Source organism: Chelonia mydas, chromosome 10 (genome assembly GCF_015237465.2).
Source record: "Chelonia mydas isolate rCheMyd1 chromosome 10, rCheMyd1.pri.v2, whole genome shotgun sequence".
Lineage (NCBI taxonomy): Eukaryota > Metazoa > Chordata > Testudines > Cheloniidae > Chelonia > Chelonia mydas.
Window position 1 is genome coordinate 44,954,916 of NC_051250.2, and position 121,896 is coordinate 45,076,811.

General features: G+C 51.6%; 2 protein-coding genes across 6 annotated transcripts; one reads left to right on the forward strand and one right to left on the reverse strand.

Annotated features, from left to right (window-relative positions):
- Nucleotides 1–35,734: 35,734 nt before the first annotated feature.
- Nucleotides 35,735–116,076, reverse strand: LOC102933380 (dual oxidase 2). 5 transcript variants are annotated; one of them, XM_037910881.2, is made up of 38 exons: nt 116,000–116,076; nt 111,309–111,481; nt 109,370–109,427; nt 107,310–107,444; nt 106,884–107,097; nt 103,388–103,602; nt 74,691–74,801; nt 73,884–73,967; nt 72,167–72,331; nt 69,484–69,671; nt 66,212–66,413; nt 63,095–63,261; nt 62,904–62,964; nt 62,113–62,209; nt 61,516–61,606; nt 58,868–58,970; nt 58,286–58,446; nt 56,324–56,499; nt 55,681–55,799; nt 54,287–54,424; nt 53,201–53,314; nt 52,190–52,392; nt 51,112–51,297; nt 50,412–50,637; nt 48,586–48,679; nt 48,084–48,259; nt 47,670–47,739; nt 45,055–45,233; nt 44,128–44,358; nt 43,732–43,831; nt 43,381–43,430; nt 43,114–43,241; nt 42,153–42,306; nt 41,269–41,501; nt 40,642–40,800; nt 39,943–40,098; nt 39,345–39,473; nt 35,735–37,834 (listed from the first exon to the last, which is right to left on the reverse strand). In XM_037910881.2, the coding sequence occupies exons 2-38, from the start codon at nt 111,453–111,455 to the stop codon at nt 37,712–37,714; spliced, it is 5,343 nt and encodes a 1,780-aa protein (XP_037766809.1). In that variant the 5' UTR covers nt 111,456–111,481; nt 116,000–116,076; the 3' UTR covers nt 35,735–37,711. The 5 variants fall into 5 exon arrangements, with proteins under 5 accessions (XP_037766809.1, XP_037766808.2, XP_043379987.1 ...); XM_037910880.2 differs by lacking the exon at nt 111,309–111,481 and having other exon boundaries at nt 116,000–116,069; XM_043524052.1 differs by lacking the exons at nt 103,388–103,602; nt 106,884–107,097; nt 107,310–107,444; ... (1 more) ...; nt 111,309–111,481; nt 116,000–116,076 and adding an exon at nt 80,915–81,036.
- Nucleotides 81,155–93,385, forward strand: DUOXA2 (dual oxidase maturation factor 2). Its single transcript, XM_037910884.2, has 7 exons — nt 81,155–81,227; nt 84,248–84,422; nt 85,463–85,520; nt 87,468–87,602; nt 88,190–88,403; nt 89,385–89,599; nt 90,749–93,385. Exons 2-7 carry the CDS (start codon nt 84,276–84,278, stop codon nt 90,946–90,948), a joined length of 969 nt encoding a protein of 322 aa, XP_037766812.1. The 5' UTR covers nt 81,155–81,227; nt 84,248–84,275; the 3' UTR covers nt 90,949–93,385.
- Nucleotides 116,077–121,896: the final 5,820 nt, after the last annotated feature.

Below are 121,896 nucleotides of genomic sequence, written 5' to 3' on the forward strand. Positions count from 1 at the left end.
ACAGCCCCATCCCCTACATCACTTCCAGAGGGACCAAGCATAGGTCCACAATCCAATGAGGAACTGATGTCTCCAGCATCAAGGGAACAGTTCCAGACCGAACAGGAAGCAGATGAAAGCCTCCAGAGAGCTTGGACGGTGGCACGGAGCAACCCACCGCCTCTCAGCTCTTCTAATCTATCCAGGTTTGTTGTAGAAAGAAGACTTTTATACAAGGAAACTCTTTCTGGTGGACACCAGGAAGTCTGGCATCCTCAGAGACAGTTGGTAGTTCCAACTAAATACCGGGCCAAGCTCTTGAGCTTAGCCCACGATCACCCTAGTGGCCATGCTGGGACCAAAGACCATTGCGGGGGGGTCATTCCACTGGGAGGGAATGGGCAAGGATGTTTCTACCTATGTCCGGTCTTGTGAGGTATGCCAAAAAGTGGGAAAACCCCAAGACCAGGTCAAAGCCCCTCTCCAACTACTCTCCATCATTGAAGTTCCATTTCAGCGAGTAGCTGTGGATATTCTGGGTCCTTTTCCGAAAAAGACACCCAGAGGAAAGCAGTACATACTGACTTTCATGGATTTTGCCACCCGATGGCCGGAAGCAGTAGCTCTAAGCAACACAAGGGCTAAAAGTGTGTGCCAGGCACTATCAGACATTTTTGCCAGGGTAAGTTGGCCCTCTGACATCCTCACAGATGCAGGGACTAATTTCCTGGCAGGAACTACGGAAAACCTTTGGGAAACTCATGGGATAAATCACTTGGTTGCCACTCCTTACCACCATCAAACAAATGGCATGGTGGAGAAGTTTAATGGAACTATGGGGGCCATTATACGTAAATTCATAAATGAGCACTCCAATGATTGGGACCTAGTGTTGCAGCAGTTGCTCTTTGCCCACAGAGCTGTACCACATCCCAGTTTAGGGTTTTCCAATTTGAACTTGTATATGGCCGTGACGTTAAGGGGCCATTATAGTTGGTGAAGCAGCAATGGGAGGGATTTACACCTTCGCCAGGAACTAACATTCTGGACTTTGTAACCAACCTACAAAACACCCTCTGAACCTCTTTAGCCCTTGCTAAAGAAAACTTACAGGATGCTCAAAAAGAGCAAAAGGCCTGGTATGATAAACATGACAGAGAGCGTTCCTTCAAAGTAGGGGACCAGGTCATGGTCTTAAAGGCGCTCCAGGCCTATAAAATGGAAGCATCGTGGGAAGGGCCATTCATGGTCCAGGAGCACCTGGGAGCTGTTAATTATCTCATAGCATTCCCCACCTCCAACCGAAAGCCTAAGGTGTACCATATTAATTCTCTAAAGCCCTTTTATTCCAGAGAATTAAAGGTTTGTCAGTTTACAGCCCAGGGAGGAGACGACGCTGAGTGGCCTGAAGGTATCTACTACGAAGGGAAAAGTGCTGGTGGCATGGAAGAGGTGAACTTCTCCATGACCCTTGGGCGTATGCAGCAACAGCAGATCAAGGAGCTGTGCACTAGCTACACGCCCACGTTCTCAGCCACCCCAGGACTGACTGAACGGGCATCCATTGACACAGGTAATGCTCGCCCAATTAAAGTCCAACCTTACCGGTTGTCTCCTCAAGCTAAAACTGCTATAGAACGGGAGATCCAGGATATGTTACAGATGGGTGTAATCCGCCCCTCTGGAAGTGCATGGGCATCTCCAGTGGTTCTAGTTCCCAAACCAGATGGGGAGATACGTTCTTGCGTGGACTACCGTAAGCTAAATGCTGTAACTCGCACAGACAACTATCCAATGCCATGCACAGATGAACTATTAGAGAAACTGGGACAGGCCCAGTTCATCTCTACCTTGGACTTAACCAAGGGGTACTGGCAGGTACCGCTAGATGAATCCACCAAGGAAAGGTCAGTCTTCACCACACATGTCGGGCTGTATGAATTTAGTGAACTCCCTTTCGGGCTGCGAAATGCACCCGCCACCCTCCAAAGACTTGTAGATGGTCTCCTAGTGGGATTAGGAGAATATGCAGTCGCCTACCTTGACGATGTGGCCATATTTTTGGATTCCTGGGCAGAACACCTGGAACATCTACAAAAAGTTCTTGAGTGCATAAGGGAGACACGACTAACTGTTAAGGCTAAGAAGTGTCAAATAGGCCTAAACAGAGTGAATTACCTTGGACACCAGGTGGGTCAAGGAACTATCAGCCCCCTACAGGCCAAAGTGGATGCTATCCAAAAGTGTCCCAAAGTCAAAGAAACAGGTTCAATCCTTCTTAGGGTTGGCCGGTTATTACAGACGATTTGTACCGCAATACAGTCAAATCGCCGCCCCACTGACAGACCTATCCAAAAAGAAACAGCCAAATGCCGTTCCGTGGACCGAAGAGTGTCATAAGGCCTTTAACCAGCTTAGAGCGACACTCATGTCTGACCCTGTACTAAGGGCCCCAGACTTTGACAAACCATTCCTAGTAACCACAGATGCGTCCGAGCGTGGCATGGGAGCAGTTTTAATGCAGAAAGGACCGGATCAAGAATTCCACCCTGTAGTGTTCTCAGCAGAAAACTGTCTGAGAGGGAAAGCAACTGGTCAGTCAGTGAAAAAGAATGTTACGCCATTGTCTACGCTCTGGAAAAGCTACGCCCATATGTTTGGGGACGGCGTTTCCACCTGCAAACCGACCATGCTGCGCTGCAGTGGCTTCATACCGCCATGGGAAATAACAAAAAACTTATTCGGTGGAGTTTAGCTCTCCAAGATTTTGATTTCGACATCCAACACACCTCAGGAGCTTCTAACAAAGTGGTTGATGCACTCTCCCGTGAAAGTTTCCCAGAATCAACTGGTTAAAATCGTCCTTGAGATGTGGAAAATATTGTTACTCTTTATGTACTTGGTAGTATATTTAGAGGTGCATGTGTCTTATTAACTCTGTTTTTCCTAGCGCTCCAGGAAGAAATCCCAGCCAGCGTTTCACCCTAGCTGAGATTAGGGGGGCGTGTCATAAATATAAAGGGAAGGGTAAACCCCTTTAAAATCCCTCCTGGCCAGAGGAAAAATCCTCTCACCTGTAAAGGGTTACGAAACTAAAGGTAACCTCGCTGGCACCTGACCAAAATGACCAATGAGGAGACAAGATACTTTCAAAAGCTGGGAGGAGGGAGAAAAACAAAGGGTCTGTGTCTGTCTGTGTGATGCTTTTGCCAGAGACAGAACAGGAATGGAGTCTTAGAGCTTAGTAAGTAATCTAGCTAGGTATGTGTTAGATTATGATTTCTTTAAATGGCTGAGAAAATAGCTATGCTGAATAGAATGAATATTCCTGTCTGTGTGTCTTTTTTGTAACTTAAGGTTTTGCCTAGAGGGATTCTCTATGTTTTGAATCTAATTACCCTGTAAGGTATTCACCATCCTGATTTTACAGAGGTGATTCTTTTCTTTTTACTTCTATTAAAAGTCTTCTTGTAAGGAAACTGAATGCTTTTTCATTGTTCTAAGATCCAAGGGTTTGGGTCTGTGGTCACCTATGCAAATTGGTGAGGATTTTTACCAAACCTTCCCCAGGAAGGGGGGTGCAAGGGTTGGGAGGATTTTGGGGGGAAAGACGTGTCCAAACTCCGTTTTTTCAGGAACCCAGCTAAAGTTTGGTGGTGGCAGTGGAAATCCAAGGGCAAAGGGTAAAATTAATTTGTACCTTGGGGAAGTTTTAACTTAAGCTGGTAAAAGTAAGCTTAGGAGGTTTTCATGCAGGTCCCCACATCTGTACCCTAGAGTTCAGAGTGGGGAAGGAACCTTGACAGGGGCCCAAAAATATGTTTGGCGCTGGGCACACAAAAGGTTAATCTGGCCCTGGACAAGACCTGCTGCAAGGACCCGTGGTGTTAGGCAGGAATATTGCCTATCTAAGGACATTCCATCTTGGTGTCTACCACAATGGGCAGTGCAGAGATCCAACTACTCATCTTGGCCATGTTGGGCCCTCTGGGCTGGTTCTAGAGGCACTAGATCTCCATCAGCTTCTCACTCAAGGAACAAATCTCCATCGCCTATCACTGCCCCATCAGGTAAGAGCCATTCCATCTGCCTCAAGATCCATTGCCACTTCTAGAGATCACTGAATGACAGGATAGAAGGAAGGACGTCATGGATCAACCTCCTTGTATAGCCCCATCTTCCCCAGATGAAGCTATTACCTTAAGTCCTCCTCACCTATTTGAGAGTTTGAAGGTTTTCCAAGACTTAATGCACAGAGTGGATATATCTTTAGGTATCCAGGTAGAAGTAATTCCACACAATCTGCATAAACGTTTGGATATTTTGCAGTCTCCATCTCCAGGAAAAGTCATCCTTCCAATTAATGAACCCCTTCTTGACCTCTTCTTGAACACTCTGGTAGACCCCAGCATCCATACCTTGTATATCTAAGCATGCTGAGAGGTGCTATCAAGTGCTTCAGCAGGAATGCAGGGTTTTGTTTTTGTTTTACTCATCCTGCTTCATAACGTTACAGCAGCTAAAAGGCAGTCAAGACAATCTCAGTGCAAGTCTACCCTAAAAGACAAGGCCCATAAGAGCCTTGACCTATAGGGCAGGAAGGCTTACACTATTGGGAGCCTACAAATAAGGGTCACAGATTATCAATATTAATATATTTATTAATGGGATATGCATTTCTGTTGGCAGATAAGCAGCCAGAGGAGTACAAAGATCAGTGTACAGCTATAGTGGCTGAGGGTCATCTTTCTACAAGAACAACTCTTCAAGCAGCCATAGACTTCTCAGACACTGCTTCATGTTAAACAGCCAGAGTAATATCTATGAGTTCCTCCTCATGGCATCAGGCCTCAGGGATCCAAAAAAAGCTGCAAAGCATGACTGAGAACTTTCCTTCTGAAGGATCAAAATTGTTGTCTGAAAAGACCCACAATGCTATGCACACATCGAAAGACTCCTGGGGGGTTTATACTCCCACATCAAAGAGAAAGCAGCTCAAACTTTAGTCACAGTTCAGATCTTCATACTATCAGCTTGGACTCCAAGACACTTGTAAACATAGGTGTAAACCCCTGAGACACTGATCTTCAACTTCATTGGCTGTGGAATCCTCTCACCAAACATCTACATCAACAAAGCAATCATGCTGAGGTTTTCATTGAGGACAGCATACCAGCCATGACAATTCTTCAAGACACAATACCTTCTTTTGGGAACGATCTGTCCCTTTTTTGCAGTGCTTGGGCCAATATAACATCAGACAAATGGTTTCTCTATGGAAGGTGGCTATATCATCCAGTTCAATTCCCTTCCTTCCTCCCACCACCTTCGTTGTCCCTATCCAGGGACCTAACTCACAAGGCTACCTCTTCAGGAGGTGCTATCTCTTCCAGACTTGGGAGCTACAGAGGAAGTTCTTAACAAAGAGGAAGATGATCTTATTTTTGTTAGTTCCTAATTCTCCAAAAAGAGGTGGGTTCTGTACTTGAGGAACTTGAACAAGTTCCTCAAGAAACTGAAATTCAGGATTGTTCCCTTTCTTCAGTTTTCCTTTCCTGGAACTTGGAGACGTGTGTGGCCCTTGATTTGTAGAATGCTTATTTTCACACAGCTGGACCTCCAGGCTAGAGGAAATATCTAAGGTTTGTGATCAGAAGAGCGCACGGCCAGTGCACAGTTAATACTGTTTGGCCTTGTTCAGCTCCAAGACTTCACCTCAGGGGTTTTCAGGCCTGGCTTCACTCTATTTACCATCTGGGAGAGGTATGGAGAACAGATACACTTTGAATGATTAATAACTATTCATTCCTCCTGGCCCTCAAAAATCAGAAAAGCTGATGCCTCTGATTCAAAATAGGATCCACCTAGAAAGTAAAGACAAGAAGAAAATGGTTTATATCATATGAGACAGATCCACTGCAGTCAAGAATTCCACCCCCAAGAATAGAAACTAAAATGGCTAGATGTGAGTATTGTTAATCATCTAAGCAAGAATCTCATATCTGCGTATGGATAAAATGTCTTTCTCCTTCCCAATCTAGCCAAAAAGCAGTCCAAAAAATTACCAAGCCGGGTAACGCCCTGTTTGTTTTCCTATGCAAAGCAGAGCATTACACATTGTGTGTAGACCAAGTGATGGGTAGGGAAGCTGTGAGTAAAAGCAACAAGATATAACTTGTGAGATTGAAGGTCAAATGAGGTAAACTGCCTATTGTCCCAAGAAATCCAAACCACGTGTTTGCACTCCAGAATATAAACTATACATTTATTTGCCTTGTGAGGTCTGATCTACAGCTCTCTATATATGGAGAGCGTCCCTTGTTCTGTTGCCAGGCCTAAATAATGTGAAATGCTTATGTACAAGCAAAGAATGTATGAAGTACGGCCATTAGATTTAGAACATTATAAGGGATTTGTTGGTCTTCACTGGGAATACTTACTGCACTTTAGAAGTAATAGGAATTGTCTGGCACAAGGAAGAAGGAAAGTTGCAAAATATAACCAAGGGCATAATTATGCATTATTAAAAGAAATTGCTTTAAAAGCGGGAAATTCCAATTACTGGGTTAATAGTGAAATACAGTCCTTGAAATGAACCAAATATAAAAACCCTCCAATATGAAAAGGAGTGAAAATATTTGTTCTACACCAACATCATCTCCTGGAAAGTGACAGAAGCAGCAGAGAAACAGAGCTGAAATCTGAGCGCTCAGCTGGCAAATAGCCAATAGAAATCAGATCTTGCCTCTTCCTCCCTCCCACCTACACCCCTCCCCCCCGCTCCAAGCTCTGAAATCAGGGCATATAAAACAGAAGTCACCATATGGGACCCCAGAGCTTACTGAACCCCTGCATGGGAAAGACTTCCCCTCATACAGGGTCACAAGACCAAGAGCTGACCAAGAAAAAGGTGCAGAATCCCCAGTGTGACAGATGCCCACACCAGCCATGTGGAAAGGGCTCTTCCCCCATTGCATGGTGTCATAAATATAAAGGGAAGCGTAAACACCTTTAAATCCCTCCTGGCCAGAGGAAAAACCCTTTCACCTGTAAAGGGTTAAGAAGCTAAGACAACCTCGCTGGCACCTGACCAAAATGACCAATGTGGAGACAAGATACTTTCAAAGCTGGAGGGGGGGAGAAACAAAGTTTGTCTCTGTCTGTGTGTTGCCTTTTCCGGGACCAGAGCAGGAATGCAGGTCAGAACTCCTGTAAAGGGCTAATAAGTAACCTAGCTAGATATGCGTTAGATTCTGTTTTGTTTAAATGGCTGATAAACTAAGTTGTGCTGAATGGGATGTATATTCCTGTTTTTGTGTCTTTTTGTAACTTAAGGTTTTGCCTAGAGGGATTCTCTATGTTTTTAATCTGATTACCCTGTAAGGTATTTACCATCCTGATTTTACAGAGGTGATTCTTTTACTTTTTCTTCAATTAAAATTGTTCTTTTAAGAACCTGATTGCTTTTTCATTGTTCTTAAGATCCAAGGGTTTGGGTCTGTGTTCACCTGTGCAAATTGGTGAGGATTTTTATCAAGCCTTCCCCAGGAAAGGGGGTGTAGGGTTTGGGAGGATCTGGGGGGGGAAGACGTTTCCAAGCGGGCTCTTTCCCTGTTATATATTTGTTAGATGCTTGGTGGTGGCAGCAAAAAAGTACGGGGGCAAAAGGTAAAATAGTTTGTACCTTGGGGAAGTTTTAACCTAAGCTGGTAAAAATAAGCGTAGGGGGTTTTTCATGCAGGTCCCCACATCTGTACCCTAGAGTTCAGAGTGGGGAAGGAACCTTGACACATGGTTAACAGGATAAGTAGTGGTGAGATTCCATTTCAAAGCTTGTATTTCCCCTTGTGTTCTTCAACACAATAACTGGCAGTTATCTTCCTGTGTCTACACTCTCTGGTGAGCCATCAAGTCACCATATTTTAGGTTTTAACTAATGCTATATGTGTGCTCTCCTTTATAAGCCCAAGCAAATTGGCCTTGGCCCATGTCTACATTAGGAGTTGGATGTGTGAATCCCAGCTTGAGCAGGCATTCTTGCGCTAGCTCTCATTGAGCAAGCATGCTTAAAAATAGTAGTGGAGCCATGGTGAGCAGCAGCACAAGGTGGTCACACTGAGTGCGTAGCCAGGGGGTCCAGGCAGGTTTGTACTAAGGTTATGGCTACACTAGAGAGCTTACAGCGGTGCAGCTGCTCTCCCGTCACTGTAATTAATCCACCCGCAACAAGCACCAGTAGCTATGGTGGCGGAAGAAACTCTCCCGCTGACATAGTGCTGTCCACACTGGCACTTAGCTTTGTGTAATTTATTTACATCCCTGAGTGACATAAGTGATACCAACAAAAGTGGTAGTGTAGACATAGCTTCAGGACATCTAGCCCATGCTGTTAGCTCACCACTTCCTGTGTTACAGCAGCTATACAATAGGCACCAACTCCGTGAGTGCTCCAGGGCTGGAGCACCCCCAGGAAAAACAAATAGTGAGTGCTCAGCACCCACCAGCCACAGCTGATCGGGGGCAGCTCGGTCAATCAGCTGATCGGGGGCGGGATGGAGGCAGGAAGAGGCGAGGCAAGGGTGGAGTCTCAGGGGAGGGGATGGAGTGAGGGTGGGGCATGAAGAGGTGGAGTGAAGGCGGGGCTTTGGGGGAAGGGGCAGAGCAGGGGCGGGGCCTCGGGGTGGAATGGTGGTGGAGCACCCCCGGGGAAAAGTAAAAGTCAATGCCTGTGAGCTACACTACTAGTTTTAGCATGCTCGCTTACTGTGAACTAGTGCAAGTATGTCCATGAGCTGGGAATGACAGCCCCAGCTGCAAGGGTAGATGTAGCCTAAGAGGTTTGAACCATAACTTTAAGCACCTGCTTTTGATATTCTAAACTTGTCTCTTTTGGATCAATCCATTCAAATAGCAGGGAGTCAGGACTAGGCTCTTAAACGTGCCTTAAAGACAAGTGTATCCGGACTCCTTGGAGAAACACTCAAAGTGTGATAAACATGTGGGGACTAAATAATTTGGTGACCGATAAACATAAGTAAATGTGATTTGCATTTTTCCTTGGTGTAACTGCTGAGTCTCAACACTCCTGTATGACACAGGCCGTTGCATTTCCCTGAAAAGAGAAACAAGAGTTTCCCATGAAAGACAATTTTAACATGCTTGATCTTTTACATAATACTTCTTGAAATTTGACAAATGAAACTTTAAATAAATGTGACGATTAGATTGAACGACTGTTTGCTAAGAGATCATCTCTCTGTTGGCCTTGTTTTCCCAGGGTGGCAATAGGGCGCTAAGTCTTCTGTGAACAGTGATATTTACAGTATCACTTGGCCACCATTACTTCTGTGCTGCTGGTGGTGTGGTGCTGCCTTCAGAGCTGGGTGCTTGGCCAGCAGCTGCTGCTCTCCACTCTGCCTTCACAGCTAGGTGGCGATATATATACTTGTGGGGTGGGTGGCATAAGAGACTACAGACACAAAGAAGGGTTTTGGTGATTAAATAAGTTTGAGGACTACTGGCATAGCTTATTCCACTAACTTGTACATTGCAGCCAACTTTTTATTATGAAAAGTGAAGAAAGCAGCTAGGAGAGAGGCTGGTCAAGATTTGATTCTGACAAACAGGGAGGAACTGATTGAGAACTTGAAGGGGAAGGCAGCTGGAGCGAAAGTGATCCTGAGGTGATAGAGTTTATGATTCTATAGAATGGCAGGAGAGAAAACAGTAGAATAAAGACATTGGACTTCAAGAAGGCAGGCGTTAGCAAACTCAGAGAATTGGGAGGTAAGGTCCTGGGGGAAGCAAATCTGGGGGGGAAAAAGTTCAGGAGAGGTGGCAGTTTTTTAAAGAGGTATTACTAAGGGCACAAGAGCACATTAACCCAATGCATAGGAAAGGTAGGGAGTATAGTAAGAGATCACCCTGGCTTCACCAGGAGATCTACAACAATCTGAAACTCAGAGACGAGTCATACAAAAAGTGGAAACGAGGTGAAATTACAAAAGATGAATCCATAAAAAAAAACAGCACAAGCATGTAGGGAGAATTAGAAAGGCCAGACCAAAAACTGAAATTAAACTAGCTAGGACCATAGAGGGTAACAAGAAAACATTTTACAAATACATGAGAAGCAAGAGGAAGACCAAAGACAGGAGAGAGCCATTGCTCAATGAGGCGGGGAAAGACAATAACAGAAAACACAGCAAGGCCAAAGTATTAAATGTAAGTGTAAGATTGTCATGGAATCTGTGATTTCCGTTTCAGCCCCGGGGCTGGAGCTCCTGGGCAGCACCCTCACCTCCTGGGGGTCCCACCGCAGCTTCTGGCCACCGTGGGCAGCAGGGGGACCCCAGAGCTCCCAGCCACAGGTCCCCAAGTTCCCAGCTGCCACAGAGGGCAGGGGCCCCCACAGCTCCGAGCTGCTGTGGGTAGCTCGGGGACCCCACAGCTCCCAGCCACTGTGGGCACCAGGAGGACCCTGGAGCTGTCAGCCACAGTGGCAGCAGGTGCTGGACACCCCTCCCTCCCCTCTTGCAGCCGGTCTTGGGCTCGGGCTCAATCCCATTTCATCATACTTATTTTTAGTAAAAGTCACTAACAGGCCATTGACAGGCTTGCGTGAATTTTTGTTCATTGGCCATGACTAAGGCTAAGATTTAATCATGGGCATGTTTAGTAAAAGTCATGGACAGATCACTAGCAATAAACAAAACCTCACGGCCCTGTGACCTTTCCATGACTTGTACTATTATAACCCTGATTAAATCTTTAGTTTTCTGGGGGTACCTGCTGGTGCTGAGGGTGGGGGCCTCCGGGGCGCCTGCTGGTGCTTGGGGAAGGGGGGCGGCATGGGACTGCTGCTGCTGGCAGGGGGAAGCCCAGGACTGCCACTGTTGGGGGGGGGCAGCAGTGCAACTGGCCCAGGGCCGCTCGGGTGGCCCTGTGGTCAATCGCTCCTGCCAGCTGCAGAAATCGCAGTGGTCCCGGAAAGTCACAGAATCCGTGTCCTCTATGACAGACTCACAGTCTTACCCATGACCTGTCCATGACTTTTATTAAAAATAACCATGATAAACTCTTAGCCGTTATTAAACGCCTTTTTTGTTTCAGTCTTCACCAAAAAAGTTAGGGTGATAGCCAGACATCTACCATATGAACATCAGTGTAAGTGGGGTAAGACCTAAGGCTCAAACAGGAAATAAACAAGTTAAGAACTACATAGAAAAGCTAGATCTCTTCAAGTAGGCAGGGCTGATGAAATTCATCCTGGAATACTTAAGGAACTGGCCAAAGAGATCTCTGAGCCATTAGTGGTTCTCTTTGGGAACTCTTGGAGCATGGGAGAGATCCCAGAGGACTGGGAAAAGGTGCTATATTTGCCCATCTGTAGGAAGGGAGGCAAGGAACACCCAGGGAATTATAGACCAATCAGCTTAACTTTGGTATTCAGACAGATAAGAGAGCAGATAATGAAACAATCATTTCCTTCTCTGTGCTTACAGACTGAGATGATAAATAACAGTCAACATGGATTTGTCAAGAACAAATCATGTCATCCCAACCTAATATCTGTCTTTCACAGGCTAACAAGCCTTGCTGATGGGGGGAAGCAATAGATGTGATATATCTCGACTTTAGTAAGGCTTTTGATATTGTTTCACATGAACTTGTGACGGGTTGGATCACAGAAACCCCCTTGGAGCTGCCAACTCATGTGCCAAGATTACTTCTGCCCCTGCTTTTCCTGCCAGCTTGGGACTCCAGCACCCTGTCTCGCTGAGCCAGACTCGCCAGTCTGCTACAACACAGACCCAGTGCCCCAAAGCTGCGGACTAACTGAAAGCAACTTAAGAAGTGTTCCTGTCCTTGACACTCAGATGCCCAACTCCCAATGGGGTCCAAACCCCAAATAAATCCGTTTTACCCTGTATAAAACTTATACAGGCTAAGCTCATAAATTGTTCGCCCTCTATAACACTGATAGAGAGCTATGCAGAGCTGTTTGCCCCCCCCCTCCAGGTATTAATACATACTCTGGGTTAATTAATAAGTAAAAAGTGATTTTATTAAATACAGAGCGTAGGATTGAAGTGGTTCCAAGTAGTGACAGACAGAACAAAGTGAATTACCAAGGAAAATAAAATGGAACACGCAAGTCTATGTCTAAGAAAACTGAATACAGATAAAAACCTCACTCTTAGAGGAATTCCAGTAAGCTTCCTTTTATAGACTAGTCTCCTTCTAGTTTGGGTCCAGCAATCACTCACAAATCACTCACAATCACTCACAAATACAAAATGGGAAATGACTGCCTAGGAGGGAGTATTACAGAAAAGGATCTGGGGGTTATAGTGAATCACAAACTAAATGAATGAAGTAATGTAATATCACCACAAAAAAAGTGAATATATTCTGGGCTGTATTAGCAGGAGTATTGTAAGCAAGACACAAGAAGTAATTCTTCCACTCTACTCTGCACTGATAAGGCTTCAGCTGGAGTATTGTGCCCAGTTCTGGGAAAGATGTGGACAAATTGGAGAAACTCCAGAGGATAGCAACAAAAATGATTAGAAGTCTAGAAAACATGACCTCTGAGGAAAGATTGAAAAAATTGGGTTTGTTTAGTCTGAACAAGAGAAGACTGAGGAGGGACATGATACCAATCTTCAAGTGTGTATAAGGTAGTTATAAAGAGGAGCGTGATAAATTGTTCTCCTTAACCACTGAGGACAGGACAAGAAATAATGGGTTTAAATTACAGCAAGGGAGATTTAGGTTAAACATGAGGAAAAACTTCTGAACTGTAAGGGTAATTAAGCACCGGAACAAATTACCTAGGGAGGTTGTGGAATCTGTCTAACCTGTTCTTAAAAATCTCCAGTCACGAACACCTGTCAGGGATGGTCTAGATAAGACCAAGAAAAAAGTTTTAGCTATTCTCATGAAAGAAAATGTTTACTCTGTATGTTATCTACCTGGCAAGTGTGCATGCGTTTCTTGTGCTATGACTTCTCAAAGTGATGGAAGAGTCCTAAATTACTTAGTTTTATAAATCACAACAATATTTAACAATTCTACCCCAAGTCTCAAAGCACTCAGCCAGCATTCATTATCCCTACCTCACAGGGATGCCAATTCATTTTTGAGTTGGGGAAACTGAGGCCAGGAGGTGCAATGATTTGCTATTTGTCACGAAACAAGTCACTTGCAGAGCCAGAAATACAATCTAAATAACCAAAGGGCTTGTCTTTGTTAGTGAGTTGACATGAAGTATAGCTTGTGTGTTCCCATTCCACTTTGTTATGCAGAAATTAGCTTTTGGGAAAGCACAAATCATGGATCCCTAGAACACAATATGGTGAAAGCCTGGAGTGACTGGAATGAAAGTCTCTATGACAGTAACATAATACTAGGAACAGATACCTGCCTGCTTCCATATTTTAAAAGGTTCTGCAAAAAGCAGATATCCTAAATTCTGAATCTTCAAACGTAATCAGAACTATTCAGTGTTTCTGTAACTATTTATCTAAGGCGTACTACATACCACTGATCAGCTCGCATACATTACAAAATGCATTCTAGCCTTTCAAAGAGTAATCAGAAAGAAGCAGTTACCTATGTTGTAAATTCAGATGGCAGAGCGCTTTCCTGCTACACTGTTTAGAAAAAGGTACAGATTGTTTTTTCAGTTAAAGTCATTACTTTAATGCTTGACTGTTTGGCCATCGCTTAACTCTATGTATAAACAAGCATGCGTGCAAACTGTCAGAATTCCCATTTATTTAATACACTCCAGCCTTCAGGGAATAAGATCTGGACAGTAGCATGATTTTTTCTTGTAACAGAAATCAGCATAATCCAAAAAGGGAGTTGAAATTTGGGGGTAAAATAGACTCCAATTCACCTCTGATTTAATGTGTGGGGGAACCTCAGAATTCTAAACGGAATCATGTTCGCCAAACCAGTCTATTTTTGGTGAGAACTAAAGACCTGCCCCAGGTTAAAAAGTGATTAAGAGGTACACAAGGCCACTAATAAGTGTCCTCTTAGAAAGATAGAGAAGAGATTGGCAGGGATGCCAAGGTTAGAAGTGGTTTTTTTTAAGTTACTCAACCTGAACGGCTGTCAACAAGAGGCTTGCAAAACTGGAATGGAACTAAGTGCCCTGGGTCAAGTGATTAACAGAGGCCAGACTGAGCTTAATGGGACTGAATGTCTACAATAGAGTTGAGAACTATACCTGCCTGGGCCAGCAGGGGCGATGTTGAACATTAAAACTGTCTCCCCTGAGCTTGTCAGGTCCCGACTGGTGGAAAAGCAATATAGAAGTCCCTTGGCAATGCAAACGTTTCTTGTTGCCATGTGCTGAAGAATGATAAGCTTTTTGTCCAGATGATCAAGAGAAGATCAGCTTCTAGTCCATCAGTCCCTGCACAAAAACTGCTCATAAGGCTCCATTGTTAATTGACTTTGGTGTCCGCAGCCGTGCTCTCATCCTGCCAGCTATGTACAGTTATGTATCAGTTCCTTGCTTATTTATGCAGCCTTGTCCGTTTCATTAGGACGGCCCACCTGCCCAAACACCTGCCACACACCAAGAAACCTAACACGAACAAATCAAACAACAAGCAAAGCAAAACCCCATTCCTGAAGCAGAGATTTTACTCTGAAAAGAGAGAGGAACCAGGGACCCCATGAAGTCCACGAAGAACTTTGCTTTTGATTTTACATGGAAGGCACTGATACCACGGTAACTAGCAGCAGTATAAAACTGTCAGGTATCATGTCTCTCAAAATGGTTACTTGCATATTTACATGCAACTGTTCTTGAGCATCTGTTTCACATGGGCATTATTAGCCTTCTCCTTTTAAATCCACACTCAACACACGCTCAACACTAACAAATTAGAGTATGAGTTGGGGACATCACTTTCATTCCATAAGAAAATTCGCAACTCCCTATTGCTCTGTTTACACTCTGGCCTTTCCTCAGATATCCAGCTAATTCTGATCTCACTTGGATGCATTATGTGTCCTGATTATCGGTACGCTAACCTTATGATTTGTTTTGTAATTTTTTTCTGTGGGAAACTAAGAAGTTGCCTCATTCAACAGCAACTTCTATGCTAAATGCATTGATTAATCAGCCTTTGCAAAAGTTGCAAACATCCTCATGACAAACTATTCAAAAATCTCTGCAATTGGGAAACTGAGGTTGGCCAGTGGTTCTCCTCTGAGTGCAAGCATTTAGAACAATAAATATAGCTTAGTATTTGGAATCATTGCATAGAATACGGATACATAATTAAACAATCAGTTTGTAAGAACCTAGAAGATAATGGGATTATAAGGAACAGCCAGCATGGATTTCAAGAAGAAATCATGCCAAGCGAACCCACTTTACTTCTTTGACAGGGTTACTGACCTAGTGGCTATGGGGTAAGCAGTAGACCTGAGATATCTTGATTTTTAGTAAGGGTATGGCTACACTTGCAGATCTAGAGCGCTTTGAGTTAAACCAGCCTTCGTAGAGCACAGTAGGGAAAGCGCTGCAGTCTGTCCTCACTGACAGCTTCAAGTGCACTTGCATGGCCATATTTGCGGGACTTGTAGCAGCATTGGGAGCGGTGCATTATGGGGGGGGGGGGGGGTGGAGTGTGACAGGGAGTGTGTGGTGTGCATGTGGGGGGAGGGAGAGTGGATTTTTGGGGGGGCGCTGAGAGAATGTCAGCATGCTGTCTTGTAAGTTCAGACAGCAGCAGACGTCCCCTCCCGCCTCGCCTGTCTCTCTCACACACAGCATTCCACAGTAACGACTTACTTTGTCTCTGAGCCAGCTGTCAGAAACGGAGCTTTCAAAGGGCATATCCGCATTCCTAGGCAAGTTCAAAACAATGAGAAGAGTGGCCATTTGACTTAAGGGGATAAGGGGACATTTCCAGAGTCTGATCAGAGTGCAGTTATGCAGCACCTCGTTCACACTGACCCCCGGGCGTTTCAGCCACTATGCAACAAGCATTAATCTTCTTGCGGAGGTGGAGTACCAGGAGCGCTCTAGCTGTGGAGTCAGAGCGCTCTACTTGCCTTGCCAGTTTGGACGGGGAGTGAGCTAGGGCGCCCGGGGCTGCTTTAATGTGCTCTAACTCGCAAATGTAGCCAAGCCCTAAGGCTTTTGACGTAGTCCCATATAACATTCTCATAAGAAAACTAGGGAAATGGTGTAGATAAATTACTACAAGGTGGGTGGACAACTGGTTGAAGGATCATACTCAAAGAGTAGTATTCAATCGTTCACTGTCAAACGGGGCGGGGGGAGGGGGAGCTAGTGAGGTGCTGTGTGGATCAGTCCTTGATCTGATACTAGTCAATATTTTCATTAATGACTTGGATAATGGAGTGGAGAGTATGCTTATAAAATTTGCAGATGACACCAAGCTGGGAGGGGTTGCAAATACTTTGGAAGACAGGATCAGAATTCAAAACAGCCTTGACTTATTGGAGAATTGGTCTGAAATCAACAAGATGAAATTCAATAGCAGCAAGTGCAGAGTACTTCACTTAGGAAGGAAAAATCAAACACACAATTACAAAATCGGAAATAACCAGCTAGGCGGCAGTACTGCTGAAAAGGAACTGGGGATTATAGTGGATCACAAACTGAATATGAGTCAACAATGAGATCAGCTTTAAAAAAGGCTAATGTCATTCTGGGGTGGAGTGTTGTATGTAAGACATGGGAGGGATTTGTCCTACTCTACTCAGCACTGGTGAGGCCTCAGCTAGAGTCCTGTGTCCAGTCCTGGCAAAAGATGTGGACAAACTGGAGAAAGTCCAGAGGAGAGCAACAAAAATGGCAAAAGGTTTAGAAAACCTGGCCTGTGCAGAAAGGTTAAAAAAAAATTGACATAGAATCATAGGACTGGAAGAGACCTTGAGAGGTCATCTAGTCAGGTCTCCTGCACTCATGGCAGGACTAACTATTATCTAGACCATTCCTGACAGGTATTTCTCTAACCTGCTCTTAAAAATTTCCAATGATGGAGATTCCACAACTTCCCTAGGCAATTTATTCCAGTGCTTAACCACCCTGGCAGTTAGGAAGTTTTTTTTCTAATGTCCAACATAAACCTCCGTTGCTGCAATTTAAGCCCATTGCTTCTTTTCCTATCCTCAGAGGTTAGGAAGAACAATTCTTCTCCTTCCTTCTTTTATGTACTTGAAAACTGTCCCCTCTCAGTTTTCTCTTTTCCAGACTAAACAAACCCAGTTTTTTCAATCTTCCCTCATAGGTCATGTTTTCTAGACCTTTAGTGATTTTTGTTGCTCTTCTCTGGACTTTCTCCAATTTGTCCACATCTTTCCTGAAATGTGGTGCCCAGAACTGGACACAATACTCCAGTTGAGGCCTAATCACCACAGAGTAGAGCAGAAGAATTAGTTCTCATGTCTTGCTTACAACACTCCTGCTTATACATCCCAAAATGGTGTTTGCTTTTTTTACAACAATGTTACATTTTTGACTCATATTTAGCTTGTGGTCCATGATGACCCCCAGATCCATTTCCGCAGTATTACTTCCTAGGCAGTCATTTCCCATTTTGTATGTATAAAACTGATTGTTCCTTCCTAAGTGGAGTACTTTGCATTTGCCCTTACTGAATTTCATCCTATTTACTTCAGACCATTTCTCCAGTTTGTTCAAATAATTTTGAATTTTAATCCTATCTTCCAAAGCATTTGCAACCCCTCCCAGCTTGGTGTTGTCCGCAAACTTTATAAGTGTACTCTCTATGCCATTATCTAAAGCACTGATGAAGATATTGAACAGAACTGGACCCAGAACTGATCCCTTTGGGACCCCACTCGTTATGCCCCTCCAGCATGACTTTGAACCACTGATAACTACTTTCTGGGAATGGTTTTCCAATCAGTTTTGCACCCACCTTATAGTAGGTCCATCTAGGTTGCATTTCCCTAGTTTGTCCATGAGAAGATGGTGTGAGACAGTATCAAAAGATTTACTAAAGTCAAGATATGCCATGTCTATCGCTTCCCCCCATCCACAAGGCTTTTACCCTGTCAAAGAAAGCTATCGGGTTGGTTTGACATGATTTGTTCTTGAAAAATCCATGCTGTCTGTTACTTGTCACTCTGTTATCTTCTAGATGTTTGCAAATTGATTGCTTAATTATTTGCTCTATTATCTTTCCGGATACAAAAGTTAAGCTGACTTGTCTGTAATTTCCCGGGTTGTCCTTATTTCCCTTTGTATAGATGGGCACCATATTTGCCCTTTTCCAGTCTTCTGGAATCTCTCCTGTCTTCTGTGACTTTTCAGAGATAATCACTAATGGCTCAGATATCTCCTCAGTCAGCTCCTTGAGTATTCTCAGATGCATTTCATCAGGCCCTGGTGACTTGAAGACATCTAACTTGTCTAAGTAATTGATAACATGTTCTTTTCCTTTTTAGCCTCTGATCCTACCTCATTTTCACAGGCATTCACTATGCTAGACGTCCAATCACCACCACCGTACTTGGTGAAAACTGAAACAAATAAGTCATTAAGCACCTCTGCCATTTCCACATTTTCTGTTGCTATTATCTCCCTTCAATGAGTACCTGTTCTACCCTGTCCTTGGTCTGCGTCTTGCTTCTAATGTATTTGTAGAATGTTTTCTTGTTACCCCTGTCTCAAGTCATGTTTAGTCTTGAGGAATAAAAACTGAGGGGGAACTGATAACAGTCATCAAATATGTGAAGGGCTGTTATAAAGGGGCAGGGATCAATTGTTCTTCATGTCCACTCAAGGTAGGGCAAGAAGCAATGGGTTTAATCTGTAGCAAGGGAGATTTAGGTTAGATATTAGGAAAACTTTCTAACTCCAAGGGTAGTTAAGCTCTGGAACAGGCTTCCAAGGGAGGTTGTGGAATTCTTGTCAATGGAGGTTTTTAAGAACAGGTTGGATAAACACCTGTCAGGGATGGTCTTGGTTTATTTGGTCCTGCCTCAGTGCACGGGGCTGGATGTGATCACTTCTCAAGGTTCCTTCGGCCCTACATTTCCCTGTGTTAAATAAAAGGCTGGAATAGTCAAAAATGTTTAGCTTCTATTTTACACTGCCTCTGTTTTTAACAGAACAGAAGTATAGGGCAGTTCCAACTAAATTGATACCATTACCTGAGGGTGCAGCTGCCTGCCAGGAATCTGGTTTTCAAGATGACGGTGATTTTTATATACATCAGATGTAACCAGCATTTTAAGATCACACAATTTTACTCGGCATAGGAAATTTGGAAACATCAATTGGGATAGTAAAAACTTCAAAATTCAAATGTTAACAGGATTGAAAGTGTAATTTTTTAAACTCTTACTGATGTGGCTACTTAGATCAGTCATGGCTAAAGCCTTCATTTAAAAACCAAATGGCATTTTCTCCTGCTCAGCAATTGCTTTTATACTGAACTCAAATTAATCCAGTGGCATTCCAGATAAAGGGGTTCTCTTTGGTTCCCCAAAAGCATGGAGGAAAAATATGACTAGGCTAGTTGTTAACAGTGTTAGTTTTAAAAATACGGGAGTATTTATGAACATTTTTAGTGTACTCAACAGCTGTATAGTATATTATCAGTTTTGCTATTTTAGTCTTTGAAGTTTTTTAATTTAGCCTATTCTCTTCATTTTCAGTGTATACACCGATTCCATGAAAATGAACCCATCTCTTTTGATTTAGGCACTGACACTTTAACAATATGATTATATGAACAGACTATTCCAGGAACCCGCTTTGACCAACTAACATAAATCGTAGCCTAGCAACTGAAAAGATATTTCCAATCTCTCTCACTAGTTCACCTGGGGCAAAACTCACAAGGAGCATAATTAGGAAGTTTAGCCAATGAGAGAGAGTTGGCAGTTGCACCTCTCTACATCCTTGTCACCCAGCTTAAAGATAGCAGGTACACAAGCTCCACTCACTGGTACTGCTGTCAGAAGGCTCTGACTCAAGCACATCAGGTGCATGCACACATACTGTGGACAATATATCTCAGAAAACAACAGTGACTGGGAAGGTCAGTAACCCCAGTGCAGATATGTTCCCCCTCCATCAAGCCAACACATTGGGTTTGTCCTTGTATAGCTGCTAAGAAATCGGATTCTGCCATCTTCCAACAGAGGACCCCAAAACATTCTTCTAGGGCATTCCCTTTCCCCAAGGGTGAATTCTGGAGCAGTGATGGGTGAGTTATCTAACCTGCTGGCATGGGGTCAGGATGGGGTGTCCTGGCCTCAGAGGTGAGTAGAATTCTCTCACTCTATGCCCATAACTTACTTTGCTACATTGAATATGAATTAAACAGCCCCTGGGAAAATTGGCCAGGAGTCTGAGCAGCCAGTGTTAGGGCATGCTGGGAGAAGGAAGGGAGTGTTGGGTTGGGAGGGGCAGTGGCCCAGGGTTATGCTGGGCAGTGAAGCCGCCCATTGGTAGCTCTGGGGACACTACCCTTCCTTGGAGAAAACAGCACACGAGAGGGCAAAGGGCAGGCGATTGTGTAAGAAGGAAATGCTTGTGCTTAAGTATCAAGCTCTGCTGAGTTGCTATAGAACTGTCTGTGCATCGTAATCCACAACAGCTGGAGCGCGACTCCACCTAAGTGATGAGTGAAAAAGAGGGAGAGCCGCTGCCAGTCCAGCCGAGAACAGAAAAAGGGGGAAATTCCCCATCCACAAATGCAAGGAAACACCAACATATCTGTCATAAATATAAAGGGAAGGGTAAACACCTTTAAAATCCCTCCTGGCCAGAGGAAAAACCCTTTCACCTGTAAAGGGTTCAGAAGCTAGGATAAGCTTGCTGGCACCTGACCAAAATGACCAATGAGGAGACAAGATACTTCCAAAAGCTAGGGGGAGGGAAAAACAAAGCCTCTCTCTCTGTCTGTGTGATGCTTTTGCCGGGGACAGAACAGGAATGGAGTCTTAGAACTTAGTAAGTAATCTAGCTAGATATGCGTTAGATTCTGATTTCTTTAAATGGCTGAGAAAATAAGCTGTGCTGAATGGAATGGATATTCCTGTTTTTGTGTCTTTTTGTAACTTAAGGTTTTGCCTAGAGGGATTCTCTATGTTTTGAATCTATTTACCCTGTAAGGTATTTACCATCCCGATTTTACAGAGCTGATTCTTTTTACTTTTTCTTCTATTAAAATTCTTCTTTTAAGAACCTGATTGCTTTTTCATTGTTCTTAAGATCCAAGGGTTTGGGTCTGTGGTCACCTATGCAAATTGGTGAGGATTTTTATCAAACCTTCCCCAGGAAAGGGGGTGTAAGATTTGGGAGGATTTTGGGGGGAAAGACGTTTCCAAACAGACTCATTCCCAGTAACCGGTGTTAGACGTTTGGTGGTGGCAGTGAAAGTCCAAGGGCAAAAGGTAAAATAGTTTGTACCTTGGGGAAGTTTTAACCTAAGCTGCTAAAAGTAAGCTTAGGAGGTTTTCATGCAGGTCCCCACATCTGTACCCTAGAGTTCAGAGTGGGGAAGGAACCTTGACAACATTAAAACAAGGAGCAGGTGTGCCTCACCAAGGGTGGGCGACCGTAGGCCAGAAAGAGAAGCTGCAGCTGAGCCCCACCAAGGGGCAGGGAGGCAGAGACTCGGCATCAGGAAGATCTGTAAGTGAACTGGGAGCCAGGAGCAGAACTTGCAGCCTTTGCAGGTTTCCGTCCTGATGCTGCTGCCTTGGCAGAGCTGATCCTGTGGAAAAAACCCAAGGCAAAAACCCTTGATACCCTTCCCTGTGTTAAGGAAAAGTTAGTATACGTGACTCCATTTTTGGTTTGGGGCCCACCATTGTCTAAAAGCAAGCACATCATGCACCAGGAGGAGTGTTCCTTAGATACTGCTTTCCTAGTGAAAACCCTCCACCTTGATTCCAGCCTGTTTCGACTCCTGGTTTCTGTTCTTTGTCTGTTCCTAAGTCCCTGCCTCCTGGTCTTGTGATGTGGGCCTCCCATCCTGATAAGAAAATTTACTGATGCATTGCTTTAGGACCATGTTATGTAGCTGAAGTAATGGTTTAGCACGGGGAATGTACCTAGCAGGGATAGGCGGTAGATAAGGGAAGGGTTTGTCTATTGGCTAAGGTTTCCGATGCACGAGGGCAACATGCTTTGCTAAAAGGTATATAATCTTTGTATAACCTGCATGCAGGGTCCCCTCCTGACTAGCAGGGGGGGACCACGCTCGAGCGTAATAAACTTAGTACCTTTGGGAACTCTGCAGTTATGGACTTGGTTCATGTGCCTCAGCCTAGACTCGAACTGCACGTGGCCTATCAGGTATAATTCGCAACGCCTGCTAGCACTGAAATAAACCAACAAGAACCTGCCCCCTTCCAGCTTCCTTCAGGGCTGCCCCAGCTCCTCTCTCCTCACCATTATAATGTAATCATGGGGACCACGCAGGGCTGGAGCCCACCACACCCCTATGGGGCCAGGAGCGTGCCTGGTGTACCCCGCAGGCGCTCAGCAGCTAGGCCTTGTAGGCACTAGCTCTGGTGGGTCGCAGTAGCCACTCAGGCGCATGGCTAAAGTGAAGGCGTATTTTACTCAGGCTGGCAAGAAAGGAGGTTGTAAATACCCTAGTACTGTGGCTTAAACAGTAAAGAGACAGCACAGCAGTTCGTAGCTGGGCCCCTGGTCGGGTGGGCAGGCCAATCGAGAGCCAATTAGACCTAGTGTCTGGGTTGCTCTTTCCAGCCCAGTGTCTCTTCTAGCAAATAGGTGTTTGCAGTTTCCAGGCTGGGATCAGTCAGTGGGGCCGCTCTGCACTGGTTCCTTGCCGCTTCCCCTCTAGTCACGCACAGACCCGCACCGAGCTGTAACGTCCGGCAGGCACAGCCAGAGCCAGCTTTGTACTGGGGATTTCTCCCTGCAGCCACCTGCCAAGCTGTTTTTCCAAGAGCCAGGTCACTTCCTGGGCCAGGGAGAAATCCTGGCTGGGGAAGGGGAGCAGTGATGGGGAGGGGTTGCTGGCAAGGTAGTTTCTTGCTACCAGAATCATCACAGTAATTAGGGGCCAAGAGTCCTTTGTAGTTGGGAGACTATTGTTCTCCAAGATGTGGGTGAGGGAGGGGGAATTGCTGAGCAGGCCTTAACCATCAAGAGCCCTTTATTCACTGGGAGTTGATGGGCCTTTATTCGCTGGGCCCTTCTCCATGGGGCAGTCTGTATCCAGCAGAGTAGGGAAAAGGCGGGGGGGGGGCGGGGGGGAGGGGATGAGGGCAGTCGTCTGGACTAGATGACCTCTCAAGGTCCCTTCCAGTCCTATGATTCTATGATCTTGGCTCTCCCCTGTGACTTCCCCTTTTTCTCGTCCCCTGGTGGCTGCTGCTTTCTCTTTCACCTGCTGCTTTCTCGAAAGCTTGTCTCTTGCCAACAGAAGTTGGTCCAGTAAAAGATACTGCCTTACCCACCTTGTCTCGCTTTCTCTTGCAGGCTGCTACCTCTTTCCCCTCTCCCCTGGGATGGCCTGCACCTTCCCTTCCTACTTCTTTTCCTGTGGTCTCTGCTGTCTCCTTCCCCCCTCAGCCAGCAGCGGATGCAAAGCTTTGGGCTCTAATTAGAATTGCCCAGGAAGCAAAGTGGGGACTGAGCTCACAAAGACTGAGTGCAAACTAGTGCAGCACATTCCCAGTCGTGACTACCCCTGAATGTGCTGCTGTGCTGGGTCTGATGGTGCCTTCCTCATATTGAATTTGGGGATTAAACCTTTGTGGGTTGCCGTGTTGTGCAGGCCGTGTACTGGCTCTGAGTATGGGTGTGAATGTCACCAGGCAGTAAACAAGTACAGACCACAGACTGGGGGGGGGGGGGGGGGAGGGGGGTTGCCATGAGCGTTTACACAAGGTTTAATTGCTCCCCTCCGAAACTGATCCAGGAGCCTCTCTGGCTGTGCTGGGATGGATGATGTAGCTGGGAAAGGTTTCCACATAGACCTGATGTGCTTCCCACTAACCTGTGGACTCTGGGAACTTCCTCAAAGTTGTACGTGAGCAAAAACTCCCGGACCATCCGCCTTGCTCAGTGACTTCTCAAGAAAACCAGGCTAGTGAGTCATGTGTAATCATTGATCATGAGCAGCCACAGGTGTGCTTGTACCAGGAAGATACCAGAACACCAGCCAGACACCCATATCATCGTGGCTTGGGGAAAGGCTGATGGTGCTGTTCTGAGATAAGAGCCAATTAAGAGCTGAATCAGTGTTCCTGGAGAATGACTGCATTGTGGACCCTTGTACCAACACCACCCTGCCCAAACAATGAACGACACTTGATACTCCACAGTCTGGGCTTCAAAACAACCCCCCAGCCTCTCCAAGCAGATCATCAGAAGCAAGTGTTGCGGACAACTTCCTGGTACAAGTGCTGGAGCAACCGACTAGGGGCCGTGCTCCTCTTGATCTGTTACTTACAAACAGGGAAGAATTGGTAGGGGATGTAGAAGTGGGTGGCAACCTAGGCAGCAGTGACCATGAGATGGTTGCGTTTGGGATCCTCACAAAAGAAAGAAAGAAGAGTAGCAAAGTATGGACCCTGGACTTCAGAAAAGCAGACTTAGACTCCCTTAGGGAACTGATGGGCAGGATCCCTTGGGAGGATAATATGAGGGGGCAAGGAGTCCAGGAGAACTGGCTGTATTTTAAAGAAGCCTTATTGAGGGCGCAGGAAGAAACCATCCTGAAGTGCAGAAAGAATAGCAAATATGGCAGGCGACCAGATTGGCTTAACAGTGAAATCTTTGGTGAGCTTAAACTCAAAAAGGAAGCTACAAGAAGTGGAAATTTGGACAGATGACCAGGGAGGGGTATAAAAAAATAGAGCATACAGGGGTGTAATCAGGAAGGCCAAGGCACAATTGGAGTTGCAGCTAGCAAGGGATGTGAAGGGTAACAAGAAGGGTTTCTACAAGTATGTTAGTAAGAAGAAGAAGGTCAGGGAAAGTGTGGGCCCCTTACTGAATGGGGAAAGCAACCTAGTGCCAGAGGATGTGGAAAAAGCTAATGTACTCAGTGCTTTTTTTGCCTCTGTCTTCACAAACAAGGTCAGCTCCCAAACTACTGCACTGGGCAGCACAGCATGGGGAGGAGGCAAAGCTTTAGCAAAACTTTAGCAAAGCTTTTGATACAGTCTTCCACAGTATTCTTGCCAGCAAGTTAAAGAAGTATGGGCTGGATGAATGGACTATAAGGTGGATAGAAAGCTGGCTAGATCATCGGGCTCAAAGGGTAGCGACCAATGGCTCAATGTCTAGTTGGCAGCCGGTATCAAGCGGAGTGCCCCAGGGGTTGGTCCTGGGGCCGGTTTTGTTCAACATCTTTATCAATGATCTGGATGATGGGATTAATTGCACCTTCAGCAAGTTCGCAGATGACACTAAGCTGGGGGGAGAGGTAGATAAACTGGAGGGTAGGGATAGGATACAGAGGGCCCTAGACAAATTAGAGGATTGGGCCAAAGGAAATCTGATGAGGTTCAACAAGGACAAGCGCAGAGTCCTGCGCTTAGGACAGAAGAATCCCATGCACTGCTACAGACTAGGGACCAAGTGGCTAGGCAGCAGTTCTGCAGGAAAGGACCTAGGGGTTACAGTGGACAAGAAGCTGGATATGAGTCAACAGTGTGCCCTTGTTGCCAAGAAGGCCAATGGCATTTTGGGGTGTATAAGTAGGGGCATTGCCAGCAGATCGAGGGATGTGATCGTTTCCCTCTATTTGGCATTGGCGAGGCCTCATCTGGAGTACTGTGTCCAGTTTTGGGTCCCACACTACAAGAAGGATGTGGAAAAATTGGAAAGCGTCCAGTGGAGGGCAACAAAAATGATTAGGGGATTATTCAGACCCCTGAGCTACTTATTTATACCTAAGTAATTTGTAGTGTAGACACAGCCAGAGACAGTTTAAATACATAAAGCTAGAACAGCCAGAATCAGTGAGCCATGGAAAAGTAAATATTCTGCACTGCAATTGTTGTACGATGTATGATGATTAGAGCTCGGCAAATAACCCACGACAAATAAGTTATTCAATTAATTGCCCCATTATTTTTGCCTAGGATTTGTTTTACAATAAGATCCCAATTTTCTTAAATTCATTAATTATTTTTAAAATGGTCACCAAATAATTAGAGCCAGCTGGAAAACAAGAATTCTGCTTTGTGAAAAATTCTGAGGTTCTGACATTTTGTTCAGCTCTTCATCAGATGAAAAAACGAGACCTTCTGAAATTGTTATCAGCAGTTGTAGAAAGTATTTGACGTTCAAAGTATGAACTGTTTTGATTGAGTGCTTAGGTGATGTGATAAGTTTCTACTTCCTGACTGATTATGGGAAACTCTCAAACTTAGTTGGGCTTAGAGGCAGCGCTGTATTTGAAATAGGCTTTCTGCTCTGTTTATACGATGCGTAATGTTGATAAACGTTCCTCCAGAGTTGACTCATTTGCTAGAATGGGTGTGGACTGTGGAAAGTGAAGGCAAATGTGACTGACTTCCCTAGAAGTAGAGGAGGAGTACTTAGTGTTTCTGCTGTATTTGCCCAGCCTCCATTAGAATTTATGTCTTATTACTTTGACGCATTCCTGTTGCTTATGCAGTTATTGAACAAATAGTTCTGGAGGTAAACAAATGTGCTGCTGTCTTAGCCCTGGTCTACCCTACAGAGTTAGGTCAACGCACGGCAGATTACATCCATCTACCGCTGTCAGTGTCTACATTAAAATGCAGCTCCCACAGATTTAACTCCCCCACTACACCAATGTAATAACTCCACCTCCGCAAGAGGCATAGCGTTTAGGTCGATGTCGTTAGGTCGACACAGTGTCAGTGTAGCCACTGCATTCCTTACCTCACCTGTTGCTGCCTTTCAGAGGCTGTCCCACAATGCCCCACACTGACAGTTCAATCAGTGCTGGCCCTCCTGGGGAGGACGCGCACCGCCGACACAAGGAGCATAGGGTAGACAAGCAAAATCAGTTTAATTACTGCAGTGGCTGCATGTTGAGGTAACTTAGGTTGACTTAATTTTGCAGTGTAGCCTTGCCCATATAATCTAGCATTTGATTTGTATATTGCAGCTACTGCCTATTAACCTGTTCATGACAGGTAATTTTAGAATTACAAAAATCCACATTTTAGTTTGTAAATCTATAAAATGAGCAGAGATTAACTGAATCAAAAGCAAGTGCTGACTTCATGTGACCAGCAAAACACAGAATGCTAACTATCTCCCTCCGGTATACACATACATACAGACCTGAAACAGTTCCCTACAAGTCCCCATTCTCTATTACCTGGAGAACAATGAGGTACTTACATGCTGCAGGCTATGCACTGACATACAAGGGTAAAATGCATGTATGTACACACATAATAGCTACCCACACAGTGCTGCAGTGTAATAGCTTGCTAACCCAAGTAACACTTGGGCAGTTCTTTAGTGATCCCAGACAGCACAGCCCAAATCCCAGCCCTAAGCCTGGACTGTAAGTCAAAGTAAAGGCATTTCCCCATGACCCACTGACTCGCATTCTTCACATTTGAAATGGCAGCCTCATCAGGGTAAAGCAGCATGACCCGCAGCCAGCAGAAAGAAGGGGAACTTTTGCCCATCTTGAGATGAGTCCTCTTTAGCTGGGTTAAAGAGCCTGCCATGGCTTTGGGCTGGGCAGGTCAGGATATGGCTGGGCTTTGGGCGGCTGAGTCTCCAGCTTAGTGCTGGCGGAGTATAATGAGGCCCAGCACATCACTAGTCCATGGAGCGGGGAGGGTGGGCATGTTTAACTGGTTTGAAAAATCATTTCACAAATAGGTCCTAGAATGGGATTTAACTCTAGCGCTGGTGGAACTCCCGGCATCTACTGCCACACACATCAGTTTCAGCACTGCCCCATAGACCCAGTGAACTGGCTTCACACCTGCCCCACTCCTTGCGTTGCCATTTACCCCTGGCAAAGGGGCTGTCTGCAGGACCATGTGCACACTTATAAATGTGCAGCACAGTGGAAAAGCAGGCCATCAATCCAAGTCTTGACCAGCTTCTCTGCTCCAGCCTCTTGCCTTCTCAGGACCGCCCCCTCGAACCGTGGGGAGCCAGTGCAGGCTGGGGTGTGCTGCGTTACTAGGACCTCATGCGTCTCGCAGGCGAGCTTCTGTGTTATCCCCATTGGGTCATTGCAGGATGGGCAGCCTCACGCCTAGATCCACTGAGTTGCAGTGATCAGCCTGGAATGCACAAATGCTGTGGCTTGGGCTGAATTTGCTGGGAGGTTGTGAACAACCCTGATCTGATGGCATGGTGACTTTGGGGTGGACAACACTGTGGGGTGTCTGGAACAAACATGGGTGGCCTTCAGGGCAGGTTTGAATACATTTGCCCTGACATGTGTTTTCTCCTAGCCCACTCCAAAGGCCTATTCCAGCCGGGCAATGGAATAATCTTGAATGTGGTTCTCACTGCTTCAAAGCTAGCCAGCGGACAGGCACACGCCGATTTGCTCCTGCTTTGGAAGGGCAGCAGTGTGAGCTCCTGGGCTATGTTGCAGAGGGTGAAGCCTCTGCATCGTCTCCCAACGATCAGCTCCTCAGTATTTCCAGGGGCCACCTGGCATGAGTGCTGCAACTGACACGTCCCGCTGTGACAGGTGCTTCCTTATTTACATTTCTCCCCAGTTTCACCAGCAAAAACCAGTTACGAAAGGGGAAGGGGCTTTAAGAAGGAAGAGAGGGGAGTTCACGTCTTGAAGGATTGTGTAAGTTGGGGCAAAATCTCAGCCCTTTTTTCTTTTTTCCAGTTGAGATTGTCCCCAGGCAGCGATAACTTCCTCTTCAGGTCTGTAAGTTAATACCAAGTTATGACTTGATCTTTGTCTCCTGAGTCAGTGCTGTGGCAAAGAGCCAGCTGTCAAGGTGGCTAGTGATTAAATGGATCGTTGCCTTTTTCAGGTAAAAGTGGAACAATGTAAAAAGTACGTGCTCACGTGCACGTGTGTTCACATGGGTCAGGCGTCAGCTCCACGGGCCCGTCACTCCAGCAGAGAAGCAGGCAGACAGTTGTCAAAAATGGGCTGGTCTCGCTTTCTGTCGGGCCTGGAAGGAGGGCGGGAGGTTATCAAACTAGATGTCACCCAATAGTTCCTGTGCAAGGCAATTTGGGGGGACCAGTCAAAGAACCAAGTGCTGCAAGGCCTGGACCATGGAATTTGTAATAAAATGTCTCCAGATTTAGCCCTTTCCCCTTAGAAAGGCATATCCTAGCTACCGCCCTGCTGGTCCATCTCGCTGCTCTTGCAGACCCAGCATGAGGCAAGCCTGAGCTGCTCAATTCAGCCAGGTAATGGCTTGCCCAGGTCAGGAATAGCTTGAGCCCAGGTACAGATCTGTGGCCATTTGGGCACCTTAGAGGGGTCACGATGCTGTGGGCCATGGCTAGTGATAACAGCACAGTACCGACAGGGCTAGCAGGCAGGTCCTTCTTCCCCAAGGCCAGAGGCACCCACCACTTGAGGCACAGGAGAATCTCTTGCACCTCTAGCAGTAGAGGGCCTATGAGACACAGTTGAAAAGAGGGTAGGGTCTGATTAGACGCTAGCTGGTGCAGTACAGTGCACCTCCTTGGCACCCTATATTTATATACATTTAGGCTGAGATTTGTCAAAGCTGCCTAATGGATTTGGAGCCCCAAGTCCCATTACATTTCCAGGGGTGCAGGCACCCAGTTCCCTCATGGGCAGCTTCTCTGCCCCCTCAGGGACAGCTTCTCTGCCCCAGGCCCAGGGTCCCGCCCACTCACCCGGAGAGGAACACAGATGAGGTTAGACAAGTACCGGAGGGGCCCCTGCCTGCTTCCCTGGCTAAGAGAAGCCTTGGTGCTACAGGACAGGATGGGCCACCCCCCCTTGTAATGTCTGCGGCCTTTTTCTGCAGCCATATTAGGAGAGCAGAAGCCATGAGCCAAGAAGCAGAAAGACACATCCTCACTTTCCTTCTAAATTACATCAAAACAATGTAATATCGGGCTGGTCAGAAGTCCCCACTCCAATAGTACACACCATCACCAGAGAAAGAAACAGATCTTAAGACTTTTTAGAGAAAACTTTGAGGGCATTCTGCCTGGCAAGGAACCACTCCTCAACAGTTGTGGGTGTGAAATCGCTACTTCTTTATTGTTTTGCCTTTGTGGTCCCCACTTCACTATTGTTTATCTGTAGGGTCTCTCTCTGGTTCTTCAATTGTTTGTTTGTTACATAACTAACTTTGCAAGGTGTCAGTCGACTAAGGTGGTGGGGGATGATTGGTTAAAGAATTGTTTCCTAATGGGCTAGGATGGGTACAGCTAAGCAGGACTCAGGTTTCACTATATAAACTGGGGTGCAAAGGGAAGTGCTTTGGCAGCAACTCCAGGACACAGCCAGACCTCACACTCTGCTGCTAACAATATCGTGCAAAAGCTGGAGTCCCCGGATGATGTGATCCTGACTGGCCACCAGGAAAAGTTCGTCTGCCTTATTGGCAGTGGTGAACATTGTATGCTTGGTGTGTGCATTCTGTTTTGGTGATGATTAATAAATAGAGGTTAAGGCTATTACTGTGTCAGGCGGGGTTTGCAAACTGGGGGTCGGAACCCCTCAGGGGGTCGTGAGGTAATTACATGGGGTGTCACGAGCTGTCAGCCTCCACCCCAAACCCTGCTTTGCTTCCAGCATTTATAATGGTGTTAAATATATTTTTTAAGTGTTTTTCATTTATAAGGGGGGTCGCACTCAGAGGCTTGCTATGTGAAAGAGGTCACCAGTACAAAAGTTTAAGAACCACTGGTGCAAGGCTCTTTCGCTGGTAAAAAGCCCCGAGTGTAGGGTTATGCCCTGAGCCCATGGAAGGGTAAGAGTGGGTGCCTGAATTAACAGGGTTACGCCTTGAGCCCTAGGAACAGGGTAAAGGTGGGTGCCTAGAGTGTGAGGTTATGCCCTGCATAGGTGCTGACTCTGTGGGTGCACCAATGCTCAGCACCCACCGGTGGACCCACCGATCAGCTCTCCCCCCGCCCCGCCAGCACCTCCCGCCCGCCGATGGGCCCTGCAAATCTGCTCTTCCCCCCGCCCCGCCAGCGCCTCCTGCTGGCCAAGGATCAGCTGCTCAGTGGCAGGCAGGAGGTGCTGTGTGTTGGGGGGAGAGGAGCGGGGACAGGAAGAGGTGGAGTGAGGGTGGGGCGTGCTCGGGGGGAGGGCGCGGAATGGGTGGGAAGAGGTGGGGTGAGGCTTTGGGGGAAGGGGTGCGGGAGAGGCCTGGGGCAGAGCTGGGGGTCAAGCAGCCCCGGGAAATCAGAAAGTTGGTGCCTCTGGCGCCCTGAGCCCTAGGAGTGGGGTAAGGGTGGGTGGTGCGGGTAACACCCTTACCTCCTTGTCCACCCACTTGGGCTGAGGGGAGGCAGCTGAGGTCCTGGCTTGGGTGACGGTTTCTTACCCATCCCTACGGTGTCTGAGCCCCTTCTACAGCACCCAGTGCCTTGTGTTCCAGGTCACGGTGCAGTGTGGACCCGCTGAGGCTTTGCTTCAGAGCAGGGAGGGCAGCGCACCCGCAGCCTCTCCCCATGGCTTGTGCTCTGGAGCGCGGCCTCAGGGGGGCCCTGGGCTATCAGGCATGTCTGCTGGCTCCTGCACGCTGCAGCTTGCGCGGCTTTGCTGACATGGATGACTGCTCTTAAGGGCCACACAATGGGGCGCTGCCCTGTGGCGAGAGGGCGCCTGTGTCTCTCACTCTCGCCCCGTCACAGACTGGGCCTCGCGCAGGGCTCAATGGTTTATGACTCGCCAGGTTCCCGTTACTACTGTGACTCGTCAGCACCAGCGCTGATGTTAGCACCAGCAGGGCACTGCAAAGGGGCACGTACCCTGCTCAGCGGCCTCCAGCACTCCCTGCTCCTGAGCGTGACGGGCTCAGCATCTTAGGCAGCCCGTTGAGGAGATCTAAGAAGCCATGTCCCCTGCATTCAGGCAGCTGTTTGGGCAACCCACCACCTCCCAAGACACCCCGCTCCGTGACGCTGGGCCTTCGGGGTGACAAGGCTGGTTCCCCAAAGTGCCTTGTGTCCTTCGGACCTGCGTGAGCAAATTAGTCACTGAACCCTGTGGCTGCCGGGGGGCCGGGGGGGGCATGCAGGCTGCCAACAAGCCCAGCTGTGCTGCGCCTCAACAATAGCCACAGGCCGGTTACACAGCAAACATGCCCCGGACTGTGTCATGCGCCCACTCTGGAGGAACAGCAGCAAGCGTGGGGCTAACGGCCTACATGAGGCTCAGCCAAGACCTGTGCCAGGGGCTGGGAGAGGCTGCAGCAGACAAGGGCATAGAGTCAGTGCTAAGGGGGCTGCAGGGAGTTTCCTTTTTGTAGCCTTTGTTTTTATTTAACGTTAATTGTAGAGCTGTGATATTACACCATTGAGGGTTCGGCTCTGGCAGCTCCAGCCTCATGTTCCACCACGTTCGTTCGGCCTGGTTTAGAGCTAGAGCTCATGGGAACACATGAAACCACAGGTGAGTAACACAGGCAATCACAAGAACAAGGGCCACTCTCTTTTATTAAACTTACCAACAACGTTATGAAAGTCACAGCATAGACAACCCCTAGATCTAGCCATGCACCAGTTACAACTACAGCTAGCCTTACAGCCTCCTAGACAGCGTTAGGGGCTGATGGATCTCTTATGGATTGATCATCAGGGAAGGGCTGAGCCCTGCTGGCGTTCTCCGACAGCAAGTGCCATTTTCCTGCTCTGGGCACCCCCTTTTTATAATGTGATTCTGCCTATACTGATGTTCTGGGCATGTCCATGAATGTATCACCCCCCCTCTTTTCCTTATTGGGCTGATGTTGTCCTAGAAACTTAAGGCATCCTGGCTTCTGTAGGCTGTGTAGGTTCTCTTTTTCCTCACTAGCATTGCAGCACCACCTGTATCCTGTGGTTAAGACACATGTTGGAGCCGGATATGCCTCTACAGCATTTCTGTGATTTAAAATGAATCTTCCAGCTGATTTTTCACATATTACCATGCGGTATCTCTTGCCCCATCATTTTAGGGCATTGGTTAGTCTTCACTCATTTACTTATGTCAGCATTTCTTATCTCCAAGGCCTAAAATAGCTAAGCTAAAATCTTACAGGCGTCAGCCTCTGGGGCTTGCGGTTCAGCCTTTCTTACTTACATGATTCCCTCTAAAATACCGATCAATCTTATGTGTCTATAATCCTACAGCTTAATGCTAACTTACAATGATTATACATCACAGGACAAGTGTGTATCAGGAGTGTTGTAAGCACAACACGAGAAGTAATTCTTCCGCTCTACTCCGCGCTGATACGGCCTCCGCTGGAGTGTCGTGTCCGGTTCTGGGCGCCACATTTCAGGAAAGATGGGGACAAATTGGAGAAAGTCCAGAGAAGAGCAACAAAAATGATTAAACGTCTAAAAGACATGATCTATGAGGGAAGACTGAAAAAATATGTTTAGTCTGGAAAAGAGAAGTCTGAGAGGGGACATAACAGTTTTCAAGTACGTAAAAGGTTGTTACAGGGAGGAGAGAGAAAAATTGTTCTCTTTAACCTCTGAGGATAGGACAAGAAGCAATGGGCTTAAATTGCAGCAAGGGAGGTTTAGGTTGGACATGAGGAAAAACTTCTTAACTGCCAGGGTGGTTAAGCACTAGAATAAATTGCCATCATTGGAGATTTTGAAGAGCAAGTTAGATAAACACCTCTCAGGGATGGTCTCAATAATACTTAGTCCTGCCATGAGTGCTGGGGACTGGACTAGACGACCAGTCCTATGATCAGATGATTCTATGTTAATCGTAAACGAATAATAAACTAAAACCACTGACTACATTTTGTTAGTCCCTGGCCTGCCAGGGCCAGGCTCATTTCAGTTTGAGTTGTTGGAGCCTTGTGACAGGTGCTAATATACACTGGCCCCTGGGACATGTGCCCCCGTCACAGCCCCAGTCAAGCCCACTTCTTGGCTACTCACCAAACTCTGGGGCCTGGGTGTTTTAAGCCTGAGTCCCAAGCTTAGGGCCTCTGATCCCACTCTTGGGGTGCAGCTCTTCTATCACCCTCTCCTGAAAGTTGCAACCCCATGGCCAAGTCCCTGCTGGCACCAGCACTCAGCTTCCCTCCCTGATAGTTCGAACACCCCCACTCCCAGCGCTCCACCTGACAGCCTGGGCCAGCTGGGCTATTGCTTCGAGGAGCAGGTACAAACACTTCAAACACACACACTGACTTTGCACAAGAGTCTGACTCACCATTGCTCTGTCTTTAATCGCACAAGGCTCCCGGAGTGACACAGTGTGAATAAACCCTACATCCATGATCCTGCTTCTGGTTCCGCCCCCCCACTCCAGAACATTCTTTGGGGGTTGTCTGGGGCCAGCCAGGGTCCTCCTGCTGCAGTGCATGGCTATGATTCTGAACCATGGAGCCTCCCCCCACCCCAATTCACCCCCTCTGATCTTGGTGGTCCGTCCCCCTTCCCTTCAACTGCCACAACTCCTGTGCATCTCACTGAATCGTCCCCTGTAAGTCCTTTTATAGCCTTTCAGAACCTGGTGGCTCCCAGGGCAGCCTCTGAGAATGATCCTAGACCTTAACCAGGTAACTTCATTGCCAGGCAGCCATTCCTCAACACACCCAAGGTCCTGCTTGGAGGCCAATTGTCTGGGACATTTGTATTTGAATAGAGGACCAGCCCGATTTAATGCCCCCTCTATTGTAAACCCTGCATCACTGCCCCTTGGAATTTAAGTCCGGCCTGGCAGCACCAGGACAACAGAGGGGAAGACCCCATCCCATCCAAAGTGACGTCTGCAGTCCGACACACATACATACAGAGGCCCCCCCCCCCGCCCCCCAGGCCAATGCCTTCGTACATTGTACAGATTCCCGCATTATCCTAACCCCTCTGCCGCCCCCCACAGAGGAGCCGAGTCTGCTACGGCCCTGCCCACAGACCTTGGCTCCTTAGCTCACATCGTAGAAACTTGGGCTTTTAGCTCTGAAGGTTCCCTGGCTACATCCCTGCTGTCAGCCGAGAGGTGGCCATTACAACACCCTCCTGCAGATACCACCCGTGCTCATTACAGAACATGATCTTCACTCATTCTTGCTAGCTTCACGTCGTCGAGTTCAGTGCTGTCACGCTGGAGCTGTGCCATTGGCTGCTTCCTGTGCATTGACCAAGCCGGAGGGAACAAACGCAGCTTCTTGATAAGCACATAAGAACGGCCATACTGGGTCAGACCAAAGGTCCATCTAGCCCAGTATCCTGTCTACCGACAGTGGCCAATGCCAGGTGCCCCAGAGGGAATGAACAGAACAGGTAATCATCAAGTGATCCATCCTCTGTCGCTCATTCCCAGCTTCTGGCAAACAGAGGCTAGGGACACCATCCCTGCCCATCTTGGCTAATAGCCATTGATGGACCTATCCTCCATGAACTTATCTAGATCTTTTTTGAACCCTGTTATAGTCTTGGCCTTCACAACATCCTCTGGCAAAGAGTTCCACAGGTTGACTGTGCGTTGTGTGAAGACATGCTTCCTTTTGTTTTAAACCTGCTACCTATTAATTTCATTGGGTGACCCCGATAAGAAGAGATTGCTACATATCAAATAACAAACCCCAATAATTACCAAAGACAAGAGAATGATTCCGCAGTTAACCAGTTTTATTTTGGAAGTGCCTTAAAATCAGTCATTTGAATTTACACATTCACAGCTCATCGAGATTAATGATTTCACTTCCCAGCTTTGGTTCTGAGGCATGGAGCGTAACATTCACAATTCACGAAAAGGGTATTTTAATGCTTGGACAGTTTGCAGTAATCGTTATTGTCATGCTTTCAAAGGCATGAATAGTCAGCTAGCAAATTATGCTGGGCTGTTGGGTGGTATGCCAACAAAAATAAGAGCTACGGGCTTAGCCATTAAATACAGAAAGGGAACAGACAAAACGAGTCAGACTTTCAGAGCAGCAGCAGCAAATGCAATGAATTAATAGTTTCTTTCGGAAGCAGCCAGCAAGCCCTGGTTTAATGCATGCACTTACTCCAATACAATTCACGCCAAACGAGGGAGCCACACTTCTCTGTGTCCTAGCGGGAGCAGGCGAGAGCTGGGCAAATGGTGGAAATGTGTTTGAATGGGAAAGCAAATGGCGATTCATCCCTCGTAGGAGCAGGAAACAGGCTGCCTTGTGGGGATGGTTACGGTCATTAGCAGAGGGGGGAACGTTCCCCCCCTGTAGGGGTGCAGCACATGCTCTAGGCACCACTTACGTCCCACGCCAGCCCAGTGGAATGAACCCCTTTTCACTCTATTCCAATGGCTCAGGCCCACCCAGAAGCCCTTTCAGGGGGGCCCAGCAACCAGCTCCGTCCTGGATTTACTTGCAAGCATCCCTGTGCTCTTTGTACTGGTGTTTGCCAGGCTGAAAAGCCTCCCAAGGCCCTTAGCTGAGGATTCCCTTCAGCTGGAGTTGTGCAGACACCCTCCCTGCCCAAAGCACCCTGGTGTGGCTCTGCTGGTTTCCCCAAGGTGATCCTCTTTCCATCCTCCCTAGCACAGCACACTGCTGCAGGCCACCGTCCTTGGACATGGACATGCTGGTTGCTGAGTTCCTCTGAGAGCTGGGCTGGGGCAGGCAAGGGCCACATGACACCCCCAAAAAGGGGGGTCCAGGGCCCCAAGTGAACAAACTGCCCCAGGTCCTCCCAGGGGTTCTGCTTCCTCCCCCTCTGGCTCCCCCGCCCGGCCCGCATCGCTGCTTGGAGTCACAGAGATGCAATTTCTCCGTGTTAGATTGTTGTTTGAGTGCAGGCTAGAACTCTGGCCCTAGTGAAGTTAATGGCAGCTTTGCCATTAAAATCAGTGGGGCAGGATTGCGCCTCAGGGCTCTTTTATCTGAAGACTTTAAGTTCCATAAGATTTGCAATTCGGTCGCTTAATGTCAGTGTCTCGCTGTGAGATTCCCGCCACTGCTCTGGAGCACAGCGGAGTGGCGGAGGTGTGTGTCTCTCTCTCACTCACTCACATACACCCCCCTGCTCTGGGGAGCTGGCCATAGGGAAGTAGGGCAGAGATCCAGGAGGACTGCATTCCAGTGATGCTACCCTGGAACAGAAGCCCCTTGTTTCAGGGCCTCTGTGACACAGCACGAAGCTGCCGGATGCCAGTACAGAGACTGACGCAGTCCCAATCAATCAGTTAATCGGTTCCTAAGGTCAGACACACACAAAAGACATGCGTGACAGGACCTGGTGGGTCCCAAAGGCATGGGACAGCAGTGCTGCCTGGCTGGCTACGCTGCCATTGGGGTTTCCATAAATCACAGGCAAAGCCGCTCCCCGCTGGGCAGTGATCTCCAGGAACCTGCTGCCAGTGCCATGCAGATCCCCAGCATCCTTGCGATTCGCTCCTGGGACAGCGCGGCTCCAGGAGGGCATCTCCGTGAGGCTGTGCGGGGGACGTGCCATGGACACCCAGCAGCTCCCGTCTGAAAAGCGGCAGGGAACTTTTCCCAGGACTCTGGAAGCACTGAGTTCACATAGCAGCTGGCCCCATGGTAGCCCAGGGAACCGCACTCAAGCTTGGGCAGGGCTGTGTTTCCATGGGTGGGGAACGGGTTAGAAGTTCTCATAGTGATGCACAAAGTAGGTCTGGTCCAGTTTGTTGATCTGCTGACAAGCTTGCTCCACGTTCTTGGTCATCCCTGGGGGGCCGCAGCTGAACACGCCAATCTTCCACACCTGGGGAAGCAGGGGCATCAAGTAACAAGAGTCTCTGAGAGCAAGGGGCTCCCACAGTCAGCCCTCTGCACTGGCCTGGCTCGTCACACCAGCAGTCTCCATTCTGCCAGAGGCTCAGAGCAGTTCACCCTGCTGCCCTCACGTGCCAGCTCTGGTTTCCTCCCACCAGCAGGAGGGGTGGGTGGCTCTGCCCCCACTGTGCACGGGATGCTGGGGCCATGTATCTCACACCTCCTCTTCTCTCGGCAGCACCCTCCCTGGTTTGTTGCTCTAGCCCCCGGGAGAGTCCAGGAACTGAACCCGTGTGCACACATGCTAAGGGAAGACTCTGCCCTCAGGCTACACCACCGTCAGCCCAATGCACTTGTACCAGTTTGGCCTGCACCTTGCATGAACGCCCCCCAAAGACACCTCCCTTTAGGAACAGCCTTGACCTTTCTGGCGGGATGGGGGAAACAAAAGCCGCATTTGTTTCTCTGTTCACAACAAGCCTCTTTCCCGGAGCGTCTCAAACACCCCAGCTGGAGTTTCAGCCGCTGGCAGTGCCAAGAGCTCGCTGCAGCCATGGCCTCTCCCATCAGCAGTGCACTGGGCAGTACCAGGTCCCATCCCCCTCACAGCAGGACTGTCCCCATTTTTGCTACTGTTTTTGTCTAGTTTTCACAATCCCCAAGCAATGGGGCTCCCCCAGCCTGGCACATCCCTCTGCCTTGCCCGCCGGTCAGCCACAAGACATGTCAGTTAATTTCATCCCACTGCTTCTAGTCAGGCCTCTGACATCCCGCCCCACGTTCGCAGGCTGTGGCTTGTCTCCCTTTGCAGAGCACGGCAGAGCTGGCTCTTCTCAGCCTCCCTCACCCATCAATCCCTCCCCGGTCATTTTCGTGGCTCTGCTCTGAGTGTGGCTGAGTTTGTCGGTACGTTCCCAGTGATGGGGTGTGCACGGTCTCCGGGGGCATCTGGGGCTCTCTGCCCCAGGGCAAGAGGACATTGCGCGTACAGCCCTCCACCGTGTTGGTCTTTCACTGCCATGGCACGGTGCAAACTCACGTCCCCCCAGAAGCCCCAGACGCTTTGGGGATTACGGGTGTGACTCGCTGGCAGGGTGCCAGGCTGTGACGCCCCTGTTCCAAAGGCTTTTGGCTCTTGCTTTGCAGGGGCAGGGCTAAGAGATTTTTGTAACCCTTTGGTGCCCGGACTGGGGTCTGCCTGACAGGACATGGTCAGGAGGGAACATGAGCCAGTGGCAGGATCAGCCCGGGCCAGCTGGCATGAGGCTGTCATTTTCCCTGTCGGTGGGTCTGGCAGACGCCTCTCCCCTCCCTTGGCAAGGCTTCAGGATAATCTGCGGCCCAGCCCCACCCTTTGACTATTTGGGAACGTTTCCTCCAGGCCCTTGGGAGCTCCCAATGCTGCACAGAGGGCTCCCCCCGGCACATTGCTCAGCTGCCAGCTCCTATACCCCTTGCTTGGCAGAGACCGGTGGGGGCGAGGGCCGGCTGGCACTGACCTGGGGATGAACCTCCTGCAGGGACTTGAAGAAGGGCACGAAGGGGGGCCGCCCGAAGTGCGTGATGGAGCGCAGCCCCGTGAACAGGCTCCGGTTCAGCACCTTCTGGAAGTGTCGCTCACAGATGTACTGAAAGGAGAAAGGCGCCATGGGTCAGGGAGGGGAGGTGGGAAAGGGCAGGGCCTCTCTGCTCTAACATGGCCCAGGGGGGCCAAACCAGCACGCAGCAGCACTGGGACCAGGGACACGGCACAGGGGACGGGTCCAGCACAAAGCGGCACTGGGACCAGGGACGCGGCACTGGGACCGGGGACGCGGCATGGGGGGCGAGCCAGTACAGACTGGCACTGGGACCAGGGACATGGCACGTGGGGCTGCCCCACCACAGAGAGGGACTGGGGTCAGGGACACAGCACGGGGTAGGGGAAGGGGGCAGCCCAGAGCAGCACTGGGGCAATGGCTAATCACCTTATGCCCTCTCTCAGTTGGGTCCTGTCCCCCTAGCCCAGCCTTGGCGGAGGTGAAATTGGCCCTGCCCTCTCCCGTATTCGGACCTCCCACTTGGCACAGAGCGGCAGCCCTGGCGCAGGGCACTCACCAGCATGGTGGTGCGCAGGTCGAACTTCTCAGCCAGCTGGGTGATGTAGATGTGCACAGACACCAGGTCGTGCCGGTCGTTCTCCTCCACCTCGCGGATGATGTCAGCCAGCCACTCGAACTGCCGCTGAGTCCGCGTCACCCAGATGAAATAGATCTGAGAGCACAAGAGAGCGGGTCACTGGCAGGGCCCTAGCAACCCCAAGCCAGCCCCCGCTCCGGGGGATCCCCTGCAGCCAGCCCCCACTCCCCACGTCCCCTCAGCTGTCCCCATCCTGGGGACCCTCCACCGCCAGCCCCACCAGGATCAGCCATGAAAAGTAAAATCTCTGTGCTAAGGGAGGCGATAGGTGGCAGCCCAGAGGGGGCGCACTGAGAGTGCTGGGCAAAACTCATGGTGCTGCGTCAGTGAGCATTTCAGAGCCTCTGAGGGAATGGGTTGGGTCCCAGAAACGTGCGCAGGGCCAGGGGACAGGCTCTGACAACAGCATCGCGCTGCAGCTATCTGAGACGGAGAGCAAGGGGAGGACAGTGCTGAGACCTCAGAGTGACCTGGAGCAGACAGGCTAAGCCCTACCGCTTGGCCTCGCTGCCCGCTCTCTCCTGAGTGCTGCGGGACTGTTGTCAGACGTTCCTCCCACGTCACCAGGGCAGCGAGAGGAGGGGCCCAGGGAGTCCCTCGCACTCTGTGGGCTCTCACCTTCTTGCACGGCATCTTGGAGCTGACCGAGGACTTGAAGACCAGGTCTTTGAGAATGGAGGCGAAGGGAGTTACCCCGATGCCTCCTCCCACCAGCACAGAGACTTCAAACTTGTTCCACTCCTGGTGGCCCTCGCCGAACGGCCCGTCCAGATAGAGCTGGGAAGGAGCCGGTAGTGAGCAACGCTGTGCTGCCCGCGCTGCTGTCTCAGGGAGCAGACCCCAGCTAGCACAGCGCAGAGCGCCCCAGGATGGGGGCAGAGGACATTTTACAAGCAGTGCCCAGAGATCTCTGACACCCGCTTGGGGCAGACAGGAGCCAGGACAGCTACATTTCCTTGGACCATCCCACATGCAGCCAGTGGCAATAGGAACCAATGCACCAGCCGGGGTAGGATGAAGGACTGAGTCAGCCCATCCAGGAGTGGGACTGGTGGCTCCAAAGAATCTAGCTGCGCTAAGCCAGAAGCTTAGATCTCAGAGCCTGAGCTCCCTCCCTGCCACACACAGCTCACTCTGCTGATGCCCGGGTGCTGGCACTCTGTCATGCTCGGAGGACCCACTCTCCAGAGATGTGGCTTTTTCGCCCATCCCCAGACTCACAGGGGAGGAAACGCCCGGCTGTACCTTGGGATATCTGCCGATTTCAGCCACAATCTCCGGGGAGTACAGCTCCCGCAACCGGGTGGTCCAGGGCCCTGCGGCTCGGATATGCAGGCTCAGCGCGTCCTCGTGGGGTGCAGAGGTCAGGGTGAAGGGGTGGTATTCATTTGTCCCTAGGGACAGGCAGGCAATTCGCACCCACTGCCCGGACTTATAGTCAAAATCCTGCGGCCGCTGGAACTTGAGATAAGTAACGCCTAAGAGAAGGGCAAAGGTTTCCTTAGCATCTTTCTTAAGATAACAGCTCCTGCTCTGTAAAATCAGTTTCCCCCTTATCTGAGCCATGCCAGGCGTGCTGCACATGGCTCCTTCCTGGGTGGGAGCTGCACATGCACAGAACAGAGGCTCCAACACTCACCATGCTGACAGGCCCCGAGTGGGAGCAGGAAGGTAGGGGAGGGCTGAGATTGGGTGCAGGGAGAGTCCGGCTGGGTGGTGGTGAAAAGTGGTGTGGTGCTCCCAGCAGAGAAGAGCTTAGCCCTCAGGGGCAGAGCAGCTGAGCAGGCTGCCTGGAGGGTGATGCCAGAGGAAGGCTCCTGGCAGCCTTGTGAGCCTGTGTCAGCCCCTGTTGCTGGGCATGGTTTGGTCTCCAACAGCAGCAGCGTGGGGACGTACATTCCAGCGCCACTGCCATGGCCGACGGCCATCAACAGACTTCAGCAGGGATGTACCCATGTGCCTGCTGGGTCAAGGCAGCACAGGCCTGCCCCTGCCAGCCGGAGATGGCTAACCAGGGACACTGAGAGCTCCAGATCTCTGCGAAAGATGGATATACCCCGCAGGCCAGCGGGGGGTCATGCAGACTGCCTGACACGCTAACACCCCCCGGGGAGCCGCCCCCACTGTACCTGAAGGGAGGAGCTCAGCTTTCAGCACACTCATCTCCACCTTCTTCCTGCTCAGGCTGATCAACTTATCTGCCCCATAGATGAGAGCTGGGATGATGAAATAGATGTGGAAGCGGGGCTGCTGGACCAGGCCGTAGCTGCCATGGACAACGACCTGGGAACACAGCGCCAAACACACCCATGATTGCAGTGCAGGAAACCGCTCAGGTGTTAACGTGCCCCAAATGGAGGAGTGCAATGGCAGAGCTACCCAGTGGGCAGTAAGGCTAGGTCAGGCAGGCTAGGTCAGAGCAGCCCTGAGCAGCTGTTAGCTATGACAATAATAATCCCTACTTCTTTGCATCCCCATTCTACAGATGGGGAAACTGAGGAACTGAGCAGGGAGGTGACTTGCCAAAGCTCACCCAGCAGGCCAGTGATTGAGTGCAGACTAGAACCCAGGTCTCCTAAGCCCCAGGCCCATGCTCTACCCACTAGGACCCACAGCCTGCCACATGTGCACTCTCTCTGTTAGCAAGGTTCCAGCACCTGCACGTGCTTTCTAACCAGGGCAGCTTGGTGGCTCACGGTGCCATGCTTCAATCTCTGGGTGCTGAGTGGATTTGCACCCGTCTCTTCTGTACTGACGCATATTCTGTATGCTACCAATAACATTCATTCTTCCAAGTCTGCAAAACATTCACCTCCCCTCTGCTTAGCAGCCCCTTCCACCGCCCAGCTCTGGACCTGTGTGAGTGGAGGACAAATAGGAACTCCCACATATCGAGTCTAGGTTTGCATACTGTGCTCACCCCCATGGGAGGTGAAAGACTGGTTGGGAAGCCCATCCACTCCCTGTAAATCCCTCCAGCTCCTTGCTAACAGCTGTGATGAATACTCTGCACTAGGTACAAAACAGACCTCGTGCCCAATAGCCAGAGCGCAAGAGCGAAGCTGGGCCGCAGGACTCCAATCCACGTACCATGATGTAGAGCAGCACGTAGAGGTGGTGCGTGATCCAGAACCCCCGGAAGCTGATGCGCCGAAAGTGATGGGAGGCGAACACGTACATCACCGCCAGAATCACCAGCAGCAGCACCCCGGTCATGCCTGCCAGAAAGAGGGTTGAAGAATGAGGGGCAAGGGGTCATCAGAATAGCCTGTGCCAAGCTTGGAACCGCCGGGGCGGGGGAGCTATGCAGACCCCCCCCTCACAGAACGCCTGGCATGCACGGATGGTCACCCTTACCTGGGACGGTCTCGAAGAACCACCAGTAGTACTTCTGGGGCATCTGTGACCTAGAGAGGAAAGAGATGACCTAACCCTCTGACATCAGATCACAGACTTCTCTACAGAACAAACCAAATGCCCACTGGCTTTCCACTCCACAAATGGCCTCTGACGTTGCCCTTTGGGGATGGTGGCCATCCACAGACTGCAGTTTCCCCAAGGAGATCACTTCCCAGGCAGGTTGGATGAGATCTCTCAAGCCATCTAGCCCAGCCCTCTGCATTGCACTGTCCTCCATCTGTGGTCTTACCTAGCTGCTCCTCAAACAGTTGTGCTTTGCCCAGGGCAGGGCCTCCAAAACACACTCACCCATCATCCATGAAGACGTTGGAGAAGAGGCAGGACAGGATGCTGAGTGGGCTGACCGAGAAGATATAGACATTCACTACATGGCCCCCAGTGTGGAGAACTGCAGGACACAGAGACAGAGCAAACACATGGTCAAGCACCATCATATAGCTGTGCTCGAGAGACCCAAACACACGGGTGGAGCTAGGCAACCAATGAGTGCTTTGCAATACAGAGGGGACCCCAATTTTTGCCCGGGTATCTCTGTCTGTGTCTAGGGGGGCAGGTCAGTCCTGAACGGGATGGCTCACGTCTGACTTTGGCTGTGCAGGATGTAGAGCAGCTGGCTTTGGGGGATGCCCCATTCTCTGTCAGTATCAGGGCCAGGGGGATCCCCCCACCATGTAGCCAACTCACTTGAAAAGATCAGGGCCGCCATAGCAAGCCAGCGATGGAAGTCCACGGCGGCGTCGAAGGGGATGTAGCGGTTGAGGAAGGTTTCGCGCAGGAAGGTGATGAGGTTGCGGCACATTGTGAGCAGGATGTAGGAGTACATGAAGGAGATGCTGGCTGCCGCCCCCCGGGAGATGACAATGCCCACGAAGGTGGTGTCGGCAATTCCTGTTGATGGTGATGCAAATGCATAGTCTGCGGACAAAGCGGGGCAGGAGGGTTACACACAGGGCGAGCACAAGAGAGTGCTGGGGAGGAGCTCGCTCCCTTTCTGTGTCTCCTTAATAGAGGGGCAACAAACCAGCTCATTTCTCCAAAGGTAAATGCAGCAGGACATGGTGGAATGCAGGGGTGGGCTAGCGGGAGACTGGTTATGGCTCTCTGATTCCGAGGGCCAGTCTGTGCCAGCTCCATCCTCAGCCCTCCCATGATGTAGAGCAGCCTAGGGGCCTGTCTGAACTTACACCCCTGCTGTATGGGATACCAGTGGAACGTCATGCCAGGGGGGACTGGCATAGTGGAGGAGGGCTCTGCCATGCACAGGTACAGGAACTAGCCTTGCTAGCTTTATGCCAGGGGAAAGAATGCCATGCTGGCCGCTTATGGCCAGAGGCGCACCCCTTTGCACTGCGGGCAACAGGGACAAGTCTCATTAGAGTCTGGCTGGGGACCTCCATTCTTCTTATCGTTCTGATGTCAGTGTGTGTAACTGATTCATGGACTCCCCTCACTGTCCCAGCCGTCACCCCCACATCAGGCTGGCCTAGCACACAGGGCCCTGCTCCCGGCGCACCCCCCAGAAGCGCACATTCCTGCTTCTCTCCTCCCTGGATGGTGGCGCTCTGAGCTGCCCCGTCAGCAGGGGACGCTCTATGCTAGCTGGCCACTCACAATATGCTCTCTCCGCAAACACGCCGGCAGTGATGGCGGAGAACAGAACCACGCAGGCAATGTGGCGCCGGTAATTCTCAATGAAACGTTTGAACTGCTGGATCTTCTGGTGAACTTTGCTCCGCTGGTATTTTGTCCTTTGGGCCTCGGTGTATAAATGTGGCTGGGGAGGTGTTGCCCTAAAAAGAATAGTCGTCAGCTCACGGTTAAACAAACACAGCACTCTTCCCACCAGAGTGGAGGGCAAAACTCCAGTGGACTGCGAGCGAGCGGGGGTTAGATCAGTCCCATAACCACCGGGACCATGCAGTTCCTTAATGCCACTGAGTGCGCAGGCTCCCTGGGGCAAAGATTCTTTCACTACGTGTCTGAGCAGCAGCCAGCACGTTGGCTGGGCTGGCGTTTCTGCTCACTACTGTGATACAGCCAATGAATGAGAGTAGTAAAATGGTGCAAATGTGTGTCAGGTGATGCCATCCGGCAGAGTTATATGGGGATTCATAACAACTAATAATCAGATAAGCGTAACAACTTAATAAAGGCAGATAAGATACGCTTTAAAGGACAGCCATAAAAGTACATTAATTACAGTAATGGGAAACCTCACTCAGGGCAGGGCAGAAGGCTGGGAACTCCAACGGTAGATCACTAAATTCATAGGAGTTCCAATGTTGCTCCAGGGCATGTTCCTTCCCTGGGTGACGTTTGGTGTCACTACAGCCGTGGGTCTGGGCCTCGCCCCTCTCCCGCTCGTTGGGAGAGAGCTCGGGTGAACAAGCAGAGGGAGACCATACGTCCCGTTTTGATTTGAACAGTCCCTTTTTTAAGCTCTGTCTCAGCCGTCCAGACTTCTTTGGCAAGAGTGGGCATTTGTCCAGTTTGCTCTTGGCAGCCCCACGCAGGGGGAGAGACAGTGATTGGGTGAGAGGCAGGCAGGCTCGAGCAAGCAGCGACACCAGCCCCAGCCTCACGAGGGGCGGGGAAGGCAGGCAGGCAGAGCTTGGGCAAGCAGCGACACCAGCCCCAGTGTCGCGAGGGGCGGGGAAGGCAGGCAGGCAGAGCTTGGGCAAGCAGCGACACCAGCCCCAGCCTCACGAGGGGTGGGGAAGGCAGGCAGGCAGAGCCTGGGCAAGCAGTGACACCAGCCCCGCAGGGGAAGGAGGGACAGGACTTGGGCAAGTGGCTTGGGCCAGCCCCACGCGCTGTCCCGTTTTCCCTTTGGGAAATATGGTTACCCTAAGCAGAGGCCCCTGAGAGCAGGGAGATGATGTGCAGGGGAGTCCCCTACCCAGGGGAGCTCGGGACTGACCTAGCTCAGAACTGCCCCCAACCCAGGCCCAACTTCGACTGGACCCGCTCAGCCAAAGAGACACGTTCCTCACAAACTGGCTCCTTTCCTGACCGACCTGACTGGAGTTGGACACACTGCGACTACTCAATGGGCCGGATTCTGACACCCTTACACCCACAGCGCAGCCACTGGCTCCTCGTGCAGGTCCACTGAAATTAGTGAGGCTACCCCAGGTGTTAGGCACTACTCAGTCTGGGGAAGGGCATCAGAAAACGGTGCTTAGTAACTGCGTGTGGCATGCAGGGAAGGGCAGGGGTGCTCATGCCATGCTGCCATCCTACCCGAACGCCAAAACTGATACTTGCTTTCTTCCTCCCTAGAGGGCCCCTGAAGTTTCAACTGGATCCAGATTCCTTCTTCACTTCCTGCCCTAATTGGTGTTTTATTTTATAATCCAAGCCAATCTGATACAAAGTCGCACAGTCATAATACACATAACGCTCCGGGGCCCTTTTTACAGTCACCGTCCATAGAGAACAGCTGCATTAGAAAGGTATCAAACAGGAAACACCTGAGCCAAAGCCTGACCCCTCAGGCAGCCGGCTCAGAGGCTCAGGCTAGCGCCCAAGGATTGAGGGGGGGCATACGCATTTCTTGCCCATCCTCTTCCCCAGCTCTGGCCTCTCGCACTCCACAAGCTGTGCCGTGGTTTCGAGCTGGGGCTTTTTCCCTGGTTGGGATTATGCTGCCAAAGGAACTATTTATAAACCAGAGATGCCTCTGTGGATAATCTGCGTAGCACGGCTCAGAGCCAGATGTGAGGGAATGAGGCTTTGGAAAGCAGCCGGGCACACTGGGCTCTTGTGCCGGGAGGCCAGAGCATGCCAGGTTCTCCTGCAGCGGGACCCTGGCAGGCTGGGTTATTGCATGCTTATACTGCAGCGTCAGGAGCCAGACCCGCCAGGCCAGGGGGGCCAGAGGGCTCGCGAGAGCAGAAGGCTGCACGTTCCCATGATGCACTGTAAGCCTGGGGGTTCTGTACCAGAAATCTCATGTGAAATCCGGCTCTTGACGAGCTACCATGTGAACTCAGCAGCCAGCCAAGGCTGGAGTCATGGGGAGAGACAGGAGGAGCCGTGTTCTCCCTTACTGGGCTTGCAGCTGGTCTGCTCCCAGACACACGCTGGAGCTTCAGAAGCAGCCACTTGCCTTCCCTCTCTCCCCTCATCCTGCTGGGGCAGCGGCTGAGTCCGAGCGTGCTGGTAGGGAGGAGAGGGGTTGGGAAGACAGAAAGGCAGACCCCAGGCCAGTGGGCACAGCTTACCCGTTGGTATTGGGCCGGTTTATGAAGGAGACACGGTTGCTCATGTTTTGCCTGAACACGTCGGGAACTCCTGTGGGGAGGAGAAAGGACAAAGGTGTGACACGGAGACTACGCGTCCAGGAACGCCCCAATCACGCCCCTGGGCGCTCTGCTCGGGGGGGGGGGGAGGGGCTCTGCTGGGATGGGCAGCCTGCTCTGCTTGAGAGAAGGGCCAGCTTGTTGAGTCTCCGCAGCAGAAGGCAACTTCCCCACCTTGTAGTGAATGGAGCCTCTGTGGGTTGCGGCTGGAAAAGAGACGCTGGAGGAAAGACAGGGCTTCGCTCTGCCCTCCAGTGCCAGCCACCCCCAGCCCAGCTGAGCGCAGCAGAAAGGTCACCTGGACTTTCCTTCCTCTTTGTGCCCCACCACGCTGACCTTTGATGCAGAGCTGGGTGAAGCGCAGCTCGCTGTCATGGTCCCGCAGCATGTAGTGAAAATCCTCCCACGTCAGCTCCTCCTTATCCTGAAAGCCTGATGCCTGGAACATGGACTCAATCACCTGCTCCATCTGATCACCTGAGAGGCAGTTGTTGGCGATCTCGATGAAGGACCTAGAGCAAAGGGACAAGACTGGGAGCTGCAGAGCAATCAGCTGACTCTCAGAGGGCAAGAACACAGGCCTGACTGGGGGGTTATAGAGACCCCTGCAGGGGATGTGGCGGCATCATTACTGGAGACACTTCAGATGAGACTGAGCATCAGAATACATCCAGGGGTTCTCAGAGCATCATGATACATCCAGGGGTTCTCAGCTCCACGTACTGGACCCAAGGGGTTTCACACCTGACCCTCAGCAGTTGAAACACCTCAGATGAGCAGCCACTTTTGAGAAGGCGTATGCCAACTACCTATCCTGCAGCACAGACAGGAGGAATACCTCAGCATCCTGATGAGCTCTTCCTTGGAGAGGAAGCCATTCCCGTCAACGTCATACATGGTGAACATCAGCTTTGACTTCTCCTCTGGGGACCCTGTTAGGAAAGAAGATGGATGGAATAAGAATTACTTCTTATTTTTGTAGTTCCTTGCAAATTAGGGTCTCAAGGCACTTTACAAGGACTGAGGTGGGGCTTATGGGACCTGCAGTAACACAGTCATCATTCCATCAGAGAAATTCCTGCAAAAAAGCACACTGCTAATGTTACTTTGAATTTGTAAGCAAGTTTGTTTCAACTGCATTTGCTGCTCCTCTGTGTTTGATTTCTCTAAATGCTGTCACGCAAGCTTTACCAGCATGAATAGACATGAAGAAAAAAATCTTACAGCTTGAATAACTAAACGTTCGTCAAATGCAAATTCTTTAAGGAATATTTGAGTGTGAAAGTCACAATACACGCTTGTGTTAGTTAAGGACATCACTCATCATGTCAGGGAGCAGAAACAATCCCCTGTGTTTATTTAAGTAATCAACAGGGCACAAATTTTGAATATTTCCAACAAACTCCTTCTTAGTGAACTCCCAACTAAGGATGAGTCGCTGTGGAAATCTGCAGTGATTCTGAATAATGAATAAGTCTGAGACCATCACTACCTGTCTGCAGACAGTTTGCAAAGAGAAAAAGAGGCACAATTTGTCAAACAAATTATTTGTTGTAAATTATTCTCCTAATCAGTGCAAGGCAAAGATTTTCTGGCAATCACCATATCTAGTCTGTCAGTTATCATATCCCACCTCCTTATTCCCTCCCAGTGTCTCAATTAAAGTATTAAGGTTGCGTGTTTCTCTCCAGCCTGGGGGTAAACTGGGGCAGAGTCTGGTACCCTGGCCAGGAATAAAATCACATTTACTTTGGAACCGAGTGTCCACAGAGGCAGTTATTCCAGAATAGCTGCCTTTTCTGCAATAGCTATTCTGGTCAATTTCCCCATGTAGACAAGCTCTTAATAAAGCCTCCAAATGCACCCAGTAAAATGCAACACCACCCAACTTCCCCCAAGGAAGCTACCCCCCAAAACTGCCTGACAGTATAAAAAATGATAGTATGAAGTGATCATGGGATACCCCCTTACCACTGCCTGTTGAAAAGGCAGCTGCAGAGTTTGCTGTAGCTTTCCCTGTCTGCTAGTGCATCAGAAAAAAGGAGATTTTAAGAGTCACATCACTGGCCTCCCGACAGGTGGAGTGCGGGATACCCATTCAGAGACTAACTAGCCAAACTTTGCCCACCAGCATTGACAAAGAGAAGAGATCGCCTTCTCTGCTTTAACAGCTGAAGGAGAAACGCTGTTCTGGTTATTCGTGTTAATTCACAGGTGGAGGTCACTCTCTGCGTGAGTGAAACTGGGGTAGAAACTTGAACCCCAATTTAGGAAAGCAGTTATCCTGTGCCTGAACCCATTCCTATTCAGGACAACACTTGAGCACACATTTAAATTGAAACACATGCTTACGTGCTGTCCTGAATCAGGACCTCAGTTAGCTACTTCTTACACGCATCATATTGAGAAGGATTTGGTCACACTTGTGTTCTGAGCTTGAAGGAATTTGGCTGAGGCACCAGTGGACTTCAGTGACTACACAGGGACAGGACCTTCGCTTTATGTTTCATTTGATAGATGGACCATGCCAAGGTTCAGCTGAGTTGTGATGGCTGGTGAGCAGAGTGTGGACAAAGAAGGAAGCTGTTTAGCTGGGGCTGTGACTGCAGCAAGATGCTTAACGTGAGTCAGTGACTCTCTCCCAGTCCTCCAGCGAAGTCTCACCTTTCATGAAGACCACCAAGATGTCCAGGAACTCTCGGAAGGAGAGATATCCATTGCCATCTTTGTCAGCAAGAGAGAACATGGACTCCACAAACATGGACTGGGGTTTGAGCCCCAGCGACTCTGCAAACTCAGCCCGGCTCAGCTCACACTTGAGAGATTCTTTTGCTGTCAAGGACGTTTCAAAGTTGAGGTCTCCGGCATCTGACTTGTCAATGTCCAGCACCTGCGATGAGAGAGGCAGGCTGAGGGCTAGTCCCATACTCAGCACTCACAGAACAGAACCATGCTAACCCACACCCCTTCCATTCCATACAAACACTGGTGGTCTCTCCCCAACTCTTAGCCAAGGTTTAATAGCAGATGCTGTGGCAAAGTCTCCTATGACTCCCATCTGATGGTCATTATTATTACTATACACACTGGAGGGCATTTACTGGTACAGTGTACTCATGATGCTGTCATGCAACAGCCTCTTCCAGGTATTAAATGGTAATATCCCAGCACTGCCATTTCCTCAGTCCTCTGTAAATAACAGGGATTCTTTAATGTCAAACAGATTGGCAGCTTGTTCCTTGTGAGTGGTTTGCCTATTATGGTGTGCAATAGTAGCAGTAGTGCCTAATGCTTAATCAATATAAATAGCTGGCCTCCATTTACCGGAATGCTCACCACACCCATGTGCTGGCTTGGTACATACCTGGGCAAATAAATGTCTGAAGAAAGTCTCCAGGATCTGCTTCCTTTGCTCTTTGGTCACAGCCCTCTTCAGCAGGCTGCGTTCCGTCATGTCAGACACGTTGAGAGACAGTCCGTTTGTCTCCAAGTAGTTGGTCAGCTTCCGGACAAAGTCACTTCGCTCTGCCTCGCCATTAAAAAGCAACACCTGGAGGAGCCCCCAAAGAATGAGTGAGCTGGAGCCATTCTCAGCTGGGCTGGGAGTGGCACTCCACTATCGTGTTAAAACCAGGCTAAAATGCCAAGACCCCAATAGCAGCCCCAATACCACTCACAGCTAATCAGGCTCTTGCTTGAAGATCTCATTTTTCTTCCCTCTCATGTTCTCTCTGTGCTTAGGCACATGAGCCCTGCTTCCAACCAGCAAGTCCCACTCAACGAGTGACACTTCTATTTCCAGGGGGATGATGTAGATTCATTGTCTGAGAGAAGGCTACAGCTTCTTGTAACTAAAGATCAGAACCTACGGGGCCCACCTGAAGCATTCTCTGTGTAGGCCAGACCATCAGACACCCCTGGGCCATTCCTATGGAGCTCTGGTTGTTATTTAGATAGGCAGGCATAGCCACCATTAATATGTTTCATGCTGCACGAACCAAAGAGTGGAAATATAGGATCCAAAATACCACATGAGATAAAAATGCCTCCTATGGACTCTGGAGTTTCCACCTGTTTGATTGGTTTACCAGCACTAAGTAGAATCCTGACATTTATTTCATGCATACGTAGGGCATGCATGCTTTGGAGCATCATGTTTACTAGAAATCCAGAGTTATTAAACCTCACAGATCTGGGCAAAAGGCTTTTTCAGAATCAGTACAAAGCATTGGTGTTATTATCCACTGGCCTAGAACCTCCAGTGTAAGGCTATCCCAGCAATAAACCCAGCCACCCCTGCCAAAACATTTAGTTTGGGCTCCCAGGAACACGTCATCAAGGGAGGTGGAGGGTAGGGAATTTATTCCTTATGACTGGCACAGCCAGGCAGAGAGAGGGCTCAGAGGCAACACCAAGCACATGTAATGTGTCCCATCACATACCAGGTCATACTCTTTGGGAATCTTCAGGAGCAAAGCTTTGTTCCCTTTGTTGATGGAGAGGACCATGTCCACCTGCTGTTGGTTTTTCAGACTGATGCTGCGGAGCACGCCTCGCCGGCTGTCCAGCACTTTGATAATCTTGTCTGGATGAAGCTGAAGGTAGATGAGATTGCTGTCTGTCTTGGGACCTTGCCACTCCAAGGCTGGCGGAAGAGAATGCAGGAAGTTGGGTCAGACTGGTTGTATGTGAGTATTAACAAACATCTTTCTTCGCTGGGAGAGTGGCCTACAAATATATCTACTCCTGTTTGGGGTGGGTAACAGAAGCCCTTTATTCCTCTGCTGATCAAGCGGTCTATCCAAATTGCAGGGCGAACTGTACTAAAATGAGCTCAATTCTGGTATCACATGGACTGGTTCTGTCTGGTATAATTCCATTGTCTTCAATACAGTTACTCCTGATTTACACCAGTGTACGGGAGATCAGGGTCAGGTCACCAGCCTCCATTTTTAAGGACATTATAGAACTGGAGGTCTCCATTTCATAGAGGATACATATTATTCAGTAACCCCAGATATCCTACTGAATCACAAGGCAACACTGAGGGAAAAATTCCTTTATCCTATCCACATGGCTCTCGGAACGTCAGAGCTGAGATCACTCATGCAGACGGGAGAGGGGGATTTTACTCTAACTGGGCAATGCCAGAGGGAAGCTCCACAGTTTCCAGATCAGATGCTGGTAGCCTGCTCTAGGGCCAGCCCCAGAAGCTGCCACCTGCCCTCACATGAGTGCCCTGTACCAGAGTTTCCCTCCCAGCTTCCACCTGAAGGTGAGCTGCATGAAGAAGGGTGTCAGCTCCATGCCAGCGCTGTCCTAGACAGTAACCCACGCTGACAGCAAAGGGGGTTTGGTGGATGCATGACTTGGACTACGGAGGAACCACCCAACTCCAGCGAGCTGGGGGTTCCACCATGCCCCCCCGAGCCAGCCAAAGGTCCCCGCCTTACCCTGCACTCCCTCGCCCGACACCTCTCTCCTCACACTGGGGTTCGCTTTTCTCTGCAGCTTCTTGAAATCGCGCTTGCGGAAAGTAGCGACGATCCAGGCAACGAATAAACTCACTGAGGGAGCAAATGAGCAGGAAAGGGAAAAATGAGGTAACAGAACAACACAGGACTACCCACCTTCTGGCAATTCAGCCCTAATGGTCACCCACGAGGGCTTACAATGATTCCCATCTACCACTGGGGCCTGGAGGGAATGTGGGATTGTTCCCCTCCCCCACTATGGCACGTTTCAACCGCAAATGGCTTTATTTAATCAAGGGTTCCAGTCACAGTTGAGCCTCTGCCTCCATCTCTGGCATCGCTAATGTCCCACTGAAGGTTCCTGCTGCTGCTGGGACCAGAGAGTCACACAACCATAGATGTGTTGGGCTGGAAAGGACCTTGAGAGGTCATTTGGTCCAGCCCCCTGCAGGACCAAGTAAACCTAGACTAGCCCTGACAGCTGTGTGTCCAACCTGTTCTTTAAAACCTGCAAGGATGGGGATTCCACAACCTCCCTTGCAACCTGTTCCAGAGCTTAACTACCCCAGAACAAAAATCTGTCCTGCTGCAGACTATGCCCAGGGCTTCTTGTCCTACCTTCATCAAGACAAGACCACCAGATTGTCTAATCTGACCTCCAATCAAGCACACGCCCCTAAATGCCACCCAGCCACCATCTAAGGTACATTTCCCCATTACACGTGGCCCCAGTGTCACAGGGGACCTTGGCGCGGTGAAGTGACTCTCAGTGAAGTGCGGCAGGAACTATCATCCTGCAAGCTGCTGAGCATCCTCCTTCCCCAGTGACTGTGATGGGAGCTAAGAGTGCTCAACATCTCTCGGAGGTACTCTACTCCAGCCAGGACTGGGCCTCTGCAAAGCAGAGGATAGCACAGAGCTGCAGTGGGCCAATTCCCAAGGGTGGCTAAATGCATGCAATTCCCACTGATGCCAGTCAGGTGCTCAGCCCCCAGGGGGATTTGGCACAACAACCGCATTTAAGCAAAGAGCAAATAAACAAAGGAAGCAAAGACCAGTGCAAACCTAAAGGAAAACAGCAGAGGGCAACGAGGATAAGCCCAAATCCAGCCCCGCTGCCTTCGAAATAGTCCAGCACTGTCATGGGTGTGCAGTTTGCCAGGTGGTCTGTAGTCAGCTGCTGGGGCTGAGGACATTGATCCACTGGTAGGAAGAGAGAAGATGGTCTGAGTGCCATGATACCAACCCAGCTCACGCTTGCTTTGCCCCTCTAGGAGCACATTCACTATGGGATGACGAGAGGGCTTCTCTGGAGTCTGGAAGAGTCCTAAAGCTTGGGAGGTCCTGGGGAAAAGCTCTGGGCTCTACATTTAACTCCAGCTCAGAGTTTTCAGGGCCAGATCCTTGCTGTCAGTTACATGGGTTCCAGTCCTCTGGTTGCTGCACCCATTTAACTGAATTGGCCTGCTCTGGATTCCTTGAGAAGCCATTTGTAAAATAGTGTTCTGCAGCGCCCACTCTCCCACGAGAGCTGGGAATGGGCAGTGAGGGAATTACCATGTCTTATGAGTTACCGGCACTACGGAGCAGGTACTCAGCCAGGCTTTAGCATCTGGGACCTTCACAGATGACAGGATCATGTTGCAATTCTGGAAATCACTCTTGGTGCAGTTACAAGTTGTCAGGATTTTTGTGTTTTAAACGGAAATCAATAAAGCTCTTGCAATGCGATTGGAAGAATGCAATAAAAAAAATTTGCATGGTAAATGGATAACTTTATAGGGCAGGGTGGGGCAAAAACACAGCGGCAAAATGACCACTGACATTAATGCCCACAACTCACAAACAAACCGTGGTCTACTTTCTTCAGGCCAAGGCCAGTAATGGGATGAGCGCATGACATGGAAAGTGAGGAAAAGCGACGGATGCTGGGTTAGCCATAGGTGCTGGCCTGGGACCTCTGGAACTCCTGCCTGCCAGCTGTGTGCTTCACTTTGCCAATACCCAGAATGCTTTACCAGCTCCGACCTGACACATGGCCATGCCAGGGTGTGAGCTCTGGGCCATCCCCATATGAACAGAGTTGGCTTTGCTCATTGCAAGGGGGTTCCATCAGTCTTGGCCTCCAGACCTTCTCAGCAGCACTCTTCTATTAGAAACCATGGCAATTCCGGCCAGCTCCATGGCTTTTCATTCAACTCCTGTGCCCAGTGTATGCTGCCCAACCCAACTGCTAATGGACACATGGTCCAGATGCGCAGCAGGGTGTATTAGAGGACAGCCATGCAGGGAGCGTCACCTGGATGATGCCCGAGCAGAGAGCCTCTCAGCTGGTGGGCAGGGTGCTGTGTGCAACCTGGCTGTATAGCCCAAGACCTACCATGGGGAAAGGTGAAGGGAACATAGCAGCCTGGCTCCCCCGGGTTATCGCCCCAGCAGCACAGAAAGGAAACACTCACCAGTACTCCAGTTAAACACCTGCCCCGGGACATCTCCCCACTGCGCATAGGTGACATTAACAAGGACATCATGGAATGTGGTCTTTCGAATCTCTTCAATTTCATCATTTGTGAATAACCTGGGGAAAGAGAAAATGGAATCCAGTGTAGGCGTCAGAGACCCCTGCCCACACAAGGAATGTGTGTGACCCCCAGCCCACACCCTCCCCAGATCAGCACCTGGAGAGTCCCAAGAGTGTGTCTGACCCAGAGCTCCCAGCCTACACTGTGCCCCAGATCAGCCCTGGGAGAGTGCCAGATTGTATACCACAGACTCTGACACCCACTCCACATCATCTCAGGAACTGGGGAAGAGAACTGAAGACCAAGGCTCCACAGCAGCTTGTCGATGGGTTGCCAGGGTGCTGCTGGGATGGGCTTTCTTCACCCACATGAAAGTCTGAGCTCCTTCTCCATTGGCCTGAAGTGCTTCTCGGGCTTCACCATTGGTTCACACTTTGTAGGACTCCAAGCCCCAGTCTCAGGCCAGTTACAGCGCATTACAGGATGTTAAATTGCATAACACCATCCTGGCCGTGCTCTGGGGGAACAATGGCCAATGCAGAGACCACCCCTGGCATGGGCTGCCAGAAGAGACACTTACCTGTTCTTAGTGTTTTCGAACCAAAACCTGTCCCCGTTACGCAGGCGCGTAAACTGGTCCAAGATGATGGCGCTGAAGAGGTCTCCGGGGTCTCCGTTGCTCTCCAGCATGCCCCCTGGCAGGAGTTCCAGCTTGGAGATGTCGTTGTCGTATAGGGCAGCTACATTCTGAAGGACCTGGAGAACAAGCCCCGTGGGTTAGGAAGGGCTGATTACACCCAGTGCCCCCATGCACTAGTGGCTGAGTGTATCAAAAAGCCTTGAGAAGATTCATTAGCCCTTTGGGGTCTTATGGAAAAGCCAGCTGGCTGTGGGATGGTGACAATGCCAGCTGTGTGTATGACCCCGTACGGGTGCCACAGCCTTCCCACTGAAACGGAAGGAAGAAAGCACCAACCAAGGTCAATTGATCCCCTCTGCCCCTCCTCGCCCCTCCCAGAGATGTCAAGACTCATCTGGTGTGGGAGGGGCAGGTGCTGAGAGCCTCGGCTTGCTGCTCCAGAGAACCCCCAGGTCTCTGCCAATGAGAGCATAGGAAAGCCTAGCTGCTCTGTCATTGGCAGGAGTATCCCTGTGCTTCCCATTGTGCCTGACTCCCAGTGGTCTGTAATCTCCACCTGGCACCTCCACCGTCAGCTCCTCACTGAGGTCCCCTGTGGCTGGCCTCCTTTCCCCCAAAACACGTAGACTCCAACGCTCCTGTACCATCCTCGCTGGAGCTGGGGCCTGATTATCGGGGGGAGGGATAGCTCAGTGGTTTGAGCATTGGCCTGCTAAACCCAGGGTTGTGAGTTCAATCCTTGAGGCGGCCATTTAGGGATCTGGGGCAAAAATTGGGGATTGGCCCTACAGGGGGTTGGACTAGATGACCTCCTGAGGTCCCTTCCAACCCTGAGATTCTATGATTCTATTTGCCATCAGATTAAGGAACTCCCAGCATGCAACTCGCCACTGGCAGAGAGACGTTGCAGCAGCTGGCTGTGGGGACTGATGATACGTGTAGCTAGGTAGGAGTGAGGACTGGGGAGAACCTGGCCAGTACTCTCTGCCCTGCCTACTGACCACTCGAAACCTACGTCCACACTGCCGTCAGAGGGGTGGTGGTGGCAGCTCACGCAGAGGTACCCGCACTAGCTTTAATCTCACTAGTGGGCTAAAACCAGCAGTGAAGCCGCAGCGGGCTGTAGTGCAGGCTGTACAAGTCCACCAGGGACCCTGGGTACGAACATGTGTTGCTGGCCTGCGATAAAGCCATCCCGTCTTCACTGCTGTCTGTAGCTGTGCTAGCTAGACTATCTCTGACTATGGTGCAGGCATCAGCTAAGGGTTTGATCTGACCAGAGATGGCAAGTCAGTGGGAGGGGCTAAGAACTGCACTGAGGTGGGTAGATGATTCAGTTGTATCAGCCTGGCTCACAGCTGTGACTGCTCCAACTCCCCAGGCTGCTCCAAACCTCAGCTCAGGAGCAGCCGCGGCTCCAGGGAAGAGGAGAGCACACACAGCTATATGGGAGGGTGGGCAGGCGCCAGGCAGTGAGCTCAGCACAGAGCTCGCCACCAGGGCAGGGCAGGGCAGGGCAGGGCAGCCAGCTGCACCAGCCACCAACGCCTGAGGCCCCAGTGATGCTCTGAGGGCAGCAGCAAGGCACCCAGCTCCTCACGTGGTGATCTCTCTCTAGCCAATTTTAAACCCAGACCGAGGCCTGATTTACCCACAGCGTTTGAGCTAGTGTAGCTACGTCAGTGAGGGCTGTGGCTCGCTTCCCTTCCCTTTGGGAAGAACTATCCCAACAGAAGCACCTTGGGACCAGTGTAACTGTGTCCACACTAGCGTGTCGTAGCGCCTTGACTGCACCAAGACAGTTAAAGCCGTATGACTTTTGTGTGCAGATGAGGCCCCAGCAGTGGGTGTCTGAGGCTAACACAAGCCACTGAGGTTAAATGACATCTCAGTGCTTCTGACCTTTCCATTCACATGGGCAAAAAATGACCAGTTTGTGGCAGTCGGTAAGTCAAAGAGCTCTTGGGCCTTGGTATAGGTGGACAGGCCGAGGTCTCGCCCCCGCTGGATGTAGCTGGCCACGTAGTCGGTGCGAGAGTACTTCAGGGGCCCGTACCAGTAATCTGGGAAGAACAGAGAGGAGCTAAAGACATGGTAATGCAGAATCAACCTCCAGTGATCACCCTTCCTCTCACAGCACAGCAGGGGCCCTGAGAGGACAATCCTGCATGCTGGCCTCTCCCCTCACCAAGTCCCCTTCCCTCATGGACTCATCTTAAAGTGAAGATTGCTGCCCAACACTAGCTAGGAAGGGCTACCGGAAAGAGAGCAGCTGGGCACAGCCACAGCTGCGGTTAGCGCAGGAGAGTGTCAGGACTCCTGGGTTCCATTCCTGACTCTGTCACCGACTCTCTGCCACGCCATGTCCCCTCCCTGTGCCTCTCCGCCCCAGCTGTAAAAGGGGAACAACGAGACTCCCCCTAACAGCTGAAAGAGACAGACATTCAGCCAAACTGCACAACTGCAACATGAAAGCATCTCAACCTCTGAGATCCTCCACCACCTCGTTGTCCTCCCGCTCCGCAATCTGGGAGCACATTCCCAGCAGCAGGTCATCCACGTCCTGCGCTGTCTTGAGATTGGGGTTCTAAATGAAAGAGAGATTCTCTGTCATTATGGTGCAAACCTCTGAGACACCCGTGATGTTCGCACTCGCCTGACCCAGCACCCAAAGGAAACTTGATTCATAGAATTTAAGGCCAGAAGGGACCATTAGATTTTCTAGCCTGACCTCCTGCCTAGCACAGGCCAGCGACTTTCACCCAGTTACCCTTTTATTGAGCCATTCCCTTGTGTTTGACTAAAGCACGTCTCCCAGAAAGGCATCCAGGCTGAATGTGAAAACATCCCGAGAAGGAGACTCCACCTGTTGCCTTGCTAGCTTGTGCCAAAGGTGGGTCGCTCTGACTGAGAAAGGTGGGCCCGATCTCTATCTGGAATATGTCAGCTTCCTCCAGGCCTTCACAGTCCTGCAGGCATCAGGCTAGATCCTCAGCTGATGGAAGGCACTACGGAAGCCAGTGGGGCTTCACAGATCTACACCAGCTGAAGATCTGGCCTTAGACCTGAATGAGAATTGCTCAGCTAATGCCCAGGGTAGGAAGAGGCTGGCTCCGGAGGCTCATTAAGCCAGTTATGCAGCTCCTGCACTGCAGGTTTCACTGGTTGGCAGAACTGTTGGGTTCTGTTTCAGGGACATCTTTACAATTAGTACCAAAACATGAATTTTTTTTGCCATTATTTATGAAAATCTTTCAGCAGGTGGAAATCCACAGCCAATGGAAGGCAGAAGGTCCCTTGGGGCCCTGGAGGGTGTAGCACACTGTGCCTTGTCTGTTCCCATAGGTGCCAGGTCTTCCTGTGAGCCCGGGCAGCACCTCACCGTGCGGCTGCCACACCCATGTGCATAACCATCTCCAGATCTGGCTCCCATAGGACAGATCCATTATCTTGGCCCTGCCTGAGTCTCCTGTCTGTAGAAGCTGCTTCCCCAGGGATGGGATGGAGGAACAGAAGCAGCATCAGAGAACAAGAAGAAGCTTTTCAGGAGTCAAGCTGGTTGGGAGTTTTCTGCTGAAACAGTTTTTCAATGGAAAAAAGTTTCCGCAAAATAGCAATTTTCTGCAGGAAAATTTTCATTGACCCAAAACGTATCAACTTTTTCTAGGGAAGATCTCAACAAAATCTCTCGTCTGCAGTTGGTTCGACCCAAATGAGAGCATTTGGTGCATTCAACCGCACGGATGTGCTTCATTTCAAGTCTGTTCAACGTGAAACTGCAGCTGCTGAAGGCACCTTATGCCCTGGTTCTCCCCTACGACCCCGCCTCTGACCAAGCTGCATGGTGCATCATGGGAGTCACGTGCCGGGAGGCGTAGTGTGACGAGAGAGCCCAGCGCATGGGCAGAATGTGGGTGAGAGGCACCAGAATCCGGCTCCCATGAGGCACTGCATGGGCAGATGCAGTGTAATATCGAGCTGGCTTGGAATGAAAAGTCCCGACCGTTCCAAATGGAAAACGTTTGAATTGGGTGACAGCAAGCGCAATATTCCAACTTTCCTTGCAATTTGGGGTGGAAAGAAACACTGACCCAACTGACTTTCTGGAGGGATACAGACCCCATTCTGCTCAAGAGGGCGCTGCCCGTGGCGTAACTCCCTGCTTTATCTCCTCAGAGCTGCAGTGCCTCGCATGTCCGTTCGCAGTGAAGTGCTAGGGTGGGGCAGTGACTGCATTAGTCAAGCACTGGGCAGGTGGGCGGGGTGGTCCCGGCGGCTTCAGCAACAGCTCCCTGCCAGATCCCTGAGTGCAATCCTACCCGCCTGACTCTCTGTGCGGTGGAATTCCCACCCGGCCATTCTGGTGATGGGATGCGGTTGGCAAGGGCCTTGCCATCACTGGAACGGTCCATTCGGCCCCCTGATGAAGCGAGGCTCTGATCCTCAGGATGGCCGGTAACCCTCACGTCTCACAATCTGACAATGCAAACTCTGCTACATGGCAGGCCGAGCCAGCCCACCGCCATACTGCGCCAAGACCCTGCCCTCCTGACCCTTGAGTGCTCTGCTATTTCCTACTGCAGGCGCATTCAGAATCAGAGACCTGAATCCAGCCCATTTGCTGCGACCGCGGCCAACTCTGCAAGCCTGGGGGCCCTGGGCGGGCCGCGGGCCTGTGCCAGGAGCCGGTCTGCCTCATTAGAGCTGCCAATAAAGTCTGAGACCCCTGGGGATTCCTCCTCCCTGCTTGCCCCACTTTGAGCAGCTGGGCCAGAGCTTTGCAGTCCATGCTCTCAGGAAGGTAAATAAAGGGATGGGGGAGGGAGGAATCTTTTAATCACTCATCTCACACAGCCACAGCTGCAACTCCCGGAGCCCATCGACTGGCAGACAGCCACCGGCCTGGGGGGAGGGTTAACCCTGCATGCTGCCTCTTTCGGGGCAGGGCTCCTGGAACTTCAAGAACCTGCTGTGCCGAAGCATGGAGCAGCTCCCTAAATCCTGCCCTCCTGCTTCTGGGGCCATGTCAGGCAGTGCAGTGGGGACAAAACTTGGCCCGCGATGCAGGTAGTCCCTGCCTTTGGCCAGGGCGCGGATGAGACGCTGCCCTTCCCAGGCCCGCTCCCCCATACCTTTCTGCACCAGTAGCTGTTGCAGAGCCGGAAGGCTGGTGACTTGCTGTTGTCTTGGTTGATCACTTCCTGGAAATGGCAGCTCGTGTTTCTGGAACAGGAGAAGGGTGAGGCCTCGCAGCCCCTCTGGGCAGGGATAACAGCGGGGCTGAGAGGGGCTTTTCTGCAGCTTGCTACAGTCTGAGTCCCCAGAAAACAGTCCTGAGTGTAGACAGCACCTTTGTATCCGTACTGCTACATACACAGCTGGGCGGGAGCTCCAGCTGCCCCAGCCTGCGCATGACATGACCCGTGCTACACTTCTCTGCTGAGAGGCAGTAGGGCAGGGAGCCTGTGTGGCCGCAGCCTCTGGAGGGAACGCTTGCTAGGGCGGTGGTGCCAGCCCTGCTGCTAGGAGCTGGCAGGAAAGCACTGGGCTGGGTGATGCTTTGGAGGCTTGTGTCTTTCAGGGTTTGGGGTGGATCTGTCGCCCTCCAGGAGTGGAGAGCAGCTCTCCTTGCTGCAGTCTGACCTGCGACTGCTGCCTCCACTCACCCGCCTGGCACTGCTGCTTCCCCAGCTGACAGGCACCCCCACCTGCCACGCGGCTCTCCCTACCTCCTGTAGACTCCGGGGGGCACCATGGTTGCCAGGGAGTGCCCCATGGCCGCCAGGAACTCGGTGGATATGCTGGGATCCACATGCTGCTTGTAACCTGCAACAAAGAGCAGCTGCTGGGCTGCACCTCCTGGCAGAGGAGTGAAGAGCCCCCTCAGGGCCCCTCGCTCCCCCATCCACCCACTGCTCCCCCTCAGGGCCCCTCACTCCCCCATCCACCCACTGCTCCCCACAGCCCCCCCTCAGGGCCCCTCACTCCTGTATCCACTCAGTGCTCCCCGCAGCCCCCACTCAGGGCCCCTCGCTCCCCCATCCACCCACTGCTCCCCACAGCCCCCCCTCAGGGCCCCTCACTCCTGTATCCACTCAGTGCTCCCCACAGTCCCCACTCAGGGCCCCTCGCTCCCCCATCCATCCACTGCTCCCCACAGCCCCCCCCTCAGGGCCCCTCAATCCCCCATCCACCCACTGATCCCCACAGCCCTCCTCAGGGCCCCTCGCTCCCCCATCCACCCACTGCTCCCCACAGACCCCCCTCAGGGCCCCTCATTCCCCCATCCACCCACTGCTCCCCACAGCCCCCCCTCAGGGCCCCTCGCTCCCCCATCCACCCACTGCTCCCCACAGACCCCCCTCAGGGCCCCTCGCTCCCCCATCCACCCGCTGCTCCCCACAGCCCCCCCTCAGGCCCCCTCACTCCCCCATCCACTCACTGCTCCCCACAGCCTCCCTAGGCCCATCACCCCACCCTTTTGCTTGCCTCCTGCACCCCGTGCTTCCTGCCCCCTCACCAGTGTACGACGAGATGGTTTTATGTAGGAATGTCGGCAGCCACTCATACAGGACGATATTCTGTGGAGGAGAGGAGGAGATGGTGTCAGCACAAACACCCACAGAGCTCAGGGCAGAGAGCCCAGCCATCATCACTCCAGGGGCTCTCCCTCGTGCTGGCCCCTCTGCATGGGGCTCCCGGCTCCCTCACCTGGTAGGTAGCAATGACCCACTTGCGCGCATGCTGGAACACGTCCTCGTCCGACCAGCTCGGGTGCTGCTGAGCCAGCTTCGAGGCCCAGTTATTGTGGTAGCGGAACCAGACAATGCTCTCGGCCTGCAGGAAAAGGTTCTCGTTCCCTCTGGCATTCCCAAAGTCTACAACAGTCAAGGAACTCATGAAGTGCATGACAAACACACACAGAAGTTAGATGAAAACATAAAATACTCTTGCTGGCAGGTTGCCATGTAACACAACTATATTTCTTAAAATCCAAAACCCTACTACAGAAGAACCAAAACCAGAGAGAGGCAATTAATTGATCTTTAACTATTCATGGTAAATAGGCCCAATGGCCTGCGATGGGATGTTGGATGGGGTGGGATCTAAGTTACTGCAGAGAATTCTTTCCTGGGTGTCTGGCTGGTGAGTCTTGCCCACATGCTCAGGGTTCAGCTGATCGCCATATTTGGGGTCGGGAAGGAATTTTCCTCCAGGGCAGATTGGAAGAGGCCCTGGGGGTTTTTCGCCTTCCTCTGCAGCATGGGGCACAGGTCACTTGCTGGAGGATTCTCTGCACCTTGAAGTCTTTAAACCATGATTTGAGGACTTCAGTAGCTCAGACATAAGTGAGAGGTTTATTGCAAGAGTGGGTGGGTGAGATTCGGTGGCCTGCATTGTGCAGGAGGTCAGACTAGATGATCATAATGGTCCCTTCTGACCTTAATATCTATGAGTCTATGAGAGACAGAGCAGGCTGTTCTCTAAGGCAGCACAACCTTTGCTCTAGACCAGCTCTTTGCAGATTGCATGCCGAAAGACCCAGACTGCACATTTCCTTCCAGACCCCCTACCCTGCGAGCAGAAGCAGGAAACTCCTTGAAATTTAAAGTGGTCGCTTGTTTTTAAGACCATTTTCAATACACCATGGAGCTGACTGTTGCTGCTATGGGACAGAAAGGAAGCCTGCTGCTAGATTCCACACGCAGCTTCCCTGGTGCTATGGGGAGGGAAGAGACTGGAGAGGGGATGTTCCGGGGGCTGCGTGTGCTGGCATTGGGTAGGGGATTTTCAGTGTCCATGTCTGCCAGCCAGAGGCCATTCTGTGGGGAACAGAACAAAGGGAGAAGAGAAGAGAAGAGAAGAGAAGAGAAGAGAAGAGAAGAGAAGGATGCCAGTAACTCTTTTCTAGTCCTCTCTCTATATATCAGAAGGGAGAGGAGTAAGAGGGAACACAATAGAGAAATAGAAAAAACAAGGAGGCAGTTGATTAATTTAAAAAGCAGCACATTTAAACCTGATAAAGTCAGGTAGTGGTTGGCAGAGGATAACGCGCCTTTAACACCGAGCACAGCTACCCTGTGGAACTCATTGCCACAAAGTGTGGCCAAGAAAAGAGGTTACATTTCTCTCTCATTTCTTTCTCCTTCTGTTTTTAACCTTTCCTCATGAAAAAGTAAAAGACAAAGCAAACAAAGTTGTTAGGTGCACATCAGGTATTTGATACAGTTTTATGGTTAGCAATACACTTCGGCAGTCATAAAACATCTCTCGTCCGCAGTGTGGCATGGCATGAGCTCGCCCCCTGCTTTGGCCCGGGAGATACTGTGCTCTTCCTAGTATCAGGTAAAGGGGCAGAGAGCAAAGGATGGCCAGATAAAGAATTCTTTAAAAAAGCACAGCAGGACTGTGACCAGGTTTGTGACCTGCAGCCAGGATCATTTCAGATTAGAGGGGGAGAGTGGGTTTCTATCAGCATAGTTTGGGCTGGGTTGGGAGCTGATGCAGGGCTGCCTCAAATTCACACTGCATCTTCAACTTACGCAGGTTCCTGTCACCTCCCTTGCGTGATCTGGCATTTCTCTCCCTCTTGGGCTGGGTCCCTGCCTCCTTCCCCGGCTGGGCACCCACACAGAGTGGTTCCAAAACTTTCCCACTAGCTGGGAACTGACTTTATTGTGACCTGACCAACATTATCCCAAAAGGAACCTTTGCTCATACTTCCTCCCTGAGCTTGGCCACCCCAAGGGCCTCCCTGGCCTAGTTCCCTCTCTCTAGGGAGCCAATCCGGCTAGTCCGGATGGAATTAACATGCTGCACTTGCTATAGTGAGTGCGCGGAGCTTCGGCAGCTTTGGGCAGAGTTCTGACCCTCACTGGCAGGGAGGTTCTACCCCGACGCACGACCCGATAACTGTCCCAGGGCTGCGTGGGCTGCAGGGCAGCCTGGGCCTGAAGCAATTCCCCCCATAAGGGCTAGGGAGAGGCCCAGCCCTGGCAGGCTTAATGGTGCTGAGTCTGACCAGGATTCTGACTTCTTTGATCACTGCCCCCCCGCACTCAGGGTGTGGTTGGGGAAGGAACATTACACAGGTGAGTCTTTAAACTGTGATTTGAGGACTTCAGTCACTCAGCCAGAGGTTAGGGGTCTAGTACAGCCATGAGGGGGTGGGTGAAGCTCTGTGGCCTGCGACATGCAGCAGCTCAGACTAGATGATCATGAGAGTCCCTTCTGGCCTTAAAGTCTAGGTGACCCACCAGCACGGCCTGGGTCTGTAGGGGCAGCACCTGGCTGCAGGGAGTGGCCAGCACTTCGCTGCCTGGGCCTGGCAGGTGCTAAGAAATGTTTCTCTTCATGGCGCTGCTTGAATGTGGCATGAATGCCTCGGTTCCACACCACACACCACACCCAGGAAACAAACAGCTTTGTGTCTGGGAATTTCTGCTTGGCAGCCCTTTCTGGGGCGAGTGCTTGGCATCAGGTTCCCTAGATGCAGGGGGATCTGGCCTACCCACCCAGCCCTTCGCTCCCTGCCCTGAGGTGACGCTCTGCTCGGACACACCCGGCGGTGGGTTTGCTTGGGGGATCGGGAGGGAGACTGATGACTCAGTGCTGGGGGAAGCCCAGCAGTTTTAACTGCTTTTCTGCATTAATTTGCAGCATGAGAGAAGACATTTCTCTCAAGCAGCCAGTGCAATCGGCCACCTCTAGGCCTGATTCTGATCCAGGATGGGTTGGAGACTTCAGCCTGGGTAGGGTGTGAAATAACCTTGCAAATGCACCATGGGAGGCTGAAAGATGGGAAACTGGGACATGAGGCTTCCTTACCATAGATCCCTTGGGAGCCGCCCTGTCCCGTGGACGGGTCCAGAGCCTTCCACATGAAGTTTCTCCCATCCGTCTGCTTTGGGAAGCTCTTGTCAGGCCCAGAAGCCAGCTTCCCACCAGAGAAACTCCTCAAGGCGTCACTCCAGGAATGGGAAGGGCCATAAATGGCACTTCCATCAAGCCAGCCTGTCACCACGTTTATCTGAGGAGAGAAGCAAGGGCTTGGGTCAGAGCGGGATGATCGGCTGCCTCCTGGTCTCTGAATGGGGATGGAGAAGGATCAGGGCTTAGCCAAAGCCCAGGTCCTCTGTGCGCTTGTATATATTGATGGTCCACTACACATACGGTGAGATGAAGAGCACGTATTCCACAAGGAACAGAAGTTTTACTACCTTTTTATCAATCTGGAGCAGAAGTCACCAGAATCATCAAGAAAGGGATGAGCCTGCCAGTGTTGATAAACTACCAACTCCGTGACTCTTCACCCAGATAAGGGGCCTTCCCAGAGGTTGGAGGAAGTTCAGTTACCATTCTTTTAAATTATTTTTCATTTCCTGCTTTCCTTTAGATTCTGAAACAAGCTCTTGAATCACAGGCTGAGTGAGGCAGGGCAGGAGGAAGTACTAGACTCCTCCCCAGCAAACCTGCTCTCAGCAAGGTGGTTCTAACCAGAGCCCCTCCTTTTGGCTGCTGCTCATCCATCCCTAGAGCCATGTCTCCTGCTGCTGCACTGTGAAGTCTGTTTCCATTACAGCTGGGCTACGCGTTTCACGTGGCAAACATTTCCAGTGAAAAATGGCCTCTTTTGAAAATATACATTTCCTTGCAAACATTTTAATGTCTTCAAAACTTTTCAGGATTTGAAATTTTTCTAGGAAACATTGAATTAAAAATGCAACCTGCTAATCAGGCTCCACTGTGATTTTCCATTTCTGAGCTCTGTCTGTTTGTGTTCATCAGGTGTCAATTTCAGACTTTTTGTTTTCTGGGTGGACCATTCTGACTGGCCAAATTAGGTACACGGTGGGACTTTTTTCAGCACATAAACAAATTTCAGTTCAGAAAAAAATTTCAATATCAAAACTGAAAACCTTCATTATGGGAAATTTTTATTTTCAAAAACAGTTTAAAAAAATCTGTGGATGATTTTTAAAGAAAATGAAATCAACCCATTTGGAAAACTAGTGACATGAAATGACATGTGTAATGTGTTTTCATTTCTCAGCCAGCTCTGCCTACAGTTGGCTGATGTATTGGTGGTGACGGTACCGCATGTTCCCACATCCTGACACTTCAGAATATTACCAGGTTACACTGAGCCAGCCATGCCGATGTGTAGAAATGCATTCGATCCCATGATGTTTTTCATAGTACCAAGACTAGGGTGCCATAATGCATTTATCCTTTTGCAAGGTCTATGACTGCCCATTTGCACAGCATACACATTCTATTGTTTATTACACCACGATAAAGCGAGTTTACTGCCTAGAATGTCTTGTTTATTACATGTCACACAGGAGCAGAGTGACAGAAAGACTTGTTAGTTAGAGGAAAGTGTAAGCATTTCTTCAAATTAGTCCTAAAATGACACTGCTCATAACCCATTTCTGACACACCAGAGCTACTTCAGGGCCGATCACTAACATTTTCCTTGGGCATTTTGACTAAAGTGATAGAAATTCCCACAGCAAGAGATTTTCTCGACCGTTATCGCCGTAGGTGGCTACGTTTTCCCTCAACTCTGGCCTCCCAGAAAGTTACGAGTGACTTGATTTGCCAAGCAATTGGATAGTTCTGGGTCAATCTACAGAAATTGATGGGCTTTCTTTTGAAAGAACAAATATTTTGCTCAACGACCCCGAATGCTGACTTTGCCGAGTTGCACCAACAGCCTGGATGCTCCATTTCGGTGCTGTTTTGTACATGGGGTAAGGTAGTGCGGACTGTCTGTCTTCACAGATTTTTTTTTAACAACAACAAAAAATGTGATTCCCCAGCCTTTCTTCACTGGGCTGTAATGCAGACAGTACCCCATGCTGCATGCCGCCCATCCAACGGAGCCCTGTTACAGGCTGGGATCTCTCTGCTGGGAGGTGAGTCGGGAATTTTAGGTTCCTGTTATTTCCTATGAGATGGTGTGATACTGGGAGAACATGGGGAGAGCTCGTCAGTGTCCCTAAGAGGGCTGGGATGAACCCCTTAAAGTGAAGTTAGCAGATATGTCCTCCAGGAATCCAGGGCCTAAAACTAGTGAAAGAGCAATTCAGTTTGCAGTTCACAAACAAAGCAGTGCTGTTTAAGTTAGGGTGACCAGACAGCAAATGTGAAAAATCGGGATGGGGGTGGGAGGTAATAGGAGCCTATATAAGAAAAAGACCCAAAAATTGAGACTGTCCCTATAAAATCAGGACATCTGGTCACCCTAGCTTAAGTGCCAGCAAGAATGAAAAGGCCTTTAAGTGGTGGCATGCCCTCTGCATACTGCACTGAGGGGAGACTCCTGAGCAAGTGCAATTGGATATTAATTAATGAGGAAAGCCTGACAGAGGGTCAGGCCACCTGGCCTATCTGAAGCTTCACACAGAAAGAGCCAAGGGGTATAAATAAAACAGATGCTACAAGAGCAACTCATCTCTCTTCTTCCTGGCCCAGGTCCATATGCACTGAGTGCTGGAGATACAGGGGTCCAGCTAAGAGCTCAAAGGGCCAGAGAACAAGCTAGATGATGAAAGGAAGGATGGTCCCCTCCAGTGGCTAGGAAGCTAGGAGATCTGAGCTTTCTTCTAGGGGTACTGTGACCTAGGGGAGTTTGCCTCCTGTCTGTAAAATGTCAATTCCCCACCTTGCAGGTGGGGCTTGTGAGGCCTGGCTCACTAATGCTTGTAAAGGGCGCAGCGTTCTTATCAGAACCTGCTTATCTTGGTCACTACATTTTCAGCCACGCATTTTCTGTCTAGTCCATGTCATTGCAATGTTTCTTCTCTTGCATCCTGGACTGGTGACCAGTGGGAACTGTGTTGTTCTCAGGTCACTGCGGGCATTAATGTCTTTAATAAATGGCGAGAGTGACTGGCGTGTGAGAGGACGGTGCTGCTGCTCTCTGCTCTCTTGTCCTCTTAATTTCATAAGGCACCTTTATGTCACTGTGCCAGAGACCTGTTGACACATGCGCTGCCTCACCCCAGCCAGTTACAAAATACTCCTGTAAACAACAAATGGAAGAAATAAATACAACCCAAAAGGAAACAAAAAAGGAAATGCTGCCCCTTCACCTGTTCTCTGGGGTTGTTGGGGCTCTGCCCCGTTTCCACAGCCCACTTGCTGCGCTGGAAGGGTAGGACCACGTTTCCAGCATTGTTAGGGTCAAACACGGGGTCTCCCATGGGGATGCGGATGTTTATGAATTGAGCAGGGCAGCCGGGATTCTCCACCGCCAGGATCTCCGAGAGCACATGGAAACCTACGAGAGACCCAAGCAGAGACAGTGACTGGGACAGCTGTGTGGGAGCAGGTTGTCAATTGCACCCCAAGAATAACAGCATTCAACGAGATTCAGGCAAATTCTCCATGGCCCTGCGTAATGACTGCTCTTCCAGCTCAGTCAGAGCGGGTCAGGTGAGATGCAGATGTGGGGGGTGGGCTGCACACGGATGGCCATGTTGGACAATGACCCACATTCTCTCTCTGACTTTGCCACTGGCTTGCTGGCTGACCTTGGGGAAGTCACTTGACGTCTCTGTTCCTCCGTTCCCCAGCTGCAAACGGGAGTGATGATACTTGCCTCTCTCTACAGTGCTTTGAGATCCCTGGGTGGGATGGGCTATGGGGCAGAGTACTGTGAGGAATGCTGGGCTTTACCCATCTGCGAGGCTGGGCAGACGAACACATGGCTAGCACAGAGTCCCATAGTCAGCAGGGATTAAATTGGATTAAGCCAGTGGCTGTTCAGAGATTCCCAATAGGTTCTGCCTTTCATCAGCCTGATGAAACCTGGTGCCTTACATGACCTTGTTCTTGGCCTGGCCACCCCTTCTCCTCTGAGCCACTCGCTGAGGCGTGTCTGAGCCTTGAGGGATTGTGGGGAGCTGTTCTCCAAGCCTGGCGACTGCCTGACATAAGCCAAGTGACGCACAGCAAGCAAGGACAGAAGAGGCATCTGTCCTACAGGCAGGCCCTGAGCCGGAGGTTCACACCCTTCTTTGTCGGGAGCCTTTGAGCTGTCTGGTGTTGGTTGAGGCTGGAGGCAGAGGTGCCACAACCCTGTGAAACAGGCCACTTGTGGGGTAGTCCCGTCTGCATAGCAGCAGGCAGGGCTGGAAATCTCACAGGCTGTTTTAATGCTGGCAGACTGTGCAGTGCTCGGGAGGGGAATTTCTGACACGCTGTGTAAGCACTGACCATCACTGTCTCTAGCCAAAAGCAGAGCAAAGGGCCCGGGGAAAGCGGGGGAATTTTGAGGATGTATCCAACGCAGTCCCCTAAACCTTCCAGGGTTCTCCCACTCCTGGGTACTGCAGAGTTGCCCTCAGCCTGGGGATTGCGTCTTGCCTGGGGATTGCATCTCACCAGGATAACAACTTGCCTGCCCACTTCAGAGAGCCTCTAGCTCAGCTGGAGAGATGGGCTGGATGCAGGACTCTCTGGCTAGGTTCTCTGGCCTGTGATCAGAGGAGAGAGTCAGGATGGTCCCCTCTACCATTGAAATCTCTGAGATAAAATTGAACAGAGCACAGAATCCTGGCCAAAGTCTCTGCTAGCAGGCAGCACTGAGCACTGCTGGGACAGGCTCTTGCTGGGATCCACTGCCCAGACAATCGAACAAACACTCAGCAAAATGGTTAATGAATGGGTGAAGTTCTGCGTATGACAGGAATTGGTATTTATTCATGCCTCTTGCAGACAGCAGGGACACTGCTGACTGCCCCAGGCTAGAGGGACTGCCCCAGGCTAGAAGGACTACCCCAGGTGAGCTTGTGTTTGCTTTGCCTTTTGGATCAGTGAGACTAAAGGAAATAATAACTGAACCCCATTTCCTCTTGCTCTTTCTCCTCTGCTGTGCTGGCCCTTTGGCTTCTGGGAAACCTGCTGCCTGTTTGCTCAGCCTGCGTGAACATACACAGGGGATTACACTCTCCAAACATGACTCAGACAAATGGAGGAAGTCACCAGTGTGCAGAGCAGGGCCACAGGTCTTGGTGCGAGAGGAGCCTGGATCACACCCTCACCGAGAGGAACGTACTCTGAGAAGCATGAGGGACATGCTCCTGCAGAAAGGACTGTGGGAACATATCCCAGCCTCAGAGGACAGAGCTGGCCTGGCAAATCCTGGTGCCCAGGGCTGCAGAACTCCAAATGAGTGGCAGGGGCAGCTGTGTAGCTAAATCACCTGCGCTCCGGTGAAATTCTTACCAGGCAGAGTGTGGAGGGGCGAGGGGAGCCCCAGCTCTGAGTCTCAGAGGCACCCGAACCCTTGCTGAGTTTATAAGCTACACAAGAGTCTGCATCCGATGAAGTGAGCTGTAGCTCACGATAGCTTATGCTCAGATAAATTGGTTAGTCTCTAAGGTGCCACTAGTACTCCTTTTCTCTTTGCGAATACAGACTAACACGGCTGTTACTCTGAAACAAGAGTCTGCCGTGGAGTAGCAGCTCCACCTACACCAAGTGTTCATGCATCATTGGTATAAAACTCTGTCTAAAACAACAAGGAAGTTTCCAAACAAAAACCTCATTAAGACAGAGTGACGGGCCACCACCACTCCTCGATGCCTCCCATTCAGATCCTTGTTCCTAACCCCCAGGGCTCAGCCAGGTCTGACGTCTTGGTTCAGAAGTTATAGATTTGAATCTGTCTAACCAAGGGCTTTGTAGGGGAAAGAGCGAGAGGGGTCACAACGATGGGAGTAAAGAAATAGCCCAAGGGCTGTTCCCAGTGCCCTGCCAGCCACCTCTTACCAAAGAAGACACCCAGCACGGTTCTGTTCCTGCTGGAGGGCAGCCTGGAGCTCCCCTGCGCGGCCACGTTGCTGAGGTTGCGAGCGTTGGGCACGTTTGGCTCCTGCACTGGCTGGTACACGCCATCGGCATAGTTAGCTGGCAGGAGACGCAGCAGCTTGGAACCTGGTGGTACAACATCAGCATGTCACTGTGTCCAGTATCCCGAGGACAGATGGGATCCCATGGTTGTGGGCAGCATACAGGGGAAAGGGGGCCCTTGGGGCTGCCCAGAGGGCTAGGGAAATCTGGGCTGGGGGGAGAGTACAAGGTAGCTGGAGCGTTTGGGAACCTGCCTTCCAGAAAACCTAGTGTCTTTGTAAAGGACCGTCAGGGCCGCACTGCTAAACGTTATTGCGGAGTGCTAAACATCCAAATAGATACATTCCTTCTCCTCCACACAATCAGATCCACACAGCATCTCCCCATTCATCGGGGCACTAGGGATGTTTACAAGGGTCAACTGCCAGCACAGACCATCCAACCCTGCACCCCCAATAACAGGCAATGCCAGATGTGTCAGAGGAGAACAAACATTTAGGCCCAGCAGAGCCATGTCAGCCAGGAGCATGAAAACCCCCCATAATTGACAAAAGACAAAGCCCACCTGCAGATGCAGCTGGCGGGCATAAAAGCCCTTTTTCTGGGAGAGGCTATTTCATTTGGGGAAACGGTAGAAACTACCCTGGGAAAAGCACTCGTTTGCTAGTGCTGGTCTCCTGATCAACGCTAACAGCAAGCCCTTGCCAGTGGAAACGAGGCCAAAGTAAACAACGTTCCGCAAGCTCTACCAGCTTGAGTTTCTGGAGGGATTGCAGGTGGGATTTTTAAAAGCACCTAAGGGAGTTTGGTGCCAGCACCCTTTGAAAGTCAAAAGAAGACACATGCATAAGGGAGTTTGGTGCCAACACCTACTGAAAGTCAGTGGAAGCCGGGTACCCAAGGGAGTTTGGCACCTATCACCTACTGTAAGTCAATAGAAGCCACATGCCTAAGGGAGTTTGGCACCTATCACCTACTGAAAGTCAATGGAAGCTGGGTACCTAGGGGAGTTTGGGGCCAGCACCTATTGAAAGTCCATGGAAGCTGGATACCTAAAGGAGTTTGGTGCCAGCACATATTAAAATTCAGTGGAAGCCGGGTGCCTAACTCCCTTAGATGCTTTTGAAAATCCTCCCTGAAGGCGCAGCCCCGTTGAGGACCTGATCAAAGCCCACTGAAATCAATGGAAAGACTCAGGGGGCTTTGGCCCTGGCCAGCGGAGTGGGGGCTGCCTGTCCTGGAGGTGACCAAGGTACAGATGACAGTAGCAAGGCCTGCATCTGAATGTGAAGGTTGCAACCTCTCAGCCAAGCGCAGGTGGCAGAAGCCATACACTGCTGTATTACAATCACCTCAAAGGACCTGGGGATCCAACAAGAGCCCTGAGCGATACCCAGGAGCAACCAATGGTAGGCAAACCCCCTCTGCCACCTCCTCTGGCTGCCCCAAGCCACCATTTTCAGCTCAGGCAGGTCTGGACTGAGCTTTAGCCTCCTGGTCCCCATCAGGCCCCAGTTTCAAATCAACAGTTCTGCCCAGAGGCAGGACAAGCCAGGTCATCTACTCTGACCGAAGACGTCAAAGCTGCTGGCCCTGCCTTGCTGCCAGCACTGGCCTCCCATGCTCCCGCACTCACCTGCAGAGCCGCGGCTGTGGTACAGGAGGTTGTTGTACCAGCCGTCATAGCGCTGGACTTCCCAGTGAATGTTCTCTTGAGCACCTGTGAAGACACCAGACCCCAGGGCCATATTCAGCTGGGATGGCATGTAGCGTGAGTGGCAGCTGTTATAGTGGAGATGGGGACTGAACCCAGGGAACAGGATGCAAGTTTGGTTTGTACAGTCACAGCTGGAGAAAACTGACACCAATGTCTCCTGAGATTTTAAACAAAACATTGAGAGGGGCCCTGGATCAGTGTGCTGGTAGCCCAGCCTGCCAAAGGATCGCTAAGCCAACACCTCACTGCCAGCAAGGAGAACATGCTTCCCAGTGGGGCAAGATAACTCCCTCTGCTACACAAGGAACACTGGATTTCTGTGTCATGGGACTTTTACCTCTCTCAGAGTGAGGGGCCGGACTGCCTCCCAGCCAATCAGACCCCAGGGCTGCGAGTGAACTGAACAGCAAAATGATATTACTGACCAATCAAAGCCAAGGGGCCATACCAACATGTCCCACTCCCTGCATGGGGGACACCAGTGTGCATGGCTTGCCCACACAGTATTAGTCACAGCAAACAACGGAGCCAGGGCATCCACCCCACAATCACATGCCAGGACACACCCTTATCTCAGCACCTCTCCTTCTCCCCCAAGAGACGTGGCCTTGGGCGGTAGATTCTTTCTAATCAAAGAAGCCCAAACAGAAGCGAGAAAACATGGGGCATTCCAATATGTCAGTAACCACAGATGGGGGGTGATGGAAGCAAGGTAATGGTACTTACCCACTGCGCCCCATGTCCCGGAAAGGAGCCACCCAACCAAGGCCAGGATCCAAGTCTTAGTCCTGGCCATGACAGTCGTACTTTTCCTGGGAGACCCTCCCACTGATGCCTCTGAAAACAGAGAGGAAAGCAGGTGAATTGGAGCCCCACAAAGAATTTCTAAACCTCTGAAGGCCTTGGTGTCTCACAGAGGGCAGGGGGCCAGAGAATGATGCTGTAGCTTGCTGGTTAGAGTATGCACACAGGATGTGGGAGACCCAGGATTCAATCTCCTGGCTCCAATAAAGTTTTAATTATTTATCCACAGGGGAACAGGAGAGACTGAGGCAGCCCCATGTCAGAATATCCCATCACCTAGTGGTTAGGGCACTCAGCTGGGAGATGCCTGTTCAAATCCCTTCTCCCCATCAGGCAGAGGGGGGATGAACTGGGGGGGGTCTCCCACATCACAGGTGGGTGACCAACCCACTAGGCTTAAAAGTTATGAGAGAGATGCACCTCCTCACATAACATGCCTTAGGTGCTTAACTACAAAGGGCTTCCCAACCGTGGATCTCTAGGAGGGATGGACGCCTCCCTGCAGCCTAGACTTACGTACCCATCTCTGAGACAGGACAGGACTTAGTATGCACTCCTCTCACTGGCAGCTCCTATTGGCTAGCTTAGGTGGCTCCCCTAACATGCTAGATTGGAGTCAGTACTTCAAATCATCCAACCAGTTTAACACTTGTTCTGCTTCTGAGGCAGAAATCTTAAGGGTGGAGACCAGCAGTCTGCAAAGGTATCTTGCCTATGTATTTCTATAGTGTTCCTGTCCATAAGGCACAGTTCTGAATTGCAGGTCTGCACAGCAGGGGAAAGCGGTTGCAGAGTTCACGTTTGCTGTGCACGTCCAGCAAATAGTAGCATGGTGGGTCTGCTTCCAAAGTTATTTTCACCTGCTCTGTGGAAGGACCCCCTCAATGCACTGCCTCGGCAAGAAGTCACATTGTTTGGATAAACCGTTTTCTGGACATAGTTTCTGACAAAGATTACACAATCGTCTTTTCCCACATTCCAGGCCTAAGTGACACTCCAGGTGTATCACGGTTTTTACATAGAGGCTAATGGAACGCATGTATTGTACCTGAGTTTTAGAAACCCCTCAACCTGGACCATAATCTTTATCAGTTCAGTTTTGCATCTGCAGTTAATGATACCGGAAACTTTTCTCCTATTATTAGCAGCAAATACAAATTATAGCATGTGCACCTCTAACTCCAATGTAGTAGTTTAAGATCTAAATGCTAGCATCTGTGCCCACAAAACCAGATACCATCTCCAGGCCCTCAGTTTGCGTGCAAGAGGAGATACACACTCTAAACCCCATTATTTTTGTTGCCCTTTGAATACATGATGCCATTACAGGTGGTTTGAGACACTGTAAACAAATGTTCCTTTGCTTATGAGAAATAATACTGTATAAATCTCCTCTCAGCTGATCTCAGATCCATACGTTAGCAAGTATTATTACAAGCAAACCACTTCATTGGCTTTTGAAAGAAAGTTACTTCTTCATGACATATGGATTTAAGATTGAACTACTACTGAAAGATTCCTCTACCTTGAAAAGCACAGTACAGTGAAAACAGAATGGCGACATTGCCTTTCGGTTGCAAGCAGTATGGCTATGTATGCATATGAGTATGTATTTATCAGCTGACAGAATAGTTGCTAGAGGAAAGAGTTACAACCAAATTTTCAAAAATTGCCAGCTGGGTGTAACATTAACTCAGACAGCTCCAGTACAACTAGTGCTGTGAATCCCTACTACAGCATTATCCATAGCACCAGTAGAAAGAGACACTCACAAATGGCTACTTCTCACAAGCAGAAAACCGTAGATCCAGACTGTAACAGGATCTGGGCTGGTATGAAATGAACAGGAAATTTCCACTCCTGGCCCAGTTTAAAGAAATATAAGATAAACAGCAGAGAAAGATGGAATGTTATGCAAGGAAAATTATTAGAAGCCAGCCAACAGCTGGAGTGTCCAGTCATATATTTCTGCAAAGAGAGAGAGACTCTAGTCTCTACCAGCAAGGCATTTATACTGTGCTCTTCCTGCCATGGCATTAGTCAATGCACTCTCCGTTCAGGTCACATACTTCACATACTTCCCCTCTGTATGTAAATGTGATGAGCTGGGCACATGCCTCAGGGATGGGTTAGGGTTAGGGTTAGGGTTGTTAAGTTTTTCGTTCTCTCGGGGGTAATACTTAGCTCTTATACAGCACTTTTCATCAGTAGATCTCAAAGCACTTTATAAAAGAGAAGGAGTATTTGTGGCAGACTAACATGGCTGCTACTCTGAAACCTTTATAAAAGAGGTTGTTATTGTTAGCCACATTTTACAGATGTGGAAACTGAGGCACAGAGAGTAGAAGTGACTTGCTCGTGGGCACCCAGCAAGTCAGCGGCAAAGTCAGGAATAGAGCCCAGATCTCCTGCACCCAAATTCAATGCTCCATCCTCTATAGCACATGAGCAACTAATGGATTTATCTTAACATTCCCTCCATGAAATAGGGAAGTGCTATCCCCAGTTTATAGCTGGGGACCAGAGACACATGGTAAATTATGTGATTGACCCATGGTCCCACAGGAATCAAACCAAACGCACTGTCCAATAGCCCATCCTTCCTCCCTTTCCCCGTCCCTTCACTGTCTCAGAAAGGTTCTGCTCTCATGCAGAGTTCCAGCCGAAATGAGTTTTGAAAGTTCTTTTGTTCTTGTCTTCTGGTGCAGCCTGGGGGATTTGTACTAGGCCTGTGAAGCAGGGAGGCTGACCCTGTACATCTGGGATTCTCATCTCTCCATGGCCTGGCCCGGAGGATCCACCCAGCCTCTATCAATTGACAAATCCAAGACTGTGGGGAGTATTCAACAGGGACCAAGATCCCCAAATCCTCATGGGGAGCAATTAACCAAAGATTATTTTGGTGGTTCCCGTGTTCCACTTCCTTGCCTGTCCTTTTGGGAACTCTCCATACTATCCATTCACAGGGCTGGTGCAACCACTAGGCGGACTAGGCGGTCACCTAGGGCGCCAAGTGGTTGGGGGCGGCCAAAGCGCACTCTGGGGAGGCGGTGGAGCAGAGGTGAGCTGGGGCAGAGGGATGCAGGGAAGGCCGCCTGCAGCAAGTAACGGGGGGGGGGGGGAGGGCTGGCGCACAGGGGAACCGCTCCCCACCCCAGCTCACCTCTGCTCTGCCTCCTCATCTAAGCACGCCGCCCCGCTCTGCTTCTCTCCCTCCCAGGCTTGCGTGCCAAAGAGCTGATTGGCGCCACAAGCCTGGGAGGTGGGAGAAGCGGCGGCGGCGTGCTCGGGGAGGAGGCGGAGCAGAGGTGAGCTGGGGCGAGGAGTTGCCACACGGCTCCCCGGGCCGAGGGGAGTTGCCGCACGGCTCCCCGAGGGGAGAGGGGGTGGCGGGGAGCTGCCGCAGGGGGGGTGCCTCAGGGCGGAGGGGGGGTGCAAGGTGGAAGTTTCACCTAGGGTGCAAAACATCCTTGCACCGGCCCTGTCCATTCAGCATGTCTATCCCACCAAGTCCTAGCAAGGACTCTGGGACTCAGGCCTGCCAAGAGGACCTTCTGCGCCTGAAATCATGTGGTCTCCTGGGGGTGGTGCTCCTTGAGCCTGGGAGTCTATTTCCCATGCTTGGCCACCTAGCGCTCCAACCAACCTGTGCTGCAGTTTGTTGCTTTGATGTCTACTCATCTGAGGGCTGATTTGCCCGATTTCCTGGATGTATTCGTTCTGAACCAGGCCAGTGTTCTCTCCCAGCACCATGGAGAAAGAGCAAGCACGTTGGTGCTGGTGAGCTCAAGCGTAGCTCGCGAAATGCAGGCCAGCCCCTGGCATGCCAAACAAATGCCTTGCGTTATGGCATCTAGCAGCTCTCTGGCCTGTTTATTGAACCACTCCTGAAAACACTGGGCTTTGACTGAGGAACCAGTTTGCAGACTTAGGTGGGCTCCACAAGCCCTGGGAGCCCCACAGGGAGTTTGCAAGGTTTGAAACCCCTCCTCTACTGTGGTGAGAGGGAGGATGTGCTGGGAGGTAAACAATAGACAGGGGATCTAGTCTCAGTTCTGCCCCAGGGAAGGTCACTCACTCTCTGTGCCTCAGATCCCTGCTGGCACATTCAAAAAGCCAGCTCTGCCCTGTCCAGCAATGAGGTTTGATCCTGCTCCTCTGCCCACACCCCACTATAGCTCTGAGCTTCCCCACCCCATGAAAACACGGAACCCTGGTTCTGCCAGAGCCAAGCCCTGGTCCTTGCCTCCTGCTAGGAGTCTGGGTGTGGGACTCCTTGGTTCCCTTGATGTCTCCAAAGGCTCCAGGCCCTTCATCAAATCGTCCAGTGAATCCTATCCAAAACCGCAGGACCCTAGCAAACACTTCAGCAACTGCACTCCAGATAAGAGTGATGCAAACAAACCCTCAACGCCAAAGAAGGGCTTCCAGGAGGAATTGGCAAGGAGTCAAGGACAAGCGCCCTCCACGGCTGAGCTGCTGTGTATTGAAAAGGGAGGGGAGGGACTAGCTTCCCCAAACACTCACCCCCCTGTGTAGGAACCCTGGAGGCTGACGGGGGCTGCTCCCAAGTACCCCAGAAAGTCTCTCTGCTCAGTTAAGCAGAGCTGCGCAGCACAGGGGACTGGACAGCTCCGGGAAGCTGGTCTCAGCCCCGGCACTGATGTTAAGTGCCCTGGTTTCTTCAAAAGATTAAACGCTGCAGAATGCCGGCTTGCGGCTGCTTTAGGGATTCTGAACCTCGCAGCACATTCAGTCCCCCCCGGCCCCGATTACATTTCCAAGACCCGGGTTCTCAGTGGGCCCCGTCCCTTTAGCAGCGCCCAGTCAATCCGGCTGGGTGAGCAACCGTCTGGGGCCAGACGGTGCTCAGGGCTGGCTGGCAGGGGATGGGGTGGATGGGATTTAGCCCCGTCTCCGGGCAGGCCAGGGCTTGCTGTCCCTGTGGCCGGAGGGGGTCTAGGACCCCGAGAGTATGAAGAGAACTAAACCCACGGGGACTCGGTAGCCCCACAGGACGGTTGTACGTGCCGAGGAGGCAGATCCCCATCGCCTGGGTCCGGACCGCCTCGCTGCGCGGAATGGCTGGGGGCGGCGGGGGGGTATCCGGGAAGCAGCCTGCGGACGGGGAGCAGGCTCCTGGCGAGCCCCGGGGAACAGGCGCTGGGGCCCTGATCTGACTCCCCGCCTCCCTCTGGCCAGGGCACAGCCAGCAGCTGGGATGCCCAGCACAGCCCTGCCCGGGGGCAGCTGGCGGAAGCAAAGGGGACAGAATGTGCAGGGGAGCCCAGGTGCCCCGCCAAGGGCCAGGGAAAGGAGGCTCCCTTCCCGAGGGGCCTCGGTCCTGTGTCCTGGCCTCGGCGAGGGAAATACAGAGCCAGCCAGCCCCACGCGCGGCTCCCCACGGAGGCTAGAGCCGGGGATTCGGCCCCTCCCCAGAGCAGAGACCCTCCCGCCCAGCCCCTCCACCAGCGCCCTGAGTCCTGCGCAAGGGGCCGGGCTGGGAGGACGAAGAGTCCCCGTGGCCAAGATTTAATTGGCGGGGGTGGGGGGGGCAGAGCTCCCGGTGGGGGGCTGCGCCTGGCGCTCCGCGTTCGGTCTGGGCACTTCCAAAGCGCGGAGCGACCCGCGTTGGGGAGGGGGGCTGCGCAACGGCTGTGCTGGGCTCCACATGCCCTGGCCAGGCGGCTCCAGGACGGCGGGCGGCGGGCGCAGGCCGGCTTTCCCCAGGGACGCCACCTGCCCGCGGCAGGGCCCTCTCCCCCGCGCAGCTGGGCTCCCACAGCGCACCTCAATAATCAAATAAATCAATTGCAAATTAGCAAAGAGGAAGCAAATCCTGCCCCTTATCAAGGCAACCCCCCCTCATCCCTCCGAATTCGCGCCCCTGGACCAGGTGGTAGCAAGTTCCGACGGGTAGCCCAAAAGGCCGCATTTGCGTGGCGGAAGCCGCTACTGGTAGCAAAATTGGAAGGATGCTGCTTCTGCCGCCACAGCTCCCACGTGTGAACTGACCGGGGACGCGGCGCCCCCCAGCGGCGCCCTGCGAGCACCGCGCCGCTAGCGCCCGGTCCGACCCACAGCAGGTGCATCCTGCGGCACCCCCAGACCCCAGGGCCCCGGCCCCAAGAGGGCGGCGCACTCACCTGGACCGCGGGTGCGCCTGGTGTGCGGTGCCGCGCAGCCCTCTGGCCCCGATGCCTCCTGCCTGGCCGGCTCTGGGCAGAGTGGGGCTGGGCGCCTCCCGCGCCAAGGAGGAAGAGCTGGGGGGCGGGGCCCAGCTGCCTCATTTGCATAGTCACCGGCCCCCGGAGTCGGGCGGGCCCCCCGGGGTGAGTCGGACGGGCCCCCTGGGATGGGGCGGGCGGGCACCCCGGGGTGGGGCAGGCGGGCTATAAGAGAGCAGCCCGCGGGCTACTGCTAGCACTGCTGGACCCTGAGCGCTGCCCTGCCGGACAGGTAAGCGAGGGGCAGGCGCCCACCCTGGGCTGGGGCTCCAGGCAGCAGGGAGATGCTCCCCCCTGCTAGCGCATTTCTGCCTGGAGCAGGCTGCAAGGGAGAAGCTAAACACCCCGGGCTTCTCGGGGCTACCGCAGTGCAGCCCATGGGGACTGGCTGTGTCCCCGCGTGAAGATCCCTGGGGACATGACCCGCATCCCCTTTACCTGACCCCGCTCCCAGGGGACGTGTGGGTGCAAGGGCCGTGAAGCCAAATCCGGGCTGACCTCCCCCTCCTCCTCCAGGCAGGGCATTGGCTATCCCCTGAGAAGCCCTTAGCGGCCGGGTGGGATCTCATTACTTGCCTTTCCCGTCTGGGGCACCCCAGAGCCAGCCGAAACACCCGCTTCTAGCCCCGAGAGAAATTGCCAAGGGAGAATTTTCGTGGGACACTTTTTGCAGGGGAGCTGGGAAACAAACCGGACTGTCTCGGTGGCGGGATTCGGAGCGAAATGTTGGTTCAGATTCAGTTTTCAACAGCCCCTCCCCTCAAAATGCCAGGGTTTGATTTTCATTCCCCTTCCCGCTTGCTCCCCCTTGATTCCTTTTGCCGCTGAATGGGGTGGGAGGAGGTATTGTTTCATGGTCTCTGTGTATATAATGTCTTCTGCAGTTTCCACAGTATGCATCCGATGAAGTGAGCTGTAGCTCACGAAAGCTTATGCTCAAATAAATTGGTTAGTCTCTAAGGTGCCACAAGTACTCCTTTTCTTTTTTGCGAATACAGACTAACACGGCTGTTACTCTGAAACCTGTTAGGATGAACCGTGCCAGCCAACTTTGCTTTCTTTTCTTTTCTCACTCTAACTTTTCAAAGCCCCTTCACCTTTTGAATACTGTCGGAGCCGCAGAATTCACAAGTTTCATTTTTTTACAGCTCTGCGATCTTTCCCCAGCCTTTTGAAAAGTTTCAGGGGAGAAAAAGAAAACGAGGAAAAACGAACCCCCCCCCGCCAGGTCTAGAAATCCTGGATCCAACCCCAGAGAGGGTGAAACCCCGCCCCTGCTAGAATTTTGAAAGCTCAAAGAATTTTCAGTTTTCAAAAAGTGAACTTTCCATCCGGAATGAAGCCAGATGAAAATGGTTGTTCGGCTTTGAAATTTCTCATTGAGAAATAATATTTTTATATATAAACCCCCCTTTTTCATCAGGAGACATTTTCAGTCCAAATGCAGCGACTTGTAACGGCCGAATAGTTTCATCAGGGGAAATCTCGGCAACGGGGCAGGGGCTGCTGTTTTTTGAACTGAAAAAATTAGCTCGCATGATGAGGCTGGGGCAGGTGCGTTGGGTCCAGCGCAGATCCCTGCCCAGAGCGGGGCATTTCTGCGAGATCCAGGGAATGCCCGGCTGCCGCTCGATGATTAAAGTTTGACACCGTCTGATCAGCTTACCGGGCTTTTCTCAGCACCTCAGAGCTGCCTGAGCGGTTTAACCAGAACCTGATTCCCTAATTCACACTTACCCTGCGAGTTACCCCACTGGAGTCCCTGCTTGAGAAGGCGGGTGGGTTCTAACTCAGGGCTTGTCTACACGGGCGAATCGACCGGAAAAGCTCTCGTGGAATCATTGCTCCGGAATAAATGTGATTTTATTCCCGAATAATTACTCCGCTTTGGAAATGCGTTAATTATTCTGGAATAAAGTGACTTCTCCGGAGAAGAGAGGTCCTACATGGGAGCTATTGTGGAGTAGCTTATTCCACAGTAGCTATTGCGGTCAATTTCTCTGTGTAGACAAACCCAAACACACGGAGAGATTCCAATCTAGCGCATATTACTATTTAATTTATTTATTTATATTGTATTATATATATATTTAGCATACGCTAAATTCCTTATTATAAAGCTCAGAGTTCTTGTCGGGTGTTTATTCGACTGAGTTTAGGTTCCCTTGCTCTGCCCCTTCTAACCGTCACCTATTTTCAGTGAGTTGTAATATTCGGAAACTTTCCCCTTTGGGGCTGATCTGTCCCGGAATCTTCCCGGAAGAATGCAACGATTTTTTGCTGGAAAGTTTGAGCAAAATCAGTTTCGCTATTTGTGAGAAAGAGGAGAGTGACAAACAGCCTGGACTATCCATGAGATAGAAATACCCTTTTTAAATCTGTATATTTTCTAAAGAAATCACATAACAATCTTAAGAGATAATCAAACTGGACAGAACAGCCCCGGCTGCCATGAATGCTGATGGCAGAAATGTATCTAAATCTCCTAGGTAGCTTTGGAAAATGCCAGCCAATACTCCTGTGCTCCAGCCAGTCGGGGGTGGGGGAGAGAGCTGGGAACTCCGAGCCAAATCCGAGCCAAATCCTGACTCTGCCAATTGCTCCCTCTTTGACCTTGGGCAACACCTCTCACCCTTTGGCGTGCATACAGGATTTCTGCTCTGCCAGGCTGGAACTGGGGGGGGAAGGCGGTTAGTTGCTGCTGGTAGCGATACCCACCAATGGTATCTGAGACCCAGGGCCAGCAAACGGGGGTAACACAAAGCCAGCTTTATAGGTGGAGAGATCCAATGCACAGCTCAGCCTGCGGCGGGTCAGGGCGCCCGCTCGCCCGGGAGATCGCTCCGACGGGTGCGGTTGCAAGGCGCACTGCAAAATACAAAGCCCTTGATTCCCGCGGCTGCAGCGCCAGGCAGGACCCAGCTCGCCCTTGCCGAGCGCGGAGCGGTGGCTGCCTTAGGGTCTGGGCTGTCCAGGGGAAGCGGGAGGCAGAGCAGCGGGGAGCAGAGCCGCGCTAGGTGGGGACGTGGCTCTGCTTTCCCCGCACCGTCAGCTTCCACAACTCCTGCCCGCGGCCGGGAACGGGGCCGAACCTCCGGGCGCAGAGCGCTTTTCCTCTGGCCTCGGGCGCGACTCATGCCCTGGGGCACGTTCCCACCCCAGCCCCCTCCCCGCGGCCGGGAGCGGGTCCCAGGCGGTGTTCAGACACGCTGGCCCCGGGCACGCCTGAGTCTCTCTCGGTCTCTCGCTCAGGTTTCCTGCCCTCCGCCCAGCCCGCACCATGACTCTCTTCGACGGCGTCTACCCCTTCTACCCTCAGCCCAGGAAGGCCTTCGCCTTCGATGTCAGCTCCATCATCGTCATCGCCGTCTTCCTGTCGCTGGCGCTCAGCTTCCTGCTCATCCTGCCGGGGATCCGGGGCCGAGCGGTGAGTGCCCCGGCCCCGGCCCCCGGCCCCTGCCGCTCCCGTGCAACGCATTCGGGAACAGAGAGACCGAGAGCTCTGACCTGCCAGACCTACTGCATGCGGGCACTGACACCCCCGCCCCCCAGCTCTACCCCACAGCCCCCTGCTAGGCCAGTACCCCAGCCCTGCCCACCCAGCTCTGCCAGGGCACCCCAGCCCTGCCCCACAGCCCCCTGCTAGGCCAGTACCAGCCCTGCCCCCCAGCTCTGCCAGGGCACCCCAGCCCTGCCTCCCAGCTCTGCCAGGGCACCCCAGCCCTGCCCCACAGCCCCCTGCTAGGCCAGTACCCCAGCCCTGCCCCCCAGCTCTGCCAGGACACCCCAGCCCTGCCCGCAGCCCCCTGCTAGGCCAGTACCCCAGCCCTGCCCACCCAGCTCTGCCAGGGCACCCCAGCCCTGCCCCACAGCCCCCTGCTAGGCCAGTACCCCAGCCCTGCCCCCCCAGCTCTGCCAGGGCACCCCAGCCCTGCCCCACAGCCCCCTGCTAGGCCAGTACCAGCCCTGCCCCCCAGCTCTGCCAGGGCACCCCAGCCCTGCCTCCCAGCTCTGCCAGGGCACCCCAGCCCTGCCCCACAGCGCCCTGCTAGGCCAGTACCATAGCCCTGCCCCCCAGCTCTGCCAGGGCACCACGGCCCTGCCCCACAGCCCCCTGCTAGTCGAATACTGGGCATCCCACACCTCTGCATTTGCCCCTCCCCTCTGATAGGCTGCACCTCCTGCTACTCAAGTCCTGGCCTCTCCCCCCTCACAGCAGTTTTGCTTTAAATCCAATGACATTATTGGTTATTTCTATTACAGCAGTGCCTAGAAGCCCTGATCAGGATTGGTGCGAGGTGCTGCACAAACAGGTGCAGAGCCTCTGTCCCTGTCCCAGAGAACTTAGTCTCATAATGGCTTTGCTCCTTTTAAGTGATTTTGTTACATTCACTCACTCGCAAGAGAACTGAGGACCCCTTGGGCCACTCCTTACAGCTGACCCCCCTTCCATCTCTCTCCTCACAGAGGCTGTATTGGCTATTCCGGGTTATCCTGAGCCTTTTCATTGGTGCAGTGATTGTTGGTAAGTGCTCCCTTGAACTAGCCAGTGACCCACAGGGCTGTATTCCCAGAGCAGGGGCACTTCCTGGTAGGGAGGCTTTGGGTGTGTGCACAGGAAGCATGGGCTAGTGGTTAGAGCACAGGCGATTTGGGTTCTCTTCCCAGCTCTGACTAAATCTTCCTGTAAGACCTGGACAAGTCACTTAACATGTCTGGGCCTCAGTTTCCCCATCTCTATAATGGGCGTGATAGTATTTTAATAAATGCATGGCCATCTAGGAATGCTGTGGCTGTCACTATTCTGCTCTCTGTGGCCACTCAGAGCTTCTCAGGGAATAGAAATCGAATCCCCCTGTGCCAAAACACTCAGCCCCTTATGTGATCTACAGGAGAATGGCTATAAGCAGGAGGGAGGCCTATGACACACAGCTGAACAGTTCTGGTGCCAGCCAGTGGAGGGCAGTAATGCATGTACACATACATGCACACAGTGTCATATTTGCCCCTCTCACAGGGATGCTGAGAGTGGCTGAATTCCTGCTTGTAAAGCACACTGGGACCCTTAGAAGGCAACTGCTGGAGAGATGCTGAGTGTTGTTATAACTGGCAGCACCCGATAGCCCTAGAGATCGGTCCCTGCCATTTTTACAGGCTGCTCCCTGAGTCCAAATGCCACGGGGGCACTCTGAGGAAATGCAGAAGACTGGCTGTCAAAGAAGGGGCGAGAGGCAGCGGGTACAGCCCCCACCCCCTTCTCTGGGAGTGAGTCCACCCTCCCTGAGGCACTTGAGAGCTGCCACATGCTGCTCTCAGCATAACGAGATGTCCAAGTGCTGCTTGGGCATACAAGAATAATGAATCGTTTTCAGAGCCGAAGCCAAGAATTTCTCTGTCTGGCGCCACCCGGAAGCCCAGTTTGGAGTCCATAGATAGATACTCTGGCTCTGTGATCCCCAGCAAGTACTGGGGGGTGGGGGAGGTGCTGAGTACTTGGGGATCACACCATTTTGCAAGTCCTTCTGGACTGCAGTGTGTCTACAGCAAGATCTCAGAGTTTGCCCTTGGGGCATTTCCTCTGAATTCTCCCCTCGGGTGAAAGGAACAGGTCTGGGTTTGTGCCTCCACAGTAGAAGCACGAGGTTCAGCCCCTGAGCCTTGCATGGATCTCAGGCAGCTGCTGAAGGCCCCCCCATTGCAGACCACCCCAGCTCCGGCTCCCCCATTCCCTGGCAGTGCAGTGTCTTTGGAGCTGGGGTGCTGAGAACTCTAGGGTCTGTGCCTGCCACGCCACCCCCTTCGAGGCCTGTTCTACAGGGGTCTTAGGTTGCATGAACTAGATATGCCCCAGGGGCTGGAAGGGGGACAATTTGATGCATCCCTTCTGCTCCACTCGTTCTTCACACACAGACTCCCAGACTCCCCGAGCGTCTCCCTGAACCTGGCTGAGACAGGGAGGTTGTGCAGGCTCCATCTTTAGAGCTTGAAATTCTGAAAGATTCAAGGATGAATAAATTCTTTGTTTTTTTTTAAAGTGGGCAGCTCAGCAAACAAGGGGGGCAGCACAGGGCAGCTGAGCACCCTGCTTGCGGCTCCTAGGTCTGTGCTCTTTCCACTAGGCCACACATCCACTGCTTTGCACCACTGCCAGTGAGTGGCTTCCCAGGTCCTGCTGGAACATGCCTTAGCCAAAGTGACCCTTTGGATCCAAGGGTCCTCTCTGCTTCTATTTGCCACAATTCTGCATGGAGGGATCCCAGACAGGGCTAGGTGTGAGCCTAAAGAGCTTATTTCAGTATGAGAAGCCAGTCAGGGCCTTTTGGAGCTTGGCCAGCCGATGACTGCACAGAGTCCATGGCTTAGTTGTAATCCCTACAAACCCAGACTCTGCCCACAGCTGGTGATCATGAGGGCAGCAGCGCCTGGTGCTAGCCCCTGACTAACTCCACCCACGATTTCTCTCCCCTCCCAGCTGTGCAGTTCACCGGGGACTGGGAGACTGGCCAGGTGACAGCGAACACCTCCTACAAATCCTTCAGCCGCACCATGGTGAATGCAGACGTTGGCCTGCACATCGGCTTGGGGGGAGTCAACGTCACGCTAGTAGGTGAGTGCGACGCTGGGATGCATCAGTCAGTGAAACGCGGCCCATGTGCGCAGCACGTGGGGATCTCTCCCCAACCCTGACTTTGGGCATCATAGCATGAGCCGTTGGCCCTCACTTTGTTGTAAGGCCACCAACTCCACTACCAGCTGCAGGGGCCCCTGTACATCTCCTCTGGCTCCCAGTGCATGCTAGGTACCAGTCTACTTGCTGGGCCACCTAGGTCCTGTGTGGGGCGGGGGGGAACTGCCTGTAACATGCAGTCCAATCTCTGGTTGCGGAAAGCACAGTTGCTTATCACCCGGTCAGTACTGTCTGACTTCTGGATTCTGGGCCATCCGTAACACACAACCCACCAGAACTGGTCAGCCTGGGAAGAGCTGGGAAGGGGAGACAGTGCGGCTTCTCCTCTTTCTGGGGTGAACTACCCAAGGCAGGCTGGTGGTATGAAAGGGCAGTAAGCTCAGCAATAGCCCTGCCTTTGAGGTAACTAACTGGCCACCCCATTACTGCTTGGCCCCCTGGAACCCCACACAGTGCGGAATCTCTGTTCTGTCCCAAGGCTAACGAGACGCTTCCCTTCCCTGCAGGGAACCCAGTGAATCAGATCAATGAAACCATCAACTACAACGAGCACTTTGCCTGGCGCTTTGGAGAAAACTACGACGAAATCTACCAGAAGGGCCTGGTGAAGGGGCTGCCCAGCCCCATCCTGTACCTGGCGGAGAAGTTCAGCCGGCAGAGCCCCTGCGGCGTGTACATCCAGTACAGGATCTCCGGCCACTACACATCAGCAACTCTCTGGTGAGCCTCGTCCTTCTTCACAGGGAGCCGGACGGTCTCCCTTCCCGAGGGGAACAGACTGGGCATCCTTGGTTTGGCCCCGGGCCTGCTCCAAGTGAGATGGGTTTGCTAGCAAAGCCTGCTGTGCCCGGAGACTCCTCTGGAAAGCCAGCACTGGACTCCCATTCCCTAGGAGCAGACATGGCCTGCAGCAGTGCCTGCCTCCCGCCAGCTGCAATGGTGTCTACACCAGTCAGTCCATTCACACTAACCATACAGCACCCAAGTCAATCTGTAGCAGAAGCCAGGCCCTGGGGATCACAGGAGTAGGTCCAGTGGGGCTAGAGAGTGCTCAGCACTGCTGAGGATCAGGCAGGTAACTAAATAAGGATGGAGGAGTCTGACTTTAGGCTCCTGTTTTTGAAAATCTTGGCCTCTGTTGCCTACGGCCAGGAAGCATGAGTGGGTGGACAGACTGCGGGTGAACTCCACAGGGGCTGGACAGACAGACAGGCGAGACTGGAAATATGGTCCTTCCGATCTGATTTGGAACCTTCTTTTGACTTGGAGTTGAGGGTTGGAGCCCACCCACTTTGAGTGCAGGGGGCTGAATTCACTGCAGTCTGCTTCTTCCCTTAGCCTGCCCCTAGCATGGCTTTCAGCACCTCCTAGCCCTTTGCAGAACTACAGACAAAAGCTGCCCGCCCCCTACAAAGGAACAGCCATGTCCCACATTAGGAGCCATGTTCTGTCCATGGGTACTGCCCCTCTGTCTTGGCCCGTGGAAGCTGGGAGGGGCATCCAGTACACTGTCCTGGCAGTGCCTGGGGGAAGCCCAGGAACAGCCTGGAGCTCCTAGACCAGCCTGGAGGTGAGCGTTCAGGGGACGAGGGGTTTGCAAGGCTGGAGCTCGCCCAGCAGTCAGTTTGGTGCCAAGACAGTGGCCCATTCCAGTGGCTGTGTGTGGGTCTCATCATTTTGTGGCTTTTCTGTTCCCACCAGGGTGGCATTTTGTGCTTGGCTCATTTCCAACATGCTGTTCTCCATGCCAGTCCTGGTCTACGGGGGCTACATGATCCTGGTCACTGGGACCTTCATGATCTTCTCGCTGCTCTCCTTCTCCACGGTCAGGAACTCCCCCATGTGCACCATCCAGTTCGGTCCAGCCTCCTTGCAGACTGTCTACGGGGCATCCTTCTGGCTCACGCTTGCAACAAGTAGGCATCACACTTGCTTTGTCTGTGACGTGGTTCTAGGAGAGACCAGGCAGCTGAGAAGGAGGCAGATTCCTTCTGTGCACTTGCTGCTTGTTGTCCAGTTCTAAGTCCCTCACAGCCAACCCGTGAGGGTCAGAGTCCTCAGCTATGAACCTGGCTGTGCTGCTCCGTGCTCTGCAGCTGCCCCTGGGGCTGATACAATGAGCGTGCGTGCTCCCACGGAGCCTGGGAGCTGGTATTTTTTCATTGGACATGTTTGATTGTGATTGACATTGCTGGTATTTTTTCCTGGAAACCCCAGAAACTGAAAATGTTTTGGTAGAAATTATTAGTTTTGGGTAAAAAGTTTTGGCATTTGGAAAAACATTGGTTTGGATTTTTAAAACCTCATTTTTTAACTGAAAACGGTTTTTTAAAAACCAAGTTTTTATTTTGTTGTTGTTGTTGTTAAGTTTTAAAAAAAATCACAGGAAATTTAAAAATCAAAAGGAAAACAATTCTCCACAAAAAAACCCTGTCGTTCTCCAGCCAGCTCTCCCGAGCAGGCTGTATCCGCAACTCTGCCGGCACCCGCTGGCGTAGGCAGCTCCGGATGGAACTCAGCTCTGAATCACTCACATCCAGCCAGCCTGGTCTCCGGTGCTGTTTGGAGAAACAGGCCTCATGCTCAATGAAAGTACCAGTTCCTCTGCACAGTGAAAAGCATCGCTCCCGGTGGTGGGCGGAGTGGGCTGGCAGGCCACTGTGGGACTTTTTCAGTAGATTGTGGATTTTATATGCGCTTAATGGGCCAAGTGGTAAGAATTCCCACAGTCTATGTATGTTCCCCAAAACGTCCAGCTGATGGTGCTGTAGGGTGTGGCATAGGATTTGAAAGCAGGGCAGAGCACAGCAGCCCATGGTGCTGTCACTGCAGTGAGAGGCGGAAGGGGGTGTGATAGTTCCCCATTTGGAGGCCGTTCCCTTTTGCCTGTCAGAATACATACAGGGGGCATCAACTGGGTGGAAGCTGGGATGTGTCCCAGGCTGGTAGCTGGGTGCGATCTGTCACCCTGCGTGAGGGACATGCTGCTCCCAAGGGGCCCTCCTTGTGGAGGGTGCACAGTAGGGGAGCTTGCTGAGTGTGTGTGCGTTGCTTGTGTCTTCCAGCCTTGCTGTGTTTCCTGATTGGGGTGGTAGTGGTTGTGCTGCACTACTTCCGACCTAAGGCATTGAAAGCCTTCTTTGATCGGAGTGAGGACGAAGAGGAAGGGAACGCGATGCTGGGAGAAGCGTATGGCAACCCCTACTTCTGGGCAAGCAAAAAGAATCCTCATGACAACTTTGCACTGACCATCAAGGCGGTCTAGAGGAAGCTCCTCCTCCCTCCCTAGTTGGACCCTAAACACGAGGGAGCGGAGCATTATGGAGTCCAGATCCTTCTCCGGCTCTCCACCGAGATTGAACTCGCACATCCTGTTGGCACCTCAGAAATCAGCGAGCGCCTTGCCATGCTCTGCTAGGCTGAGAACCCTCCGAGTTCGTCTCCTCTCCAGCGGCCTCCAGAGAAAGGGAAGGCGCTGCCTCATAGCCAGCAGAGACTCAGCACGTGTTGAGCTGCATAGTCGCTCTGCTCAAATGGGTTCACAGGAGCCATTTCCACTTGCACTTCCGCACCCTTTCTGGCGTCAGGTCGAAACCCTCCCTTCTCCCACTGGACTCACACCTGGCTACAGATGTTGAACCCATGAGTCGGGGGACTGGAATCTCACATGGAGAGGCTGTGACCCCCACATACAGTAAGTATGTGAGACACACTCGGATCCTGCAGGCAGGACTGAAATGCTACTGGCATCCAGTATTCTACGTAACAGACTGAAAAGGCCAAACCCAATATGAAGAATATTGAAGCTGTTTAGTATGTTCAATGAGCAGCCATGGACAGGGGATGGGGTAGGGCAGGGGCAGGGGAAGGGCAGGAGGGGGAGATCGCAAAGAACAATAATCAAGCCATGAAGTGACGGTTCCCTAATTAATGAGCTGCCTCCTGCTGCAGTCCCGCTGGTCAGCACTGCACCTCTCTCTCTGTTTGGGAGGGCAGCTGGAATATTGGCATGACAAGACAGCAGGGGAGCGTTGCACTAAAGCACTGCCAGGAACTGCAGGTACAGCAAGGGGGTAGAAGTACCTTCCTGGGGAGCAAACATTGCCGACTAAAGGGCTTTACTCTAGCAGCGAAAGGCAGCACAAGAACCAATGGCCGGAGGTTAAAGCCAGCCAAATTCAAAGTGGAGAGAAGGCCCCAGTTGTTAACAGTGAGGGAGCGTAACGACTGGCACAAACTCCGAAGGCAGGGGTGGATTCTCCATCTCTGCAAGTTTTCAAGTTCCAGCTGGCATCTTTCTGGGCCTCACAGCCTTTAAGGCCAGAAGGGACCATCCCAGCCTCCAGTGTGTTACAGGTCACAGAACCTCCCCCACCCACTCTGGCAAAAGGACCATAACACAAGTTATGGGACTCAATACCGGGGCAACGGGGGTGAAGTTCTCTGGCCCGTGCCATATGGGAGGGTTACACTAGATGATCCGATGGTCCAGTCTGGCCTTAAAACCGGTGTATCCCTGCCTGCTTCAACAGCCACATGGGGCAGGCGCTGTATGCTGCCTATAGCTAATATCACAGCCACGAGCCTAATCCACTTGCTGGAACAAGGGCTTAAGGGGGTTTCACTTTAAAAAGAGTTGCGTTGGGTGGGTACAAAGTTGAATGACTCCTAAAGCCATGGATTCAGTCCTGTGTATCCCAGGTCACACCCCCAGGTCCCATGGCTTCGCTGGCACCTGAGCCAGCCAGTCCTTTGTGTTAGGCCAGCCCACCCCCATGTTCCCCCTGTAGAGACCTAGGACACACCTGGGGCCCCACCCCTTGGAGATCTAGCTCCCTGTTCCCCTGGGGGAGGCAGCACTTGGGTTCACCATCACCTATGGCTTCCAGAGACCCTGCTGTCACCTCCCTGGTGCTGTGAGTCACCACCCAGGGGCCAGGTCTCTGAGCCCTCTGTAAAACTCCCTGTGGTCATCCAAGCCTCTTGCAGGGGGTCCATGAACGTGCTGGGGCAAAGGATTTGTGGGGTAAGCGCCCATGGGCAGGCGAGCTCCATAAAGGAGACACTAAGGCTGAGCGTGGGGCCCACAGGCAGGTGGTCACATGGCAGCACCTGACTGTCTGACAGTGGGCAGGCAGTGGGGGGACCGTGCCCTCGCTCCGCATGTCCAGCGGGTGGGGGGGTGTTCCCTGTCGTGCTAGGAGCAGGAATGCAGGCATGGGAGATGGGACTGTGCACAGACTGCCACACCATTGTGGGGACTGGCTTCCTAAGAGAATCTTCTCACAGGGCCCGATCCTGTGAGGTGCTGAGTGGCTCTCCAGCTGGAGGAGCACGTGCCAGTCCTAGGGCTGCACAAAAGGAAAGCAGTATGTTTGAAGCGGCCTGGCTCCTTTTGCCAAACCTGGGCCTGACCTCAAGCAAGCTATGACCTAGCGAGCAGTGAAGCCGACAGCACTGTGGCGTGCAGCCGCTCAGGCGATTAGGCAGCTCTCTGTACTGAGTTGGTCCTGAGGGCAGGCGTCACATCACATGGAGACTCCACTGTCTCTTGGCTGGCTCCCCTCGGCTGGGCTGCCCTCTATTTATCCAACATTCCCGCAGCATTTCAGCATCTGTGCACATGTAATTTGTGATGCATCCTGGTGAGTTTTGGAGTTTGTGTATGCTAAGAACACTGTAATAAAAACAATAGAAGTGTAGCAACGTGCAGGCTCCTGCCCTTTTTCTGACTGCCTGGGCCAGCTTCTAAGGGCAATTCATGCAGTGAGATCTGAGCCTCCAAGACCTCCAGCCAGGCCCCAGGGCTGATCACTCCTGCGAGGGGCTGCTCTCTCCTGTCTTTTCCACTCCCTCAATAGCACCTGAAATCAGCCTCCCAGCAAGTGTCAAATGACACATTTTGAAGCAGAGGTGAGATGGGATTTTCTAAAGCACTTAAGTGAGTTAGGAGCACAAGTCCCACTGGATGTCAACCCAGGAGCTGCTTTAATTGCACCAGGGTCTGAGAAGGCCTTCAGCAGACCCAGAATTCAGAGGCTGCAAGGCTGTAGAAAGCCTGAGGAGCACAGAATCTAGTCCCCAGTCTAGGCCCAGATCAAAGGTATTTAGGCTCCTCACTTCCACTGAAATCACTGGGAACTAGGCATGTAAATGCCTTGGAGGATCTGGACCGAAGCCATGAGCCTGCTATGCCTCTAATTCTTGTCACTTAACCTCAGCTTTCCCATCTGCAAAATGGGCATCCTCTTACCTGAGGCTGTGGGCATGACATCTGGCACATTCGGGGGCACTGCTTATGGCAAAAATCTTTATTGGGCAGGGAAGCTGTATCTCAGGGATTACAAGATGAGTCACGACAGTTTCGCAGTCCCTGATATCAAAGGCTGTGAAAGACATGGTGACATCATGATTGCCGCCTCTCCAGCAGCCATTGCTAGGAGTGGACCATTTACCAGAAATATCATCACACTCTCCGTGCTGTAATGCCCTGAGATCTGTGTTATCTACCCAGAGCTGATAAGCGCTGCCTGATTCACTGCCAGCCGCTTCCTTTTAGCTAGGACTGTGCTGTATGCTTCGTTGTAGGAGTCTGACACAGAGCCCAAGATCCACAACTGTTCCAGGATGACACTGGATTTGTTTAAGAAAGGGTGGCAGCTGTCCTGAGATCTGTGTTATCTACCTAGAGCTGATAGGTGCCGCCTGATTCACTGCCAGCCACTTCCTTTTAGTGCGGATCGTGCTGTATGCTTCCTTGTAGAGGTCGGCCACAGAGGTCAAGAACCACGCACCACCACTGTTTCAGGAATGATGCTGAATTTGTTTATGCAAACGTGGCAGCAACAACACTGAAGCTGAATGGTGACTGTGGGGAGCTAACAGTTCATGCAGAAAAGTGTGTGGAGGTTCATGGGCTGTTAAGTTATAGCCCAACGTAAAAAAGCTCATTACAGGAGTGAGATGGTAACAGATCCAGTAGCTGATACTGTCTGTACTGTACTTAAGAACTTGTCTGAGATGGAAGCATGACTCTGGCAGATGGCATCCTCTATGGAAATGCCAGTTACTGCTGGAGTGCCCACATATGCCCCCACACATGGGCTGAGCCAGGAGCTCCCTTGCCCTGTTGTGAGGAAGAGAGGTGCTGTACAGCACCATGTGGGGAGAAGCAGAGAGCCCTGTATTAAGGCTGGCTAACGCTTTCCAATATAAAAATTCTTGGGACGGTTTCTTTCAAGAGCACTTGCACGTCCCTGGGCTCTAGCAGGACTTGAGCTCTGGCCAAGAAACAGTCCTGGGGTCAAGGAGGTGCCTTTTGCTGGCCTCATCCACCCTGCTCTGAGTTATACACTGTTGAGACACCATCTCCCATGTATGGGTCGCTTGGTTTCAGCAGTGTGCCCCAGAGCCTCAACATTCTCCAGCCCTGGGCATGCACCAGCCTGGTGTCTCACTTCAGCCTGGCACATAGAGCTCAGTCACCAGCCAGACTGCATCCATCTCCTTCAGCTTTCCCCTGTGGGCTAGGGAAGGGGCACTGTGCTGGAACCCAGGAGCCCAGGAGCTCAGCCCCAATCTGTAGACCAACACAGGCTAAAGAATTCTGTATCCTTCACTGTTTTTGTTATTAAGCTGGGATTAGAACCCACTGTATTATTGCAGGAGGCCCAGTGCTACCCATTAGCCACCGTGCTCTCAGCACTTATCTTTCTCCTTGGCTACGTTGTCTGTAAAACAGGGCCACTCAGGTCTAGGTAACCCAGTGTGTTGCTGGCCTCCATTAGCAGCTCATTCACATCCCCTGGCCTTTTGCCACGGCCCCCTGGCAAGGTTAGTTCTGTGGCTCGCGTGGGAGCAGCCTGTACTGACCGCTCAGGGCTCAAAGCCTGATGATGCTAGGTCATGAACTGATGGTTGCAGGTGCACATAACTGGAAGGGACTTTTGCCTTTTCCACCCTTAGGAAATTACATTAAAAAACCATAACTGAGGTTGCAGAGTCAAGCACCTGACAGTTGGAAAATGCCAATTTTAACCTTGCTTCGGCCGCCTTAGTTCAGCCCCCTTGGGCCTCTGCTTTCCCCACCCAGTCTTTAATCACATGACCACATGCTCTAACCCTGCCTCACTCAGCTAGAAGAGTCTGACATGACAGGGCAGCAGTCGGGTGGGTTGGTTGGGTGCACACTGGCCTACGGTGGGTGCACTTTGCTGCTGTTCAGCAAACTAATTAATAATGTTTACATGGAATAATAGTTCCCCATAACCCTGGACTGCAGCCCTGTGGCCTAGCATAGGTCACTTACTCCCTCTGCCCAAGTGCCCATCTTTGGAGGGGAATTTGGGATCTAATCTCAGGTCCATCGCTGTAAGGAGGGACAGGCGGCAGGTCTGAGCAGGCAGCGGCTGCCCCAGTCACAGAAACTCTGGGAGTCACATAAGCCACCACCAAAGGCGGGGAAAAGCAGAGGGCACCGCTCAGTTTGGAACGGTGGACAAACATCTGCACCGCTTGCCAGCAGGTGCTAAGCTGAGAGAGCAGGGCAGCATGCCGCCAGCACGCCACCTGGTGGAGGAATGCAGACTAATGCCGTATGACTTACAGCACTCATCTAAGAGCTGCTGAGCCACAAGGGGTGTTGTGCTGGGGGAGCAGGGTGAGACAATAGGGTCTTAAATGCACTGGTACCATGCCCCAGCACAGCCTCCTGAGACAGCCCCAGCCCCTTCCTTGGCTACTGGGCGAGGAGCTGGGTAGGGCTTCTCTCTTCCTTCTCTCCATCCCCTCCTGGCTGTGGGCAGGGAGCAGAGCCCTGTGCACTTCCTACAGCAGGGAAGGGTCGCGTCTAAGCCTCTTGCTGGGGGATCCCCACTTACTGGTCAGAGGGGCCCAGCTGTTCTGTATCTTTTCCTCCTGGGATGGGGGCGGGGAACACAAGTGCTGCCACAGTGAGCCCAAGCCAGGCTCCATCCAGTCTGGTGCCCCACGGCAGGCCTCCCAGGAGGGTTCAAGCATCCCCACTTTGGACAACGATGCATTAAGCCATCCATGGCTGGAGCCTGCTCCTGAGCCCAGGATGTCAGGGCTCAGCTTGTGCCCTGATGGACAGGGTTTAGAAACCTTCTAAACAATCACCTGTGGAACTGCACATGGAATTCTTCTGATTCCTAGAAATGTCTAATCCTTTTGAGGGATCCTCCTATGTCCTTGGCTCAACAATGTCTTGTGGCAGTGAGTTCCACAGGTGAATTATGGGTGGTATAAAAAATATTTTCCTTCGTTCTTTTTATTTCAATGACTGTTCATTCATCCATCCACCTACACCACCACCACCTCATACACCCTATGTATCTGGTTAAAATTATTATTATTTTTTTAATTGATAACACTTTTCACTGAAAAAAACCCCCATTTTCATTTAAAAGTTTCATTTGTCAAAGAAATTTCAAAACAAACGGTTTTGCCAGGACTGGCCCCATGTTAGGAGAGCTATGACAAAGTCAAAGTGCTTGAAACAACGGGAAAGCAGAAGGGGCTTGGTGCTGTCCTGCTCGGAGGGTCTGATTCTCACTGACACTAATGCCCTGCCTACACGTATGGCACTGCAGCAGCCCAATGCAGCCACGCCGCTGCAGCGTGTCCAGGGAAGAGGCTGTATGCCGAAGGGAGAGAGCTCTCCCGTCAGCATAAAAAATAAACAAACCCCACCTCCGCAAGTGGCAGAAGCTACGTCAGCGGGAGAAGCTTTCCGGCCGACCCAGCACTGTGCACATGAACACTTACGTCGGTGTAATTATGTCGCCCCCGTGGAGGGTGGTTTATTTACACCCCTGAGCGACATAAGTTATTGCCAGCATAGGCTGTAGCGCAGACATAGGCTACACAGGAAAGCTGCACCTTGTTAAAGCAGTGTTCACCGCTCCGTGGACACCCTTATTAAGAGGGGCTCATTTCCATCCAGTTTAATTGATTCCTAGGGCTTGTCTCCGTGGCAAGTTACAGTGAGGCAAGCTGGGGTTTGAATCTGCAGTGTGCTGATTTGCTGCACAGTATCAGCCTCCGGGGGACATTCAGGGTGCAGAGGCAGGGTCCACAGGGGATGTGTGGACACCACATGCTGGTGTGCTGTAGATTTAGACCCTGTCTTGCAATGCAGAACCTCGCAGTGGAGATAAGTCCCTAACTAAAATTAAGCAAAGTCTCGTTTAAAACTGAGATCACAGTGTCCACAAAGACTCTGGCACTGTAGTGACATGGCACCCACCTCTCGTGAGTGCCGCCTTCTAGGCAAGTGTGTCTGCGTCCCGGGCCTGGTCTCAGGCTGTACCCCCAGGGCTTCCTCCCTGGAGGCAATGGTGTTGCCCTCTTAGTCCATTTTGGCCCCAGCTCTCCAGCTGGGCCTCTTAACAGTTCATATCCCCTTCTTGGGGCTTATCTCTGTCCAATTGTAGGCCACTTCCCCAGGGGCCTATGGGAAGGGGGACCCAGGCTCACCCAGTACTCCAGGTCCCAGCCTAGGAACCCTAAAAATAGCAGCCACATACCACTATGTCCCTTTAACTGCACTGCTTTCAGTTCTCTGGGCCATTTCCCCATGGTACCAGCCTTCAGCAATACTTCACCCTTACCACTGGGCTCATTTAAGTTCAGGCCCAGCAGCCAGCCAGGAGCGCTTTCTCGCTGCCTCCACCCCTGCCAGCACTGAGCGGTCCACAATGCTGCTGTTCCTTTTAGCCAGCTAGGAGCACCAGCTAAACTCCTCTAGCTCCAGCAACAAACTGAGTCTGTCTCTGTAGCTCCTTTTATATGGGCCTCCTGGGCCCTGATTGGCTGCTTCCTGCAGCCTCCAATTGGCTGCTTTCCCTGCAGCTATGTTAGGCTGCTTGGAGGACTCCTCTACTGCTCCTTTCCTGGGATGGGTGTGGCAGGACACTGAGGCCTCCAGCAAGGGGCCTCTGGGCCTAGTCCACCCCATCACAGGCACTAAATAAGTTTAAAATCACACCTTAAATTAAACCAGTTACATTAACCTTGTTCATGTAGCTAATCCCAAAATGCTTTACAACAGCAGTGTGAAGGGCCCTTAATGTGACACCTACTAAGCAGGATTTAGTGTGAATGCAACCAAGACCCACTCAGGGCACCTTGTTGAGGGAGATCAAAGCCGAGTAAAATGGCAATAACCGGTGACTTCTACTGCTCACACATAAGCTGGTCAAATGTCATGGGGGTGGAGGGTGAGAGCAAGAGAAGAGACTTCTTGATACCTTACATGAGTGCCCCTGGGAAGAGCTAGTTCTACAGCATTCAAGAGGTAAGGCTATGTTCAATTCAGTCCTAAGTCACTCACCAGAGATGGTTCAAGAACTGGGTATAGCTGAGCCACCAAGTAAGAGCCAGTGACCTAGGTCTAATTAATTTCCATGTCCCTGGAGGAGGAATCTTACAAAAAACCATCTCTGCGCCACTAATCTTTAGACAGTAGGATTCCAAAAACACCCAATACAACTCACCAAAAAGACCCGCAAATAAAAGGGGAGACAATCCGAATCCTCACCCTTGGCATAGGTCTTCACACTGGAGGACAAAACACGGGAGAGCTGGGCCAAAGCATTCTGTGTCAGGGATCTGGCTCTGGAACCAGCATCCAGAGGAGAGCCGGCTAGGGTAGAGTCTGACCATCTTTAGGAAACACTGCAGAACCTCCTCCTTTGAAAAGGTCTTTCCACTGGAAGAAGGACCCTCACAACATGAACACCCCCTTCTACCTACAAATGGCCAACCGGCTCTCAAAACAACCCTGGAAACGTGAAACCGATCACCTAAAGAATCCCCAAGACTAATAAATTAATACAGTTTGAAAAACACACAAACCCTCCCACAAGCCGAGATTTTACCCTGAAAGGGGAGAAGTGCCAGAGACCTATGAAGTGCACTAGGAACTTCGTTAGAGCTATTGATTTTAAGTGGCCGGTGCTGCAGTGATGCGTGGCAGGATAAACCCCAAAAAGAGAGAGGATTTGAGAGGGTATTTAAAGCAAACAGATATCCTTTGGAAGGCTGAAATCCAGCCTCAATGGCATAACCTTCAGCAGGTTTGATGCATGATGGAGACTGGGAGGGTGAAGAGGGAACCTGATGAGCAAACAGCCATGGACACAAAAACAATACACAATAATACCTTCAAGTATCTCAGGAGCAGGAAGCCTCTGAGAGGATGAGTGGGTCTGCTGGGGACAGACACTGAAGGAAAGCTAAATGCATCACTGGGACAAGTAAAAGAGCAGTCAAATCACCAAGACGAGGTGGTATCCATCTAAGAGTTTTGAAAGAGCTCATTGAAATCAGCTCCGGTCCTGGCAGGCTTGGGGATCCTCAAGGAGCCTTATTGCAGTGCCAGGCCGTAGGCACCATCTTGATGAGTTGCCAGGGAGTACTTGACCCCCGCTCCGCCCCAGGCCCCGCCACCACTCCACCCATTCCCCCAAGCCCCCACCTCGCCTCTTCTCTTCCCTGCTCCACCCCGTTCTGCCCCTTCCCCCAAGTGCAACCCCTCTCACCCCCACCACCTCCTGCACACCGCTGAAGCTGATCTGCGGCAGGCAGGGAGGCTCTGGGAGGGAGTGGAAGGAGTTGATTGGCGGGGCCGCCGGGGAGGGGGGGGAGGAAGCGCTGGGGGGAGGGAGAGGAGCTGATTGTGGGGGCTACTAGTGGGTGTGAGCACCTATGGCCAGGGGAACGGTGTGAAACAACCTGTGCAGAGAGAGCGATAAAGCACCTAGATGGGCACTATGTGAGGGACAAACCAGCTTGGTGCCAGGGAAGGACAATCATGTCTCCACATTCTACTGGCACCCTTTGAGCACCCCAGAAAGCAGGACCAAATGGCGCGCTGCCTGATTGTATTGATTTGGACTTTTCAAAATGCCTACCATAAAGGCCCTCATAAGAAGCTTGTAAGGAAACTAAGGAGTGCTGGAGGGAGAGGGGAAGAATTCCTGCCTGGGATCAGAAACTGACCCAGGGTATGTCTACACAGCAGCAGGGAGCCGTAATTCCCAGCGTGGGCGGATGTACGTGCACTAGCTGTGCTCAAGGGAGCACCTACAAATAGCAGTGTGGCCATAGTGGTGGCCACCCGAGCACAAGCCCCCCGTGCCCTGGATAGTTCTCGTGTGGCTAGCATCCCACAGCCTTGCTGCTATTTTTAGGCACTCGTTCCAGCCGAGCTAGCGGGAGTCTGTCTGCCCGCACTGGGAATTACCCCTGCAGGTGATGTGCAGCCGTACCCGAGAGAAACGAAAACAAAATGAGGAATAAATGGCCCATTTTTAGGTAACAGCAGGTGGCTGCCCAGGGCAGTGTACCAGGGCTGTGCTGTTTAATACCTTCCCGAATGATCTAGGAGAGGAGGGGAGCAGTGGCAAAACTAAGGGACCTAAGGAAGCTGGGGGATGGCCAGTGGAATTCAGGCTTGGCTACTGCAAGGCAATGCACATTAGCTGCTCAGACACACGGCTGGGGCCTACACAACGCACAACCACTCGGAAAAGAGCTGGCCATCGCTGGGAGCAGCTTGAGGCTAGATGGGCCCCAGGTCTGTTCGGGCCAGGCCTACATGCCTGGTGTGGCTGTGCAGAGCTGAGCGGCGGGGGGCAGTTAACGATGGATAGGCCACGAGAACTCCCTCACCCAGCCTGGGTACAGGCTGCTACCAGCAGAGTTTTGCACCTCCCCAACCTTCCCATCGTGGCTCAGCTCCGCCAGGCAGGCAGGGGAATGGCGGGCACCCAGCAGGGATTCCCTACAGCTCAGTAACCATCACTTTGCAATGCTCGCTCAGGGGCGCCAGGAGCGTGTCCTGCTCAGAGGAGCTTGCTTTGTCTCTCAGGGGTTGCTGGGAAGGCCCCTCGTCTTCCTCTTCCTCTCCCCCTTCCTCACTCAGATTAAAGACCAGCTTCAGCTTCTCAGGCTGCACAGAATTCAGGACGATCACGCCCAGCCCCAGCAGGAAGCACAGCAGCCCTGCAACGCAACATGGGGGGACTAGTTACAGGCTGCAGGTCTGTACCTTTCCTGCACTATACTACCTCTGTGCCACCAGAGGGCTCCCTGGGCTTGGCTGAGCCTCATGGCCAACTACATGGGCTTTGGCGCCACTCTGCTCTGATGGTGCAGTGCAAAGCAGTCCAGGTCGTGGGACAGGGTGAACAGAATGGACTATGGTATTCCAGGGGAGGCCTCCCTGTCTCATGTGAGGGGTCATAACATGACAGGATTCGCTGCTTGAAAAACTAAACCGCCTCTCTATGGAGAGAACTATTTACAGAGCTGCTGCAACAGCATCTAGCATTCCAGCCATATGCACACTGACCGACGGCCTGGTGCCTCTTCCATTCCCTTCCCTCCTGCAACTTTGCTGCACCCTCCAAGTTCCATGCAGATTGCTACCGCTTTATATAATGCAATATCCTCCGTATTATTCATCTCGTTCCTCGTACACCTTAACATCTTGTTCGCTTTGCAGATTGCTGCTACTGTTGCACACTGAGCAGGACATCACTGAGTTGTCTACAGCGAGCCTTGCCCCTTTCCTCAGTAGTTACAGATAATTTAGAACCCACTAGTGAGTCTGAATAGTTAAAATTGCTGTTTCCAATGTGCATGACATTACATCCAACAGCACTGAATGCCATCTGCCATTATATGCCCCCCAATCACCTAGCTTGGTTAGCTCTTTCTAAAGTTCCTCACGCTCTTCTCCGATCTTGCCTATCCTCAATATTTTTGGGTCATCTGCCAATTTTACTGTCTCGCTGCTCAGTTCTTTTTCCAGATCTTTAATAAATGTATCAAACCAGTCCTAGCTTTACTGCTCCAATATTAATGGAGTTGAATATGCCAACCCTTGTAGTCACTCGCTCATACTGTACTGGTGAATGCCTTCTTTGAAAAGATACTAACTATCTCCATGATGGGTGTGAATTTCCAGTGCTTTTCCTCTTGCACTGTATCCAGGGCTTAACTTGTGCCAGGGCTTGCCAGGGCTGAGCCCCCAGTATCTCTAGGTTTGGCAATTCAGAGCCCCACCACCTCTGGGCTTGGCAGTTCACAGCTCTGGCATCTCTGGGCTTGCCACATCAGTTATGAAAGTAACAAAATTACTGGAGCTCCAGCACGCAACTGATTGAGCCCTGGCACCTCTTTCAGTACAAACTAAGCACTGCTGTTATCCCAACATGGGGGAGGGATTCAGGTAAATGGGATTACCCACCCCAAGGAGAAGCAGAAATTTCCTGTGTGATTAGAAACCTCTAATTTGTCCGACTTGGCATTTAATCAAATCCAAGGCCCAAGGTGGCCCCTGAGCTGCAATGTTGCTCTGATCCATCTCTCCAGAATCACAGCCCAGGGCCCACTCCTTTCTCACGGCTGATGTAATGCTGCACTTGGGGTCTGGAAAGAACTTTCTCAAAGGGCTGTTAGAGCCCTGGGCAAGGTTCCCCTGGAGCTCTGAGCCAGTTTGCCCTGTTGGAATCAGGTGGAAGCACCCCACACCATCAGTTTCCTGTGGCCAAGTGCGGTGTTGGGGGAGCTGGTGGCTTTTGGTCCCACCTGTCTCTTTCCCTGTGTTGCTAGGTCACACAGCAGCACTGGAGAAGAGGAGAACCCCAGTTCACTCAAAGGAGCTGCCCACTGACCTGTTGCTAGCGTGAGCCAGAAGGATGCCCCGTACACAGTCTGCAAGGACGCTGGACCAAACCGGATGGTGCACAGCGGGGAGTTCCTCGCAACAGAGAAGAAGAGCAGTGAGCAGATCAGCAGTGCTGCCGTGAGCAGGATCATGTAGCCTCCGTACAGCAGGACTGGCATGGAGAACAGCATGTTGGAAATCAGCCAGGTGCAGAAGGCCAACCTGCGAGAGAGCAGCGGGGTTGAAAGGAGAGGACGTCCCTCGCTTTTACACTGACCTGCTTTGGGCAGCTCCCGAGACCTTCTCTCCCATCACGAGTGGGCAGCATCCTCGTCACCTGACCCTGCAATAGTCATCCTTTGCACTGGTATAAAGGGCTACAGAGAGCCAGGCCCACAGATCCCACAGCATCTGCATTGAACCCAACCTCCTGCCTCGCCCAAGGGGCACTTCGGGCTGAGCTCAGCCCCGGTGTAATGCTACTGAATTCCAGGGGATGACTTTGTTAGAGGATCCCGGTTGGACACACTTGCCCTTGAAACCACCTTCTCCTTGGCAAGAGGGAGGACTGGACGTGGTGATAGTGTGCAGTGAGGATTGGGCTGGGGGTGCAAGTGTGCAAGTGCAGGGGTCCCAGTGCTCACAGACTCTCCACTCCTCACCTAGGGGAACATCTCCCTCTGAGAGGCCCTGGAATCCATGGAACGTGTGCATGCCGAAGAATTTCCTAACTACCCTTGCCAGACTGCATTATCAAGGGACACACCTGCTCTGTGATGCCAGACCCCCCACAGCGGCCTTGCCAGGGGGTGCTCCAGATATTCAGAAACCCATCTTGGGAGATGACTTTGAATCAAATAGACCCCACCGTTCTAAAGCAAGACCCTACGGCAGTTTGGGCCAGGGAGTGACAAAGAACATGGTACCCCACTGACGCTGCAGGAGGGCTTTTGGAAGGTAGAATGCAACTACCTGAGGCAGAGTTTGGCTGGGATGGGGCCTAACATCCCTAGTTCTGCATAAATGCCATGTGACCATAACTGACCATGGGTGGCCAGGGCCTTGGCTGGGTCTCTTCCAGGATTCAAAGTGGTAGCCATGTTAGTCTGTATCAGCAAAAACAACAAGGAGTACTTGTGGCACCTTAGAGACTAACACATTTTTATTTGGGCATAAGCTGTCATGGGCTAAAACCCACTTCATCAGATACTTGGAGTGGAAAATACAGTAGGAAGATATATATAGCAGTACATGAAAAGATGGGAGTTGCCTTACCAAGTGGGGGGTTGAGACAATTCAGTTAAAGTGGGCTATTACCAACAGGATGAAAAATCACTTTAGTAGTGTGTGACAAAGTTCCTCCTCTGCCTTGGTGGATCCTGTGCTTTTTGGCAGATTCGCTCTCCTCAGAGGTTCACGGCAGCCCTCAGTTTGGCCACTTTTGCTAGTGGCTCAAACCTGCCGTTCCGTCAGCTAACCTCATCACTGGCCAGCATGGGGGAAATGGCAAACAATCTCCAGTCTCTGTTGTCCTACCTAGTGGGTCGGGGACAGGCCAGATCCCTTTCCAAATTAGACCTTCCCTTCTGGTGTTGTTCACAGACCAGGTCAACTCCTCCTGTGTCCGATCAGGAGTTGGGGGGAACCCGGGCCTGACCTCTACACCGAGTTCCAGCCCAGGGCCCTGTAGATAGCAGCTGTCTACATCTCCTGTATCAGCTGCATGACAGCTACAGCTACAACTCCCGGGCTACTTCCGCATGGCCTCCCCCCAGCACCTTCTTTATCCTCACCACAGGATGTTCCTCCTGAAGCCTGATCACACTTGTACTCCTCAGTCCTCCAGCAGCACACCTTCTCGCTCCTTGCACACCCCTCACTAACTGATCGGAGGTCCTCTTAAAACCAGGTGTCCTGATTAGTCTACCTGCCATAACTGATTCTAGTATGTTCTTAATTGGCTCCAGGTGTCTTAATTAGCTTGCCTGTCTTAATTGGTTCTAGCAGGTTCCTGATTGCTCTAGCGCAGCCCCTGCTCTGGTCACTCAGGGAACAGAAAACTATTCATCCAGTGGCCAGTATATTTGCCTTCTACCAAACTCCTGTAGCGGTGGGCGCTGTCCGGGGTCCTCTGCTCGGTGTCCCCGTCCGGTTCCCTTCTTTTGACCCTTTGACCGCACTCCTGTCCCTGTTTTTCATTAGTTGTCCCCCATAATTTTTTGGCCTCCAGGTCCTGTGGATCTCCCCCTTAGGCTGGGGGGGATCCTTTAGCGGTGGGCGAGCTTTGCCCGCCCACTTCCTGGATCCTAATAGGACCAAACTCCTGTAGCGGTGGGCGCTGTCCGGGGTCCTCTGCTCGGTGTCCCCGTCCGGTTCCCTTCTTTTGACCCTTTGACCGCACTCCTGTCCCTGTTCTTCATTAGTTGCCCCCCGTAATCATTTGGCTTCCAGGTCCTGTGGATCCCCCCCTTCGGCTGGGGGGGGATCCTTTAGCAGTGGGCGAGCTTTGCCCACCCATTTCCTGGATCCCAATAGGACCAAACTCCTGTACCCCTCTGGGCTGGGTCTGTCACAAGTGGTAATCAGGGCGGCTCATTTCAAACAGTTAACAAGAAGGTAGGAGCAACAGTAGGGGCAAATTAGCTTGGGGAAATTAGTTTTCTTTACTTCTTGTAGTGACCCATCCACTCCCAGTCTTTATTCAGGCCTAATTTGATGGTGTCCAGTTTGCAAATTAATTCCAGTTCTGCAATTTCTCATTGGAGTCTGTTTTTGGACACCATCTGTTACTCACACCGTCTTGTTAACTGTTTGAAATAGGCCACCCTGATTACCACTACAAAAGTGATTTTTCATCCTGTTGATAATAGCCTACTTTAATTGAATTGTCTCGATCCTCCACTTGGTAAGGCAATTCTCATCTTTTCATGTACTGCTTTATATATCTTCTTACTGTATTTTCCACTCCATGCATCTGATGAAGTGGGTTTTAGCCCATGAAAGCTTATGCCCAAATAAATTTGTTAAGTCTATAAGGTGCCACAAGTAATCCTCGTTGTTTCTCCTCCAGAAGTGGCACCTCCACCTATCTCCTACGTGATGCACTGAATCGTCACTGACTGAGAAGGAAGAGTACCAGCTACAGAACCACCAATTTCTGGAGCATCTAGGATGGGTTCTTGTCACCCAAGTACTGGCCTTGCTTATCTTCTGGCATAGCAGCAGATCATGAGCCCAGCTAAGTAAACCTTAGCTCAGTATTAAGAGCATCTGGATAACTCTGCAGAAAGCTCATCAACAATCTGTCAGATGCTATTCAAGCCTTGGACAGTAATTTCCTAAGGATGGTTTATGGCCAATGAAATCAGTCCCATTATGATGCTACATTGAGCCGCACACTGTGCATTTCAGGAAGCTACTGAAGCTCTTTGACCTTCCACCTGAGAGAAGCCCCTTCCCTCGCGGACGGATCTCCCAAGGTGCGGTGTCTTGCTGGGCCTTACCACAGAGTGACAGAGGTATAGTGGCCGGAGATCCGGTACTGGCTGTGCACGCCGCACGGGCTGTGCTGGCTAAACTTCTCTGCCACATACAGGATGGGGCTGGGCAGCCCCTTTGCCAGGCTGTCCACGTAGATGCGGGCGTAGTCTGCTCCCAAGTGCCAGGCAAAGTGCTCGTTGTAGTTGATGGTTTCATTGATCTGATTCACTGGGTTCCCTGCAGGAAAGAGACACGTTTCTGTTCTACAGCAGCTCAAGGAGACCGAGCACATGGGGAAGGGGAGCTGGGAAGAGCTGCTCAGTCACTCAAGGGCAGGGCATTTTTGCTGAGCTTACCTCCCCTCTGTCCTGCCAACCTGCCCCGGGGGAGCTGAAAGACCCCAGTGTCTCCCCCTCCTACTCGCCCTTGACTTGAAGACCAGGACTCACCCACTAGCGTGACATTGACCCCCGCCAAGCCGATATGCAGGCCGACGTCTGCGTTCACCATGGCACGGCTGAAGGATTTATAGGAGGTGTTCACCGTCACCCGGCCGATCTCCCAGTCCCTGGTGAAGTTAACACCTGTGAAGACGGCGGTAAACAGACATAGCCCCTGTGCTACTGAACCAGCCATTGGCTGTGCACAAAGAGCGAGTGACAAACTCCTTGTCTCCATGGCAGCAGCCAAGCGCCTGTACATCAGGGGTGTGCACTGAGAGTGCTTTAACATAGGGCTGTCCTCTAAATGCGCCATGTAGATCCTGCAGGCGGGCAGCAGTGATAGTATGCCAACTAGATACCTTCCACAGCATGACAGCAGGGTCTGCATGGGGCAGTCAGAGCACAGCCCCATCTCAGCGTGATCTCCATGAGTCTGTCCTGCTCAGCTGACCCAGAGGCCACAGTGCGTCCTGCCCGTCCCAGCCCCAGTATGGAGAGCCTCACGCCCTGGCGGAAGACTCACCATCAGTGTTTGCCCCTGGTGAGGGAGGCGACTTCACTCAGGGCAAAGGCACTTGGTCCCTCCTCCCCTCAGCACAGAGCAGGTCGGGGTAGCTAGGCTGGGGAAGGGCACTGGGTTGTGCGTGGGCATGGGGGGAGCTAGGCTGCTTGTAGGGGGAGTGGAATTTGGGGGGAGGGTTGTTTGTATGGGGCACTGGTTTTGGGGGGATGGGGCTTCGGGTGAACATGAGCAAAAGCCAGCTGGCCTCTGTGTTGCCCTTGAGCCCCAGAGCATTGCTGGGGAGCCTGACTGGCAAATGCATGACTTCAGCTCACCTCTGGGTGGGATTTCACTTTCTGGCCCCTGTGTGAATAACCTGCTGGTCACATGCAGGGGGCGAGCGCTGGCAGCCAGCCCCGAAGGGTTTATTTACCTTGAGATGTGTGTCACCCAGCGCTGGCGGCGGCCTGGCCACCGCTCACAACTTCTGTGCAAGTATGCTCGAATCCTGCCCATCCGTCCCAGCACAGGTGCTGACTTTCATTTTTCCCAGTGGGTGCTCCACCCCTGTTCTGCCCCAAGACCCCGCCCTGACTCCCCCTCTTCCTGGCCTCGCTCTGCCTCTTCCTGCTCCCACTCCACCCCCTACCCTGAGGCCCCCCGCCATTCCCCAAGCACCTCCTGCCAGCTGCCGAACAGCTGATTGGTGGCCCCACCAAAGAGCTGTGGCTGGTAGGTGCTGAGCACCCCCTATTTTTGGGTGCTTGAGCCCTGGAGCACCCATGGAGTCGGTGCCTCTGGCTCCAGCATCTCCACTCACTGAATGTCAGCAGTCTCGTCTCTGAGAGCTGCCCTTTCCCCGATGCTGCCATGCCGAGTGCCAGGCGGATGGCACCATGCTGCTGGAACACCAGGGCATTGCAGCCCTGCATGCCTGAAAGGGAGCTCACTGAGCCCAAAGGGAAAGGGCTGGATCGATAGCCTGAGGGACTGCAATTCCCTCGGGATCCATAGATCAGAGCCCCCCGCGCAGCCTTCCCCACCCCCACCCCACAACCCTGCCCTAGAAAGGCTGTGTTCAGGAGGCTGTGGCAATTCTCGGCACACCTATCGGCCCAGGCCTCTCTGACGAGGCGCAACAGAGGGTCCCGCTGAGGTGCTGGTGTTTGTGATGCAGACGCTTTCATGATTAGGGTCCCCCAGCAGATGTCCAGCGGCAGTGGGCTTTGTGTTCTGTCAGTGTTGGAGATGACCCCTGGAGGAGAACTGCTTGAATGACTTGTTGCAAATAATTTATCCTACCAGGGGCCAGCCGCTCCTCTGCTCGCTAACTGCACTGCTGGAGCCAGCGCCTCAGAATGTTAGTCAAAAAAGGGGTTGAGTTGTCTTCTTTCCCCGCAGAGTATTCAATGGGACACCCCCACTTCCTTGCTCTTCATCAACCTTTGCTCTTCCTCTCCTCTCTACCGGGGAGTGTTTCTTGCTATTTCCCACTTTGGTCCAGCCTCTCTGCCTGAAGGGGCAGATGACTACGGGGAACCGGGGCGTGGCAGCAAGTACTCACTGAGAATCACTGCTCCAATGAAGAGGCTGGTGACCACTCGCAGGAGCCAGAAGAACCTCTGTAGGGAGGACAGGACAGATCAGGAGCCAGCCACACTCCCCTTTCTAGTCTGTGAACTCAACAGAGCCCAATGGCAGAACCAGAGAAGTTCTGTTCACTTCATGGTTCCTGCAGGCCAGGACTGGCCAGAAATTTCGGATCAAAACATTTTTCCTTCAGAAAACAGGGCTTCCTTGAAATCACCATTTTCTGCAGGAAAAGATTGATTTCAGAGGGATTTTCCAATGGGAAAATCAAAACAAAAGAGTTCAGTTAGAAACCTCAACCAGAAACAAATCATAACATTTTGGAACCTGCCCCAATCCTGAGCAGGGTGACCAGATAACAAGTATGAAAAACCGGGACACATTTTGGGGGTGTGGGGTGGGATAGTTGCATATATAAGACAAAGCCCTTAATATCGGGATGGTCCTGATAATATCGGGACATCAGGTCACCCTACTCCTGAGCCCCAGATTAACTGCAGTGGAAGTGGTAGAGTCTGAAACAAACGGAGATGGGACAGGAAACTGCAACTCCCATGAGTCACTGCGGCAGCTCCCTCACAGGGAAAGACTGCTGTGCATCATGGGAGATGCAGTCCAGCTGTGGCATGGGGCCTCTAGGGGAACGTGGTTGCGGAGGGACACAGACCTACAACCCCCTGAGGCACTGCAGTTGCACAGGCCAAAGGAGCATTCTGAAATGTTTTTACCTAGGGAAGTTGAAACCTTTCAGCTGGTTGAAAATGAGGCAGCAGGGTTCTGTTTCCACGTTCCCAAATGGAACTTTTCCTGAACTTTTCAATTCATAGAAGTTTAAACATTGCAACATTTTGTCCCAATTCAGGAAGAAAATGTATGTCACAGTATTGGAATCTGACACCAGACGGGAAACCTGTTGGTCAATCAGGTCTAATGTAGGCACACGTGACCAGGGCTATTGTATTTTAAAGCAGTGTTGGGGACAGTCTGAGGTCACAGTGAAGGTTTGGCTTTGGAGAAGGAGGCAGGGGTGTGCTGGGTGGGGTTCCTTTGCTACAAGGCCAGTGCGTTCCTTGTGGAGGTGTGGAGATTAACCAATAGCACGTGGGGTGTTGAGGCCTGTGAAGTGTGGCTCTCTTCACTGAAGTTCTTGTTTCTCTGGGGTTGCGTGGGTGGGTTTCACAGATCAGCTGTGGGATGGTGGGACAGATACCCCCAGAGCTAGAGCTGGGCAAGTGCTGAAAACCTTGGATCTGGGCCTGAATGTTCCTCATGAGTCTGGCAGTTGGTCCAGACCTCCATGAGATGGGGCCAGACATGGAGCTCGGAGCCAGGTCCAGGCTCCAGGCCCACCTCTAGATAACACCTCAGACATTAAAGAGCCCATGAAAGCAGGCTTCTGGCCCAGTGTCCTGGGCCAGGCTAGCCCCCTCCATGCTGCTTTTCATTAGGAGGGGTGCCCAGAGGCATTTCCCCTAGTCAAAGTGGCTGCAATAGCCCTTCTAGTTCCCTGGATGGTACTAGCGACTCGGTTACTGGGGGAGTGATGTGTCCCCCTGGGGTCTCATACACACTGAGTGTGTCTCTGTCTCTCTGTGGGGGAGGGGAGGGCTCTCCGCTTCCTCAGCACTTTAGTGGGTTATTCTAGCGGCCAGATGGCTGCTGACGCCACCTGCAGGCCCCAGAGCGCCTCCCCAGCGCACGAGTTCAATAGCCTCTGCCCCTGGGGAAGTTCACCCATCCAGAGACAGTGTCAGCTATTTGGTGCCACCGTGGCCTATCAGTCTGTGCCACATGCTCAGTGGGGGAGCTCTGAGTCCACTAGGCAGGAGGAAAGGGGCGAACTCCCCCTTGCTTTTAGCCTAGGATGGGGAGCTGTGCATCCCCCACCCCCTTCACCGAATTCCTGCCCTTACCCCTTTGCCCCGGATTCCAGGCAGGATGAGAATGAACGTGGCCAGCACGGTGAGGAACACGGAGATGATCACGACCCAGGTCGTGTTAAAGGGGAAAGGTGTCCTGGTGTTGGGGTAGAAGGGGAAGGAGCCATCGAGCAAGGTCATCACAGTGCCTGGGAGAGGCAGGAGATCTACAGACACAACATGAGCAGCGAGTGAAACGAATGCTTCTGGCTATTCCTCCCCACAGAGCAGGGACACACTTCCCCCTTTCTGGGGAACAGAGGAAATATACCCTGGGATACCAGCCCGGCCTTCTCCAGCTCTGCCAGCACCCCTCAGTCCCAGCCCACAGCCCCCTGCTATCCCAGCCCTGCTCCCCCAGCTCTGCCAGCTCCCCTCAGTCCCAGTCCACAACCCCCTGCTATCCCAGCCATGCTCCCGCCCCCCAGCTCTGCTGGTGCCCCTCAGTCCCAGCCCACAGCCCCCTGCTATCCCAGCCCTGCCCCCCCAACTCTGCCAGCACCCCTCAGTCCCAGCTCACGGTCCCCTGCTATCCCAGCCCTGCCCCCCCAGTTCTTCCAGCACCCCTCAGTCCCAGCCCATGGCCCCCTGCTATCCCAGCCCTGCCCCCCCAGCTCTGCCAGCACCCCTCAGTCCCAGCCCACAGCCCCCTGCTATCCCAGCCCTGCTCCCTCCCGCCAGCTCTGCCAGTGCCCCTCAGTCCCATCCCATGGCCCCCTGCTATCCCAGCCCTGACCCCCCCAGCTCTGTCAGTGCCCCTCTGTCCCATCCCACAGCCCCCTGCTATTCCACCCCTGGACCCTGTTGTATTAATTTAGATGGAATATAAGGGCCAAAGATGCTATCACAACCCAGTTATTGTTTAACATTAACCAGTTTTCAACAAGGCATGGGGTTTGGTATGCAGAGACCCTTGGCCTGCTCAAGCCCATGGCAAACGCACCATTCAACAGTATTTTTACCTTTTATTAAGAATACAAAAAAGAAGGGCATACAGTTAAAGCCTTTGAAATGTGACCTATTTAGTAAGGCTTGTAGTTTAATGACCTTTGTTGTTCCCTTTTCCTTTAGCTAGGGTTACTGTATTTCAGGTTCCCAAAAAGAGGACACTGCCAGAGGGGCAGGGAGGGGGAGAGGGAGCGGGACGTGGGGTACAGTTGTGGAAGGGGGTGTACTAGGAGGTGTGCCTGGGAGGGGGGTTGGAGGGGGTACCTGCAGCCTCACACTCGAGGTGGGGGGCAAAAACTACGAGGAGTCCGGTGCCACCTTAAAGACTAACAGATTTATTTTGGCATAAGATTTCATGGATAAAAAACCACTTCTTCAGATGCATGGAGTGAAAATTAAAGATACAGGCATAAATATACTGGCACATGAAGAGAAGGGAGTTATCTTACAAGTGGAGAACCAGTGTTGAAGGCCAATTCAGTCAGGGTTTATGTGGTTCACTCCCAATAATTGATGCGGAGGTGTCAATACCAAGAGAGGGAAAATTGCTTTTGTAGTGAGCCAGCCACTCCCAGCCCCTATTCAAGCCCAAATTAATGGTGTTAAATTTGCAAATGAATTGTAGTTCTGCAGTTTCTCTTTGAAGTCTGTTTTTGAAGTTTTTTTGTTGAAGGATGGCTACTTTTAAATCTGTTATTGGATGTCCAGGAAGATTGAAGTGTTCTCCTACTGGCTTTTGTATGTTACCATTCCTGATGTCTGCTTTCTGTCCATTTATTCTTTTACATAGAGACTGTCCAGTTTGGCCAATGTACAAGGCAGAGAGGCATTGCTGGCAAATATCACATTAGTGGATGTGCAGGTGAATGAGCCCCTAATGGTGTGGCTGGTGTGGTGGGGTCCTATGATGGTATAGCTAAAGTAGATATGGGGACAGAGACGGCAAGGGGTTTGTTACAGGGATCTGTTAGAGGCTGGGGGCATGTCACAGCAGCAGGATAGCTGGTGCAGGATGGTTGGTCAGGACGTCTCTCAGGATTAGGATGAAGAAGGCCCAGGGTCCCAGGAGACAGTGGGGTGGCAGCCATAGATTGGTGCAGCTTGCTCCGTTAGTCAATTTTTCCCCACAGTTTCTTTCTTTAAAGACCTCCCAAGGTGGTGGTGGGCGAACAGCCCTTCCCCTCATTATTTGTCCACCAATTAGGCCTAATTTCCAACACACCGATTTTGGTTCATTGCTTTTCAATCTCACGCTGTTCTTGTTTACCAAGCATGATCTCAACACAGTCCTTGAGTTATTTCAGGGGGCCTTTTTGTATGGACTAATTCAGTCTTGTCTGCTTTCGTGCTTTTTCCCATCAACATCTGCTGTTACCGGGCCATCTTATGAATTTACGCTCACTTCTGACAGTTAAGCTCACAATTATGGGAAATGTGTAGTCCCAGTGATCACAACAGCCCCGGCACAGCACTGCCAGTGTCCCTCAGACCAACCTGCAGCCCCTCTGCTATCCAGCCCTCACCCAGTTCTGCTGATGCCCCTCACCCAACCCACAGTCTTGTTGCTATGCAGTGCAAATGACTGCCCCCAACTGCTCTGCCGATGCACCTCAGTGCTGACCCGTTATTGACCAAAACCGGCCCTGGAGATAGAGAGCTCTGTGTGTTACATACTGACTAGCTCTGGGCGGGATTACGGACCATAATGCCATGATGATGACCTGTAAAGCCCACCACATCAGGAAGAGTACCTCCTCAAGAGCTTTAAGAGACTGTCATGCTTTTCGACAGGGCCGCAGGGGGAAAAGGCAGGGCAGGGGAGGTTCCAGTACTCCTGCTCGAGTCTCCAGTTTTTAAATATTACGAAGTTGACCACCCTAGGCAGGGGGTGAAGTTCATGCATAGTGAATCACTTCACTCCCAGATAGGTCTTTTCACAGCTCTGAAATGGTCCTGCTCACTAAAGCTCATCTTTTCAGGGACTCAAAATGCCTAGACTGAACAAGCCATGTTTCAATAAAACGTGGTTTAAAAAACCATGTATCTTGTGAGTCCCGTCAATAGACATATCAGAGTCTCAAAAATGGCTCATCCATATCGCCTGAAATTTGAGGGGAAAAACCCCCAACCGTAAAAATTGCACAATTTGAAGTGGAAACGGCCTTTGCTGAGGGTTTCCAAAAGCAGCCAGTCAGGTCCATCGGTATAGTGGAAAGCAAAACGCCTCCTGAACCATGGGCGGGGGCTGTCTGTCTCTGGTAGCCCTGGTTTGGGCCCATGCTCTGGCTGCTTCATGGGCCAGCTTCTCAGGACAGCTCAGCATTCTGGGTTGGAGATATGGGCGCTGGGCACTTCCGAAAAGCTGATCCGAGGTGTGGGCGCTGAGCACGCAGAGATCTGCCCACCCTCCACCCTGCAGATTTACAGACTACAGGCAGTGAGTCACCCTGTGCATATGCTGCCAGCCTGTCCTCCATGAGTCACAAATGGAGGTGCCGCCGGTCAATAAAGGGAAACTAGTAAGTCATCATGGGAACAATTTTGTCACGCCTACCCAGAACCCCAGGGACATAGCACTAGGCTGCAGAACTCCCTCAAAGCGTCTTCGCACATCTGAACCACCTACTCCCTCATCCTCTGGGAAATCGTCTCTCCTGGCATTCACAGGCAAGAGAGGCCGGGGCCTAGGGCAGGGTGGGCACACGTCCAGAGGGGCAAATGTACTTCACTTGGGCCCAGCGCAGTGCCAGGCCAAATGCCCTGCCTGGCTCGGTCATGAGCACAAAGCGACTGGGAGAGGAGGGGAAACACGGTGCTCTCAGGACCATGCACATTTCAGCCAAAGAACAAGGGGCGGCTCAGAGCGCCTCCAAGCCGGCCAGCATGATAGAATGCTCAACTATATTACACTGTTCAGCCACTAGGTGGCACTGTGCCCCAAATGCCTTATTTAAAGGCCCCTCAGCCATGCCTGGAAGAGCCTTAAAGAAACAATCCAATGTTGAACACATCTGGGGCGCGTAAGCCAGCTCCGATCTGGTACTGGAGCATGGCAGCCAGTGTCTCCTGCCAACTCCATGGAGACCAGCTCAGGTCTCTGCTCCTGTGCTGTGCCCCCACCAGACTGCAGCCTGCCCTTGGGGCCAGGCTGGGGGTGCTAGGATAGGGGGAGCCAAAACAGCACAATCCGCCCTCCCTCCCCGCATTTATTAACATTTGCTGAATGTTCTTGTTGTAGCTCAAAGCCCTGGGCCTGAGGGGCTTGTTGGGCCGGTGCCATTCAGCCCCAAGGCAGTGCTGAGCCGGCCATTCCAGGTTCTAGGTGAGGGGCCCTTTTCCTTGTATTGTCACTGAGCTCTCCCTGCCGCTTCCCTGCAGCAGTGCTCAGTGCTCAGAGGAGACGGGTGATTCTGGGGCGCAGTGAGTGACACCCCCCCGCACTGGCCCCACAGCTCAGAAGTTTGATCATGCCACAGGCGCCTGCTCAGGAGTATATGGCTCTAGGGAAGCAAGACTGCAGCTCTCCCACCCACCTACAGAGCAGCCCCCATCACCACGGCAGCGAGGCACTTAGTTCCCATGGGCAGTTAGTTGCCAGCACCCCTAGCAAAGGGGGTGTCCCAGAAGCTCTGCTCTGCCTGCAGAAGTGCCCACGTCCCCCAGCGCGCCAGGCCTGGCTCTCCCACGCTGTGTCTGGGAGCAGTGCACAGAGGCAGCAGCGACACACACTGACTTACCCGTCTCTGCTGCTCACCAACGGCCAGCTGGGCTGCTGAGCAGTGGTTCCACACGCAGCCAAGCGCTGGCTGGAGAGCCAGAGCTGCTCTCCCTCCCTCTATATAGGAACTCCCTGGGCAACAGGCAGGCAGCCAGGCCTGCGCGTCTTGGCTGTGCTTTTCCCCATGGCACATGCCTCCTGTACTCCAACAGCAGCAGGTTGCTGGAGTGTGTCAGGAAAGCACCAGCCCCACCCACACCTGAGCAACATCTTCCTGCACTGCAGTTACCCACCCCTGCTCCAAGCCCGGCGCAGACAGGAGGCAGCAGAGCCACAGACACGACTGCCCCACCTGCTGCAGCGGTGAGCACCCTCTGGGTGCTGGGGGCCTGCTGGGAGAGAGGGGAGAGACACGTTCCAAACTCTCCGCCCTGCCCCCGCTGGCCCCTTTGGCTGAACTGGGAGATTCCAAGCTGGCTTATGAGTTAGTTTCAGTCAAGCAAAAAGCTAGATGGATAAAAGTTCCAGTTGCCTTTTTCAATGAGCCTTCAGAAAAGGTTCAGAGAAGGGCAACTAAAATGATTAGGCGTTTGGAATGGGTCCCATATGAGGAGAGATTAAAGAGACTAGGACTTTTCAGCTTGGAAAGGAGGAGACTAAGGGGGGATATGATAGAGGTATCTAAAATCATGAGTGGTGTGGAGAAAGTGAATAAGGAAGTTATTACTTGCTCCCATAACATAAGAACTAAGGGCCACCAAATGAAATTAATGGGTAGCAGGTTTAAAACAAATAAAGGGAAGTTCTTCTTCACTCAGCGCACTGTCAACCTGTGGAACTCCTTGCCTGAGGAGGTTGTGAAGGCTAGGACTATAACAGGGTTTAAAAGAGAACTGGATAAATTCATGGAGGTTAAGTCCATTAATGGCTATTAGCCAGGATGGGTAAGGAATGGTGTTCCTAGCCCCTGTTTGTCAGAGGGTGGAGATGGATGGCAGGAGAGAGATCACTTGATCATTACCTGTTAGAGAGATCACTCCCTCTGGGGCACCTGGCATTGGCCACTGTCAGTAGTCAGGATACTGGGCTGGATGGACCTTTGGTCTGACCCAAAATGGCCATTCTTATGTTCTTATGAGCCCATCTGGGGGCAGCTGAACTCTCCTCGGACCCTGCCCAGCACAGGCTCCATCCCTAAACCCAGGGTGGGGGTGTGCAGAATAGGTGTTGATCCAGCACCGTGTCAGTGAGACAACTTGGACTGCCAAGGCCCCCGTGCTGCATGTTACACATGGGGCCAGTCCTACTTTCACTTCCAACAGCCTCACGGACTGGGATCAACCTGGGCTCCTCTCTCCCTGTCTGAGAGCAGAGTCTGGCCCTGGGGTGAGCTGGTGAGAGAGCGGGGGGCGGGGGGGTGCTGTAACTTGCATCATTTGGCATTCAGCAGGGGTGCCACATGACATGCCGGGGGGTGCAGACGAGGTGTCATGGGAAAACTACTCAGTGGACCAATGAAGGAAGTCCCCAGCCTTGGCTCACAGCAGGGCTACCCGCTCTCATGACTGTATTATGAGTCTCGTGATATTTATTATGCTTAAGACCCCAGCTCCTGGAGTCATGAGAATCTCAGCTTTCATAGTGGGGAAAAAAGTAAATGTCTAGCCCTGGTGGTTGCGGAGGAAAGTTGGAAACCGTGACCCACGGCTCAGAAGCCAGAACACAGTCAAAAAGAAACCCAGCATGAATAATTTTTAAAACCTCATGATTTTGAAGTCAATTTCATGCTTTTAGGTGCTTGATTCATGATTTCTGAATGCTTGGGGTTGGCGTCGCAGTCACAGCCTGCAGCCAGTGGCTAGTTCTGCTCTGCTCATGCCACCCTCCAGCAGGGAAGTTGCACCAGTGTAACCCCGGCCCTGAGGCATGACTTAAGCCTCCTCCCTGTTGCCTTCTGCTTGGATGGGATCTTCCCTCTCACTTTAGGGGCATGGGTCCTGTATCTTGGCACCTGGTGCCTCCACCTCAGGGGGACTCCTCCCAATGCCTGGGACATATGGGGTGCTGTCCCCTAAGAAAAGATTCCTACCAAATAATATACTAGGAGCATAGTCCAATACACAGGAAATAAAACAATGATCAGAATCCCCAAAATAACAATACAACAATGGGGAGAACTTTATTAGGTACAGGGAACAAAGGATAAGGAAAGAACAAAAGTAACTAGAATAATAAAAAAGCAGTAATACCTCAACCCTTCCCGCTTCCAACACCTACAACTGGCCTAAATCACCCCGCTCCCTCCCAGCACCCGCCTACGCAGACAGAAGGGGCAATGCAGCTCTGCAATCGGTGGCCAACTTAAAACCCTGAGCAGAATAAATAGACATAGGATTTCTTACATGGTCTTCGCCCCTAAAAGGGTAGTATTGTCCTCAGACTCCCTAGTCTGTAGTCCAATGGACGGTTAGGTTGGCTCTTGGCAGCCTCACCTGGATTCGCTCCTCAGCCTCCAGGGTTGCTGGTCTCTGCTGGGCTGACACTTTCAGGACCCGGCACCAGAGCTCAGTTTCCCCTCGGGTAGGAATGGGAAATCAGTGAGGACCTCCCTGGTTTCAATGTTTCTCTTTCTGCTCCACTCCAAACAGCCACAACTGAAAGTAGAACCAACCCTTTTGTCTCCGAGTTCTGACATATAATTGGTTCTTGCAATAGCTTCTGCTTCTTCCATCTCTGCCGTGGGCTCTCGGTGACAATGGAAGTGGAGTCCTGAGCCTCTGCCACACTTAACACTGTGGAGAGACATATGGGGCACCTATGGGGCATGCTCAGGGGCACCTCTCTAGTCTATAGCCCCTGGGAATTCACCCCAGAGGCTCCCAGGGAAACAACTGACATGAGCTCCAGGCTGCTGCTGGGGTTTATTTTGGCTGTGCAGGGCAGTTGGATGGAGAGCATGTCCATAGGAGTTATGCTGACCCAGAGTACTTGTGCAGTGGGAGCTTGCAGTCAGAACGGACAGGCGGACAGGGCTTTTTACCCAGTGGGGCGGACATGGAAAAAACACAGCGAATGGCATTTCTCCTTGTTCTTTGTCAGGGCTTTTAGTAGCACAGTGCTACAATTCTCTGTCTGGCTGTGGCCTGATTCTGCGGCTCTCGCTCACTGGGAGCAGGGCTGACTCATGCAGAGAGTCACACAGATATCCCCATTGGGGTGCGTCAGGGCAGGCTGCTCCTGCACACCACATAGCCACAAGCTTCTGGGGTCACCCCCACCCCTGGACCCACTCTGACCCACTGCAAGCCATGGAGCAGCTTGATAACTCTTCCTGGCAATCCTGCCTGCTCAGTCCCAAAGCCGCAGCATGGGGGCCAGGCTGGTCAGTCATCCCGCAATGCTGTGCCTGCATGAACTGGGGGAGGAAGGCACTCGCCCCCCGGAAGAGATCTCAGCATGTGGTAAGGGTGGCAGGTGCTATGCAGAAAGAAGCATGTTATGCTACAGCTCAGCAAGAAAGAAGAGATTTCTGGGGAATGACTTTATTGCCTTATTTCTGTAAGGTCCCAGGCTGACCCTGTCCGGTTCCAAACACTGATTCCACGGGACTCTGACAGGCGCTGCTAATCACCTAGCCTCACTTCCCCAAAACAGGTGTGTACAGGGTCTCTGTCTGTGGCAGCAGGGGGAGATTTCTGAGGCCCAGCTACTACCCACCCCATTGTCTTGAATCCTCTCGAATTACTGCCCAATCTCTGGGACAGGTAAGAAACAATGGGAATTAGCTGGGGAGAAATAAACAACCCAGCAAGATGCAGTTCTGGGCTGCATGTGCCAAGGCATCAAGTGTTGGAACAGAAGGAGAAGTCCCTTTGCACAGATACCACACCTGGGATGCTCAGCTCCAGCCAGAGGATGCCAACAGATTGGAGGAGCACGGAGAGGAGAAAGAAAGAAAGAAAGAAAGAAAGAAAGAAAGAAAGAAAACAGGTTTGGGGACTGATGGGGTGGAGTGAAAAGGACAGATTAGAGCTAAGGATACACTTGCTGGGCTAGTGATACCCAAAGGGTGCTCTACCTGTTTACACTTTGTGGAAGGGTGCAAAGCCTGAGGCAGGAGAGGAATTACTGAGGGGTTATACGTGGTCACTAGGCATGATGGAGTGAGAGGAATTAAGAAAATGAAAATGTAACTGGATACTAGGGGAAATATCTGAGCAGTGAGATGTATCAGGCTGTGGGACCATAGCGCTAGGGCAGGGGACATCACTGATTAAACAGGCTAAAGCCCAGGAAAAAGCACTGTAGGGAAGAATTCTGCACTGGCTTAGGGAGTGTGAGAGATAGTGTGGGTGGCCTACCGGGCTTTCCTAGCTCAGTGCTGGAGAAAGAAGGGGCCCATTCTGTGCTGTCTGTCTGTGGACTAGAGTATCCAGGGACCCAGAGCCCAGACACAAAGAGCAGTTCTCTGAAGCCTCAGTCAGGATCGGTCACATTTGGAACTTGTCCAGTGCATATAAAGCTGACTTTCTCTGTGTGAAACAGCTGACCCTGCTGGCTCAGAAAACTGAGTCGCCAGCAGAATAGAAAGAGAAGGAGGCTGTGATGGGTTCCCCCCAGTGTGCCACCTGGAACTGGGGTACCACTGAGCCCTCTGATCTACCAGCCTGGACTCCCTCTCACATTGTGCTGCTGTGACAAGTTGCAATGCCCTCCAGCCTGCACTTTCACCAGCATTCACACAGGTAGGGACATACCCAGCTGCAGTTACACGCAGGCTCTCTGACCACCAGCCTCGCAGCCTGGGATCCCAGAGCAGTACTGTCCTGCCCTGGTCAAATCTGGCCAGTATATGGGTTTAACACCAGTCTCTCTTTCCCTCAATGTGAAGAGAACAATGCACACTTGTGGTGACCAAGCTGAGATTTTCCTTAGGCACGTTAGTCAAAGGCACACTGGTTTGGATTAAAACTTAAAATAAGTTTATTAACTACAAAAAGATAGATTTTAAATTATAGCAAACAGGTCAAAACAGATTACCTAGTAAATAAACAAAACCACAAGCTGAGCTTAACATACTAGATAGGTAGGATATGAATTAGAAAATTCTCACCCTGAGTGATCAACAGACTGGCAGATTCTTAAGGCACAAGCTGCCTTTGCTTTGCAGCTTGGGTTTCACAGGTTTTCAGACACAAGCAAGCAATCCCTTTAGCCTGGATCCAGCACTTTCCCCAGTTCAGTCTTTGTTCCTCAGGAGTTTCCAAGTGTGTTGCTGAAGGGAGAGTGAGATACCATCATGATGTCACTGTCCCCCGGCCCTTTTATATCTTCTTCCCACTTGCTGGAAAGTTCTTTTGTTGTGACCTGAGTCAAACAGTTCCCATTATCTCTGAGAGGTTTCTATTGTACACAGTCCTTGGGGTAATCCTTGCGCTTGTGTGCATGTCCTCAATAAGCCATTAACATTGTTTGGCCTTTTTACTGTTGTACCTGAAAGGCTGCTTGTGGGTGTTTTCAATCTTACAACATGTTTCAGAAACGCACACATAGCCAAATTTCATAACTTCATGTACGACAGGAGCACATACAATCCAATGAGATATTAATGTCTAGCAGATCAAGACTTCTAGAATGATACCTCACAAGGCATGCTTTGTACAAAACATATCCTAATTACATGACAGTGGTGAATATTGGGGTTCCAGGGTGTCACAGAGGTATCAGCAAGCTGGTCTCCCAGAAAACAGGCATTAGTCATGGTGTGCTGCAGGAACCAGAGCCTGGCCTTGCTTTGCTTATTCCTGGCAGCATTCTGGAAGTCGGGCTCTCAATACAAGTCACGGAGTCCAGTTCCTAGCTGCTATTCATTTAAATGGCAAGAACCTGAGCCAAGCAAAAAAAAAAAAAAATCCC

Coding starts and splice junctions, on each gene's coding strand:
- LOC102933380 (XM_037910881.2), bottom strand. CDS start 111,455: ATGACCTTGCTCGATGGCTCCTTCCCCTTCTACCCCAACACCAGGACA. Junction 51,298..52,189: donor TTCCCAAAGAGTATGACCTG/GTATGTGATGGG, acceptor GGGCTCCTCCAG/GTGTTGCTTTTTAATGGCGA. Junction 37,835..39,344: donor TGCAGGAGGTTCATCCCCAG/GTCAGTGCCAGC, acceptor CTGCTTCCCCAG/GTGTGGAAGATTGGCGTGTT.
- DUOXA2 (XM_037910884.2), top strand. CDS start 84,276: ATGACTCTCTTCGACGGCGTCTACCCCTTCTACCCTCAGCCCAGGAAG. Junction 85,521..87,467: donor CATTGGTGCAGTGATTGTTG/GTAAGTGCTCCC, acceptor CTCCCCTCCCAG/CTGTGCAGTTCACCGGGGAC. Junction 87,603..88,189: donor AGTCAACGTCACGCTAGTAG/GTGAGTGCGACG, acceptor CCTTCCCTGCAG/GGAACCCAGTGAATCAGATC.